Below are 144,179 nucleotides of genomic sequence, written 5' to 3' on the forward strand. Positions count from 1 at the left end.
AATATAATGTGATTGGTATCAATGTGAAGAACTAAATCATCCTGCAGGCAAGGGTAGGTAGGGTAGCATCCATTGTAAAAAACAAACATTATATTGAAAACAAAATTGCAAGGCTCATTAGTATTTCCTGCTGATATACCACTAAGGCTGGAGTCCAGCAGCCCTCTCCTTGTTTACTTTGTCTTAAAAACATTTATCCCAAGGATGCAAATCAAACACCACCGAACATTCAAGTAACTTTCTCATAGTGCTCCAGTATGCCCATGCTCAAGGACAGCTATTCCCTTTCCACCTACTGGCATATCCCCCCCAAGGATTTTTCCCTATAGCAGTAACATCCTGTACCGGTTAGGCATCAGCATCTGCAGTTCCTCATCACTGTAGCTTCAGTAGCAGTGCTTCCCCTCTCAAAAAAAAACCCAAAAAAACCACAACCAAAAAAACCCCAAACCCCACAAAACACAAACAAAAACCCAAAACCCTACAAAAGTACTCTTGATTATTCATCACGCAACTTTTTATAACATCGTATCGCTTTCAGTCTACTCTCTACAAAACCACAATTTCTTCTTAACGCACAATAATATTTATAGCAATTCAGCTCTAACCTTGGTCCCACTCCACTTCTCTTCCAAGAGGCAGCCAACAGAGTCCTGGGACAGAGCTGCCTCCCAGAGGGCCCCAGGCAGATGAGCGCAACGGACCAACGAGATCCTTATGAAGTTCAGGGGAGGCAGATGTAAGGCCCTGCACCTGGGAAGGAAGAGCAAGACAAGACAGGCACCACAGGGCTGGGGAGCAGCTCCACAAAGAAGTCCCTGGGGACTGCCAAGCCTCCCAAACCTCGCGGGCGTACCCAGACAGTGGGGTTTACTGACATTCTTGGGCTTCCCCAGTCATCCCGGCCTCCACACACATCCATCCCTCAGGCTTCAGGGCTCACCAGCCCAGGTTGATGTGTGCACTCCTGCTGCTGCACCAGCCCTTCCTCAGACTGAGGTTCTGCAGCCACCCAAGGCCCAGAGGGTCTAATGGCTGTCCTCCCCACATTACGGATACCCGTGAGCTCCGTAACTGTGCTCAAGACCAAAATCAGATTTCTGAAGGAAACTCGTGCTGGGGAGAGGACCTTCAGAGACCTCTATATTCCTGAAATCAGGATCAGCCTTAACTTCCCCCTTGTTACCTTCGTAAGAATTTACCACAGAATTTTGTAGTACGAGTAAGATTTTCACTAGCCTGGTGCTTTGGATATTCTCATCAAGACCACAACAATGAACCTCTTCATTCAACATCAACATCCAGAGGCATGCAGTTCCCTAAAACTATTTTTATAAAACATAAGGAAATTAGAAGTGTGTTACTTTGAATGGAGCATATTCTCATGTATTTAAGGTATGACAGAACTTGCCTACTAAAGAATAGTTTACACAAAACATATTGAAATCTTGCTTTAAAAACGATGTGACCAATAAAATATGCAACCATGTATTATAAAGAAGGCTTTCGTCACTAGAAAAGGAGATTGTTCACCGAGAGCACACCGGAGGCAAAGAATATGTCAACACATTGATTTAAATTGTGTTCCTTACAATCTCTGCGCCTCTGAAAGATCATTTTGCTTTGTTGCAACACATTCCTAATGATCTTTTATACACTGACACATTAAAAAAATAGAAAAAAATAGGGAGTCTTGAGTTGATTTTAAAATCAAGAGGCTTTTGAAGTCAACGAACACCCCCAGAAAGAGCCAGACCTTTACCTTCGACCTAGCACACAGAATTGCTAAGCAATTTTACTTTCCATCAGTGCTGGCACACTCCAGGCAACAGGCAACAGGCTGGGCGGCAAGACAGCATTACCTAAAGAACCGCTGCTGCCACAGTGCCCTGCACACCCGAGAGGCAGGACTTGGACACAGCACAGCATAACAGCACCCGATTGTTGGGACTTGGTTATACTGAAAACCCTGAAACACATCGCTATCTGAAACTCTCTCCAAAACAATACACTATACATGTGATTGTACAGCTCTCTCTATCATTTATTATTCTTTATAAAACACAAGTTTCCTTCTGAGGCCACCTGCATCCAAATAGGAGTTGAGTTTTCACAAAATCCAAATTGAAATGCAGCAAACACAGTACTCCCAAAGTCAATATTCAGTCACCAGGATGTTTAGCTGTACATGGGGCTGAATGCAATATGAGCTGGGCAAAAGTACACATCTCGCAAGTTTGCAGGAATATCTGTATAGGTCAGAGATCAGTTCAGAACAGGCTTAATGGACTTGAGCATATTTAATAACAGTAATACTGCTTTGACTAAACCAGTCCTTCTGTCTTAGACAGTATTAGAAAGCATTCTGTATTTAAAAGGTGATACTTTTTTAAGATTTGCCTTCACAAGTGTACATTACACTAAAATAAATGTATGCATCTTTGAACTACCTTTCCTCGTTAGCAAGTGCATGCAAGCACTCTTCTCCTTCAGCTTATTCCCAAAAAATTCTTCACAATAGCAACTGAAGTCCCCAACAAGTTATTTTACAGCATCTCGGATATAGAATCCAATCTCAAGGATCGAGTCCAGAAAACAATATTACACTCATTACACTTGTTATTTCTTCCCCCCACAATGGCAATCTCCAGTTTTTCTATACTGAAACATACATAAACCCTAGACCATGTTCCTGTTTGCTCAGTAGGGTACAGTCTCCAGTAGTGGGGAAAATGGAAGCAGCAGCTTGTGATGACAAGTAGATCCAAGCGATCAAATGGATGCCAGCCTCCTTTACACTCAGAATTATTAGCATTCCCTGCAGGGATGGGGTGGCGGGTGGTAGTAGTGGTGGTGGTGTGCAACTTCAGTGAGAAACAAATGTGATTTACAAAATGTGCATTACACAATATTTTGTTTCCTGCAAAAAAAGTAGCCAGCAAGATGTACACAATCCCACAAAAAAACCCTAGTTCTTTCCAATCACTGTCATCATACTTTTCTTCCCTCAGTATTACACTTGACTTCCTTCTCTATGACAATGGGCTGAAAGTTAAAAGTTTGTGATAAAAATCACCAACACATCACAAAAATGATGCTATAGCTACCAGCAGTAAAATTAATGAACCTATTCTTCATTCAGAATATTCTTTCTGGCACAGAGGATACTAAGATTGACTTTGTTTTCCCATGGTGGGTGGAAGGGAGCTTATTTACACAAACCGATATATGTATCATTTGTTATGCAAGAATTTACAGATATTCTCATAAACAACATTACGTTCTTTTTCTGTAAAGCTAAAGCCAAGTATATCATGTAACTGCAAGACAGTTCCTACTAATGAAGAGAAGACTGGAAGATGTCTCCTGGACCGCAAACATAATTTCTATTACAGAAGTCGCATATAACATACTCTCTAGATTTATGAAGGCTCCTGTCCAGAAACGAGTTAGGATTCTTTTCTCCCACTCCTGTCAGGGTATGTACAATAATCACTTTCCTCTTACAAGTAGACTCTGTCTCCCAATTTGTAACCTAAGTAAATCCACTGTCTGCTTATACAGATTTGTCCTCACTGTCTACTGCCCTCTGTCTTCTTTTATTTAACACTGCTGAGTATGGCATGCCTAGACAGGCTTGGTTTTGCTAGGTTAAACAAAATCCAAAAGTTCTGGATCCTAAGAAGGCTTCAGAAGCAGGGGATGGAAAACAGCTTTGACTTTGTCATTTCAACAGTGTACACATTACTGCAAAGTCTTCACCTTTTTTGCTGGAATTAGTATTTCAACCTTTCCTGACAGATTTCTCACATAACACATCTTCAGACCAGTTGCATCTTCCTCAATATCTACAGCCATTACAGCACATACTTTTCCTATGATTTACCAGTGCAACAATGTGACAAGCCACATCTCAGCAAAGTTTCCTTTACTCTTAAGGGAACAATCTTGTGCTCTATAATGTTACGCTTCACCTGGCTCTACTACTATAGCCCTTTTTCTAAACATCAGTGCTCTTTAAAACCAACAGCTGTTCTGGAGACTGACAGCTTTGTGTCAGCAGTAAATGCCCTCTAATCTTTCCCATTTTTGAGCTCAGGTCATCTATAAAGACAGGCGAGACCCAAAATGACTACAATAGTGTGGCAGGACAGATGCCATTTTAGAACTCCCTGGACTTCTTAAGCATCTCTCCATATTAACTTATCTAGATGATCTATCGTATTTGTCAAAAATTAGAGTGAAGTATCAAACATTTCCCAATGCTACCTATTTTTAATTAGTAATCCATTACTGAAGGGTTTTTTTTGGTGGCTCTTCTAAATCCCTAGGGCAAAGTCTATTATCCCAAATGGATTTTTCACAGTAATGCTAAATCGAGCATCCCAAATTTGTTATACACTAATTTAGCTCAATTTGATAAGCCTTCTTTATCAGCAAGCCTCTAAGTGCTTGAACAGGAGAGACATGGTGGTGTTCAACATGAGTTTAACTCTGTAGGTTTCATATTTAAGAAGAATACATGAGCTGGATTTCTCCTGTAAGGGTTATTATTCTCATGCAAGAAAGGAAATCACTAACAGGAGTGAAAGGAACATGACAGCTGATACATACCAAAATGCAAACACACGTACTCTAGAATACCAGGGGCAAAGGGGTATGCAAGCACAAAGCTCAGAAGTGACTCTCACACCTCTAACTTCATTTGTCATCTGGTAGGAGTGGAAGTTGAAAGCAAACACGAAATGTAGGTATTGTTAATGTATTAGTCCCACTATTTACTAAACCTATCTAAAGCAAAGCACATTTTATTTGAAATATTTTCAATCAGAATAAAAATGTTACATAGTTTCCTCCTATACAGTAAAAATAAGCAAGCTGATCGCAGGTTAGACATGACAAGCCAAAAGGCCTCTCCCTGTCTAAACCAAGCATGATTTATCACTGATGATTAAATAAAAATTTATTAGCAACTTACCCACAAAAGGTGGATTCAACAGCATCTAGAGCCCTGATTTCAGCTGCAGCCTTCTGCACCAACTGCTTTCAAAAAAAAAAACCAACAAAAAAACCCACACACCACACCAAAAAACCCCACCAAACTCCCCAAACACTACAACAGTCAAGAGTCATTGCTGTCCAAAGCAACTGCTCTCCCAAATAACATAGTGAGAATGCACAAATTTCCCGAGTCTTTTGCAATCAATAGCTTTAACTTCAAAAGGTTATTACCCTCTACTGGATTTTAAGGCCACCCAGTGTTCCAGAAGGGCATTTTGAATGCAAGGAGGTGCTACCCTTGTGAGCCCCTTCGATGTCCCACTTACTAACACTGCTGCTTCAGAATCAGATCCACATTTTACTATTCCCTTTCTGTGGCAGTTAGTCAAACAAAGAACATAAAGTTAAACCATAAGCTTTCTTCAAATTCTTTCTAAAACTTGCAGTCTAAATCAAATTATGTCAGTCTTTGAAGGGCTTTCAGTCTGTGCTCTGGAAATAGTAGGTGCACAGGACATCATGGAAGTCTTGAGCAAGGGAAGAATCATGCTGCCAGCCACTAGGACCAGACTCCATAAGTAAATCTTTACCCCAGATGCCTCTGAGAGCTCTTTCTTCACAGTGACTGTTCAGGGTTGGTACACAATGCGGCATCTCTTACTGAACAGGGGATTTTGAGAAACTTGTTTTAAATGGACAAAAAAGCACACAGTTCACAGACATCCACAGGCTTTCATGCTGCACCTTCCTCAACCAAGATAAAAACGGGCATTTTGCTCTATATTTTGTTGTAGCTGCTACTTTTCTCCATACCTTCATCTGTGGAATAACAAATTCTTCCATGATGTCACATACGCATCCGAGAAGAGTGAGTATGTAATACATAGCTATGAACTTACTGCTATAGTAAAAGAGCATCATAGTTCATCTGATAGCTATCCTGGATATTTCTATATTGTAGACATTTAAAACAGTCCTATTTATCATCAGTACAAGGACTGTTATGATAAACCACAGCGTTGTGCCAGAGGGTTGTGCAACTTAACTGGTTCCTTTCACTAGTGTTAGAAGTTATGCTCAGTAAAATAAGTTTATTCTACGGTTATTCAGAGACGGTAGGGTGCTGAACTTACAGCCACTCTCCTCTCCAAATACGTATGTACAGAATCATGTATAACAAAGATTGACATTTATTCATAGCACACAAACACAGGAGGTCTTTTTGTTGTTAAGAAGACACTGCTCTATCACTTCCAGAAGTGGTGAGAAAGCAGTTTTTCAAGTCTTTGGATTGCTTTCATTGTCAGGAAGGATACTGAGTCTGAGGCCGGGCGGTTACTCAAAAACAGTGAAGAGCTCAGTGGTGAGCAACTATTAAAGCCCTTGAATCCTGAGGACAGCTGTGTCAGCCAACCTGCAGCCCAGGCTTGTCGGTATTCATTATGCTATTCCCACAGCAGAAAAGAGCTTAAATGCTCATTAAACCTGGAAGTCTTCCAGACATTAAAGCGGTATGCTGACTTGTCTAGCCTTTCAGATATGCCAGCATCATACCACCCTCTGGTTTTTATGATTATGTCACCTCCTACACGGAAAAGCCCCAGATCTAGGCCACTTCTTCAATTTTTTAAAAAAATAAATAACATCTGCTATGCTGTTACTACTTATGGTTAGTCACACACAAGTATATGGGGCATATTATAAGAATTAACCAATCTTTATGATAGCACTGCTTGATCATTTAAACACAGATGTTCTCCAATGGCAGTTCTTCATACTGACTGATCTTATGATACTAGCTCACAATAATTTCCAGCAGCTAAATTGTAAGGGAAGACAGGTAAAATTCATTCAGTACTTTCTCAATATTCCTTAGTCATATAAGCAATTGCTGTTTTACCCTAGCCACCCAGCGCGATAGTAAACAGAAGAAGATTGCAGTCAGATCCTTCAATCTGCTCCTGCTGTGCCACATCAATACACTATGACTTACCCTGAGCAGAGTGCTGAGGCAGGCTCCAGTTCTGACTGCCACTGCTCCCCCTCGGTTTAAAGGTTATTTTTTTCCTGAATGAATCCCTGCACTCCATAAAGAAGAGCAATGTCTTGTATTTCATCTTATTCAGGGCTCATTTTTAGAACAGCACAAAATCCAGCAACTGTAAATTGCCTTCCTATGTTTTATGCTATTTTTTGATAGACATCACTTACAAATGAATAGACAGGCAAACTAAACCAAAAGAGCAGGCATAGGAGAAGGTTTCCTAAATCAGCATTTGGTATGAATTGGAACAACTTACAAAACTTACAGGACTCATAGGAGCAGCTCTCAGCAACTTCGTCTGAGTTATTAGTTTGACAGAGATGGAAGGGTATTCCAAAGCTCAAAATGAAGCTTATATCAAGAAAGGAACACAACAATTGTGGGGGAAATCTCCACAACAAAACACAGACCATGAAATAAAACTAAAATCCTTACCTACACAGGTCCTTCGAATCACAGGCACTACCGTGCCAGCTAAAACAGCCATGAAAACAACCACAAGAAAAAAGAAATGCCTATCCCTGTTTTCCCCTAAGGTAAGCATAAAACTGTGAGGGACTTCCCTTCTTCATTCAACTTAACATAACTCAAAAACAACACATTCCGATACCACACACCATTCTCCTCCCCGCCCCCTTTACGTATTTCAGAAAACATAACCACTTGGTCATCAGCTGAGATAGTTCTTCCTACTGCCACCTCCTTATACTTTGCCATAGCTTCACCTGTTCCCTTTAACCTTCCCTGGAACACCTGATCTGGCCTGAACCTGTCATGTAGATTAACCCTTTCCTTTCCATGGTTTTGATTTGTTTTACACATGATTTTGATTTAACAAAATTATATTATGAGTCTGTAACAAAAAAAAAAAAGGCAGCTATTTGCAAGTGATGGTTCCAAGTTCAGACTGGATAAGGACAACATCCTTATCTTGGGTAAAGATGTTGGACAAAATACAGTATAACCATATAATAAAACACAAGAATAACATTCAGAAGCCTTTGGTTTGTTTCTTTTTTGTTATTGGTTTCATTGCACCCACAATCAACCATGAAATGTAGAAAGCATGCAGGATAACATCAAAAAACTGTATTTTGAAGCCAAGGAATAATGCTGATGTCTGAGCCAAGGTATGTTCTGGCCACATTCTCAGTCTACAGTGCATCTGCCAGGCAGGTGGCTGAGCTAGAAACAGCTTTTTTAAGTCATGTTAAAATATGATACAAAACTGCCACCACCCCCAAATCAAACTTGAACTCACAGCAATACCCATAAGTATGTGCCAACACACATTCAAAGTAATCTTCAAAACTTCTTTTAAAAACAGATGCCTATTTTTAAAACAAAGGTAGTGGATAACACCAGTGTAATTGATTAGCAGCAAAGACAACTAGCTATGGAAAACTAAAGGCTCAGAACTGAAAGATGTAGAGTTGCTAACTAAAACAGATTTCTTCTGTTATAAAACACTGACAACAGTACAATACATTTTACATGGTCTTTAAAGAAGACTCCATACATCTTAGAGGAACCATAATTACAAACAAAATACGAAATTGCAGCGAACAGAACCGATAGGGAAAAGAAATGGAAATAAATTGCTGGTATTTATAGATCACAAACTACAGCAGCTGGTCAGAAGTTTGCCATTGATGTTTGTTATTTTCTTGCTTACATTTTGCCTACTAATTTCTTCACTTTTATATTTCTTCTATAACTGCATAACAAATTTTACTTGTGCTGGTTGTTCTGTTCTTACAAGTGGGATTCATTTGTGTAAACAAACTACAAATTAAACAGACATCATACAATGTCCATTGAAGTGGGTTAACAAAATAAAAGCATGTGCCATTGACCCGTACTGCATGCCTTCACAGAATAGATCCCCCATCGTGGACTGGTAGATAAAGGACACAGAGCTGAGGAGGAGCCAGAGCCACAGGGTTCCATTTCCTTGTGTGAAGCGGAAATGGATCCATTCTCAGTTGCCCTGTGGCATGCTTTAAATCTTCCTGTAAGAACCACAGAGGTACAATACAAACCTGTTTGAAAGTCACCATCATAAAATTTCTGTGAGCCACAGGCACTCAGGAAGTGTATGAATTCTAGCAATGGTGCATCAGGCAACTCTCTTCCTAGATATCTCCCACTCTTCTCTTCAATACTCAGTTTTCTATGTTGTACAGTAGCTTTCACATGTCATTAATCACATTGACAGAAGCATGTTGATGCAGTGCACGAGTTCACCTCCCTATAACCTCTTTTTTACCAGTGACCAGCTGATATACCACTTCTTTAATTTTGTGATGAGCCACGCATTTTTCAGTGTTGTCTTAATTAAGACCACTGTTTACCCTGATATACTTTTAGAGTAAAAAATGAGTCCAGAGTACCACACCTGGGAGTGAATCCCTCTGTAAGCTATGAAATAAACATTGTGCCTTCCTCATGCCCCTGCAGAGAAGGGTGGTGGCCAATTGAGCATTTAGAAATCAAAAGCCGCATCACTGGATATAGTGTGGTGACTGCCCAAGAGTCAGAGCAAAGGCAGAAAAATAGATTCTCAAAGACATGGTTTCTCTTCACACAGCAACAGTTTTGCTAGTGGCAAAATAACTTCCTACCATTATGCCTAGATCATTTTCAGACAACCTCTTATCATTTGAGCAATTAATGCAAAAGGAATAGGCACCTTTTAGGAAGAGAAAAAAGGTAACCAACTCCTATGACATTTTGGGGACTACTCAGAAATAATAGGTCACAGGATGTAGAGACAGTGATGACTTTCAGACAGTAAATGCATTTATTAAAATACAAAGTAAAACCTTTTTGCATCATATAAATGGAGATATCTATCTTGAGGAGTTTAGAAGGGATTTTTGTGTTGACTGCTGCACGCACATCACTGATTCCTCTTTAAAACCAGAGACTGCATCTTCTGCCTACTAAGAAAAATGGTGTTTGGCTACAGAGGCAAATTAAGTGTTTGCACTAGTCTCTAAACGTTAGTAATGTTTCTACTAGGTGCAAAAGGAGAGTGTAATTAAATACAATGTAGAAAACATTATTGTTTTATAAATCAGAAAACATGATTGCTTTCTAAAAAATTCTTCACTGGTGAATAGCAGACATCTGCATAAATACAACAGCGCTCAAGCGAATCAAACTCCTATCCTACTCCTTCCCTAGCAGACTGAATAGTGGAATATTTCTTTTCTCACCTGAAACTTTATTTTTTACAGCTAAACCTTTACTTTAATAGTGCCTGGCATTTTCTGATTCACACAAACCTAAATTTGTGCACTTTCATGGAGGTAACTGGCAGGAAATTACATTTATGCTAATATAAATAATATGAATAATGTGCAGCTTTCATAGCTCCATACTGACGTAGACAGGATGTCGCCCGAGCTCAACCTCGCTTAAAGACCACCTTGTTAAGCAGTGACTCTAGAAACTGCAAATATGGAAGTCATAAAATGTAAGTTGAGCTGCGGGCTGAATCACCAGGGAATCATCGCACCAGTGTTCAGTAGGAACCAAGACACTAACTAAACTGAGCAATACTCACGGCAGATCAATATACCATACCAACCTGCAGATCAAAAACTGTTTTCCCTCCATGTCAGCTGTCAGCTCCTAGTAGAAACTTTTGATCAGAAACAGAAAAAGAAATTACAACTGCTATTAAAGCTGCAAGAGAGAAATCAAAGAGATTTCAATCATAGACTTAGGGCCAGCTGTTCCAACCAGGCTGTATACATGAGCACTGGTGGTTCACAGAAGGAGAGGACATACTTTAAAAAAAAACACAAACTTTTTCAGAAGTCTAGATTGTACAGCTATGTCTACTGCAGACTGCTGAGGAGACTTGGCCCTTCTGCATGGTCTTGTTAACCTCTGAAGCTGAGCTGACTGAAACTAGAGATTACTGCCAGTGGCAGCAAGTAACTAGATGTCCTATGATTCATTTTTCTGATTTGGAGTGCAAACCAGTTTTCAAAACTCACCCTGATGAGGGAATTCAGACACACATACACACACCAACCCTCTGTTTTGGTTTTGGTTTTTTTCCATTCACATATCAATTTCAAAAGATATATCCACCTCAAAGCTTTGTTTTCAGCTATTTTATGCATCCCTGAGTACTGTGCCATTTCACTACGACAAACAATGAGGAATTTGATCCAGGTCAGAAGACTAACTATTTCAAAGAGTATTCTTTAATAACCCTTAGTAAAATTTTAGAAATTATTAAAAAAAATCATTAAAACATTTCCAGCATATATAATTACTTTGTCCTACCTATAAATAAATTTGCTTAGTCTGGCAATACAGAAACATACAGTACCTTAAGAACAGATTTAAAATAGACATATCCAGAGTATTAAACATGTTCAGGTAAAGCTTGCAAAGCATCTGCATTGGCTGAAAGCTCATCACAGCCTTATAACTCAAGTATTTATTCAGTTTGTGAGCCAAGAAGAAACTCTTGCCTTTAACAGCTACCCTGCCCTGTAAAGAGCTGGAATAAAAAGCACAAGCAGATTTGTTGTGGTTGACTTGTATTGCTCTACAAGATTTCAGAGATACACATGCATTTGAATGAACTACTGTGTCATGAAACTTTTCAACTCATTAATCAAATCAGATTCACAGGAATCACTTAATAATTTAAGTTCTTGAAAAAATGTATTTTTTAATTAAAAAAAATGTTTAGAGATGTCACCTGTCAATATGATTCTCCTCAGCAGCATATTTTTTATGTTCTCAGAGCTTTAAGAAATACAGAAAGAATGCAGACAGCATCTTCACAGACCAAACAGAACAACAAAAAAAAAAGACTGTAGATTAATAATCTGCATTCAGACAAGTATTTTTAAACTTTTCAATAAAATAAACAATCTCAAGAATTCTTGTTTGAATGACAACCATTCCTATTTGTTCTCATCTCCCCTACTTTTAGGAAGCTGAGCATCCCTCAGGAGGTTCTGTTCCTTTGGTTTGGGTTTTTTCCCTGGATTTTTTGGTTGTTGTACTTGTTAGTTTCTACACATTCATACATAGTATGTTGCTTCTTAGCACAACAAATTTCTGTTTAGCAAGACAGGGTGTTTGTGAGGGGTAATCTATACTACTGTCTGATACCATCCCAAATGCTGTTTTCAGTCCTCAGAGTGATGTTTACACAGTTACTTTAATCCAACTGTTACCAGTGGAATTCCTTTTTAGCATCGTTCCTTATGTGGCCCTGAAAGCAGTAAAGACTGTAAGGTTGCAAAAGGCAAAAAATATCACCACCAAAAGTAAATTTAAAAATTTAATAAGCCAATGAACACTGATATTAACCAGGAGTTCCAGATTTTTGTCAGGAGCGTGATAATAGAAGAACAGGAAATAATCAATTAGGCTGCAAAAGGCACTCCGATTTTTCTTCTATCAAAAATTGTGTGGGTTTGTGGAGGGAAGTTTGTTTCAGCACTTATTCCCTTTCACAGCTGGTATTTCGTTTCCATGCAGTCTCTTCAGATTGCTTCCCTCAAGGACTCCAGGCATAAGAATATTACAGAGCAACAGAAGTCCATTTCCCAAGAAAAATAATGGGCAGGAAATCTAATATGTCTTTTCATCATAGATTAACTTGTACACCCATATAGTTATCTTTAGTCAATCACTAGGAATCTGTGGCTGCCAGGATAGTTATTTTGGAAAAAACCAAAAACAACAGTATTTGCTAAAAGAAATCCATTCACAATTCTTTAAGAAATCTTTTTAAAGCTCTTCGTTGAACCTACAGTATGTACTACTCCAGCAATGAGTTGTATGTTTGTCATCTCAATCAGATTCATTTACCTACTGTCTCTAGTTTATTTAGGTTTTGTATATGTTGCAGCTCAAGATCAAGAGTCAATATTAAGTAGAGCAAAGGAAAAAACATTCAGGTTTTTGTTAGTTTAGTCCATCACCAGGTATTAAACCTACAATAGCGACCAGAAAAGCCATATATGACAACACTCAGTATGCTTTTCCAGGGAAATTAAGAAACTGAAAGATAGCAAAACCAAACTCATCACACAAGTTTAATCATTGCCTTTGCCTCACCTTGGTGAAATTTCTCTCTCTAAAAATGCAGATAAAGAAAAAAGTAATACTTTCCCCCTTCAAATATTGGTAGTTTCTCAAAAATTGTAACACTGACACAACTTAAGCCACGTGCTTTGTCAAACACGGGTTGTCTAGGCCACACCTAACCCAAAGTCACCCTTACAGCCCCTGGGAACCCTGTTCTCACGTGGTGCCTCTGGCCAGAACCCAGCTCTTAGCTCCTTCTTCTCTAGGGCACACTTCCACATACACAGCTCTAACCGCTAGTTACAACTTGGAGCCTCTTTTCCATTTCTCCACCACCTCAAAAACTACTTAATTGCATACCATAGCCCCTCCTCTGTTCACCTGAGCGCCACAGGTTTATGTTGTTGACTGAAGTCTCACTGATATACCAATTAATAAACAAAAAGACATTAAACTACTCCCTCCTTTAGCCTGGAGGAAAGAGTTCAGACCCAAACCATACCTGTAGTCAGCACAGAAGCAATTCAGCTTTGTGAGTTTAGAAATCAAGATAGTAGGAAGCAGTAAACCGTGAAGGTAAATAATACAGTTAACTTATTTGCACAACTGTTCCAGCACTCTGCCATTTTTTTCCCTTCCTCCTACACATACACAAATTTGAAGGGAACTGAAAACACAATGTATTGCAGACTTTTTTTTCAGAATTGAAATGTGACTGCATATGCAGAACAGGTATCCACACTGGCAAAATATTCAAAGATGGAAGGATCACATTCATCTCTCTCACAGGAACTAAAATATATGATTTATTTAGTTTTATGCAGTGATTTATGTAGTTCAGTCTAAAATATTCATACAAGCTACAGTTAAAAATCTGGAAACATTTACAGAAATATTTCGCTAAGAAATCCAAGTACTGAAACTATGAAGAGAAGAAGAGGGAAGAATCATAAAGTAATATATTGTTTACTAGCTGTTCCATCACATGCATGGCCATCTAACTTGCAATTACAAGGCCGTGACTGTTGTTTGTATCCCTTATTCCCCTCAGTTTTATTAGCTCTCCATTCCTCAGTGTTCCAGTGTTCCTGAAAGCAATACTTGACCACTACAAGGAAGATCTTAATGGTGCTTTTACAGAGCTGGATTTTCGTACAGACTGCTCAGCTAATCCTACCCATCTGCCACTTTCATAATAGCAAGCAGTATAATGGAAATACATATAATCATAAATCCTGCTTCCTGGCAATTCTTTTCAAATACTGATCTCTTTTTAATAATGACTACATGCAATATATGTGCACAAAAGTAAATATAACAGAAAAAATAATTTGTGATCAGATCTTCAAGTAAATATTGATAACATTATATTTGTTTATGAATAAATATTGATAACATTATATTTGTTTATGAAACTTATTTTCTTGCAAGAATATTTTATTTCAAATAAGTACTGAAAATACCATACAACTTTGTACAGCATGGATGAAAATCCCAATAAAAAAGTACCATTGCCATCCAGAGTAGTTGTAATAATTTTCTAGTACATATCTATTGCATACAAAACTATGTGCTCCAGTTTTACTACTTATTTAGGTCAAGAATTTGTATTCTAAGCTGATTATAATATTGCATATGGCACCACTACTAAAATTCCTCATAGTACATACAATGTTTTCTATGGTAAATTACACATATATTTGTTTTACATAGCTGTATGTGACAAAATAGTAGATAGTGCAATAATATCAGGTAATTTTCTTATTTTTAAGAACTTTTGGTTTCATAATCTTCCTGGTCTAGTTTTGCCTGTCAAAAGCTCATCTGGAAAGAAAACAATAATATATGCTCCTCCTTGGTTGTTTTTTCTTCTTGTTTAATGCCAACTTCCTTCCAAGGAGTAAACTTCAAGAGAACAGTGACAACCTATTTTATACCCTATTCCTTATCTGTTGTGTAATTATATTAATATTTCATCCAAATTTGCCTTTTTTGTATAACAAAAGCCTCCTCCCAAAGATACATTACAGTATTTCCACTGTCAGAAATTTAAGACAGATGATATATTCTGTATCCATTTTTTAAAGAAGGAATACCTGATCTCAGCAATTTTTTTTTAACTGGAGGATGTTTCCCTACTATTCAAAAATTCAATTACCCTTCCTTGATATGAAAAAGTCTTTTACATTATTTTATTTTGCAGTTTCAAAATTTCTTCCTGCTGATTTTTGCTTTGCTTGCTTATTTAAGTCTGCCTGCCATCTTTTGATGATGTGTCAGCAGGGGAAACAAACAACAGTCAAGAAGTAAAAAGCAGCTTCAGCTCACACTTTAAATCAAGTTAAGGTGCAGACTACTTCTCCTGCCAAGATTAAATCCTTCTAGAAGCAGATGGAACAAAAGTGACTCGTCCCTCACTTTATGTTCCACATGTAGGTGACTCTAGATCTTCCCCTACCCTCTTCAGCTGATCTGGGAGAAAACAAGTCATAAAGGCAAGACACATTTGCTCCATAGTTTTAGAAAATGTGCCAGCCTGGAACCACGTGAATTAATGTTTGCATCGTTAAACGTATGTATATCCTGTATTTTGGGCTGGCTGGTTCTTGGCACCTACCACTTTTGCTGGTTTGAGCAAGATTTGTCAGCACTTCACATCCACCCCAGCAGCACAACTGCACCACACCTGGCAGATACTCACCACATCTTTAACTGTACATCCTCTGGGAAGCGTGATTTCCAGGACCCACCCTCCCAAGCTCATACTCCTCACAGCCACATGCCTTCATGCTCCAGCATTAATCTGGCTGCCTCCCACCTCTGCCCTACTCTTCAGCAGTTGTGCATGTTTAGTGTTTTGGCATGTGTATGGATTAGCCTGGCATCACTAGAACAGCTAAAACTTCATCACTCCTGCATAGCATCAGCTGCAAAGAGAGGTAAGAAGCAGCTAAACAGAGTTTGTGAGCGAATAGCTGCTGACAGGCAGGCACTGATGCACCCAGCTAGGTTTCATTCATCGTATCCCAAAATAAGATTAAAAATGTGAACTTTCCTATGCATAGATAGGTTCTAGAGGTCATTAATTCAGCCAATATTTATACTTGAATAAAAGATTCCACTCGGAGAACTGAAATACTCATAAGCCACAAATTACTATTATCCTAACATAATATGAAATGACCAGTGTGAACAGTCACTCATTTTTTATATACATGGTTTTCATACTGTCTAAAAATAAGACACTGACTTCATGTTTACAGCAGGCCTATGCATTTCAGCCCCCAAGCAATTCACACTGTTTGCAGTTATATTTAGACCTGCTCTCAAAAACCCAGTGTACTCTTTCTCTCCATCGCCACCTCAGATGTCAAGCTCCCCTATCTCTCCCAGCCAGAGACTCTACTGATAAAAGACCAACTTCCACTGGAGTACAAATCCTTCTCTAGAATTGCCATTTCTGCTGCATACATTTTGTCACAGCACAAGCTGCATTTCTTTCCTGTTTCTCATTTCCCAGACTGGCCTCTTTGTACTCTTAGGTCTCACCTTGCTTGGTAACAAGGACTTAGAAGTACAGGTTAGACAAACTGTGTGCAAGAGTTCAGCTGACCTGTTCTCATCAACAACCTGTTGTTTGGTGACAGCAGTCTCTTCTTCATAAGAAAGTGTTCTACTCTGAAGAAAACCTATAACATTGTCGTGGTTTAACCCCAGCCAACAGCAAACTACCATGCAGCCGCTCCCTCACTCCCCCCACCTCTCCAGTAGGATGGAGAGGAGAACCAGAAAAAAGTAAAACGCATGAGATAAGAACTGTTTAATAATTGAAATAAAGTTAAATATAATAATAGTAGTAGTAGTAGTAATGAAAAAGAAAGAGGGGAATAAAACCCAAGAAAAAACAAGTGATGCACAACACAACTGCTCACCACCCGCTGACTGATGCCCAGCCAGTCCCTGAGCAGGGATCGGCCCTCAGCCAGCTCCCCCCATTTAATACACTGAGCACGACGGTCTGTGGCACAGAACGTGCCTTTGGCTGGTCCGGGTCAGCTGTCCTGGCTCTGCTCCCTCCCGGCCTCTCATGTCCCTCCTCACTGGCAGGGCACGGGAAAGGGAAAAGTCCTCGGTTTAGAGTAAGCCCTGCTCAGCAACATCATCAGTGTGTTATCAACCTTGTTCTTATACTACATCCAAGCACTGCACCAGCTACTAGAAAGCAAATTAACACTATCCTAGCCAAAACCAGGACAGATGCCATTTATTTATATGAATTCCTCTGAGACACATGCTGGTAGAAATATGGAGTTGCACTTTTAAAAACTGAAAAACAGAAAGGGAGGTACTGTCATTCTGTACCTTGCTAAGAGAAAACAACATTTTCACAGATGTTGTGATCCACTAAGGATACATCTCCCTCTACTACTGCTTTGGGTGAGTTTAAAATAAAGTGAACTTCTTCTTTCCAAAGTCAATAGATGACAAATAAGAAATCAATCAAGAAATAAAACCATGTGTGCCACTGTATGTCTGTATCCACTGTTCAGGCCACTATATCTCTGTTACACATTTTTGGCCAATGCTTGCAAAGTATATTCAGAAGCACTAGCAAGATACTAGGAGATAAAAATGGATCATAAGCACCAAAAGGTTTCCAAAGATGTTCTACTACATTTCTAATATGGGGTTTCACCTTCTTTTTGATTACTCCTTGTCTAAAGTCAAATTAACAGAGCAAAATAATGGCATGCATTTAGAGTCAGTGAATATATTCTGAGTTATACTATTAGATGTCACTATCATTTAGAGGAACAGTACAATTTAGGTCTAGGAGGACTTAATAAATAGCTTATGGGTAAGTGCCTTCTAGCTCATCATATATAGAATACTTCCATTTTTCTAATGGTTGTTAAAGATGACAAGTAAAATGACTTTTGGCATTTCACCGAGTTCCCCAGGGAATGTGAGTCAAATTCAAAATACATGCAATAAAAGAATGTTGTATAAATGTGCTACTGACTTTGACAGGTTGAAACAATCTCGGTAGCATAGCAAGGACAGACTGAAACAAAACAGGCCCCATAAAGGTGTCCACAGTGTTTGGGGATTATATTATTCAAGTGGCAGATGATGGAAAATTAAGATACTGCTTCCTTATAGAAAAAAAGTTTCACTAATTTGATTTTGGTCACCATGTCTGCCTCCCCCCAACTCCCGACCCTTGTTTCTAAGCTAATAACAGCTTGTGTAAAAACATTGTAACATGAATTTGTACCTTTACCATCCAAACTGCTAAATGCAGTCCTGGTATGAACTAGCAATCTTCAAAATCGTTCCTGGCCAATACACCGCTCAGACATTAGCACAGGATGGGGACTGTTATGAAATCTGCAGTTTTGCAGCAGTTGGGAGCCTCCTGTTTCAAAGGCTAAGAAAATTCAAAAGTAGAAGCAAAGGCTATTCTACGTCAATTAGTTGGTTTTGGTGCTCAGAAACATGCCTGGGCATGCTTGACTTAGTTGTGTAAGTATACATACATACAGCCTAGACATACAGCTACTGAGAAAACCTTATACTGCAAAGAACAGATCTCTTTAACCATTCATCTACACCAAACAAGAAATCAGTTTGCAATTCCTTATTTCCTCTTTTCCCCATCCCAGAAGCATATAGGGATTGAGAAGACTGTGCTAGGAAGAATTATTTTGTGCCATATGAAGTTATAGCGAGGCAACATGGCCCCAGATGCTCTCTTCAACTATAGGCATGTGATCCAAGAAACTTTTCCACGGACAGATAACCTCATATTACATACACAGTATGTTTCTTTCACACCTTTAATTACCTAGAAGCCTGATTAGCAACTGAATGTATGCCAGAGACCCAGCACTTGGAGGCTATAATAGCCCTGGCCAAATCTTTTCTGGGGCCAGCTCCCACACCACAGGCCCTGGCACCTGCTTCGTCTCAGCCCAGGGGCAGCAGTTCCAGAGGAGAACCAGCCCCCAGCTCCACCACAAAGCACACAGGTCCAGACCCTGACCTGTGGACTGAATTCCCAGCCTGACCTCGGCCCTGCCTCGTCACCCCAAACCCGCCAGGCAGCCTCGACCCTTGCTTGAATTTGTCTGCGGGCCCTGGGTCTGCCCTGTTTGTCTCATTCAGGTGGCAAGGGCCAGGTCCCCGGCTGGCCACACTGTCACGCTCAGCTTCCCACCCCTCAGACAGCAGCCAGCCCCTGCTGCTGCCTGACAGCATGCGTTAGTAACAAATCTTTTTATAAAGAGCAGATTTCACTTTTCTTGCAATATTTCTTTTGAAGTTCTGTGCCACACATAGTAGCCCTATCCACCGCGCAAGGCTGAGGTGGCTACATCAGCCACATCAATCAGCTGAGCTGAAATGAAAATTCTCAGACTAGAAGAATGTTGCTACTGGAGTTCCTAGTAGGTTGGTTTAGGGAACCGTCTTAATTAATATTTCCACTCATGGCCTTGCCTGAAGGAGTATATAGGTACTAAGGAAGTTGGTAGTGGCACAAAGTTGACATACACTGAAATGAAAGCAGTAATATGCTGGGGAAAAATAACAAAGACAGCCTGGAAAACTGAAATACTACAAGCTCAGCGAGATCTAACACTACCAAATGCAAGCATGGGAAGCTAGCAGTAAATAAGCAAGTAAATAAGTAAATAAAAAGAAGCAGAGCACAAATAACATCAGTTGAACGTGACAAGGGAGAGACCCAAGTTCAGTGTCTGGTGACTGCACACCAACGCTGTGAAGTCACTCTGCAGAAGAAAAACGTGAACTGAGGTAGAGCAGATGAAGTATTATCAGGAAGGATGAGAACTAACACAAGTTCTGTCGGGGAAGGAGTTTATGGGGCCTTATCCAATACACTGAGCTCTTCCCATTTCTCCATGCTGAAGAACATAATGGGAGGCAGAAAAGGGACCGGAGGAATGCAAACCCCATTTTATTAAGGGACATTACATTAACTTAGCTTATTAGCCAGTAAAATAATGGCTGAGGCTGAAACACAGGAGGCACATATAAAGACCAGAAAATAAGGAGTTTTTTGAACACAAGTTTGGTCCAACACAGGCTGTGGATAAACAGAAAGGAGGTTTCCAAATAGTAAGTTTCTGGAAACACACTGCATTAGAATCACGGGAGGAAAACCAACCTGTACCAGCAAGACCAAGACCAATTCATGGAAAAGGTCGACAGCTGTGTGTGTAGCTTCTGTTCAAGATGCAAAAAGCAAAGGGATATACCACAGTTAGAACTGTGTAACTTCACAGGGATACACCTGCCCAGGTTAGTGCACTTATCAGCCCCAGTCACACTTCATCGGTCACTAGTAAGAAAGCGCAGGTAATTTTCCCCCTGAACTGAGGGACGCATGCAGGGCAGCCACTGGCACCGTGTGTTGTGTGAACATTCCCACTGCCAGAGGGAAACACAAGCTGGGTCTGCCTTAGCAAGCAAAGCAGTCCAACGGGAGGAGATCTATCAGGCAAAATACTTGGTGCTGGGGATCTGGCATCCACACTGAAAATATCTCAAGAGTTTTCCCCTTTGTGCTAACCACAGTCCAACTCTGTTGTGTCCAGAGTGCATTAGATACATTCCTGGAACACATATTGCGGTTAAGCTTTGTCCAAAATCAGTTCACACTCTGAGACACTTCTCTGCAATGCAAACCAAAGCTCAGTAAGAGGACACAACCAGGAGACTTGCTTCAAAAGTTCATTCTCCATCAAAATTAACACATGAATCTGTTGTCATTACAGCATGCCAGCCTTAAAGCTACACACAGTTTGAGATGGACAAAGCCTCACCTTTCCATAGACCCAGGTACGCTTCCTGAGATTAATCTACAGCAGCGATGATTTCAGCCAGTGCTCCCAACCTTGGTTTTGCCATGATGAAAACATTTGGCTCGTTCCCCCCCACTAATGGCATGAGAGAATTTTCCAGCATAACTGAAAACACAGGTACAACACATCCTCTAACAGCAGGCATTACCGTGTCTTACTTGAGAGGTGGGGTGATAGTCACTTTTCTATCCTGCCCTACACTCATTAAATACAAGCTTAAGAAAGGAAGTTTCAAGGCCACACCAAATTCATTTGTAAGTGTTTACCGGTCTGCAGCGGTTTTTTCCTCCTTTCCTTTAGACCATCAATAAAACATTAGTTGTGAATGGCTGATTTGTTCCAGTTCCAGAAGGTACACTCCAGGCTCACTGCAAGGCTTTTCATTGTGAAAACACTTTTGACATGACATTGCTATGTTACCATCTGCCTGAGTGACAAATCCCAGATAAACAGCTTTATTGGGACACTCTCTGTCCCTTAACACACAATCTATGCTAAACTTCCAGGGGTGGTTTTAAATATCCTAAGACCAAAAACAAACACTGAAACTAGCACTGTATGGAATATCTTGAAAGGTTATACTAGCGGATATATACAGTATGGAAGACCCATACAGAGAAAGGTAAGTGGAAAATAGGTACTATATTTACTATTTATTAAGAATGAGAAAAAAACCAAACAGCCTACAATCCGAGCCGTACTGGGGTTTCATCTCATGATGGATATCATAAGGAGCGGCAAGGAAGAAACAGGAAAGGAAGAAGGGAGTCCTTTGCCTTGGAGATGGGGTTGGAGTCTGAAAGCTTTCTCTGCTTCATAGTATATGCTGAAAGAGCAAAGGTCCTTTACTGCCATCACCTGGAATAGATGAAACCAGGAAAAGAAACTTCCTCTTCAAGCAATACATTCAAAACTCATTATCTGCTGTTATGCAGATACAATGACAACATAGGGTTGGTTCCTCAGGAAAGCAGTCAAAGCAGCAGTGAAAACAGAAAATGGTATCTGTCAAGAGAAACGGATATATCTTCATTCAACCTCTGCACAATGAAACCAAGATCATCTCTGCAAAACACAGATAGCATTCTACATCCCAGCAGGGCCATTAAACGTGCAGTTACCAAGGTGGTAAGGAGAAAAGAAAAAAAAAAAAAAAGAGAGAGGAAAAAAAAAAAAAAAAAAGAGACAAAAGACTCCAGAAGATGTAGGAGAAACTGGAAGAGTCTGAAGAGTAAAGCAGAATAATCAGGTGTATCAGACAGAATGGCAGTGGTGGTCTCAAATCTCCATTTGCTGATTATGGTTAAATTTACCTAAATGTTATCAACTTCCTTTGTCTTCCACGCTGACCTCAAAATAAATGTAGGTGATGTTTGGAGAGAAACAGACACAAAACAATGTTCTAATCTACACATATATATGCAATTTGTCTGCTTTTCAATAGATCCCATATAGAAAAAATACCTTGCAGCTTCACATGACAGTCATTACTACAGCTGAAAGCAACAAAGGAATACGAAAGACACCAGCCATTGAGTGCCCCTCATCCTCCATTGCATAGCCATTCAGAAGTAGACTGGTCTGCTAAATATTGAAGAACTCTTACACTGAGAAACAAGACCTTCCCTACTTAAACAGGCACCTCAACGCATTCTTTGGGTCAAAATTAAAGATTAATCCAGTAGCTTCGAATCACTTCTCAGAAGGTTTAGCATTCACTTTTTTAATTCACTGCAGTGATTTAGCTCTAAAAAACACTCAGATGGTATATGGAGCAGTTCTATGTTGTCTGCCGTTCACATGTATCATTAAGGAGTTTTAAGACTCTCAAAATAACACAGGAAAAAGCGTCCATAATTCTTTGAATGAAGTCTGTGCTGTCAGGGGGGAAAGCCTTCCGGAAGTTTGATGTTCGATCAATTGTCTTTTCTGTTTCAATAAGGTAAAGAAAAGTTTCACAAAAAACGTGATGCTGTACTTCGGAGTCCAAAAGGATGAGATTTCAGAGGTCCTGGAAATTCAGAAGGTAGAAAACTCAAAATATGGTGTGTGTAATACATTTCTCCACTTCCCTAAGTGTGCCTTAACGATCAAGGGGGAACAGATGCACAGTAACTGGCATTTTGATGGTTCTTGAACACCTGGCAAAAGCTCAGCTGCAGCTTCAGTTTGGATAAACAGCAAATAGGCTAACGATCTCTTTTCACCCAAGTCTTGTGGATGCAACACTAGCTAAAAACCTAGGTATAAAATTCCTCAGCTGGTATTCATGGCTCTTTCACACGAGATATCTATTGTTAGTGTTTCATTATGTCCTTTTTCAAATCGAGTCAGAAAGAGAAGTAGAGTGAAAGCAAAAAATGAAAATAACATCAAAATGTGTGCATGCTCAATTCAAGTTTTAATTAAATCCTTGTGTCCATCTTCTGAAAACATGTCTTAGCTGTAACACCTATCTCAGGTCAAGAGTAACAGGCACCACCAACCGAAACCCTAAAGTATTAAATATATTACATGAGAGAAACAAAAATAGGAAGCATAAGAACAGAAAAGCAGCTCCGTGGAGCTGGAGTGCAAAGAGCACATGCTCTACAAGAACAGGCTGGCTTGTGGCGGCACACCTGAAATGGCAGGCTTGTGTGGAGGTATGCTACACTACAGTCTTGCTGCTTGCACTGGGAATATTTTCAAATGCACTGTTGAGCACTTACCTTGACAAAAGCCACTTCACATTGGTTCCCATGGCCAACTATGAAAAACAGGAAAGGAAATTGTCCCAAAAAGAGAACCCTCAGTGAAGAAACATCTCAAAAGTAAACTAAAATGCCAACACTAACTATGTAAACCAGCAAAAACAAAACCATAAGCATAACCACTAATTTGAGTTTTGCATCCATCTCCTTAGCTTAAATAAGTAGCAAAGTGTCTAAGGGAAGGATTTCAGCATCTGCTAAAGACTTTAGAAGCCCATATCTCACTGGAAGTCACAGATTTAAAGGAGATTACTATGCTACTAATATAGTGTTTATTTTGTTCAAGGTCCTGTGGGACCAGCAGGATTAACTTCCAACTCCTGCCTTTGCCACATATACATGCATGCAAAGCATGGAATAATATATGTTGGAAGATACTTTCGGAAATCATCTAGTCCAAGCCCCTGCTCAAAGCAGGGCCACTTCTGAAGTTAGAGCAGGTTGCTCAGGGCCTCATCCAGCCAAGTTTTGGAAAGCTCCAAGGATGAATATTCTGCATGCTCAGCAGCTAACTCGTTTCATCTTTGGCAGGGCATTCAAACAATGACTCCCACCTGTAAACTGCAATAAGGACACAACCTCACTTCGAGCAGTTGTATGGCAATAAATTCAGTGCCTGTGACACCTGCTTACCTTGATTAGGAGATCTACATGCACACATAAGCAATGTCTCTAATTCCCATGCATCTGAACATCTCTCTGCTAATATTTAAGGACTTGGGAACGTAATTTTAAAAGGTTGTGGGCGTCAATTACTTCTGGAAGGCAATTCTGGTTGAAAGATCCATTTTGGAATGCTTTTGAATACTGAAATATTTGAAACCGTAAGAGAAACTGGAATCACCTGTTTTATGAAGGTCTGCAATACATATTTTTTTTTTTTTTACGATGGTAAAATCCTCTTGAGAGGAACTGTCCGCTGCCTTGTTTTCACACAACACTGCAGAACAAACCTTTCCATTTTCCTGCCTTATCCATATTTTAGTTCAGGCCTTTTAGAGCTTATAATAAATGAATTCAGACTTTATAGGTAATTGCTTTTCCCATAGATTGACCCTCCCTCAATTCAGGCACAGCTGCAGAGTGCCAAGCAACAACAACTTCAGCCTACAACATATCCTGAGAAACTTTCTTTGGATTAAGTTAATGGCCCTAAATCATTGCCTCAGGCCATCAACCCTCTCAATCAGTCATTAATCCCCAGAAATTGCCCAGGGCCTCAACCGTTATTGCTTAAACACACTAAATAAGGTTTTGAACAAACAGAGCAAATGAAGGTCAACATCACAAAACAGAATTCAGTGAGAATTAAAGAAAATTCTGAGAAGTATCTAATAGGTCTGGACCAGTTCAAGGGATACAAGGACTTCATCGCAAGGTCCTCTGTGGTTACTGAGGACAAGGCCAGACAGCCAGGGGGTTTACCTCTCACTTCAGTGGGCTTTAGGTCAGAGGCTTAATGCTCTGAACCCTCGCTTCTGGCACGGGGTCAGGTCAAAAAAGGTGCCTGTAATGCCAAAACGCTGAAAATAAAATATAATTGCATGATATTTTTAGTTATCTTGGTGTAGACAATGCATTTCAACTACACTCTGCACAGGACTCTACGATAGTGGAAATATTTCTTTCTAGACTTTCCAAAGAGAAAAAGTGTTTGGGAGCTACCTTTATGATGGATTTTGTTTAACCCCCTCCCTCCCCCCATACACACACAAAGCATACTGCTCTTCCACCTGACAAATTATATGCATGCTTCCTTGTAAAATCTGTTGTTTCCTTTCCTCTGTTCATTCCCTTAGTCCCATTCCATTGTTCATTACTGTTGCTAGTAAGCAGTTATCATCAACTCTCCTAACCGAGAAACAAGAGCTTTACTAGCCCCTTGAAGTTGTTTTTTTTTTCCTTGTGTGGCATAGTCAGATGGCGGTACCTGGCCTGTAGAGGACTTCTGCACAGGAATCCTCCACTTCTACAAACCAAGTTGAAGTTGCACGATTAACACCATTTTCACCCTCAGCTCCTAAGGAATTCATACAAGAGTGTGCACAGCAGCAGCATATGGGCTAACAAGGCTTAATGGACCAGAAACAGCTAAAATACAATGCAAGCATCTAACAATAATAAAGCAAAAACTGCACAACATTAATAAGCCTAAACCAAATAACACTCTTCTACTTGTGGACTTTATTATATACCTATATAGCTCTTACAGACATTAGCAGAGTAGAACTGCAGCAATTCAGAACCTGAAAACATTTATAATAAACTGATACTGTGGAAGTACAAAACACAACATGTAACATTATAGAAAATGTCAAAGTCATGATTTTATAGGCCATTAAGTAACCAGTGAAATGTGCAAGTTAGTTAATGCCAAATAATTAGGTAAGCAGCACTTAATGTGCCTTAAGTTGATCACTTCAGTCCATACAGGGTAACTAACAGGACAGAGGGCTGATTTTCACACACATTCAGCATTTTCCATGTATTTTTGAAATGCTGTACAAATGCTGTACAATAAACCTCCTTCTTGTTTTTGCATGGCCCCTGCTAGAGCTCCTACATGTTACCACAGTACCAACAAATCACTAGATTTGCACAAGTAGATCCACTGGCTACTGCTACAACAAAAGCAAAGATTACGCCAAAAGGTTTGTCATTTTCTCCTAACGAATACATGCTTTTTGTTAGTGATACCTGGCTTTTACAGCTTTCCAGTGCAGTGTAACAGCACAGGAACTGTGTGGGCATTGGTCACACATGATCTATATTGCAAAAAACAGCTCTTGCTACATTTTATGAGCATCACAGACTGTGCCTGCCATGGAACATGACAGATAGGGTGTTTCTATGCTGATTCCCACTTTTGTCTCAGCTAAATAGTGCAGCAAATAGATAAAGACCCTTTTATCCTTAATGGTAAACCCATTCTGCTACTAAAACCCAATATTTTTACATCTGACTTAGATAGTTATATCTCGGGGACATCACATACTCTGTTTAAAATCTATCAGTGTTCTTCCATGACCCACTGGCCAGTTCTTGCATCACTTCTGAGCTTTACCAATTCCCTCCTCGTGCTTCCCAGAGACCCTCAGAACTCCTCCATGCCAGTCTCCCAAAGCTTCCCCTGATCCCCAGCCCCACATCTTTCTCTGACCTCTGCCAGACCCAACTTCACTGAAACCTCCTAATACATCTAAAGAAATATTGCATGTTTCTACAGAGAACTGGATGCACAAACTACTTAAATAACACATATATGGGTTTGTTTTCTTTCAGAAAACCAGCAGAAACAAATATATGGAAAAAATCCATAAAGAATTTGCCAAGATAAAACCTGCTATATTTTTGGCCCACTTTTACACTCTTTTCCAGTCACCTACTATTGGCTGTTCACAGGATCAGGAAACTGTCTTGGATATGCAATTAGTCTGACACACTTTTACAGTCATGGTCAAAACCAAGCAGCTATTTATGAAAATCTTTAAAGCCACTCACCTTTCACAAACATTTTTTTTCCTCTGTTCTTCTTTTGCTTTACATTGTTAGAGTTACTAATCCTGTACATTTGACTTCCAAAGTAGTTGCCATGGAAATTAAGGTGACCTGGCAAACTGTAAACATTATTTCCCTCTAAGAGTGTAGGGAGAGAAACAAGAGGTCTTGTCTGAAAGTGAAACAACCAGTTCTGTCTTGAGCTAGACAGTCACATTTCACTCAGTGGTAGAGTAAGAGTCACAAGCCAGCAGAAACCATCATATCTCTACTGTGGAATTTATCTCAATTTACCTGACTGACTACATTCTCCCTCCCTCCCTCCCTCCCTGAATATTTTATAGTAATCTTAAAATCAGTTTAGAGTTGAATCATTAGTTATTCGAAAACATTCATTTCTGTTTATTTCAAATTTGCTGTGGTAAATAAAAATGGACCTGAATTCACACACCACATGTTCCAAAACTGCAGAGAGAAACAAGGAATTTCAGTATTAGTCAAGTTAGAGGTATGCAAGTGGCAAAACAAATTTTAAATTTTTTTCTAGTTCCAATGCAGACAGTTTCTGGCACAAACCTTTTAAAACAATGTTGCCTTCATTAATGTAGTTGAGCAAAATAGACTGAAGTACTTAGAGCAGTTTTCACTCACTTCTTCCTATGTGGCACCTCCTTCTTCAATGTTTGCATACAGCTGGATTTTATGAAGTTATAACATGGCTACTTTGCTGTCTAGTCTCAATCACAGCACTTAAAATACTAACTTTTTTTTAAAAAAAAAGCTACTCTCCTGCTTCTTCTCTGGAAGTTGCAAGGAGAAAAATGTGCCCTTAACTCATGCTCCCCTTGCCAATGAAAGTCAGGGCCTCTCCACATCACTTCTTCAGAAGTAGGTTCTCTTCTCCGTATTCCTAGTAACAGCAAACAACAAGGACACAGAATAAGTGAAGCAGCACAGCTGATCTGTGCTGGGGATTGACAGTATTTCCATATAGTACTCTGGAAAAATTTGGTGATAAGCAATATTTCAGAGGAACAAGACAAGGAGTAAAAACCCATAAAGGCTTATGTATACATTCAAACTATGATCAGAACTACATGAAGATTTTAAATATTAACATTTTTTAGCAGGAGCCCTGAACACCCAAGAGTGCCCAACACCAAAAAAAGAAGTCTCCAGTCTAAGGTATGGGGCAGATAGTGTGTAATATAAAAATGAGAAATTCATACAAGCTATTTATTTTATCTGTTATTATACATGCATTGCTATATATGTAAACAAAAATGGAAAGAATTCTATGAAATGGAGTACCTAAATTAACCTCTGAAGAAGTGATATGTTCTGTAAGCACTTACTTGAAGCAAAAGGCTTCAACCTTTGTCTTTTGTTTAGGCCCAGGTAAAAAGATTAACTGTTGATTTAGTAAACTTGTGACAGAGGACCTCAGTTCTCTTGGTTATGTTCTCATACAAAACTTTCCACCAGTTTGGAAGCTCCCATTATTTTATGGATCTTCCACTCCACATGCAGAAAATTCCTCAAACTGACAACCTCCAAATTAAAACACAGCAAGGGCAACTACTGTACTTATTTGACCATTGGGATTCATACCTCATTACTCAATATAGTTTTACATGCAGCCTGTGAATAGCTAAAGTATCCCCCTATACACACTTTGTTCTGTATTTATTGACTTCTCTTTCTTCAAACTCCTGATTAGCTAGAGGCATCAGAACATTATGTCACCCCTTCATGACTGCTCAGAAGAAATGCTAATCAGAATTCTACCTACTATATCTATAGCAGCTCCACTTAACATTTTACCTACTTAAGGTTATTTAATATTAGATTCTCAGCTCAAGGGCATCTCATCAAATTTGTAATATATTTCTATCATATAAAAGTTCAGCTTAAACTTTTTACTTGTGATAGAAAACAAAAGCTTTTGGTATTTGCTTCTGTATTTTAAGCTTCAAAACCTGCTAGCTACAGACTCAAAACTGCAGTTATTTTCAGCTTTAATTTTTCTGGTTGGTTGTGTATTTTTTTGTGTGCTTTTTTAAACAAGTATTTAATTGCTGGTAGCCAAGTTTCAAAATGAAGAGGGGTTCATCTCCATTTTTTATAAGTACCATGGCTAAGATTTGAAGGGAATCACTAGAAGTGTAGCAAGTTTGAAAATCAGGGTATCTAATTAGGCATGAAAATGAGATTTGGAACTACATTCCAGGCATTTCAATTCTGAAATCCTGGAAACAAAATTCACTAGTATACCATCAAATTACCTTTGCATCAAGGTTCTGCTGTCATGACAATATAGTTTTTATAAGATTTCCAGAATTATTTGCTTAGGAACCATAAATGAGAACAGTGGAAAAAAGGAGCAAAGTTTTTTAAATTTCCAATTAGATCCATATGTTGAACTGCTCTGACCTTAAAATTTTAGGACATTAAAACCTAGAACTCTGGCTTAGCTTATCAGGCAAGGTTACAAGTAACATATCTCTGTATGGAAAGTGAGCACATATGCAGTGGATCATAGAATCACAGAATTGTTTAGGTTGGAAAAGACCTTTAAGATCATCAAGTCCAAACATTAACCTAGCACTGCCAAGTCCACTGCTAAACCATGTCTAAAGCACCACATCTACACATCTTTTAAACACCTCCAGGGATGGTGACCCAACCACTGCCATGGGCAGCCTGTTCCAATGCTTTACAACTCTTTTGGTAAAGAAATTTTTCCTAATAGCCAATCTAAACCTCCCCTGGAACAACTTGAGGCCATTTCTTCTTGTCCTATTGTTTGTTACTTGGGAGAAGAGACCAACACACACCTGCTTACAACCTCCTTTCAGGTAGTTGTAGAGAGCAATAAGGTCCCCCATGAGACTCCCCCTCTCCAGGCTGAACACCCCAGTTCCCTCAGTCACTCTCGGTAAGTCTTGTTTGCCAGACCCTTTGATGCTGAGTGTATTGCTATTTTTTCATCTATACGCAGTATTTGAAATGCTTTTAAATATAAGACAGTATTTTGGCCCCTTGGATTTTTCTCACCAGCCTAACCAGACAGTGCAGAAGTATAAGACATGTACACATAGCAAAGAGAGAAGGCCAGACAGCACAGTGCATTTGACTCCACTTGTGGGCTGGTTGATGATCTGATTCTGGAACTTTTCCCCAAAAATCTCATGGAAGCTCTATCTTATCTCCAAGGAAAGTATCGTTTGTTCTGCTGGATTTTTCACTTCCTTCCCTTCCAACTATACCTATACAACTAAAGAAATAATAGTTGGAAATACACCAGATTTTGAAAGGAAAAAATAATATTATCTGCCAGAACCCTAAGAGCAATTTTCTTCCTTCCTTTCCCTTCTCTTCTTTTCAGTACTGGAAATTCCAAAAGTTCAGCCTATAGATGTAGCCAAGGACTCAGTCCTGGGAGCTTAATTCAAGCCTTTAGTGTCATTTCCCCTAAAGATAAATAGTAAAACACTTGGTTCAGTTGCCTACACTTTCCTCTTTTCCTATACTAGAAAGAAGTGGGATATTAACAGAATAGTGAAGTACTTTAATCCTCCTTTCCATTAAACAGTGCTCATAATTACATAGCTGTGGGAGGACTGAGACAATACTTGTCACCCATTGTACTTCGTCCTTTAAGGATTCAGCAGCTTCCATTTACCCTTTTTGAATGCACAAGCATTGCCAGAAAAACCCCAATGCACTACTTGCACATTAACTAGCCAAATGTGTGTAATTATCTAATAAAGAGACTGATGGATCATTTTGGATAATTTTCTTCTAAAGCACTGCCCAGATCATCACAAAGTGCAAATGATTATGAAAGCCGTTTAACTTCATTTACAGCATGTATCACTTTAAAAATTTAGGCAGATTTTCACAGCATTATTAACTTAACAGCATTAACAGCAAGTCCAGAACCTGAATTTCTAGCAATCTGCTGAACTGCACTCAATACAGCATGTGTTCTACACAGCTGCATGGCTACACTGGTTTGAAAGATGCTACTCTACAAGTACATGCTATTCAGGTGTTTATTTTTCCAAAAAGTTCTGTTCCAAAGCCAGAAAAGTTGTATCCTTCCTGCAGCTAAACAAATTTAAGCTAATCCACATGCATCAGAACTAGGTTGGCACAAGTTGAAAATAATTCTTTTACCAAAAAAAAAAAAAAAAAAGAAAGAAAACTATAGATGACTATGTTAAATGTTACTTTCCTAACTATTGTACCTGGTAGGATCTAAAAGGAAATTCTTTTACCAGGAAACCTCCATTTAATGAAAAATGTTTAGGTATATTAAAGCATTATACTTTCCTAAGGTCTGACAACATATCAAATTTCCCTGAATTGTAGCACTTTAAGTCTAGTGTTTAAATGATCAAGGTGTCTGTACCTGCATAAATGAGTCTCCTACTGAAGATCAAATCATAATTTCTCCAGGCCTTTTTCCCTCAAACTGTAAGAATTGTTCCATTGTAGAAGCAGCCAAGTTTCAATAAGTAAGTATGAAATTTAGAGAAACATTCACAATTCCCTCAATTATTCTTCTGCTATTCTAAACCCTTCCCAACTGTTTCAAGATGTTTCTAGACAGAATAATTGACAAAAGGACATAATGCTCAGCCATAATATTAATAATCACAAATATGTAGCTTCAATTTCAAAACTATTTCTAAGTCAATTGCTGTGTATTAGGCCCTGTAAGGAGCTCTCATAGTGAGTTGTCAGCAGCACAGACCCTGACACTAGCTACAGCATCAGTAAGATGAGGACAGTCCTTTGTTAAAGAAATTTAATTCACTATGTGCTATGCTCTTTACACACCCCTAAACCAATGCTGGGTTTGCACTGCACTCCTGGGACAATCAGTAGCAGCTGAAAAATTTTGGGATGGTAGGGGAGATTTGCATAAAGGTCACGGTGCAGCAGCTGAGCCATCCTGTGTCAGAAAGCACAAGCTACCAACACTGCTGACTACTAGCAGTCAGTCACTAACCAGCGTGCTGGGGATGGTGGCTGCCCTCAGCTGGAAAAGGCACTGAGCAACTTGCTTTAACTGGAACTGTTCTCATCCTCTTTAAAATAGTTTCAGGGCTTTTAAATCTTTACCCATCATCTGACAGTAAGAAGATCCTGGCTCCAAGTGATCTGCACAAGACACACGGACCATTGCTAGATTTCCAGTAATGGGCATTTGTTACTACAACAGGGTCCTCAGAAAAGACTGCAGTGAAGTAAATTTTATGTGGATGTGAACAACATCTTTCCCCATGTAATTATCTGTGGTAACATATTTGACTTTGTAAGAAGCTTATAGAAGAATAAGTGAGTCAAGTAAAGTGATTATGAAGTTTTACCATTGTAGCTTCAGAGAGTTCTGACAGAAGAAGCTGGTCAACCTGAAAGACGTGTGCTAATTGAGACACAACAGAAGAGAAAATTAAGATTTCACAACATGGGCAGGAACTAACAACTGAACAGTAAACTTCTATTATCCTGTGATTTCCCATTGCCTAATCATTGCTCGGGGGAAAAAATCAAAATCATTTACAGAGCTGGAAAAGAAGTGCATGTTTTCCAGACTGGGCAAGAAATAGGATTCACAAAGACTTTTTTAATCTGCATTTGTGGTGGTTTGACCCTGGCTGAATGCCAGGTACCCACCAAAGCTACCCTGTCACTCCCCTCCTCAACAGACAAGGAAGAGAAAATAAAAGGCTCATGGGTCAAGATAAGGACAGGGAGATCATTCAGCAATTACCGTCATGGGTAAAACAGTCTCAACTTGGGGAAAATTAGTTTTATTTATTACCATTCAAATCAGAAAAACACCTTCCCCCCACCCCTCCCTTCTTCCCAGGCTTAACCTAATTCCCAGTTTCTCTGCCTCCTCCCCCCAAGTAGTGCAGGGGGATGAGGAATGGGGGTCACAGTCAGTTCATCACACATTGTTTCTGCCACTTCCTCCTCACACTCTTCCCTTGCTCCAGTGTGGGGTCCCTCCCACGGGAGACAGTTCTCCATGAATTTCTCCAACATAAGTCTTTCCCACAGGCTGCATTTCGTCACACACTGCTCCAGCCTGGGTCTCCCACGGGGTCACAAGTCCAGTCAGCAAATCTGCTTCCGCGTGGGCTTCCCATGAGGTCACAGCCTCCTTCAGGCATTCACCTGCTTCAGCGTGGGGCCCTCCCTGGGCTGCAGGTGGGATCTGCTCCAGCATTAACCTCCATGGGGTACGGGCACAGCCTGCCTCACCATGGGCTTCCCCTTGGGCCGCAGGCGAATCTCTGCTCCTGCATCTGGAGCACCTCCTCCCCCTGTAGAGAGCTTCCTGGCAAGTTCTGGAGGCCACGATGCATGTGAAGGACCTTGAAGGCTAAAGAAGAAAGAAAGTAAGGTAAGGTTGGCTGAATGCCCAGAAAAAAAACAAAGCGGGATATGAAGCAAGGCTGGAGCAGATGCACGATGCCACATCGCCAGCTGGCTGAGAACATGGAACTCACAGAGATAAGGAAGAGAAAGAGAAAAATGCAAGAAGTTCAGTGTTTGTAGCTTAGTAATTAACCAATTATATGTAGCCAAGAAGCATGTGAACAGTATTGATTAACCAATGGTATTGTAGGAAGTTGTGCATGAACAGCGAATGAGGATATATAAGCGTGGGGTTTAGATTAATAAAAGGTCTTCTGGTCAGATTCAGGAGTCCGTGTCTTCATCTCCTCATCGCCCTCCTTCTTCTCTGACCTTGGTGCCTGCAGGGATGTTATTGTCACATAGTCTCAATCCTCTCTCTCACTGGCGCAGGTTGTTTGGAGTTTTTTTTTTTTCCTTCTCAATGTGCTCTCACAGAGATTTTACCACTGTTGCTGATTAGCTTGGCCTCGGCCAGCAGGTAGTCCATCTTGGAGCTGTCTGGCATTGGCTCTGTTGGACATGGGGGAAGCTTCTGGCATCTTCTCACAGAAGCCACCTCTGTACCCCCCACCCCCCCACCCCCACTACCAAAACCTTGCCATGAAAATCCACTACAGCTTTTCTCTCACCCTGCCAGGTAAAGGGAGTGGAGGTTCAACAGAAAGTGTTTTGGCAACAGAAGCAAGGAAAATGATAGGAATTTCACAGGCAATGTCAGCCTTGGGGTACAACAGTGGAGTTAGGCTGTCATCCTCCTGAAGAGGAACTGATGCAAATAAAGAACAACTAAAAACAAACTAAAGCAAACAAATATCTTTGAAAATATATTCTGAAATGTGATTGTATGTGCTCTCCTTCTATAGCTGTTTCATCACTGAGATGTTTTCCTCCTTACATGAATAGGATAAAATAAGCCCATTCTTCCATGTTTAAACATTGTCTAATAATATAATTTACTCTCAGCATTCTGATTAATAGACTATACGCTACTTCTCAAACAGCATTAGACATACTGGATTGTGGTTGGAGTATCCCACATCTAGACTAGACTGAGGGCATACGAGACTGTGCTATAACCCTTCCCCTGCAATCCTTGCTGTCAGCTCCCTACCACCTCTCAACCTGGTGGTTAGCTGTCTAAAAAACTCAAGGCCCACCTCTGACAAAACACAGCTTCATCACCTTGACTCAGACTGCTTTACACTTCTGAGCTGTATGTATACAATCGTAGAATCTTAGAATCATGGAGGTTGGAAAAGACTTTTGAGATCATAGAGTCCAACTGTTAGCCCAGCACTGCCAATTCCACCGCTAAACCATGTCCCTAAGCACCACATGTACATGTTTTTTAAACACCTCCAGGGATGGTGACTCAACCGCTTCCCTGGGAACTTCCTGTTCCAATGCTTGACTACCCTTTCAGTGAAGAAATTCTTCCTAATATCCAATCTAAACCTCCCCTGGCACAACTTGAAGACATTTCTTCTTGTCCTGTCGCTTCTTACTTGGGAGACCAACCCCCACGTGCCTACAACCCCCTCTCAGGCAGCTGTAGGAGCAATAAGCCCCCCCGAGCCTCATCCTCTCCAGGCTGAACACCCCGGTTCCCTCAGCCGCCCCTGACAAGACTTGTGCTCCAGACCCCCCACCAGCCTCGCTGCCCGTCCCTGGACACGCTCCAGCACCTCCCTGTCCCTCTTGCAGCGAGGGGCCCAAACCTGAACTCGGTACCTGAGGTGCGGCCTCACCAGTGCCGAGCGCAGGGGGACGGTCACTGCCCTTGCCTCGCTGGCCACACCGTTTCAGACACCAGCCAGGACGCTGCCGGCCTTCCTGGCCACCTGGGCACCCTGCTGGCTCCTGCCCAGCCGGCTGCCAGCCAGCACCCCCAGGCCCTTTCCCCCCAGGCCCTGCCCAGCCGCTCTCCCCCAGCCTGTAGCGCTGCGGGGGGTTGCTGTGACCCAAGGGCAGGGCCCGGCACTGAGCCTGGTGGAACCTCCTACAGTGGCCTCGGCCCATCGGTGCAGCCTGCCCAGACCCTCTGCAGAGCCTCCTGCCCTCAGGCCGACCAACACTCCCGCCCAGCTGGGGGCCATCTGCATCTCTACCTCCTCTCTGTAGCTTTTCTTAAAAGGAAACAGAAGTGACTCTCTGCTGAGTAGTTTACAAATGTGCTGAGAAGAAATACCTACTCAGTAGCCAGAATCAAGAGAACAGATAGTAGTCAGAAAAAATCAGCAGAAGAGTCAGCTATTTTTAAATCTTAGAAGGAAGTTAATTCATTCTCTATGACAGGATCCTCTATTTCAGCAAATCTGATTTTCAATCAGCAGCTTGTTTCATGGAATTTCTAACATCTTCAGCTATTTTTGCTTATTACACGCATCAGGAGGAGTCATAAGGAGCCATGGTATGTAATACAAACCTTAGGAACATCAAATCCATTATGCTGGTAGGTAAAGACCAACTGTAAATCATTAAGATCAACATAATTTTTCTCATTATTTACATGGGATTATTAATGTTTAAGATGTCCTGAAATCCCTTTTTGTCAGAATCAACAATTTACAGGACCCACCAGGCACTATCTAAAATATTCAGAAATACCACTACATAAAATGATGACTGAAGTTCTGATTCAGCAAGACAAAAAATAATGCATTTTTTGCAATGTGCTGCCCTACATCTACCATGTAGATCTTTTTCAGTTACCATGTAAGTACAAAGCGAATTTTAATTGCCCACACCATATTTTCTGCTCAGTGTCTTCTTCCCAAATGACTTTCAAAGACATATTACCTTTTCTGCTACGTTTCTATCACCATCATAGAATTATAGAATTGTTCGGGTTGGAAAAGACCTTTGAGATCATCAAGTCTAACCGTTAACCCAGCACTGCCAAGTCCACCACTAAACCATGTCCCTAAGCACACATCTACATGTCTTTTACCCAGTGAAGAGTACACCCATCCCCGATGTGACAGCCAGTTTCTCCAGGAGAATGTTGTGGGAAACTGTCAAAGGATTTACTAAAGTCTAGGTAGACAACATTCACAGCCATTCCTTCATCCCCTAAGCAGGTCACCTTGTCACAGAAGGAGATCAGGTTAGTCAAGCACGACCTGACTTCCATAAACACATGCTGGCTGGGCTAATCACCTGGTTATCCTGTACGTGCTGCATGATGGCACTCTGGATGATCTGCTCCATGACCTTCCTCAGCACCAAGGTCAGGCTGACAGGTCTGTAGTTTCCCAGATTCTCCTTCCTGCCCTTCTTGTAGATGGGTGTCACATTTGCTAACTTCCAATCAACCGGGACATCCCCAGTTAGCCAGGACTGCTGATAAATGATGAAGAGTGGCTTGATGAGCACTTCTGCCAGTTCCTGCAGTACTCTTTGGTGGATCCCATCCAGCCCCATAGACCTGTGTGTGCCTAAGTGGTGTAGCAGGTCAGTGACCATTTCCCCTTGGATTATGGGGGCTTCATTCTGCTCCCTGTCCCTGTCTTCCAGCTCAGGGGGCTGGGTACCCAGAAAACAACTGGTCTTGCTGTTAAAGACTGAGGCAAAGAGGGCATCAAGTTCCTCAATCTTCTCCTCATCCTTTGTCACTGTTTCCCCCCACATCCAATAAAGGATGGAGATTCTCCTTAGCCCTCATTATTTTGCTAATGTATTTATAGAAATATTTTGTATTAACTTTTAGGGCAGTAAACAGATTAAGTTCTAGTTGGGCTTTGAACCTTCCAAGTTTCTCCCTGCATAACCTCACAACATCCTTGTAGTTCTCCTGAGTTGCCTGCCCCTTCTTTCAAAGGTCATAAACTCTTGTTTTTCCTGAGTTCCAGCCAAAACTCTCTGTTCAGCCACGTCACTCTTCTTCCCCACTGGCTCATCTTTCGGCACACGGGGACAGCCTGCTCCTGTGCCTGTAAGATTTCCTTTTTGAAGTATGTCCAACCTTCCTGGACTCCTTTGCCCTTCAGGCAGCCCAAGAGACTCTGTCAACCATCTTCCTAAACAAACCAAAGTCTGCCCTCCAGAAGTCTAAGACAGCAGTCCTGCTGACCCCCTCTCTTTACTTTTCCAAGAATCAAAAACTATCATCGCATGATCACTGTGCCCAAGATGGCCTCCCAACTATCACATCACTCACAAGTCCTCTGTGTTCACAAACAACAGGTCCAGTGAGGTGCCTTCCCTATCTGTCTCACTCACCAGCTGTGTCAGGAAGCTATCTTCCATGCACTCCAGGATCCTCCTAGATTGTTTCCACTGCTATACTATTTCCAGCAAACATCTGGTAAGTTGAAATCCCCCATGAGAACAAGGGCTAGTGATTGTGAGACTTATCCCAGATTTTTACAGAATATTTCATCTGCCTTTTCATCCCAGTTGAGTGGTCTATAACAGACTTCCACCATAACATCTCCCTTGTTGGCCTTCTCCCTGATCCTTACACATAAACACTCAACCCTATCATCACCATCATCAGGATCCAGACAATCAAAACAGTCCCTACCATACAGAGCTACCTCACCACCTCTAATTCCTTGTATATCCCTTCTGAAGATTTTATAGTCATCCATCGCAGCACTCCAGTTGTGCAAGCCATCCCACTGTGTTTCCCATGATGGCAACTATGTCATAGTTTTCCCATTGTGCAATGGCTTCCAGCTCCTCCTGTTTGTTGCCCATGCTGCGTGCATTGCTGTAGATGCATTTCAGTTGGGCTACTGATCCTGCCGCATTTTTGAGGACAGAAGCCCTAATTGTTACATGATCATTCTCAAGCACTTCCATGGTTTCTAACACATCAATTACCATTGCATCTCTGCTGCCACATGGATCTCCATCCCATACCTCTGCTGAGATGGCAGACCAAAGGACCTCACTGGCACACCACCCCTCAAATACTGGTGTGCTGTCCCCAGGCTGATCTCTAGTGAGCCTGCTCTTATCCTTTTCCCTTTTCAAGTCTAGTTTAAAGCTCCTTCAATGAGCTGTCTAACTCCTGTGCAAAGATCCTTTTTCTTCTTTGAGACAGGTGAATGCTGCCTGTTGCCAGCAGGCCTGGTGTCGTGTAAACCGACTCATGATCAAAAAAACCAAAATTTAACAGGTGACACCAATCTCAGAGTCAGGTATTGATCTACTGGCTCTTTCTGTTTCTTCCCTCATCTTTTCCTGCAACTGGCAATATAGAGGAGAACACTACTTGTGCTTCTGATAGCTTAACTAGTTGTCCCAAGGCCCTGAAGTTTCTCTTGACTGCCCTTGAACTTCCTGTTGCAATTTCATCACTGTCTACCTGAAAAATCAATAATGGATAATCATGTGAGAGCTATACCAGGGTAGGAAGCCTTCTCTTTAGATCTTTAACTCAGGCCCCAGGGAGGCAGCAGGCTTCCCTAAGAGGTGGGTCTGGTCTACATATTGGGCCTTCCATTCCCTTCAGAAGGGAGTCTCCTGTGACAATGACCCATCTATCTATTTTTACAGAAGCAGGTTTGACACAGGGCATAGGCTGACTTAGCCTCAGTAACACCTCCAAGCTAGATGAACCATTGTCCTCTTTATTGTCTGGTTCCACTTGCAGCACTTCACGCCTGTTATGCATGGGCACATGGGAAGGTGGCTAAGGCAGACACCTCAGTATCAATGTTACTTATTAAAAGCTCTCACATAGCTCAAAAATTTCATTCTTAGCCCTCATATGTTAGAGGAACAGCCAAAAACCAAGATGAGTATTAGCTTGGTTTTGTTTTTTAAAATCTAACTATACTTATACTAGCTGAATATTTCTGAATGCTTCTGCTTTTTCTTGGTAGTACTGCAGCAGATTCATTCAGCTGGTAACACTCCTGTGTCCACACTTTTCACTATCACCTCCAACCTTAGCCACTGGCACAACAGTGCAAATGCTCACAGTCTTCTCATAACTTTTCATCATCAACCAGAATAACTAATCCTACTGTATGGTGAAAAGCAGGAGTATTCTTGTAGGATATGAAGACACCTCTTTGTGTCCTGTCTGGCTTTTGTGCTTTGCCAAGGGAAGTTAATGTGTGACTCTTACACATGTTAGGGCCAGAGAAACATGGAACATCTGTAATCAAAGTTTTGGGTAGTTGAGGTTCAAAAATAAACAGCTATGATGAGTGTAAACACAAGGCTGTATTCAAACTATAGCCTTTTCTGTGAAATCATCAGTCAGTTAGTCAGTGACGAGGAAAATGTCAGAGCACAGATATTGAATCACAAACATAAAGTATTCAAGGAGAATGGCTGCAATGTTTACATGAGTCATCTGTACAACATTTTGAAGCAGTGTGCAACAGGAAAGAGAAAAATGCAGAACAGAGAAAGATTCTTGATGACAGGTTTTGCAGAACTTGGACTGAATGCTACTGAAGTTACTGATGGGAACATTAATTAGAGATATTGCACATCAACAAAAGACAAAGACAGTGTTACTGGGTAGGCCTCTTATTGACAGATAAACAGAAGGATTTGTGTATTAAAAATAAAACCACCTTAAAAGACAGTAAGTGTAAAGGGATAACTATAAAATATTGATTAAATAGATCTGACAAATGGGTTTCCCAGCACCATGCAGTAATGGCTCCTCTCTGTGGAGAGATGTTTATTTGACTACCTAAATACTGCAGGAACATATAAGCCATTTTGGTAAATTTAATGAGCTTGGAAAGAATAAGAAAGTGTAATCCAAGTTGCTCAAGTTTCTACATGATGAAAAGTCTGTACAGCTGTATACATCCTTAGGCTTAAAAATAAGATTCTACATAAATAGGACAATGAAAATTTGTTTGGATGTACATAAATTCTGTAGACCAGAGGCTTCATTGCCTTCGAATGTACATCAAAAATAATAATGGTATTTCAAGATGGAGATCAGACCGATCATAGAGGTTTCATTTGCCTTTCAACAATAAAAGAAACAGGACTCTATCTTCCTTGCCATAGAGATACTGGAAACTGAGCTCACACTGTTTATTTTCAGCCTGATGTAGTCTTTCCTGCCTCCTGCTTTGTAAATCATTTCTACTTATGGGATAATATTTTGCATACAAGATAAAGTCATATGTGCATATCAGTTTTTACTTAATGCTTTTCATGAACAGCCTCTAAGTAACTCTATAAAAGGTATTATACCCACTTACAGAGGGAAGACGGAGGCACACAGGTAAGTTAACTTTCCCATGGGGCCTCAGCCCACTGATTCTATATCTAAGAACACAAACCAGACATCCCAAAGTTCACTTTGGGGGTTTATCAACTCTTTGTCACAACACTGAAAATTATGACCAAAATATAGAAATCATGAGCTCAAATTATCACAGAAAAGAGCCATGTTCCCAACACTGGAGAGGGGTTTAATATTATTTTTACTTTTTATGGACAACTTTGGAAAGTTAGGCTTATGTTATTGGCTATGTCTCTAAGCTTTCCTCCATCAGCATAGTAGACACAAATAATATTATTTTTTCAGATGAAAGTGCATATGCTAGTGCCAACCTTACTTTAGTTACCAGGACAACAAGCACACACACATGCACAAAATGCATAAGCCAGATAAAATCAACTCCTTTTATGCATGAGTTGTGACTATCAGCATTGGCAAAGATTCTAAAAAACAGATGACTGGTGCTAGGCTATTAAAGAGGCAGCATTAATTTTACTTTTTCTTCTGCTGCACACACTACATTTCACTTAAGTCCTTTTGACTTCACTCCCAAGCAGAAAATTGTTCTACCTTAAGTATGGAAGTTATTATCATTCCTTCCTTCAGATTCAGGCATCCAAATAAATGAAATTTCAACAGTGCTTAGCATCAAGCAGCTTTTAGGCTCCAAGGCTAGTGGGACCACTCAGGATTAAAGGTGGTAACAGTCTGGAATAATGTAGGCAAAATATCACGTAATTTTTATGTGAAGCAATTTGACAGTGAAGCAATGATATTGAGCCTTACACTGTACCTAATCAAGACTAAGTTATAGCATCATAGCAAACCTTTATTAAACTCATCTTTGGAAAACAATCCTCACAGAAGTTGACTCACTCTATCAGTAACACTTTAGTCACAGCAGTTGCAGCTCTGCTGTAAACAACTTGCTAATTGTATTTCTGTCTTTATGGTGGAAGATGTGCTAATGGATTTGAGCATGTCATTATAACAGAAAAGTTCCTCACAAGAAACAAAAGCTCACAAATAAGTTAGGGTCTCCAGATACATTGTAGTTGCCCCACATACACACCCACAGCCACTCTGCTCCCTTCTGAGATCTTGCATGGGAAATGAGGAGCATCCATTTTCAGTACAAACATGCAGTAGTGAAATGTTCCATCCTCTGCAAGACCAAGTGCTTGCATAATAAAAACAGTGCTGTAATTTGACAGCTTAGCCCACCAAAAATCATACATTCATTATGTTTTCTACAAGCGTCTGTGTAAATCAGTGGTCTATAACCACTGATTCATTGTATATGCTGGGTTGGGTATAACTTAAAACACATGACAAGACTTACAATGTTTAAACCAGGCATCAAATGTATAAAGTTACAGCTACATCTTCCAAGCATAGCTGGGACTAAAAAATTGCCTAAATTCACAATATTTCATATTTTATTTATATACATTTCATTTTAAAAGTAATGTGCTGTCTATGGGAGCATAGTGAGCATTTCATTGTATAAATAAAGCAATCCTTAAATATTCTTCATAAAATGTATCAAATCTTTGAAGTGCTTGCAGTAAATTCTGTATGTATAAACTTACCTGATTTATTTTGAAACTGGTATCAGATAAGTTACATGTCTATATGATTTATCTACCATGAAACTAATAAAGCTAGTAATAAGATACTGTGTTAATCAGAATTGAGAGTTCATCCTCATATAGCTCTGTTTCCAGAGAACCATATTAAACTGGAACACCATTGTACCAAGAATGTTATGAAACATTGTTGCCATCTATACAAACGAGTAGTGAAGAAATTTGGTGACTGTTTCCCTTTCATTTTGCAATAATATTTCTGTCAGCAGCTTTAGGAACCTTACCACTCGGATAATTATGTGCTTCACAGCACCTTCCTTTTATTTTTTCCTTTCTGTGGATATTTTCTCAAAGAAACACCTTTTTCCTCTGCCATGGCTCTACCAAAAGTGGATTTTGTTGAAATTAATAAAATAAGGCTTTTTTTAACACTATGCAAAACATCCAGGAAGAATGTTGTAACTAGTATTCAGAACAAATCTGCTTAAGTGTAAGAAAACCATTTCTAGGAAGACTCATTTCCACAACCTCACCATGTAACTTCCTGAATATATCATAGATCCACTATATGCTGTAAGTTTACATTTGTTTCAGGTATAAATTAATTCTCCCCATAAAACATATTAATTCTTCTGCCCAACCACCCTTTGAACAACCTAACATTCATTTTAAAAAGTCAAAATAAAGAAACAGTTCATAGAGTGCTGGACTACAGTCAGTTTTTTCTAGGTCAGCAGAAATCTGTCTTAGTTGATACAGATATTTCCTTCCTGTGGAAGCTTAGTTTTTTCTTATAAATGCTAATTACTTGAGCCTTCAGAGCTACCAAAGAGAAATTACTAGAGGGAAACTGCAGAGAGGAACTCCTAGGGCCAAGTTAAAAGAAAGCATTTTCTTACAGTCTAAGGGTGAAAGAAGCACATGTGGTGCCCCTTTTTGTATACGGACCCTTGTAAGGGCTTCTTAGGCCTGAAAGTACGGCTCTGTTTATTAAACTTCTCTTTAAATTCCTGTGCAAGTTCTTTCATCTGCTTTTTCACAATATAGTTCATTTCCATTTCCATGGCAATCATATTTTTGAGAACTTAACATGTATTCTGCTGTTTAAATTAGTATACATGAAGTGTAATTCAGAGCAATGCCACCATAGGACTTAAGTTTAGACATGCACACCTACTCAAACAGACAGTAAACAATCATTTGAACCATGGCTAGACAAGAAAAAACTATGAAAGCTGGGCACATGACACAACAGACTGTGGCACAGAGATCCCCAGTGTAGCACATGCCCGAAGTGGATATGTATAGCCACACATCCAAAAAGCAGTACAGAGCTGCTGGCACTGTGCTCAGCCGGAGTTAATAAGCCCTCCCACTCAGAGGCAAATCAAAGCTAGTGTAGTTTACACCAGCTAGATTATGTGGTATTTATGCCTGATCAGTAGTCTCACTCCCCTGACACAGACTTAATGGGACATACTTCAGTTAAGCCATCACTGTAGATTATTTTCACAAGGCCAGCATTTCTGAGTCTTCCTGTAAATGGGAATCTGCACTAAGCATAGGAGAGCAATTTTACTAAAAGGTTTGGAAGCCCTGACACGTGCTACCAGCTCTGCTACTGGCTTCCTAGGTGACATGACATAAATCGCTTAATCGCTATTTCCTTCATTTGGAAAATAAGAAAATAATATTAGTTTTCTGGGGGCAGCATACAATAAATTGAACTGTGAAACATATCCATTGAGTATAAGGTGTTACGGACATGAACAGTTAGTAGATACTTCTCTGAAGCAAGATATTGACAGGAAAAGGGAATTATGAAATTAATCACACGGGTTTTATTCAAGCAAATGATCCTTTAAGCTTCATATTCAACAGAGCCTGAAGCTGATAAAAACTTCCCCAAATTTCAGGGTAATTTACTAAGCAATGGTAAAATATGCAGAATACAGTTCAGCATGAGATACAACCTGTAAATAACTATGGTTATGAAACGACCTTGCCTTTGATTTGCTCATTTGAATGTCAATCCTTTTCACTCATTAATATTTTGTTCAGTTTTACTGTAATCTTCTGAAACACAATAGTTGAGAGATAAACAAGGGAAACAGTATTTGATATAAACTGTCACGTGCAAAAAAAAGTAAACTTCAAAATAAAGGAATAATAAATTAGACAAAGCAGAGCGGTTTTATTGTATATTCATCCTTTGAGGCAATATAAGTGCTATGCATTTGTTTGACAAATATGTATTGTATTTAAAGTCATAAAAACAATTACAATGACATTTCCCTCCATCAGTATTGCACAGCTTACCATGCCATCCATGACTAAACATTTTAAACTAATTTCTGCAAACAAAACATCTTCTGTGATCAAGGACAAAAATCAGTTCTGTTCATAAATGAAATCATTCTTAATATCAATTGCCAGTTGCCATGGTAATAACTGAGACTCAAGAAATAGGTATTTTGCTTGCTTGGTGTAGACAATCTGCTTCCCAGAAAGGCACACACAAAGTTAAAAGTCTGTAGGAAGACAATACGAAGGTCAGATGGTATTACTGTATTATTATGATATTACAGTATACTCATCCTACTGGCATTTCCACATTGCCATTAAAGTTAAATGCTAACACCATTCATTACGCTTGGCTGCCTCCTTTCCCTTTTTTTTACGAAAATAATTGGGAAGTTGTATTACAGTGAAAAACTCCTTCTATGGTAGTTAGAGAAAAATATTTTGAAAGAATGTGATTTTCCTTGCAGTATTAGGTTAGCCATTGTCATTGTTAATTTTTTTATTGCATTCATTCCAATTTTATATTTAAATTGTGAAACTAAAAAATGCATCCATGGTGATTCAAATACAATCATTCAAAAGTGTCAGAAGTTCTGCTGAAAAACTTTTATACAGCTTTAATAGTGTTTTTTTTAGTGAAAGGTTTTTCTTGGCTGGAAATGTACAGTTATTTCTCATTTAGCTACCAAGCTTTGGGAATGTAAATGCTGAGTCCTTCATTAACACAGGTGTTAAAAATATCACATGCGTACAGATGTTTGCTTTAATATTTTCTCAAGGTTCAGGAAAACAGTTATAGGAATTTTAGAAACACATGTAAACTTGTCAGCAGGTGTAAGGACCAAAGAGTGAGAAATCTTCCTTAAAATTATTTCACATCAATTGCTTGCATACCTGAATACAAACTTGTAGAAACAGTTTTTACACCCTTAAAACACACAAATTACCCACAAACACTAGCAGTGTACCATCAAACAAGAATAAATTTGTAGGACAACACAGCATGAAATCAGGAAAACATATCTAAGCAATTCATCTCAATAATATATAAACATGATATAATCCTCCATGGCAAGAAGCCAAGACTTGTTGAGAAGAGCATGCCTCAAGCAGTTCCTCAGACCAAGCGATCAGAACCCTAGGAAACCAGGGGCACATATCTGCCATAGTTGTAAACATAACCTAAACAGGTTAAACATGAAAGAGCTATAAAAAAAGCTGTAAATGAATGCAATTACAGAGTCAGAAAGAGTCTACAGTGCAACATAAAAATCACAAAAGAAATTTCTACATCCTTACCATTAAAACCAAAATCTCTATCCAGAAAACAGTCCAAAATCACAAATACAGTGAAAACTGTATATATTCATGTTCACCCTCCCTTGCCTAACAGTAGATTAACTGAAGCTTGCACGTTTGAGAGGAGTAGACAGAAAGAAGACATTGGAGCGCTTGAATGTGGGCTTTTTGGGGGAGGCAGTACAACTAGAGGGGGACATCATTCACCAGAACTGCAACCTACGGCACATAGACTGCCAGAACCTGCCAATCCTTTCATCACACTCAAAAAGTCTTTAACTGCTTCTCCTAGAAACAAATTATTTTGTGTGTGTGTGAAATTTCTTTACATTATTCTTTATCTTAAATCAGAGATCTGTGCCTTTGATACACTGAAAGATTGCTCTTTACCAGACAAACCATGCTTGTCCCAAGAGAAGTCACTTAGGTCCTCTCTGGATTTACAGGTCATAAAAATCTGGGGTCTCTTTTCAACTCCTTAACCTTCCTTCAGCTCCTTTCCCTTCCCAGCCTCACATGGCTTGCCCTGTAATACCACACAAGACCTTTGTTGACGAAAATGTCTGTTAAAAATAAAAAAAAAACAATGAACTTTCCAAAGTCCAACTTGTGAATTACTCAATAAACTTCAGATCCCAAATCTACAAAAAGGCTTAGCTACCTGGTTATCACTTTAAGTAGCTAAGTTTGTGTGACACTGACATCTCAGATATTCATGGCTCTGCTTAGCTCCCAGATAGAGGCAAACATCCTTGCCACCCCCCAGCTTCAAAATGGAACAAAAATTGAGCATGTTTTGCTCCTTCAGCCCTTATGTCTAGTTTAAATGGGTAACCACCCAGTATGGATCGTCAGGGGACCAGGATGACAAGGGGTGCTAGACAGCACATCTGCCCCAGAAAATAAATACTGCCTAATAAGCTGCTTGGGCAACCCCTAAATCCTTCCAAATAAATCTTCCCTGTAGCACATCATCTGAGATTCAAAGAAGAGCTGAACATGCCTGTTGGCCTCATCTTTGCATTGTCACAGCAGGGTGGGAAGAAGGAAAAGGGAAGAGGAAAGAGAGAAGATCCACTGGCACCTCTACTTTTAGCAGCTCCCTCTGGGGCACCAAAACATTGAATGGTGGCTGCAATGGGGTTGGCTCTACCCCCGGTCCGGGACACTTGCAGCCCACCTCACAGCTTGTGGTGGCATGAAATCATGTCACAAATTGTGCACTGTGGGGCTTTATGGTTTGTATTGTGGAAAAAGAATAATTTTTTGTGGGAAACAGTAAGAACTTCAAGAAATTAAAGAAAGGTGTTCTGCATCTCCTCTAGCTTTAATGCACCTCCGATAGTGGTGAAGATGGTAATTGGAGGATTAGAGCGTTGTCACAAATGGGTCAGCATCTCGTTTTGGGTAGCCAGTATGCACACATTTTAACAAATACCTATTAGCTGTTGCCCAAGTAGAACCCTGGGCAACTACTACATCACTGCAAAGATTATACTACTTAGGAGTACTTTATAGCATAAGACTCTGAACTAGAGCAATTCCAGAAAGGCAAAAGCATCAGTGCAAGCCTAGCATAATTCCTTGGTATCCACATCAGTGATGCTCAGGACTGAGAAGCGCTCTGTAGGCCAAAGACTTTTTTCACTTTCTTTTACTGGTGAACAACCAGAGACCACAATTCTAAGCTATACTGACACAATGGTGAAAACGGAATTTTACACTTACTAAGTAATAATGCTTCTGCTGTTTCTAGAAAGCTACGTCCACTACACCTCTCATTACCCACTGCCTCATTCAAACCCTATTCTCTTCTTTAAAAGCCTCCATCACTTCATGTGGTCGGCTTTCTGTCACTAACTGTACCCCAAATGGCAGCTGGTGGTTAACTTTCCAAGGCACAGATTACTAGCCACACAGTTCTCACAGTATTTGGTACTGCCTCCTGCATATACCTATCATGCTCAGAGCTTTTCTCATAAAGAGGGCAGAACTTGGCCCTGGAAACCCTAAGGGGAATTGGCAGGTAGATAAGTGCCCATATTTCTTTTGTAATATAGACTTGGGAGTTATGAAAGTTAAACTTGACTCATAGATCCTACATTGATTCATTGTGTTACGGTAATTACCACCAAATACTTCATTTAATCATAGTAAGTAAGATTCTATGCATGACTGCAAGCTTCTACAGTGACTATAATTCCTATTGCTACATTTTTCAAACCTCCAGAACTGTTACTATTACATTAGAGCTAGAGATTACCTCTCCACCACTTCTTGACCTCTGTTGTGTGCTCACACATTTTCTACTGTGGTAAGAGCAAGCAACTCCACCAGCTCTGGTTATACTCAAAATTTCTTTCTACCACATAAACTGCATGCTCAGCAGCACTGAATAAAAAGTCCCATGCTTTTAACATATTACTGCTTGCCACTGCACTAATATTGGACAAAAACAGCAGCACAAACGTTTTTGTCAGTGTCGACATTTAGATTATCTGAAGAGACTCCAGAGCAAAACCTGAAGCTTATTATATCAATAATGTGAATTTTGTTTTTAATTTATATGTAATTGATATGCTAATTTTCAGGGAAAACAAATAGAATAATTTCACATTAAATCATCTTCTCACTTGAATTAAACCATTCTTTTTCAGAAGTATATGGATCTCTAATTAGAAATTAATTATGTTTCATTATTTTTACTCAAGGTTTCCATTAGAACAACATGGAAATGATCAGTCGCAATGCCTCAGCCTAAGCACATCAATGAGCAGGACAGGGGAAGTTTGAGGAAGAACCTTTAGCACAGATGAGAATTTCCATTCTCTGGGAGGACCTGAAGAAGAGGAACCAACCCCTTCTTGCTCCTACAGAAAAGAATTAAGTCTCTCCAAAAAGGAAGAACAGGTAGCAAAGTAAGTGAAGAGAGAATTAAGAAGGAACAGAAACAGAAAACTTTAGCAAGAAAAAGAGGAAGGAAAGCAACCAGGTGCCCAGAACAGTAATAAAAATCTCACCCTATAACTGGGTGAGAATTGCAAAGACTAAATAGAGAAAGAAACAGAAGAAAAGCCTTTAATCGGTCCAGTCCACTGTGATCAGGAGGACCAATTATTTCTTTTAACTTCCCCTTGCAACAGCTTTTATTTTCTTGAACTGTTAAGGTGTCTTTCATTTTTCTTTAGTCTAAACAAACCAAGTGTTTCCTGTCTTTCTATATAAGTAACTATTTCTGCTCTCTTCTGCAGTGTGTCAAAATAGTACATTTTTTAAAAAAATATGAGATTGCCAAAATCACTTGCAACACAACTTCTTTGTTTTTCCTTCAAAAGACAGGATAAGCTCCTCCCCTAGAAATGATTCACACTTCTGACCTACTGAGTCTTGAAGAAAATGTAAAGGTGAGATTAGTTTCAACGTGTTCACTCCAGTATGCAAACACTCGATTTGTTTTGCTGAGCATTACAAGGGCAAATATATTTTGCATTTCCTTGTTGTAAGCCCTGCCTCTTGCCTTGGAGGGGAGATGGCAGGAAAGGACAGCCAAAGGACATTCACAGGGAGAAGGAGGTTGAAACCTCCTCTTCTGTTGAACAATTTCTCTCCCATTTTCTCTAGACTGTCACAGCTTTTCTCAGAAAGATTCATTAAAACGAGAATCTAGTTCAGTAATCAGTTAAGTGCTTTCCTCACATTATATGCCAGGTATTAGTATTTCATAGAAGAACAACGTTTGTCTCCTTATTTAAACCCTATGGTTCCTGACTGCTGAAGGTTTTGACGCAAGCAGACTAAAACCTTATTGTAATCCTGTAAATTTAATCCATTTTGTGTTGTACTGAATATTAACTGTATTACATTTTAATTACAGCAAGGAAATGCATGCAAAATTAAAGTCTGAAAAAAGAGGCTTAAAATACTCTCATATTCTTATCACTGCTTTAAAATATGTATTGTCAGGAGACTGGATCCTACTTTAGATACCACCTTCTGCACCTTGCATGTGCCATCTTCCAACCAGCCAGACCAGATTCTTTACAGATCATTTTGCTTAGCTGTACAGTGGGGCTATATTACACAGCAAGCCTCAAAGAGCATTTGAGACACAAATTAAAGTGCCTTGTACAATTACAATAAAGAAAAACATTGACCACAGCGCTAAAGAAAAAAGAGAAAGCAAAGACACACCACTATGAAGCCCGTGTTTCACATGTATATGCTTCTCTGTGAAACTCTTCCAACTATTTCTAATGCAACACATGTAGCCCTTACGCATAACACAGACTGACATGGAAAAGCTTGTACTCAAATCAATACTGCTGAGTTCAATCAAGCCCAGAGATAGTTTTTAATGATTAGAAGAGTGGCTAAGATTTTAAGGCTACAAAATACAGTACTTTTTTTTATTCTTTCCAAAGTCATCTTAAATTGTAAGAAAAAAAATCCAGCTTTTAATAAGTCCTACAAAGCATGTGATGGGTACATTAAGAAAACCAAGAACATTTGAAGTAATTTAATTCAGGTTTTGAATTACAATTCCTGTCCAACTATTGCAGAAAAATTACCTCTCTATACTGGTACCCAATCAGGATAATGGTAGCCTATGCCTTCCATCCAAGTTGTACTAGAGGATATACAGACTGATTCTGCACCTCTTTTTTTTTTTTTTTTTTTTTTTTTTTTTGAGAAAACTTTGTTTTTTCTCAATGTTTTCTCACAATAATAGTTATAATTAACAGAAAAAATACATCATACTAGCTACAAATACGTGGTTTTGTTGTCAGTTGGACAGTTCAGATTCTGTATAAGTCTTTGAACAGAGCAATGTTGCAGTATTTTTTTATCAGCTTTTTGCAGGATTTTGCAAATTGTAACTTGCATGAAAAGATCCTCATCTACATAGTTCCACAGAGGCCCGAAGAGCTGCCCTCATTATTACTCCAAGTAACATGTAAGGGCTAAACAGTATCATCCTATGCATGCCAGGTACAAATAGCTATTAGAAAAAGTGAGCAATTTCAGCACAAGGGAAAAAGGAACTAGATCAGACTCAATCTGAAAGGTAAATCATTAACGCAAGCACTTTCTGTAGGTGGGCATTTCATTCTGTGACTAGCTGAATTCTGATTCTTAAAATCAACAAAGCAGAACAGGGTGTTGTGCTAATAGCTGTTTACTTATGTTATAATCATACTTATTCATATATGATTAATGACTAAGTATACAGTGAATCTATAAAACCCAAGGTCATACAGTACCAAGCAGTGCTCCTGGCTTGTTGTTACCTTGGAGCCTAATGTAGTTCGTATCAGTTTGCTTGGATGATTTCTCTCAATTCTCCAAAACAGAATAAGAGTTAACTATAACAATTTAGTTTACTGAACTGCTAGTTTTATTCTAGGAAAGCTACTATTTTCATCTGAACAAGACTTGAAGATTTGTATCAAAATGTATTGTGGAGATTATGTGAGTATAATGATCCGTTCTCTGAAATCTTTCAAAACTTTTCCTTGCTTAAGTTGTCATCACACATGTTGGGACCCATTTCCCTCCACTGATAGGTATTAATCTCAGGTGAAGTTAATTTACTTGTGATTTGGGTCTAATTCTAGGATTACTTACAGTATATATGAAGTGTCTGAAATGGAGATTAAAATATAAAGAATTATCAGTTCCTGTGTCATAATTTTAGACCTTCCAGGATTAAATAATTTGTCTTTCATCTCTTTTTGAGACTCTGCTTGTGGGTTTTCTATCCTTGCGCTTAGCTGTTACACAAGACTCAAAATTGCATACTATCACCTAACTGTATTAAAAATAAAAATGTCAGTTGCTCAGAAGATACCAATTCATAGCACAATTTTGGTGGGTTTATTTTTTCACAAGACAGTCTGTAACTGTATAAAGTAACTGAACAGCTTTATCATTTATAAACATTTCTTTTTGTTCACAATGTGAAAAAAATTCTAAAGCAAAGAAATACTACCTCTACAAGGGCCATAACAGAGGAAAAGCTATCAATTATTGTTCCCCATCAATAAATTGTAGCAATATATTAAATGGTTTCATTACCACTCTTTAAGAAAATAAAAGTTCATACTGCAATTTTACATCTCCATTCTGAAAGCTACTATAGTAATTATTTCATGATAGCAAAATATGAAATTGCTTCCTGCATCTGGCATACTGATAATTATGTTCACTAAGGACTTCCTTTTAGCTCTTATTAATAGGAATAATGATTCATTCCTCTCAAATGCTTTTTGCATGTGCATTCCCAATAAATTTACAGATCAATATAGAATTTTCTAAAGGATTAATATTTTTTCCCTTATTTTATTTGAGAGTATAATTGCACAAATTATTCAAATCTCATCAGCAAAGTATTTTTTCCTATAAAATTATATTGCATATATTTGTTTTTCTAAAGTAGTAAGTATTGAATAAGTTTTACTAATTCTGCAATTTGGGGTCTTGCATTCTTTACTAGACCAGTTAAGAACTGGAAAGGGATTTTTTTCTTTGTTTCTTATTTTCTCTTTTAATTTACTATGTTATTAATCTATTCCTGGTAATTAAAGAAAGACAGGAAGAACAGATCCATTTCAGTTGGACAATTCAGGAGGTTCAGTTTCTTTTCTTCTACTGATTTATTGAGATCAATTGTATTTAAATAATTGACACTGCATCTGCGTATAGTATGTTGACTGGTATTAACAGTAGTACATTACAAAATAACTTACAGAAGAAATTATTTTGCTTTTAAGTCATTAAAATTGGTGATTGTGATATTCACAATAATATTGCAATAGTTTGATAGTATTATCAAAATATATAATAGATCACACTTTAATTCTTAACTGTGGGAGATCTTTACACCAGCTATTTTAGGCTTAATTTAATGTAATCATTCTGCATTAGTCAGCCTTCATGACTGCTTCAGCAGAGAGGGAAGTTAAGTTCCTAATTTTGATCCTCTGAATTGTGCCAAAACACTCCAAAACAAATGGTGTGATTACCATCTCTGTATTCCCCCTGTTTCTGAACATATAAAGACACACCGATAAGCTTTTTTTTTTTTTTTTTTTTTTTTTTTTTGTAATCCCAGAAGTAAGGAAGCAGAGAAGGAACTTTAGACAATGGGGTGCATATCAGTCTCAGGAAAGACATCAAAAACTGATTAGAGGCTTTCTCTCAAAAGTATTGTGATGGATTCTCAGGCTGGGTAATATTTTTTTTCTTTATTCTCATTTCCTTGCCTTGTGGGATAGGAAGGGAGAGAAATTAATGTTTTGTATGAACTAGTTTGCTGGATCTTTTTGTACCAGTGGAGTAGACTTCCCTGCTGAGGCATCCAGACAGAATGGGGACATGTAGTGCGGAGCCCATGCAGACATTCTCCCCTGGATGTCTGCTGGTTCCTCAAGATAAAGTCAGTCATGGAGCAGCAGCAGCTTTCTCAGATGAGACTCAGCAACAAAACCACAGAAAAATCACTGTCTAGCAAATCACAAGCAAAAAAGCAGGGTTTACACAGAACTGAGTGGTAAGGCTGTCACATTAATTTGTCTACTCTTCTTAAATGCAACCTTAGATTGAGAACAAGTCTTAAAAGTACACTTTATAGACTTCAAGATATTTTTCAAGGAATCCCAAAACATTAATAAACCATTAATTCAGAACAAAAGCAACATGAAAAAAGAATTGGAAGTATTACTTTAAAAATTTACCTGGCTCTTTTAAGATTATTTCCCTTATATTTTATGTTACCCATATCAGTAATTACATATGCTATATATGAACAACTGAATAGGACAGAGTCCCCCAAGATCAAGAATAAGATGTACAAAAAGTTAACAGCATCAGTTCTGACAGATTCAGCAATGCAGGGCGACAACATTATTAGAGATAACAGAGAGAAAACAGTTCCCCATAGTACCACAGAGGTAAAACTACCAGAAATTAGATAAAATTACATCTGTGGCCTCTCTAAAATACACATATAGTGAAAGATGGGAGACTTTGGAGAAAGAATTTTCTATGTTTAAAAGTACCCCTTCCATTACTGTATCATATATTATTCAAATGAACTGTAACACATACAACAAACTCATTATATCAAAATACTCATGAAATTTTTATTTAATAAAGCTGCACACAAAGTATGCCTTTGCAAAAGTATAGCTAGCTCACAGCATGTAGTTACCTAATAAAGCAAGGATTTTATTTTAGTAGGTATTCCCTACAGGAAACATTTAGACTAAGGAGTCTGACTTTGACTGTTTGTTATCAGCAGAATGACTTATTGAACAAATATTATTAGAAGGTTGTTCATACTTTAGATTGCTTTTTCCATCACAAGGCTGAATTGTCTGAACTTTACACATCACAATTTGATAAAAGCAGCTTCAGCTTTTGCTGATACTTTTGTTGAACTACTTATAGCTTTGGTCAGGAAAAGCTGTAACCCTCACTCTCACACAGAAGGAAGGTAAAGTGCAAGCATCATTTTTCAGATTTATTACAAATGTTACAGTCCCTTTCCAATCTCTTTTGTTGTTTTGTTTCATTCCACTAGCACCACACAAACCTGTTCTGTCTGCACAGCTGTTCTGAAATCAGATTCTTTCAAAAAAAGTTAAATGCACATGTGCAAACACACAGAGATATGTATAAAGTGCCCACCTGAACCACCTCTGTGGAAACAGGTATGTTTTTTTGTAGATGAGGGTATCTTGATGTCAGAAAGATTAAATTCTATTACTTCTGAATCACAGTTTTGTTTTGCTTGTGTGGGTGGGTTGGAGAGCATTGCATTTAGAGAAATGATATTCCATGAACATATCCCTAACTCTTCCTCTGACACCACCAAGACAACCACAACTCACCTTTCACCACTGTGGATTTAGCTTTGCCATGAAGTTTAATTTCTGCTCACAGCAAAGCAACATACATCCATTTCAAGTGTGAAACTCAGGATCACAAAGTTGATGTGAGCATGAATTGTAGTCTTTTTCTTCTCCCCACCATGTCTCACCATCTTCCTAACTTTAGCAGGTTTGTATTTCAGCACCTATGTCAATTAGTTATTTTGTACTCCAGTGAACCTCTGAATCACTTTTATTTAAAGAAGGCAGACACTGAGCATACTTGGTTTTAGTCTGGAGAGAGACCACTGCCTTGAATTTTAGTATTAAGTATGCAGTAACTGGTAACAGATAAATAATTAGAATAGGACTTTCCTACAGAGGGAAACTCAGATATATTAAATCCAGAGTCAGAGAAAGCAGTAAGGGCCTGATCTGCCTTCCTTTCAGACAATGGAAATAGTCCCTGCCTCTAATATAAGCTGGTGTAGGTCTTAAAAGAAGTTAATGATTAAGGACATAAAGGAGATTTGGGTATTTTAGTAGATTTTCCTCTTATAAAAAGTTTCACTGATAAAACCAATATCCAAAAACCAAACTGACCAAAAAAGTTTAACTTTAAATCCTGCTTTCTACAAATCAAAGAAATTTATTCAGTCTAGATGGAAGGCTGGAATTTAATTTTTAACATTATAAATTATAACCCAGGAATGCTAAAATACAATTAAACAATAACAACTTTAATTATCAAACTTTCTTAAAAAAAATTTCTTAAGGAAGAGAAAGATGATGTCAGTGCAATCCTAGCCTCCCTACTCCACCTCACCAAGCCACTGTTCTGATCCTATCCTGAATTCTTTTGTCTTTATTCTATAGCAGTCTAGGATTCAAGGTGTGCAACATGCTCTGCACTGATTTTTGTCACAGTTTACTACTGCTCATTGGGCACATCAGTAATTTCTTTTAACGTTGTTTCTATCTAGGGTGGCTTCTGATAAAAGCATAAATTGGGGTCATGTGTGTCCCCCCTTTTTTTAAGATGATCATCACAGTAATTCTTTATGCTGTGTCGTGTAGCAGTTGCCACCTCATGTTTTCTATTTTGCAGAGGAAGCTGTAGTGATTCTACAGGGTTTTATTCACTTTGATTTATGATGTGTTCTCTGGTCCTGTAGAATATTTTCAACTAATCTTCAGAAGGACTTATTGTAATGTGATTGCTACCTCAAAGCTGTTGGAATCTGATGATGGTACCAGTGCTGTGGCCTTCCTAATAATTCATCCTGATTGGTGGGGAGCTGTTGCTTGAATTACTCAGAACCCTATTAGGCATTTCATTCACTGGAGGGTGTTTAAAGCTTTATTTCCTCTCTATGTAGGTAGCTTTTTTTCTTTCAAATAAATTTCACTTGATGTTCAGGATATTCTGGTGGATTTTTGGGAGAATTAAACATACTTTTAAAAATAAACATTAAGTACGCAAAATCTCAACACAGGAATGACTTTGCATCCCTGTAGTGACTATCTTATGGCATGTGGAAGAAAAAATCACAAGATAGTACTATTAATTTCTTATGCTCTTCAGAGCTTAGGGGAGAAAAAGATGTTGCATAAGCAAAGCAGAAATGGCCATAGACTCAAAACTGGCCATCCTGATGTAAGTGTCCAACACACTCTCACCAGGTTCTTCTAGATATTCCACCCATAGAGGTTGTAATGTATAATATAAAATTTACTTATTTGAAAATAAGTGATTTTACACAGGATTTTCAATCTAGCATAGTAGTACAAAATGTACTGAAAATACAACACAAATGTAATACTGATGAGATCCCCATTACTGGTCTCTGTGATATGTCCATTGTTACAATGCTGGGTATTCCCAGCCACCTGGAAGGAACACATGGGTTGGAGCCAGCTCAAGCCCATTGCTCTCTTTGCTTGTTTTACTTTGCTAGTTGTTTAGTATTTATACTCTGTGTTGTGCTGAGACACATTCACTCTCCTCACGCTCGTCTGGCTAACTTAGGGAGACATTCTCACTGTTTTAAATGAATTCAGGTATAAACACCATCAGTTCATCCACTCAACTCCTGATAGCTGTTTATCTAAAACAAAGGCCGCTCTTGGTCCCCTTCATGTTGAGAAAAAATCAGCTTTCCTCACAACAGCTGTGGTCAGTCAAATCCTGCATTATTCCCCAAGCTTCATCGGCACACTGCCCTTGCCCAGCTCCTCTGAGCCTTCTTCCGTTATAGGGGTTTATTGGTCAGTCACAGCTGACTTCAGTGGAAATGAAGTGAAATAGCAGTACATGTAACTACACTCTGGTGTTCAATCAACTCTAAAAATGCCCTACTTCAAAACAGGGCAGTAGAAATTCTCTAACCAAAGATAATGGAAAGGAACAACCTATTCCCATGTAGTTGCCTGCTCCCTGATCAAAATTCAATCTGTTGTAATTTCATTCAGTTACCAAATGCCTCTATTGCTCTGCTTCCTCAGTTTGTGTAGTGATGAACACTGCTGGTAAGCATGCATTTTATAGGCACATTTAGGCATGTAAACCCTGTATAGTTTTTTTTGGGGGGAAACGTGATTTTGCACTATGTGCCACAGGTTCTGGAAGTAGAGCCCCAGCTTTCCCAAGGTGTATGTTTTTTTTTTTAATGTACTTCTTCATGTTCTTGAGGAATGTCAAACAAAAGAGTGTTATAACCACCAACGCTTCTAAAACATGACAAGATTGTAACAAATCTTTGCAAAAAAAATGCCTGCCATGACCTCCAGGTTTATCTCTCAGTACAGGAGATTGTTGTAAGCATTCAGTCTTGCTCAGCAACTTAAAAGTACACCATCTCTTTCTTGCTTTCACTCTCATAAAAATACACCAAAAGGCATTAGACCAGTCACTTGCTCAGAAAAGCAACCTCCTGGATTTCTGCATTGCTTTTGAAGCAAGTTTATTCCTTCTCTGTAGCATCTTGTCACTACACGACAGTAGTGCCATCTTCCATCATGGCACTACAGCGCTGTGCTCTGTGACAGGTGTATGGATTGTCCTCACAGGATTTACTTCAGAGAGGCACAGACAGCACTGCAGTGTCCAAGAATCAGTCCACGTCTCCACTGAACTGTCTAATAACAAATTTCCTTGGTTTTGTCTTCCACAGTACATAACCCACAGCACTCTCAAACTATTTCATACTGGACAGAAAAAAAAAAAAAAAAAAAAAGCTACAACAGAGGAAACAGTAGGTTGTGGTTGTGTAATCACACTGAATTCAGATACCGAAGTTCAGCTCTAAAGGTTTGGCCCAGACCTGCTTGTGCTCATATTTCAAAAATTCAATGAAACAGGTGGAGTAAGTTTAGTAAGTAATAAACTCCTGAAAATTTTGATATTAACTGCATGAAGTGAATCAGGAATGCTTCTGCAGGCTTGTCAAAGACTGAAATGATGAAAGTGGTTACGGGATAAAACTGACATAGATTGTGATGGGATAAATCTTCCTAAAGGTTAGACTGTGTAAACACCACAAAGTAGCGAAGTACTTTCTTCAAGGTACACAATATTGCACCAATAACTCTGTGAGCTATGCCAGCAGTAAGATATTATTAATTATGTAGAAATTCCTTCTGAGGATCATGATAGCATGAACACTGTAAATCCTAGATCTCAGTTCAGAAAACTGTTATATATTGGCAGAATGCTGAATTTGCCAAGAAACGATTCTGAAAATCCAAATACAAGGTACACTGAAAATCCCCATCAAAAATAATGCTCTTGGACAAAAACTTTCTGTGGGATTGAAGACAAAGCCAAGTACAATGCATACACTGTAAGAAAGTTTTAATTACATTTTGATTTGTTTAAAAACAAACAAAAGGATGAGAGTTCTTTCCCACAAAGGACTTGTATTAAAAAAAAAAAAAGTAGTATTTTACTGTATCTTCTAAAAGTTTCTTCCTGAACTTTCATATTTAATTTCATTCTACTTAAAAGCATTGTTGTTTTTAATCAGAACCTGGCTAGGAGGTAAGTGTTTACCAGATCAGGTTTAATCTACTGATGGTGAGCCTTGAACAATGAGCTGCTCTTTGTAAAAGAAGTGTTCAGCAACTCTGCTGAACCAAGGGAGAATTGAGCACATTCAAAAATCCATTATTTTGCCTGAAGGATACATTACGAGGGCTGTGTTGATTATTATTTTTTTTCACTTTACAAGTCTGCAAATCTGTAGATGCAAAAATATGGGTTTTCTATGATCAATCCCTCCATCATATTTTTGCAAATACGCATTCAGTATGTCCTTTTTTTGCTTTGACTGTTTCATGAATAAAGATACATATCCAGAAATTATCAGTGTTTTTCTCCATTCTGACTGAGAAGTGATATCTACTTCAAAACCCACTTTTACTCATTTTTCATTCCAAGGACTATGCAGGAATCCACCCATAAAGCATTCACTAAGTTAGTCACTTATTTCTGGTTTCAGTGCAAGTACCATAAATGCTGAAAAGATCAGTGACTTAGTGGTTCATTTTCTGACATCACAAACCTGAATGTGTGAACCAAGATATTTTGAGATAACTAGTCTTTACAGGAATTGAACCTGTTTAAAGCTGATGCAGAGATGAAAAGCCAGCACTGGTATTTTAAATTGGATTTGAATAAATGCACACAGGTCCTACATTTTCTCTCCTTCCCACCACCCCTCTTCTGACCAGTAAGGATTGTGAGCCTGTGAACACAAAATTCAGAGAGCACTTAAACTGAATGCCAGATATGCTTATGTCTACCTTTGGTTTAAAGTGCAGGCTCGAAGTCTTTGAATCTCATTACCTGCATTCATCCATCCTACTGTTCTTTATCATTACACCCATCAAAATGTTCACAGTTTTGGCAACCCTAACATAATATTTGATGATGTGTTGGTTTTGGATTTGTTTTGGTTTTCCTCTCAAGCTTTTTTATGTCTCAGCCATTTTGGGAAGCATGTATTACAGCCAGAAATCTAAATTTAGTTTTTTCCTCTCATAGCATATATCAAAATGTATTTTTGATTCTGCACTCTAACAGTGTCTTCTAGCATTTCTTTTCATAGTGATTTTGTTTATTAGTAAGTTTTGGGGTGGTTTATCCAGCTGACCAGCCACAGAGCTCAAGCATTTCTGCCTCCTGAAGAGAATGGTGATTGAACTAACATCAAGGTCAGCATTATTTGACAAGTTAGCAAGGGGGACAGGGGGTTGGTGGAATGGAGCCTCATGTACCATCTGACCGAAGACACTCGAACTCCGCATTACTGCAAATGGCACATGCCTAGGAAACCTGGCAACATTTGAAGAAGTAAGAATACTGACAGTAACTAGGATGTCATGAGGATGTAAACTCCCAATTTCTGAAGCTAATATCTGCAAAGCCCTCCCCTAAAGATACCTTAAGAGATGAGTGAGGCCCAGGGTACACAGACAATTCCCACACTGACAAAGGAAGATGGAATGGAGCATATATTTAAGGATGAGTCAGCAATTCATTTTAGCTGCAACATCAACCTTCAAAAACTGGCATTGGTTTTGTTGTCTTCTCTATGTCCAGTATTTATGTCCATATGTCCAAAAGATTTTTTCTCATTATTTTCCTGATTGTTTATTATTTTCCTGATTGTTTAAATGGGTAAAAGAGCATTTTGAATTTTAAATTCAGTTGTAAAAGTAGGACCTTTATTTATTTATTTAAATTTAATTATGAACAAACAGCAGAAGGGTATTTGTCTGCTGGTACTTTCTTTTTTGTGTAAAGCCATGGTGCCCTGTTAGTACTTTTTAAACTCCTTTACAAATCTTACATTTCTGACCATATATTCTTTTCCTCACTGAGCCACTGACAATTTGTTGCACCTACCTTTTCTTGGGGGGGTCTAAAGTAATGATCGAACATATCAAGAAATGGCACCTTTCTTCTCATCTAAATATCCACTTGCTTTTTAATTCCTTTGCTAAAAAACTGCAAGCCAAGGAAGCATGATTAGCAGCCATACACAAAATCTGTATGTGTATGTCATTATTACTGAAGGCACAATATATGAAAGGCTTTCCAGTGTATATAAAGTGAGCAAACAAACAAACAAACAAATTAGTGTAGTCAGTGTAACTGCTGATTCTAGGAGGTACTCATAAAAATACCATGTGTATTTATAAAATATATCCCATTTTTCTTTGAAACATAAATTTCAAGTTAACAGTGTCATTTTAATCAGATATATTGACTGAGACCAGGAATCATCATAAAAGATTACCTTTACACTTGGTAGATCCAGAAAGGCAGGGAGAATCCTCAGAGGGACTAAAGAAGTTAACCAGGGGACAGAGTTATGTAGCTTTCAGCCTCAGTTATTTTCTTCTGTATACATATGGGTCCATGATTCTGTTAAAATGAGTACATCCGTTCTGCCTATTATTCTTAATAATTTCTTTAAAAGCATAAGAAAAAATACATGAAATAAAGTGCCACTGAGAATGAACTGAAAGTAATTTAATCAGTTACAAAGTAAATAGAAAAATCTTGTTGCCTTCTACGTGGCATAACAGAAAGCTATCTCACATTTAACAGTAACAATTCTTTAAAAACTCACTATGTTTGTAAGCAACCTATGTGTATCATTCATGTTCTCACTAGTCCTTTCAAATTAGAAATACCATGAGAAATAGATATTGAAGACTGTCAGGGATATCATGGATTACCTTTGAAAGATAATATTTTCAGGAAAAGGTTGGCAAAGAGATACGTTCAAAATGTGGTTACATTTTAATGCAAAAAATATTAACTAGTATTAGATTTTTTTTTCAGGCCTAACTCATGCTAGGGGCAACTTCCTCAAATATGATGTTTCTTTTTTTAGGGCTTACTGCAAGTTCAAGTTCTGTTTCCTAAATTAAAAGCTTTGCAACCTGTTCCCCATGAAGCAAAGACAACTTAATGTTATGATCATTGGTTTTCAACAGAATTATATGTGCGGTGTTAGAGATATTACATACCTCAGTAATTAAAGGCTGCTTTCTCCTTTAGCAGACACAAGGAACAATTTTTCCCGCTCCAAATTTCAACCCTATTATGGATGCCCAGTTGCTAGGAGGAGCCCTACAGGGAATTAGTGAGTATCTCGACTGATTCTAACACACATTTTTATTTATTTTTTTCTCCAGGAATCTCTCATAAAATAACCGGCACTAAGCAAATTAAAAACTCATAAAATAAAGAATGTCACCATGTATCTGTTGAGTCTTCAAGGTATCACACTAAAACACATTAGTGATGTGCAAATAAATCATATATTTGCATTTACAGGAACTAAGAAGTGATTAAGATTAAACTAAAATCTATACCAACACTTACAGTAATGAGTGCTTTCCTTGAGAAAATAAGAAAAAGAAAACAGAATTCTGTTATGTCACTACAGTGAAGGCCAACAAAGGAAAGGTTTTTAATTGTAATTTCAACAATTCACTATTACCAGGGACTGTTAAATCTTTTAATCAGTCATCAAGAAATAAAAATAAATGGAGTATAAATTAATGATCTTTCACTCATAAGCAATTTTTTGGTTTAGTCTATGTAAAAAAAAATTTTTTGTGCACCAAAGCATTTTCCTTTATTCAGACTTCTGTGTTTTCCTGTTGAACACATTGGTATTGCTGAGGGTCAGAATATTGATTGTTTTTTTTTTTTACTATGAGAAACATTTTTTCTCACATTAAAATTGTTTTCTGTATCAGAATTTTTATACCCCTTGGGCTTTTCACAAGGCTGTACAGCACTAAATTTTGCATTGTTTTCAGTTCTTTTAATGGAAATGTGAGGACATAGACATAATGTCAAATGAATCAAAATAAGAATTATTGATTAAGGGGAATCTGAGGTATCTTTTTGATCATTGGCTACAGATGAAAAGTTTTGAACATTTTACTAAACTTCCAGTGCTTTTAATGCAACGTTGCTAACGTGACAATGCAGAGATGATTCTCTTAATTTAACAGTGTATATATAAGCACATTAACCTTACTTTTAATTTACCTATCAAAGTACATGGAACAAAATTCAGATTTCAAGGACAATTGGCAAAATAGAAAGTTCAGCTTCAGAGGAGTTCAAGTCTCTATAGCCTTTACAGGCACTGACACTCTGACCATAAATCTTGCATTTATCCCTGCGAGAAGGTTCAGTCACGTACGTTGTCCCACTGACACCAGTGATATTACACAAATTAATAAAGTTATTCAGGTTTTAAAATATTTCCTGAATCCTTCCTACATAAGCTGTACATATTCCTAGTGATAATTATTTTCTGAAAAGTAAAAAGAAATCCTTATGCACAGTTTCAGAAATATTTCCATGCTGTGAGTTTGATGGAAATTAATCTTACTGATGCTGAATCAGTAATATACTGATGTTAAATAAAGTGTCTTGCTAAAAAACTGGTGTATTTGTGGGTAGATGATCCAAAAGAAAGAGAACTAAACCTGGTATATAATAAGCAAATACAGACTTCCTCTGTCAACTTAGGAAAAAAAGTATTCAATTTCCAATTATATTTGTGCCAAAATGGAACCAATCAGTTATTGATTATACAATAAAATCTGCCTAACAAAGCTGTAATAGGTACAGAATGTGTATCTGTAACACATATATATATATATATAAGTCTATATAACAAAGACTGGTAGAAATTTGACTACCCTACCCCATTCAGATGCTAGCTGATACCCATGCTTTCCAGCCTAACTTATCTCTGCTGCAAGTGTGATAAAGTCAATTGATTTACACTCAGAGATACATTTATGCTGGAATGTCATTAAAATGCTCAGCCATCTGAAATTACCAAAAACCAACTTATGGAATGGAAAAAAATATTTTAAATGACAAAATAATTTTCACAATATATTTGTCATTATCTTTTTCATAAGCAGTAAATACTGACTCATTCTAGAAGTTTAGCAGTATGCTCTAGTCATTAAGCAAAAGATCATAGACAACCTTCAACAAAATGCCCTTGGAAATTGGTTAAAATATAATTTTTAAAACTTTGTAACTTATTTTATATAGTTCCTCTGAAAACATATATCTTTCAGTTTTTCAACAAATAGTCTGACTATAATTTGTCATCCCCATAAGAGAGATCCCTAGCCCTGAAATAACAATTTAATCAATATCAACAGGGCACAGAAGTATGACTTCCCAGGCTCGGGTATGAATTCTGCTAGTGTGCCTAGTTCTGAATAGATGAAAGTCTCTATCTGTTGTATTGATGCTTTCAAATCCATTGAGCTTGAGAGCATGGTGATGTATCTGATAACAACAGACTACTTCATTTTTTGCTGGTATTACACCAGCAAGCAAAAGGTACATAAGCATGGTAAATACAACTGATGTTGGTAAATACCAGTGGAATATTAATCTGTTGATGTATTTTTTCAAGAAATCAGGTTAATGTTCTGTTCATGGTAATGAAAAAGGCATGAACAATCACAAATGTAAGCAAATGTCAACACTTTGTTGATTTAGAGTCTCTGCCGCGTTTCCTTTACAGGTTGTGAAAAAGATGTGTTGATTGACATCCTAACGCAGCGTTGCAATTCACAGCGGCTTATGATTGCTGAAGCATACAGAGACATGTATGGCAGGGTACGACTGAGCTGTTTTATACTTTCATTTCTTCTGTCTCTCTTGTCTCCAGTGTGGTTGGTCAGCAGTCACTGGAACCAAAAGCCTGGCAGGCAGCTGGCTGTCACCAACAGATTGGCACACAATTTTGCTCATTTAACTATTAATGCTTCTGATGGTTTCAAATTGTTTTTATATAGCAGTAGAAGCATGTCTGCCACACACAAAGTTTAAAAAAAAGGAACATGGAAAGTTTCTTCTTCTGTAGCTCATCCTCCTCTCTATTGACCAAACCAGAATTTCTGGACAGACTTATTTCTTCTCCTGTGCGCTTTTGCAGGTTTCTGCATTCTTTTCTCAAGTTTTTAGAATACTTAATAAAACAGTATCGTATTTGGGTTGAAACACAAAAGAAAACCACCATACTAATAATTACAGGTAGTTGTATCTTACACACTGATTAATGTTCTTATCTCAAGCAGTGACATTCTCAGGTCTCATACCATATAACCCCATCCATACATTAAGCACAATACTCATCTGAGCTGCTTAATGCTAAACTTAGGAATCTTTGAAATGTGTTTCAAAAATCTGAAGATGTAAAAAGCTAGCTTTTTTTTTTCAAATACATTTTATCCCTGTTTACTGTACATAACAAGCTGGTTTTCATTATACAAATTCTTAAACATACAGAGATAAGACATCCTCATTCTGTTTCCAGATCTACTATTGCTAACCAAATGACTTTGCGGAAGTTGCAATGCCTGCACTTTCCTCAGTTACCCCAGCTATATAAGGATGAAAATAATAGCAACACCTTTTGTAAAATCCCTGTGAAATCTAGTGACAAAAAATGCTGTATGAAACTAGATACTATTGGAAAGCTAAAGAAAAATGCTGTGATTAAACTGATCAGACATGCCCTTTCCATAATAGAAGACAGCCAAACATTTTAAAGAAAATCCACTTTTCTTCTTTTCCTAAAAAAACTAAAGGCTCACTGGGAAGTGCTGTGAAGGTCAGTGTATGCCTGCCATTAACCTGATTAGCATGAATGAGAGTGAGTTTGCAGAAATCCTACCACACAGCCATCAGACTTAAGAGTTGAACTACAAATAGTTCATTCAAAAACTACACCTTAACTGCTGATGGCATAGTCTGTTACACCACCAGTCTCTTAAGCAGTAGAACAGTGTATTTTCTTCTTTGGGTGGCCAAGCAGTTTTCCAGTGACAGCCTTTGTGTCACCTGTATACCAAAATACCTCACACCCATTGACCCCTAAATATGTTGAAACAATGCCTTATTCTCCTAGAACTGGGGGGAAAAGAAGAGCTGAATTTAATCAGTGTAGCGGGTTGATTTTGTGCTGTTACTCAATAGGAGATCACTGGTTTATCACAGGAGATAACTGGGCTGTTATAAAAAATCAAACACACGATATTTGTGTTATTTTAGATGCAGCCTTGAATGCATGAATATGTTTTAAATAGACGATAAAAGAACAACAACTGAATCACGGTATCCTTACCTTCCAAAGACCGTGACAATGACTGCAATCAGTGGTTCTGAATGATTAGAAGTGTTTTTCTATGGTGAAGTATTTACCAGGTTACCATTACCATTACACGTGCAAACCACACAAGTTCAGGGCTTATCCATGGAACGTTCCTCACTGCATTTTACTTTTACTCATAGAAAACTAAAGCATGTCAAGCTACCCAAATATGCCGGTGATAGTAAAGCACTCACACCCAGTCTTTTCAAGTCTTCACTTATCTCCTTAACCACTGGACAGTTCTCCTTCTCTATTCTGTCTATAGCAGCTTGATGGTTTTTTTCACTTTTTCTCTGGGGTATTTCAACTGGACCTATCATTTTAACAAGGAAAAACTTTTTAAAGCTGCATATTATTTTTTATCTTTAATTTCTGCCATCTGATATATGAGGATGACCTAGAGATAACACTAATGATACCTCAGTAAGAATTACCAGATGTCCTTCAGGACTGGAGTTAGGATTTCCCATATTTAGTATTCATAGAGAACAACTATCAACTTGCTCACCACTGATCTATCTGGATTTTCTTTTCAAATCCAGAATAAAAATATAAACCATTAAATAAATCCCTATGAAAACATACCACCATTAAATGTATAACTGTCAGCCATATCCATTCAAACTGAATGTGCCACAGACCTAGAGATCTAGAAGAAATTAAAAAAGCCAAAGAAAACTTCAGATGTCATTTTTAAGAATTTCAGTCTCTAAAACTATGAATAATAGAAGTGAAAGGCCAGCAAACTATTTTCATATTCCAGCAATGGACTACAGAGAATTCTGAAACTCATGGAACATCTTGCATATACACCCAGAATTTTAATTTAAAGTAATCCATTAAGCACTAGGTATACTTCATAGCACAAGATACATCACAATACTCCTAACAGCTTTCAAAAAAAACCCCACCTAGTTCTACCTTTTGCCATGTGGAAACGAGGGTCAGTATGAACTAGCTCTACTCTAGCTCGGAAATGAAACAGAAATGCCAGGTTTTTTTGTCTCACCTGTGACAGCAGAGATACTGAAATGGCTCATCTGGTTAGTGCTCCATGCAGTTTATTTGATTAATGCCTCAAGAGTTTGTTATCTTGGGCAGGAACTGCCCAACAGGATGGGATGCACCTCGCCCTGAATTGCTGCAGTTTACACTTCAGAAGATACTTTAGCACACATCAGTGATAACATTTCACTGGCTGTAATCTGCTTTAATGGTTATACTGCACTGGGCAAATGCACCATTTGGCAGTCTCATCTTAGTCCCAGTGGTAAACTCTGCAGGACAAAGAAGGCAGACACCTAGGCAATAACAAATTTAACTTTCTCAATTTAATCTATGGTAAACCTCTCAGCCCAGTCCTCCATTCTCTTAATTTTAATTGTCTGCTCAATATGATAGCTGCTATGCCCATTCATTTGGCAAATGTAAAGCGTGACACATTAGAAATATATAAATATATAAAAAAGGAAAATAAAACCATGAACTGGCTGCATGATTCAGACATACAGAGAAGCTTTAAGATCCCTTCTTAACAATTAGCCTTCAAGGATTTTTCATAGCAGAGAAAATTAGGAAATGTTAATAATGACCATTTAGAGTTGTCTTTTCTTATTTTTTCAACATTTCCCTTAGCTCTGATTGCAAGAGCAATCTTTAATGAGTATCCACTTCTATTATTAATCCATTTTCCTACAGGCATGTTGTCAGAAGTGAAATGTCTTAATGAATTAATTTCTATTTCATGTGTGATTTAGTGGTTGTCAAATGCATCTAATGTGCATTTACTGATGACTGCGTATGTTTCTTCATCATAAATTTAATTTTTAGTGTTTATAAGTCCTTCATTACTACTCCAGCTACTAATTTAATTGCATTCAGACATGCATCAAACCAAAGTACAGGCCTGAAAAAGATGCAGCTCTGAAAACATAATAGTTTTTAACACAGGAACCGTTTCCGATACTCCTTTAAAGTCAGACTTAGGTCAGAACACATCTGACAGCTGCCTAGTGCTGTACACAAAACAAACAAAAAATGAGTGTGCAAGTATCCTCTTAATCACAAACAGCAACAGTATAACTAACAAGCTTTCGGCATTTGCAGTGTTTTGAAGGATACTACCAGGAAAAGGGATAGTGGGGACCAAACTCTCATCCATTTCTCAGCTACCTTGGCAAGCAAGTATTAAGACATACGCAGGTGGGGAAGGGGTTCCTTTTTATCAATCCAGCATCTGTCAAAAGTAGTGAATTCAGTTTGAAGGTAATATATACATAAACTGAAGCACATAACCTTCCAGTAATACAAAGCTGATATTTTTGTGCACTAGAGACAATATGGAGGATTTTTTAAATTATTCACGTAGTAACACTGAAAAAAGCACAAGAAATCTCCTGTGTTCTATGGGTGCTTAGCTCCCACAGATTCACACAGAAAATATGACAAGAGAAGCTGCAGGTGCTCTGCTTTGGTATTCCGGTTTCCAAGCCTGTAAGTAGTAGTTGCACTTAAACCCCTGAATTTTCTTCTGTATTCTAACAACCCAAAAATCAACAATCTTATGTGGTCCACTGGCTTGTGTGTCTATTGTCATCTCACTCATACTATTAGAAGAAGCAGGTAATATTTAAATGAATATTTGTCTTAATTTTAGCCAGAATTCAACTTTGACGGTTCAGCTTTATTCCTTTTCAGAGAAAACCACTGATACTTTTTTTCAAGCTGTTTTAATAAAGCATGACCATTGAAATAATCCTGTCTATGCGTTTTTCTTTTCAAGGATCTTATAACAGACCTAAAAGAGAATCTCTCTCATCACTTCAAAGAAGTCATGGTCGGCTTGATGTATCCACCTGCCTCCTATGATGCCCATGAGCTCTGGCATGCCTTGAAGGTACTTGTCAAATTCAGAATTTCTTAGAATCACTAATTACAGTACTGAACATATGTTAAAATAATTAAATAATTTTTTTTACATTTAAATGTTTGATAAACTGCTGGAAGTTAGTACACTAGAATAGTATACTACGTAGTATTACACTAGGTCATCAGAAATACATTGCTATATGAAATGTATTCATTGGTAGGCTAAAACCAGTGTAAATAACATCCTTGTCATGTAACAAATACAACCCATGGTAAGCTTGGTAAATGAAGGAATATTTATACAGAGAAATGTAAGGCCCTGATCCTGCAGGCATTTATGTATGTTATGAACAAAATTCATTAGAACAACAGTGCCATGCACTAAGTCTCCTGTACTCAAAAGACCAATACTTCTTTAGCAGAACATGTCTTTACATAAATACTTACAAATTACTCTCTGATCACTCCACTCAAATTGAGATGATTGCACATTTTGAAGAAAATATTTCCTTTTCTTCCCAGGATCTGAGCCTGTGCTCCTTAAAAAACTTAAGTTTTGAAACAAGAATATTTTTTCAAAGATCATGTGATTAAATGGTGAAATTCATTCCTGCAGGGCACTGTGCTGGCCAAAAGCATAAACTAGTTCATAAAGGTCTTAAATACTTAGCAAACAGGTCTCCTGATGGCTATTGAAAATAATAATCCTTGGCAAATTCCTTCTCAGGAATTCCATTCTTGGAAGATGGGAAGGCATATCACAGCTCAACACTGTTTTCCTTTTCTTTCCACAAATATTTGCTACTGGCCACTGTCACAAATAAGACACAGTTTATATGATTCTGAGTGAAGTGATCTACCTTATATATTTTGAGAATCCCCTCAAAAACAAAAAAATAACAATTCACTGGTTTTCCTTGTCCTTCAGATACTTTAACCAACGCACTTTTTAGAGCAATTTTACAGTTGGCATTAAAAGGATTGTGAAATATCATTGGTATCACTGGAAGCCTGAATTTTATTAAAATTATTTACAAGATTGCCAAAGTTATATTTTTTTCTAAACATGGCTTAAACTTTCTTATAGTAGTCTATCCTGATCTGGATTCATATGGCCAAAGTAAATAACAGGCCATATGTGTCTCCAGTCTCAGGCTTGACGTCATGTTCTCCCATTATCGCAGATGCAGAATACTCACCACCACTATACATGTGCATATCAAAAGCAGCAAATACAGCATATCTTATGTCATTCAAGTTTATAAAAATAATTCAAGTCCTGTGGCAAAATACGGTGATTTGCAGCACTGCGTGCATGGCCTTCCCTTGATGCGCGTTCTTCCCTTGATGCATGATGCTGTGATATGCTAGATATCACAGACCATAACATTCCTAAATAGATTTTTTTTTAAAATGAAATGACAAAAGCACAACATAACAGCTGTGGCTCATATCTACTTCAGATTGCCTGAACACTTGCTAGGGATGTATGCTTAATCTTTGCATCTGATTTCTTGCAGCAAATCCTAAATCTTTACTAAAGCTGTACAATTCTTCCCATTATGTTTCTGTCAACACTAATCTTACTTCATTCCTCACTTGTTAATGTACATGCTGAAATTCAGACTAAGTAAGAACATATTTAAAATACAGGGTTCTACTATCAATTTAAAGTCATTTCTACTTAAACAGGTAGACTATGCAAAAGTACACTCTGCATTGCTCCAGCAAACCTCTGTTCTTTTGTTACTTTTGATAAGCACAGCACTGCTTTCTTGTAAAAGGTGTGGTTTCTACCAACAACATATTTTCATATTTATTTCTTTCTACACAGGGAGTAGACACAGAAGAAAAATGTCTAATTGACATATTAGCCTCACGATCAAATATGGAGATCTTCCAGATGAAAGAAGCCTACTTAATGCGTAATGTTTTTTACAAGTACACAGTAGCAGCTGCATACATGAAGGAACTGAACTACAAAACTGACTTCTCAATACTAACTGGTTCCCTTTCCCCTCCTCTCCCATACTATATACAAAAGGTTGAAGCAAAATGTTTAATATGTCATAGTATTTTTGAGATGTATTGCTGGCTATGACATTTGAAATACATGGAAGCCATACCTAGGGATTTTCAGAAACTTTTGCACACTTTGTTCAGAAAAATGCATAAGCTGTTTCCTTTCAAAAAAGCGCTTACTCTGGGTGGACACTCCGCTCATTTGCCTTGATGGGATATTTCCAAGTCTCCACCATCACACCGCAGCAGTAGTGCTGGGGGTGCGTCCATGGGTGTGTGGACAGGCAAGGCGGGGCAGAGGCTGAAGCCCCTGGCCAGGCAGAGCACCTCAGCAGGGCCCAGACAGACTGCCAGCCCTATGGCCAGGTCTGTGTAGCATCTGCTTGGATTATTGTGGAATAATCACCATAGAAAATGGACAAGTATTTGAACCCTTTTTATTGATCCTTTGTTTGCCAATTTTCATTTGTACTATTCAAAGCATGTTCTTTTGTGATTTAGATCATACGTTTTTTGTTTAATCTAGAATATAATAATGACCTTCAACAAGATATCGATGCTGAGACTTCAGGTCACTTCAGAGATACGCTCATGAACCTTGCTCAGGTACTATAAAAACTAGCATGGCTTAAGTTCCTAGAAAAATCATAATAATTTTTGATACTATATGAGAAGTCTTAAATTTTAAGGTGACTGTGGTTAAACCTCATTTAATAAGGCTACACTTTTGAACACAATACAGGGGAAAGCAGAAAAGAAGAGAATTTGAATTGCTTCATCTAGTCTTTGACTTTGGCTTTCAGATGAAAGCAAAGGTCAACAACCTATTTTATTAAGTCCCTGGATACTCAGCTGCTGACCCTCTGCTCAATCTGTCTCATCTCAAAAGGAGCCTACTTACATGTAAAAATTAGTATTTAATTTTTAAAGCTGTTTTCTCCATTTTTGGAATACACAGTTCATAATCCAGTCTAGGCATTATGTAAAAATGGAGATATATCCACACTTGACTATGAAAGAAAGTTATTGAATAGTTCTTTGGTTTAAACATTATGTTCTTTGTGCTTAAATCACAGTGCATTTGCATGCAGACAAACAAATTGTCACAATCACATGCCAACTTTTGCAGTTTTACCAATTTGTTTCATGCAACAAAGTTGGTCATCCTCGTCAGATCATGAGTTGTTATTTTCATTGTAGTGACCGTGCTCATTATCTTAAAAATCTTTTGTAAACCAGAGTAACAAACAATGGCAACAGAACTGCCAGGAGATAACAGCATACGTAAGGTACACAAGAAATATTTTTTTGTAATGTTGGATTTTTTTTCCCCTAATAATGAAAATTCTTCCTTGCTTAAAAATGAAGAGCTACAGATAAGTAGCTTCGTTTCTCATCTTTGTTTAACTGCTGGGACGGATTTTACTTGTCAAAAGAACAATTCGAAATAAATTATCTGAGACTACATTATTAGTCCTTATTTTCTTAAACCACAGATACTACTAAAAAGGCCTGAAACCAGCAACTTCTTAGCTAACAGGATCTAACCGCTATTTTTCTGAAGAGTTGCAGGAACTTCCAACTTTACTCAGTTATACTGTATACTTCTGAAGAGTGTTAGCTGAATCATCCATTTTTTATATGATTTTATATTAAAACTCTGTGATATTTCATTAAAATATATCCTTTCTAGTTCTAGTACCATGCAATTTACAGATTATTCTATAGCAACATTTCCAATGCATCCTTTAATGCTTTTTTCAGACATCTTTTGTTTTGATTTCTATTAAATCTTGGGATGGATGACACACACACCTAACTACAGATAGAAGTAAATGTGTATCACATATGGAAAGCAAACTATTCAGTTGCTATAGTGTGGTGTTTACAGTTTTCATGTCCACACTGAGGCAGATTAGAAGTTACAGGTTAAAGTCCTTCCTAAATAAATTAACAGAGTTACAAATGCAGGCTAAGTAATATTCTAGTATAAGACAAACAGATGTTTATTCTAATTCTCTCTTTTTTGAGGGTATTAATTGAAATATGATCATTTTCTACAATTTAAAAAAATAATTATACATACTGCGGGATTATCCAGCAAAACTATGCCAAGAGTAGTTGCTATTAAATGTAACTGGGGAAACTCATTTTATTGTTCACTTGTCTGTCTTTTTTCCCTGTTTTTTCTCATGTATGTAACTTTATGCAGTCATTCTGGCATAACTCCCTTCAAGTAATTTATCTTGTTACTAAGAATTCCACTGTGTGAAATTCTTGCCATTTAATTAAAATAAAAATTAACATTTTTAACAGGAAAGAGCTACAAATCAGTCATTCTAGAAGTTGACAGCCAATACATAATTTTAATCCTCCTTTTCACATATAGGGTAAAATGACCATAAATTTTAAACTAAATTGCTTTAAACATATATCATTAAGGCAGTGATTACATGCAGCTTGAGACTGTTAAGAGTTCTACAACCAAGGCTGATTTGTATCCTTACAAGATGATAATGGTTAAAAAAAAGCAATTCTAAAAGTTATGTGCCCTTCTCTTTCTCTAACAACTATATAATACAGATCATAACATGTTTACTAAAAGCATATTAGCTTGATTCATGTAACCAAAATCTATTAAATATATGGGAGAATTAGAAATATTCTTCTGTGGTTTATGTATCCAAGTTGTCAAACACTTTCCTAGTCTTGGATCTTAATTTTAGACAATGATTATGAGCAAGCAAAATCTCCATTGTTTGATGTGCTTGCTCCTACAGTTTGTGCCGGGAGAAAAAAAATGAGAAAACATTCTTCTGGTAATATGCATACTGATAAGAAACAACCAGTGAATGGCAAATGTTACTCTTATCCTTCATTTTCCCTTCATACTTATGTATTATAGTAAGCAATAGTGGTAGGATGGTGATGGTAAGGTAAGAGCTTATTTTAAATGGGACTAAAAATGGGATATGTTTATCCACTTCACATTTTTTTTCCTCTCACATGACCATTTGTCATTGCAGAGTTCCTTGTCTTAGAGGAAATGAAGACATAAGGTTACAGCTTGAAGATATTTCCTACAGTTGCAAATTCAACCACTGCATACACGGATCAAATCTAAAAGTCCATATATGTTATCTCAAGAAATGAAACATAGCTTCATATAGAGACAATGTTATATTCCTGCAGTCTTTTAGAATATGTATCTTTTTTGTTCCCCCAGGGAACAAGGATGGAAGGATATGCAGATCCTTCTACAGCTGCTCAGGATGCAATGGTAAATACAGTCAGATGTGAGCTTCTCAAACATTAAAAAAAAAAAAAAAAAAAAAAAAAAAGAACAAATACAAATGTTGAAAATTGATTTAGGACTTATTTTAAATCTTTTGCTTTTTTTTTCCCCTTTTTCTGGTATATTAGATTCTATGGGAAGCATGTCAGCAGAAAACAGGCGAACACAAAAACATGCTGCAAATGATTCTCTGCAACAAGAGTTACCAGCAGTTGTGGATGGGTGGGTAATCCAGCACTTCAGCTGTTTGAACACAGAGTGGAAAGGAAAAATCTGACTTGCTAATAAAGCCATGGTTTACATACAAAGAAGCTTGGTGTGCAGCAGGGTATTAGCCTGAAACCTAAGTGTGAACTGTAAGAGCTCTCAGACTCCCGCTGACATTAATGGGATTTTGGAAGTAATGCAAAACTGAACTTTGCCTGATGACTACAGACAGCTGTAGGTAGCACAGACAGACATCAGGATCCCCTAATAACAGACTAGAATGCATGACCAAAGAAAGGCACAGGCTATGGCTGCACTGCGTTTATACACAATACAACAGGATGAGGCAGATTTTCCTTAACTATTTTCTTCATTTTTCCTAACTCTTTGCTATGAGTGGAAACATGGGAGAGGCAGTGTATTTTCAACAGATGTTTGTATGTGAAAACACATTGCTGTGTTGAAACATTTCCCCAGAAGTTTCAAAGTTTTTGATGGGAGCACTTCAAAGGTCCACATCGGCTCTCTCATAATGAACACACACACAGAAACATAATAGGACATTTTTATGTAAAATAAATAATCAGACATAATTACAGATTGCAAGAAATTTATGTGAGATCATCCAGATCTTCTACTGTAGAAAAGAAACCTGTCATAAGTTTGAGATGTCTTCTGCTCTGCAGTGGAAAAACAGTCCATTTGGTGGCAAGTTTATCACTGTGCAGCCAGCCGTATTTCTTACGTCAACTTCTAATAATAGCCTAGAACTACTTTGCTGTCATGGATCAACAAATTAGTTCTTTTATCATGACTTCTGTAAGGCTGATGATAATAGTATTAACATAATGTAACATACCTGCTTATGCTCTATGCTCTTTCTGTAACAGAGATTTGAGGGTTCTGCCTGTAATGCCTCTGTATGTTGCGTAGTAAGCAGTGAGTTGGAAATTTTCCTCCTTCCCTGAAGAAGTAAGCATGCCCTCCATATTTGTGTGTAAGTCTGGATACCTGCATTATCCAGAGAGTGTCCATGTCTGGACAGCGACATGTTACACATGTCAAGCCATGGCTTCTTGTCACAGTCTGTGAATCTCTGGACAGTTTTAGCTATCTGAGCAAGGAAGTTGTCTTAATGACATGACATTCTTACAAGTTTCATAAACAGAGGTTGCTAGATAGAGAACTTACTAAAGCTTCCAGTGAACCAAAAGCTTTGGCATGCATTCATTTTATACTGTATACTGGAGAACCCAGAGAGAGGAATGTCCTGGAAGCCAGGTTTCAGGCTACTCATTTAGATTGCCTTACATGGGGGATAAAAACATAATGAAACACTGAGAATAAATACGGAAAAAAATAAACTCAATAGTTACAGTACTGAGGGGAAGCAGGAAAAAAATGCAAGTTGATCATTATTAATGAATGAGAATAAAGCAAGATTTCTTTTTTCCCGAAGTTTTCCAGGAGTTCCAAAATATCTCTGGGCAAGACATAGTAGATGCCATTAATGAATGTTATGATGGATACTTTCAAGAATTACTAGTTGCAATAGGTATGTAAAAATATTATTTTATACTAGCAGTAATCACTTAATAAATATCTAGCATGGTATCTCTCATGCATCACAAATATTATTTTTCTGATATTTTTATCCATTTTACTGCCCTATATTGCATAATTAAATTTTCAGAGATAATTAGAAAATAATATTTAAAGTATTTTTCCATAGTGTGTAAATCTACAAATGTTTATATGCAGCACTAGATTCTAACTGAGCAGAACTAGTATCTGTTCTTCATTTCGTAACAAATTTTGTGTGATCAGTGATAACTGCATTACCAACTGAATCTACACATATTAAATAATTGGCAAAGTTTTCAGGACTTCAGTGGTATATAAAAAAGTTCCAGGCTTTATGTGCCTTTGTTTTCTATTCATAGAATAAGGATAATAATGTATCTACACAGATGTCATGTGAGTGCATTCACTGATATTTAATAAGTCCTTTGATGCAACAGCAATGAGTCCCCACCCAAAATAAGTACCAGACTTTAAATCATAAATATAGATAAGTTTGTGAAAACCAGTGACCTAATTTTAAGTTCGGTCACGGACAGCACTACCCTACCTGGCTTTATATTTCAACGAGCTCAAAGCCAATAGACATTACTATATAATAATCTGTTAACTTGTTGCAACCCTTTTCTCCTAGTTCTCTGTGTTCGTGACAAGCCTTCCTACTTCGCTTACAGGCTTTATAATGCAATTCACGTAAGTAGTCTTTCTTCTTCACATATCATAAAAAGTAGCTTCCCTATTTTTTTGTTTGCTTCATTATAGTTAAACAGGTACATACAAATCAGTCCATTCAATCTTTAAGGTATGATTGCATGTTTTAAAACTGTTGGTATCTACATAAATTTCAAAGCAGTAGTGCCTAAGCAACAGTTAGGATCTAACTGTAACCATAAAAGGTTAAATATTTCTATTCCTTACAAAAACAAAAGAAAACCAAAAACACCATCTGGTAACTGTTCATTGTATTGAAAAACTTTCTTTTCTATGGCTTGTATCTCCCCCTGCTGTGCAGAACTGAAAGTGCACTTTTATTACTATGCATTTTTTGTCTCTAAACATTTAATAAGTATTGCTAGAAATTAAATCATAGATCAAGGCTGCATTAAAAAAATGGTCATATTTTCTTGTGGGGCTCAGTGTGTGTCTGTGTGTCTGTATGTGTCTGTGTAGGTTCTTTTATCTTTGTGTGTAAGTGCTACCATACTAATACCAATGAGTGACCAAGAAGCAATTTAGGTAAATGCAAAGACACCTTTACAAATTCTTCCTACTAGATGTCACTGAAGACATTTTCTTTTGTGTTTCATTCATTAGTGAAAATAGTAAGGCATTATGTTATATAAAAAATAGCATCTAATCTTTTAAGTATAACCTTCAGAAGATGGTCACAAAAGCCAGTCATGGGTAAAATGTGAAGTATCATCTTAGAGCAGGAATGGCAAACATAGGATTTAAGCCAGAACCATTGTTCAAAACTTCATCAATGCTTCAACAGGCCCCAGTATCCTCTTCCAGATGCTGTCACTACTGCTGTCCCCTGTTTCAGCTATACCAGCAATAATGGCAGCAAAGATCCAAGGAAAATCCCAGGGGCTCAGAGGAAGAGGCAGCATTTTGTCTGAGTGGTCAAAAGAGGATTCTGGCACATGACATGAAAAAGGTTTGCCAAAAGTACCAGAAAACACCAGCTATCAGGAAAAGCGATGCTTCTCAAAGGTTCTATATCAAGTCTGCTTTTCAAGTTAAAACCTCATTTTTAGTTTTGACAAATATCACATCAATACTTTTCATCTATATTATATTCAGGTGATTGTATTTGATGCAGTTTTTAATAATTAAGAATAAACATTTGCATTTTCTTTTAATTAACATTTTACTCTGTTTTCTCAAAGTGTTTTAATGAACACAGATAATTCTCAAAACAAATGCAATAATTTAAAACAGTGTCTCTTTTTGCAGACAAGTTATGTCCAGATTATACCAAAACCTTTTTATACTCTATATTAAAGCCCACCCAGGATTCTAATGCCTGAAATTATAGTCCATAATGGGTTTTAAGAAAGATTTTAATCTGGCCATAAAACGTATAAAATTATCTATATGCAGCTTTTTAACGTATTGGTTTTTGGAGAATAAAATTTGAATATCAATGGCTAGTCGATAAAATTATGATTTAGCTTGAAACTCTAAATTGGTCATCAGTTGTCCCAACCCTAAATCTGTTTTGATTACTTTTATTGCCACTAGATGTCCCCATTCTCCACACAATTACAATACGAAAAATTCTTTAGAAGCAAAATAAAACATAGCTGGATACAAGCTACGTAAATTCTAAATCAATGGCTTAAAATCTCACTGCATTAACATTTGGCAGCAGTTGTTGTGAAATAATTATTGGCTTCAGTATAGTTGGAATGGACTCCACAACAACCATCACAACAGCTACCTACAAACTCAATAGCTAGTATTCCTAACAAAAGATCAAGTGTTTTCTTTTTAAAAGTTTCAGTGCATGGTTAAAACACTGTTATGTGGGGAATCTCTGTTATTCAGTAACATGAATTCTCTTATTTGAGCATGTGAAAATTCTGTAGAAGAAAACCTTTGAATGCTTAGGCTCCCTTAGAATTGAGGATATCTTTGCTAATTAGGCTACCTATGCCTAATTAATTGGCTTAACTATTAAACATTAATATGAGCATATACAGATAGGCGAACATATATTGTTCAACAGTCAAGTTTCCTCTCATCTTCTGTTCTTTTTAGGACTTTGGGTTTCACAATAAAACAATTATAAGGATTCTCATTGCCAGGAGTGAGATCGACTTGTTAAATATACGACAGCGATACAAAGAGAGATACGGGAAATCACTCTTTCATGACATTAAGGTAAGTTTGTACACACTTTTGCATATATTCAGCTGTGACACCACACAGACTGTGCCAAGCCCTACCAGAAAAATACAGAGGGTTAATCTCCATTCAATCATTTGGTTAAAAAAAAAAAAAAAAAAAAAAGGCAACATATAAAACCAATAGCATATCTTTTCAATGCCTCAGGCTGACTTCAGCAAGTGCTCAGTGAATTCTCACCTCCCATTGTATGTGATTTTGTCCCCCCCAACAGCAAGAGGAGGATATAAACAGGGCAGGACAGTGTATGAAATAGATTGCAAGGATAGTTTCTACACTGATACCATCGTCTTTCACACTGTCCTGCATGGGTAGGCTGATACCACTTTGGTGCAAAACTGAGATAAAAATCTGGTTTTACCCTTGCGCTTTGGTAGTAGCATCAACCTACAGAAAAACTATTCCTCTTGTAGTCTTGCTCCATAACTTAAAACAAAACTCTGACACTTTATCTTTTTTATGTTGCTATAATTCAACTGTAAGATGTACAATAACTGTAGAGAAATTGCTTAGGATTTTTTTGTATTGAACTTGAGAAGTATTAAACAGGTTTGATCCCAGCTTTCAAATGTAGTTTGTTTCTAGGTGCCCAAGCAACTGAAGCCCAAGGTATGAGAAATGAAAAAAAACTTGACCTAGAATCCTTACGAAAACACTGTAATATTTTATAAAACCTTACAACATTAGTCTAGTCCTTGCCACACACCTTGCAAAAGAAGAGAAATTAAGAAAATGTACAGTCACAGAAATACTGATTATTTTTTTCTTGCAGCATTTTGCTTCAGGCCATTATGAGAGTGCTTTACTTGCTATCTGTGCTGGTGATGCTGAAGATTATTAAGGAAGAAGAAGATGAACTCTGAAGGGTGTATGAATCCATTTTAAATAGAAAGTGAAGCTATATACCATAGATTAACTGTACAATATCCCTACTTCACATAAAAGAACAGAAAAATCAGTGCTATACGTTTGTTAGTATTAAAACTTTCTTGAGACAGGAAAAAATGTTGGCAGGAACATGGTTTTATCCTTAGTTCTAATTAATATTTCTGTTTCTATGATTAATACAAATTAATGAAGCAAGTAGTAAAATAATTCCATGTAAGCATATGTTTATCATTTAATCTCTCAGCGTCCCAAACATTAGACAATAGGCTATGGAAGAATCTATTCACTTCCACAAGAGAGAGAAAAAACGTTTTGCTTTATGTATTTTATAAGCATGATTCCTTCAAGTAATTTTTTCTCTTCCTTCCCACATTTTATGCTCTTGAACATTATTGGTTTAGTTACTATCAGCTTAAGCATCTGCCCAAATCTGTTATCAGTCACTCACCTGCCCAGTGCTTTTGTATTCTCTTTCAATTAGCTCACCTACTTAAAGGCAATTAATTCCCTCTTTCCATTTGAAGCAAAATAAAAAATGAGAATCAAGAAAAAAACATTATTCATTTAATGCCACACACCGGAAACCCCTGGAAGATGAAAAATTAGGTAGCTTTGAGCAGAGAAGTTCCAGAGGTTTAGACTCTGAAATTCCATTTGTGCCTCTCATTTTAATCATTATGTTGACCTTCAGAGCACTGAGGTATTTCCAGAATGGCCCAGATGATATAATTCAGGAGTTGACTAGTAGTACGTAACACTGTACCTCCAAATGAGGCTGAAGGATGCAGAACTTCTCAGAATACCAGCAAATGCAGTCTGACAACATCTGGTGACAACTTATACGGCAACAAAAGGCTGCAGGCACCAGCTGCAAGTCCTCATCCCACAAGAAAATGTGATGCTGCTTTTAAGCATCTCAAATCTATTCAGTGCAGCCTATCCATGAGGCTTGTGAGCCTATGTATTTGTACTTTCTGTCATGCTCTTTATGTGAACAGGCGTAAGTAAGGTGAAATGTGGTAATATGCACTAAAATAACTGCCTCTGGTTTTTCTCCTGCAGCTACAAGGTTTCCAACTTGACACAGACAACTTGACACTAAACTTTTAAGTAGGTGCTTTCTGCAAGTATAGCTCAGTATGACTGAATAAAGCACTACTGTAAAAACATTGAAGTAACATGATCGCTTTTATGCTGTTTGCACCTGACCCCTCAGTCTGTGAAAATAACCTTATTTTCAGTGTATCTTGCTTTTTTGGCACATGCTGACTTTATGTTACAACTCTTTCAATTTACAATAAACCTAAAATTGCAGTTGAGTCCCTCTTAGGCTTGACAAATTTCAAAATATTTCAAATGGATAATTTAATTATTAAGCTACAACTTTGGAAGGAATGCTCTAGGTGGAAAAATAAACTAAAATGAGGATGAGTGTTCCTATTTGTCAGCGTTAACAAAATCCTAAACTTAAGTTACATAACGATATAGAGGTCGCTACTAACTGCTGTACCTCTACACTCGCTTTTACTCCATACTCGCACACAGGCATAAGGACAGCGCTCTCAACCGCGACCGCTCTGTTCGCAGAACAACGTCCCGCGGCCCCCCCACAACACGCTCAGCGGGAATCCCGCGCAGACCCCGCCACAAAATGGCGCCTCCGGCGCTAGGGCCCGGCAGGGGCCGCGGCCGCTCACCCGCCGGGCAGGGGGCGGCTCCCAGCATCCTCCGCTCCGCCCCACGCGGCCGGCGCAGCGCTGCGGGGCCACCGGTCAGACTGGGGCAGCTCCGCGCCCCACCCCCATGGCGCCGTCTCCCGCCCCCCGCCTGCTCTGACTGGGAAGAGGCGGTGTCAATCCCGCGGCTTCCCCAATCGCCAACGCGTCCCTCCTCGCCCCTCCCTCCGCTGCCGGCTTCCACTTCCTGGGAAGTTGGCGGTTGGCAGCAGCCGTTGGAGTTCGGCGGTCGCGGGGTATTCGGCCCTCTCGCCGTGGCCCGCAGCCCCTCGGCAGCAGGGCTCGCTGCCGCCGAGCTGGAGGCAGCGGGGCAGCAGGAGGAGCCGGAGGCGCCCAGCCGGGCCGCCACCGAGCCGGACCCGGGGCAGCGGGAGGAGCCGGGGACGCCCAGCCGGGCCGCCGGCGAGCCGGGACCGGGGCAGCGGGAGCGGCGGCCTCGGCCGTTCGCCTACTTGTCGCAGATGGAGGCCAGCCTGACGTGCGCCGTGTGCTTGTCCCTCTTCGAGGAGCCGGTGACGCTTCCCCAGTGCTCGCACAACTTCTGCCGGGACTGCGTGCTGGAGTGCTTGGCCTCGGCCGAGGCCGCCCGCCTGCAGCAGCAGCAGCGGGGCCAAAGCCAGGCCCGCCTCTCCCGGGGGGGCCCGGGGCCGGGCGGCGGCGGGGCCGGCGCCCGGGTGTCCTGCCCTCTGTGCAGGAAGCTGTGCCCGCTACCCCGGGGCGGCGCCGCCGCGCTGCCCGTCAACACTACCCTGGCGGAGGTGGTCAAGCTCTACCGCTCTGGCACGGCCGGGGCCGCCAAGGGAGGGGAGGCAGAGCAGGGCCAGGGGCCCGGCCTGCTCTCTCCGTTGGCGCTCGGAGGAACTTGCCAGAAACATCCAAGCCGGCTGGTGCAGCTCTACTGCCGGATGTGCCGCCAGGCGGGGTGTGGGCAGTGTGTCTCTGAGGAGCACCGAGGCATCTTCCACTCCGTCAACCTCATAGACACGGTCTACCAGGAAGAAAAAGTAAGCGCGCGCGTCCCCTCCGCGTAGGGTCCGGCTCGGAGGCCGGGCTGTCCCACCGGGCCGTCCCACGGGCCATCCCACCGGGCCCGCGTTGCTCTTACTCAGAACCGCAGGGAAAAGCCCTCTGTGGTGGGCTGCAGTCTTTGCTGAAAAAAACATACTGCTGCTGAGAGTTTATTCCATGCCTGGATCCATTTTTTCCAAGTTCAGGAAAATGCTAGTCCTATTAACAAAAATGAGAAGAAAAAAAGAAAAAAAAAAAAACCAAACCAGCCCATCCACAGATAGGTTGTTTATAGACCCTCTGAACTGTCTTAGGTAACTTGGGTCATAGATAATGACATATTTAGAAATAGATGGATTAGGTAAGTAATTTAATAAATGTAAAACCCAAATACATTCTGGCTTGCATGAGGAAAGCAACTGCCTGGCCTAATGGTTGTTGGCTGATTGCAGTGGTAGCTGTGATTTTTGCTAAAATACTAATTACCACTAGCTTTTCATCTCCTGTGCAAATTGTGTTCAGGGTGGTATGTCATACCTGTATGTCATACGTACACATTCAGTGCAGTAATTGAAACAACTGTGGGGCAGCAATGAAGAGCATAGGTATAAAAATGTAAGTGCAGCACTGACTTCCTTAAGCCAAAAGTTGTTTTTGCACTGACTTCCCTTCTGCCTTTCCCATCACCAGTTGTGTGCCACTTGGGGAAACCAGGGGGAAAGTCTTTACACTAGACCTTGTAGGTAAAACTTAGTGATAATGTAATGAGGTAAAGAAGGAAAAAGCTTTGATAATCTTAGTTTAAAACCAAACAGAAATAACTCTGTTGCAGACAAGTTTTCTATTTTATCAGTGTGAGGTGAAAAAAAAAAATTAGTATTACACAGTTGCTTGTCAAATTGGAACAGCAGAATTAAAACATAAGTTGTGATAGAGATGTGTGTGTGAGGGGAGGGGTGAGGTTAAAAAAAAACGGCTGAGGGAAACAATGTTTTAACTATAAAGTAATCCTGTAGCCATGCTAGCAATATGTATTGTAGGTGAGCCTAGAAACATTACTTTGAGAGAACTAGCAGAAGGAAGTTTGTCTACTGATCCAGGAGAGCCTTAAATATTAAAGTGATGTTTTGAGTCAAAACCCTTGTTTAATACATTGTACAGAACATCTCATGATTTGATTCTTGATAACAACTGACATTTATGGAGTGAATAAAGTCGTAATAATATGTTTCAATTGTCTTGCAGTTAACCTTCTTCAGCAGTCTGAAAAAAATGAGAATAATAAATGAGAAGCTGATGAATGAAATCTCAAGTCAACCAAATGATACAAATGTGAGTTACAGATGCTGGATATTATTAATATATATACACACACGTGTGTGTGTGTGTCTTTGTTTCTGTTATCATGATAGGTTAATCACAACATGAAGCATACTTGTGCTTCTTGTGGCATGGACGTGTTCTGAGTTTAAAGGAAGTGACCCCATGTAGACACTGCTACTGCATTTTCATCTGGTTTTATGTTCTTGTATTTCTAGATGGTGCAGAACAACGATGCAGAAATAATTGCACTGGAATTTGGAGAAGTTTTCAAGACTCTGGAATTGAAGAAATGGCAATTGCTAGAAGAAGTTGAAAATCAAAGAATTAAAAAAGAGAAAGAATTTCAGATTTGGAAGAAAATGAAGGAAACTCACAAGAAGACCATTGAGAATTTTTTGAAGGATTGTGAAAAGCTTGTCCATGAGTGTGATCCTCAGCGCTTCCTGGAGGTAATGGCCTTTTTGGTATTATTTGATCCCAGTTGTATAACAAACTTCAAATAGAGCCTGCTATACAGTAGATCAGGATTATGACTGAATCAGGAAAAACGAATTCAATTAATGAAAAAAGCAGACTAAAATTGTTGATCACTTTGTGCTTTTTTAAGTTTTTCATTTTAGAAAGGTTTGAAAAGCTTTCTTTGCAGCTTATGAGTGTTTTTGAATGAATTTAGTAGACTCTTTCTTCACTGAATACTAATGACATTCATATTAGACTGTGTAGCTGTTGCTGTAAAACTTGCTATATCATGCTACCAGCTGTGAAAGTAAGCTGCCTTGGTGCTAGTTAGTGAGTTATTTACTAGTACTGCTTTCAAAATTCTCATGTTTATTTGCTTTTTCATGTTTATTTTCAAATGCTTTCTGTATGAAGCATTTCTATTGCATTCTTAAACTTGTAAGATGTTAAAAATGCTTTCTCTGGAAAGACTGGAGCCAGAACTGGTAACTTTTCTGTGCTGCACAGTGGAGTACTGTGTTGGGATACCAGAGCTAAGGTGATTATACTGATACTAAAATCTGCTGTAAACTTTCCACTGAGGTGTGCAATGGAGATAAGTCAGCCTATTCCAAGCTAACTTAGGTACTTCTGACATACACTGTACTATGTAGTGTGTGTGCTTATGTATACAAGACCCTGAAAGTCTTCCTCATAGTGTTTAAGGGAACTGCAGAGAAAAATGGTGTTTCTGATTTAGAGATAAATGCTAAAGGAACCCAAGATACAAGCTTAATCTTCACTGTCACCAAAGCTAGTGTAGACCTTTTAATCTTATGTCAAACACTGTGGCTACAGTTGTATAGAATTTAGGCAGATGGTAGATACGGGGCAAAGTACTTAACTAACTGCTGAATTTTGTGTTTTCTTCAACTTCAAGGCTTATGTTTTCCTAAGAAACAGCAGCATGCTGCTGTTTTTTGTAATGGGTCTTTTCGCTGCCTTCATATAAATGAGAAGCTAAGAAAGGACTTAGTTTGAGTAAGTTTCTGGCAACAACTAGATAAAGAAAATTTCAATTTTACACAAAGTTAAAGTGACTCCCACTTTTGGAAGAAATATTCTGAATCCAGTGATTAGTATGCTTTGAACTTAACACCTTCCCACCTGCCCACTGTAACAGTACACAACTCATTTCAGTGAGGTGGGCTTTTGTTACTGTTTTAAGATGCAGTATAGTGAGATCACTAGATTTTTATAGGGAAGCAGTTAGTCTATAATCCAGTCAGTTTTTTACTTTTCCTTGCCCATGCTTTGCAGTGTACTTCATACTGCTATTACCTGGCTGCTTTAAAAATAAAAGGCAGCCTTTTTAAATCTTAGTGTAACAGCATCTTGAGAGCAGTAGCAGAGGCTTCCCTCACCAAGAAATAGAAAATAGTCTTTCGTTTGAATGTTTACAAATAACTGAACATCTGAAATGGATTAGATAACCATATGGGTCATGAACTATTATTTGAATGTCTTCAATTGGCTCTGAAGAGGGTCTTTAACACAAAGTATTATAATATAAATCATTGCTGCAGACATACTTTTTTTTTTACATTTGGATGCTTTTTTCTTTTTTTCAATGTTAACAGGTTTATTTCCTATAGTTACGTGAAATGAAGTTTTGTTCAGTCTGAAGTATTTTGATAAAGCAATTATCTCCTCCTTTTGAGAGTTGGAGGAAAACTCATTCATATCTTACAAATTCTTGTTTTATTTATAGGTGGCCTGTGGCTTGAACACAAGGTATATATATATATTTTTTTATGCTTTGTTAGTTCTCTAGTGTAATTTTAAGATTAAAAGCTAAGAAAATGGTTACTTTAGATATGGTCAGACACAGCAACCTAACATGAAATAGTATTTAGTAATTAAGACATTATAATGCTTTCAGATTTTTGGATGCTCCATATTCAAAATTTTAGGTAATGTGTCCAGAATTTTAGTGATGTACTGTCTGAGATTAGAGATAATAACTTTTGAATTGGCCCCCTGACAAAAACTGAATATATGAATTCACTAATACATGGTGACTGGATATTTTTAGATGTCTTATTTAAACTTGGGAACCTGGAAGCATGCCTAGAGCATTTACAGAAATCTTGAAGTCTAAAGGCATGTATGGAGATTCTGCAGTGTCTTCATTTTTGTGTTTGCAGTGCACATATCCTGTATATTTCTTTCTAATGATTCTTAATTACATTTCTTATCACTTTTCAAGCAGTGTTTAAGAAAGAATTTTGGAAATTAAGTTCTTTAAAATATGTTGTGGTTCAGACTGACATCAGCAATGCCCTCTGAAGAAAAAGTGTAATTTAGATTCAGGTACAGTACACCAGGAAGGGGGGCTGTGTGTAATGTTTTTTGCTGAACTGCAGACACTACTTCTTGCAGTTTTCATTGCGTATGAAACCTATTTCAAATGAATTGTCAAGTAGTTTTAAGAACAAAAATTAGAAAACTTCACATGTTATTACTTTTTTGGATTTCTTCTCAGTCTTAGTGATTTCTTTTTAAAGTATTTTTTCTGTATTAGGCCAGTGAAATTTAGTTGTTGGCATGTAAGCCTTAAGAAAAGTTTGTTTGCATTATTTTTTTATTTCCTTTTCCAGAATGAAAACTCAGCTTGACCTGATGAATATAGCATCCAGCTATGAAAAACCACCAGAGTATACTCAAAAGAAGATGGATATCAAAGCTGTGGTTAATGAAATCTTGGCTTTGAAGTTGATGCCTGTTAATGTAGACATTGTTAAAGGTAAGGAAGAAGGACTTAATATAGGACAAGATTCAGGAAATCAGTAGGAACCTGTAACCTGGGGAACTAATTGCTAATAAACAATCTGTATGGTAAAAACATGCAAGTGTTCAGAAAGCATCTGAGAAAATGTATGAATGGTAAATTCATCAAGGGCTTTTAAATGCATTTTATAACTATACTTTCTGCAGAAAGTCCTTAGGCTGTATTTTCGGAACCTGGGGGAAGTATCATTATAATCTTCCTACACAACAAGTACCACCACTGTTGGAAGTGTGTCACTGAACTAGATGGGCACTTCTTGTCACCATGCTAAATGTTAACTAAGCTCTGATTAAATGCTTCTACCTCATAGGAGAAAACGTTGGTCTTTGTATCCAGGCAGGCATCTCCAGGCGTTTTGAAAACTTCTTATATGGGCCTCTTGCTTTATATTACAGAAGTTTCAGCAAGTACTAAGGCCACTTAAGGCAATATAATTTTGTTCTTAATTGGAATCTATGTTTAGATGCATAGGAACCTTTCGGTATTTTTTCCATAAGTAATATGCTCACCATCAGTATTCTTGTGCTCCTTTCTAATAGATCTACCTTCTGGAGGAAATGAGAACTCAACAAAAAATACTCTGTTTAAAAGTAATGTACAGCAATGGCAGGACCAGAGGAACACACCCAACGCATTTCTTGTAAGTTACTGACTATGGAGCTACAATACTGTACTATTTTGTTTATTTTGTAATATCGAAATGAAATGTAATGTCTGCTGTAAAACATTTTTCAGCCTGTAGCAGGACAGGAGGAAGCACTAGCAGACGGTAGCAGAATCTGTACTCATGTAATGTCAATGTCAGAAATGCCAGCATTTCAAAACATGAGTCATGAGGTATGATTGAACATCTATTGTAAGTATGGCTAAGTTACTGTTTGTTATGACACAACTTTCTAAATAAGCTTTTGTAATAATTTTCAGTTTTCTTGGTAGAAAGTTACTCTTTCAATTCTAGAATATAAATCTGACTAGGTTATTAAAGCTGTCAGAATTTTACTCATCTTTTTTATTATTAGTATTATTTTTCTTCAGAAAGCTGGAACTTAATCTTACTACTGACATTAAATACTTATTTCTAAGTTTAGTGTGGCTTTTGGAGTTAGATCTGTAGCTTTCTAATCCAAATAAGCTTCTCTGTTGCCTATTTGAAGAGAAAGTAATCTGCCTGTGCTCTGTTTTCTGAAGATAATAGAATTCACTCTTCTGAGACTACCTAAATTCCTGATAATTTGACGTGAAACTGAATCCAGTCTCTTTTGCTTCATTTCCAATGATCTAATTATACAACTAGATTTTTTTTTCACTTACTAGCGGTTCCATGTGGGTGGCTGAGTGAGTATTGTTCTGTACGGAATTATTTTAGTTACAGTTAGTGAAACATGGCTGGCAGTGAATCAAATAATGTATGTTCTGAGAATACCAATGGCAGATGATTAAATTAAAAAGTTGCTTAGGACCTTTAAATATAGAATTAATTGTTCTTTTGCTATATTATTTTGAAGAACATCTGTTTTCTATTCCCATTGAGAACAGTTTATATAGTTATTTAGTAAAAAAAACCCTAAATTGGTTTCAGATAGTTATTTTTCGTGACAATTTGAGAATTTGTCACTTAATGTCTAAGCTAGTATTTTTAGCCATTTCTGGTTTTGGCAGTGTGTTTAAATTCAGTTTTCTGTAGCCTCCTATTTCAAAACCTACTTCGTTGTCAGTGTTCCCTGTGTATCTTGGTTGATTGTTTTTACAGAACTTTTTTCCATAATGACTTGTGTTCTGTTGCCTTCTAGCACCAATGGAAAAATCCATTATAAACGCTATACAATACATGAAAAGTTTTGTTCAATCTTAGGATTGTATGTGAATTTTATAACCACTGAATCCACACATGCCATTTTACTGAACGGGATTCTTTGCTGTAATTGTAGGAGTTGCGTTACAAATACTATATGGAACGTCAGAAGCTCACCAATGAGTTGAAGACACAAACTTTACCTGCAAATAAAGCCTCAGCAGTTACAAATTTATACTTTCCAAAGGACAGGTCCTCAGGAACTCCTTCTGTACCTTCACCAATCAAAGCAAGTAACACGGATAAAGTAAAAATGGGAACCCTGCAAAGAGCAGAAGGCTTTGAGAGAAGCTTTTCTGAAACCAGTAATCACAGCATCCCATGCACAAATATGAACTTTTCTGAAACAAATGGTGACCTAAAATCATTTCATGAGAGAAGCTCAAAGGAAGTAACCACTCCAGCCTTATCAGAAAACTCTAAAGACTTAGCAGTTAAAGAAAAATTGCCAATGCAGACATCGGCAGTTGTTTCCAATGAAATGGACACAAATTCTAGCAATTCATCTGGCTTGAAACCAGCAGAATCGGTAGCTGTAACTGTTTCAAATTCAGAATTTCTAGATGTTTCTGCAGAGAGACTTTCTGCTTCAGCATTTGCTTTCAGTGCACGTAACAGCTTATTACCCAGACTTACTAAAGATGCAGGTACATTTTCCGTTAAAAAGAAAGACAGGAAATCTGTTTTCCCTCAGTTTTATCTAGGTAAATGTGATCATGTGGATAAAACTGATAACCAGGATGAAAGCAAATTTAGAAAACATGGTCCTGTAACCAAAATCACAGTTTCAGATGTGTCAACCAGTCCTAATATTGATGCAGCAGAAAGTGAAAAGCCAGATTTTTCATTTCCCCTTAGCAATTCAGAAAGAGATTGTTTTGCAGGATCAGGAGTCAGCAATTCCTTTAAGGCTTTACCATTATCCTCATTTTTTAGCCAATCTGAGAAGCCATCTGACAAAAATACATCCTCTCACATGAAAGCAAAAACACTTGCTGCAAAAGAAACTGCAGAATGTGGTACACAGACACTGTGTTTCTCATGGAAACAAAAAGCTAATGCCTCAGAATCCATCACATCTGTGGCTTGCAGTACTTCAGAAACCACCACAGCAGCTGCGGTGAATGATGTCTCAGAGTCCCCCCTTCTCCCCAGTAACTGTGTATTTTCCTTCAAAAATAACTGTTTTCCGTTGCCTTCACAAGTATTTTCATTTGGAAGTATTGTCAGAAATACTTCTGATTCGCTGACTTCCTCAGTGGTTTTGTCTGGAAATGGTACTGAAAAAATGGAAAAAGAGACAATGAAATCTCCTGACAAAACACCTGTAAATCTAGGGAAGCCTGTATCTTCAGAGTGTGCACAGCCTGCTTCTAGCCCAAAATGTGAAGTTTTTGGTCTTCCTATGAACTCATCTAAGAAAACTAAGAGTACAGAAATGCTTGCTGATAGTAATTCTTGTAGTCAGCCTTTATGTTCAGTTGTCCTTCCTGTTCAAAACAAGGATGAATCATCTGCTCAACTACTTATTACAGCAACAAAACAAGAAACAAAAGTAAAAGATGAAGAAAGTAAAACTGTTGCTGAAAACAGCTGTTCCTCTTCTAGGAAGGAAGATGAACCCGAGTCTGTACAGTTCCCAAATGCAGCTTGGTCTGTTCCCAGTGCATGCAACGATCCATCTTTAGGAGGTTCTGTGCTTACAGTAAATGAGGCAGGAGGAATGCCAAGTGACAGTGATTCTGATACTGAAGAGCTAAGTCAAACATCTGGCTCTACAGATACCAGCAGTGCATCAGAATATTTTTCTGTTGCCGAAGACAAGATATCTACTCGAAGAAAATCAGAGACATGAAGAGGGAGTGAAAAGGAAGATAACCATACTTAATTAAGCTGGAATTAAATAACTGCTACTTAGCACATTAAAAACTGGGGATACCTGTGATTTTACAGCTGTTGTTCCTCCTGATTCTTGCCGATTCAGGTATCTCTGTGTTAGAAACAAGGCTGCGTATCAGCAAGTACAGTATACTAAAGTGATTTTTATAGTATGAATCCAAACTGAAGAAACAACCAAAAATGTCGTGTTTTGTTAAAGACACAAGTATGACCACATATGCTGTATCTTTAAGAATGCAAACCTCCCGAAAAGTGCCACTGGGGCACGTGTGGGTGGTGGGGAACCGCGGTGTCAGTCTTTCAGTACAGCAGCACTTGCACTAGGGTTAAATGAGTAAGAGTACAGACAACAGCATTCACCTTAGAGGCAGGGAGCAGGGAGAGCCATGAAAATAAAGGATGTTGAAGGGCATTACTGAAGACTGTTTTGTGGATCTCCCTTTGGATATCTTCTTTTTCTAGGATGTATTTAATGTATATTGGAAGTGCAGCTTCTAGTATAATTTTGATAATCTGGTTTATGCTTTTGAAATTGAAACACCGTATCAGTGTTCTTGTTATATGTTACAGAAGAGTGTCAGCTATGTTTCTGAAATGCTTTTATGAAAGGTAACAGTCACAACTAATTTTCCTTTTGGCATCAGTTTGGGAATCGGTGGACAGATACTAACTTGGGGGTTTGATGAAAGCATTAGGAGAATATGGCTTTAAAATTCAAAGATCTCCTTTTTTGTGTAACAACAGGAAAAAAGGAAAATGGCATTTCGAAGTGTTAATGATCCAGAACTCATGGAATTTTCAGTCTGTGAAATATGACACAAAGGATAAAAGTACTACATATTCTAATTTATTAACCATTTTTTTGCATCCAAGAGATAATTTGCTTTAGCTGTTAGATTATGCAGATAGTAGTACCATTTCAGATTAAAGCTCCATTTCATTTAGCATTCACTCTCCAGCAAGAGCTGGTGCCAGATTTTAAATAAAATCATCCTGCATTAGGTGGATATGTCAACTGGCAAGTATTAGATCAGAATGCAGAATGTTTAATATCTCTTCAGAATTCACTGGCTACTAGAAGTTATCTTAAAAAAAAAAACCACAAAACCAAAACCCAACAACTCCAAATTATCTTTGCAATTTCATAACAGAAATATTACTTAAATTTAAATCCCTGCAAGACTTGCCAATATATTTACTGTGACAGAATACTTAGAAATACCATTCTTGGTTTAGGAAACGTTGACCTAATTTTCAATTTGACTTGTGTTAAACTCTTGGCCTCAGTTTTTCTGTGGCAGTGCATTCTTCTCTTAAATATGCTGAAAAATAGTTCTAGAATTTACAAAATTTACTGATCTTCCCTTTGTGTCTGCATTACAGTATGGAAGGTGGTGAAAATTCTCTTCATTGTTACTTTTATAGTTATTTACGTTCATATCTTTACGTCTTACTGTATTTCATTTTTCTCCTAAGAATTGTTCTGCTTTTATCTCTAGACATTCTTGTCATGTTCTGCATCTGTAGGAGAGAAGTTTTAAAAAGGTATTAATTTAAATTACTGGAAGATAAAACGCTGAGTGTGATAACAGCAAGTGCGTCATGGATGGAGGCTGATCGCACTATAATGAAAACGAGAGAAACGGAACAATTTTAGAGAGACAGATAAGGCACCTATAAAACTTCCTGCCAGAAGGTTGTAGAAAACATTTGTGTTTTGTGACCAAAAAAAAATAACCTAATGAGTTAGGGTTATTCAGAAGCCCTGTTGAGTTTCTTAAAATTGCTTATTTTCAACATATCTTCTGTTCATTTCTATTAATGTGTTTCATGAGAGTTTGATAAAATTAAAATTTAAAGCATATACCTCATCTTTTAGTGAAAAGACCATTAGAGAATAAAGCAAATAGACTATGATAAACTGTTTTTGAAAGCAGATATTGTTGGTGTGTTGATTCAATACAGTCCTAGGACTGCTTCTCAAGCATGCTCAGTTCTTGTCCAAGTGCCTTATAGCTCAACATTAAGGTTTTACAGGGGAGATAAATGGTAAGCAGGATGTTTTATTTACAATAGGTCACAGTAAAATTACAGTCCATCCAGATACTAAATCAGTAGTTACTGGTTTTCTGATATTTTCACAAGTTGATTCCTTGGTCATTCTGACTCAATCATTTGGTCATCCTTCACCATTGACTCTACCAAAAGCCATTACAGGAGTGAGGTGCTTTTTTCATTATTATGTTATTAGAAGTGAAATGTTGACTGCTGTTACTAATGCTTTAAGAGACAGTGCAGTCTTCAATATATAAAATTAGTACCCTGTGATAGACCTAAAAAGTTTGTTTTTCACTCAGAATTTCATCCCCTACTGGTCAAATAACAGAACACAATAGGACCAATTTCTGACTTTATTCCTTGGTCAATTAATTGTGTCTTACCTAAAAAGACTACTCCATTTATTCAGGAAATATGAACATAGAAAGATCTAAATAAGGTCATTTCTACCCTAGTTGAGGAACAGTTGTGCAGGATTTATCTACATATGGCATGACTCACCAGACAGTAAAAAATAATTTGAGTAAATTTTATTTTCCAAGCAGAGTTAAAACAATCCTTTCTACTACTGTGTTCCATTGCTGTCATCAATTTGTTTCATACCTTAAAAAACTGGAAGGAAAAAAGTTTTAAATAAGTTGATGGTAGGTCAGCAGCACTACCTGACTGCACAGAGGTTTGCCAGTACCTCCTAGCAACATTTTGCATGTGGTTTAATGCTGCATAAAAGAGATTTCAAGCCAAAGGCTGACTTTGAACACCAGAGCTAATTCCAGGAAATAGGATTCTGAATTGTCCTTAATGCATGTTTTACTATCGATAGAGAAGAGAATAACTTACATCATTATCTTAGTCATCTTTGTGGCAATGAGGGCTGTTGTCAAAGCCCAGATTTCCTGGATTAGCTAAAATGTTAGTATGTATATATTTTTACAGACTACAAGTAGACTAAAATGTACTGTTATCCAGAAGAATTTTCAGGAATAGTTTGAAAATATTGTTGTAAACCTTGCTTTGCCCAGCAAGAAAACAAGAAAATAGTTAAGAAACTTATTTTACTAAGCTCAGTAATTTGTATTGCAAGGGACTTTTTGACAAGTATGTTAGAGGTGTCCTGGATCTTCCTGACTCTTAAGAATACAAGAGGAGAAAAATGAAGCAATTCTACATGTGGTTGGAACACTTCAATCAAACTTGATTGTACTGATATAAAACCCTCTTTATATTTGAAATTTTGTAGACTAAAACTGCAGACTGATTTCAAAGGTTTTATAATGCTTCATGAAGGTACTACTTTTAACTTAATAAGAGCCTTGGAAAATAATTAGAACAATTTATTTGATTGTAACTGCTGAACATCCTTTACAAATGGGCTGAGAGGCTAATCTCGCCAACTGTTAGAACTGTGACATTTGTTCAGTATATTTCGAGAGCTATTTTAACATATATATTGCTGCCTGGAAAAAAAGAATGTGCAATTGAAAGACGTGCAGTTACCTATTTTTTTTAATTTTTTAGAAACAATTATTTAATTGATATTGCAGCTGTTAAAATGTCAATGTGTAAAGGTTCATTTTCTAAAGTAAACTTTGTATTACTGATATTGGATATTGCTAAAGCTTTATTATGAAACATATTTGATAACTTGGACCTTATCACTTCCTAGCTTAAGAGACATCTGATCTGAGTGGCAAGAGCCTTATGTGTGGCTGGTTGGTTTTTTCCCCTTTTTTCTTCAGGTAACAACTCAGTTTCTCTTTATAGATTTGGCCCAGTTGTTGAAATGCCAGTAGGATATTATCACTTGGATCATCACACAGTTTACTCAGTGATGTTTTGTTTTGTTTAGCATACTAAATAAATTAGTATATTAACTAATTCAGTATCAGTTTCTTTCAGAGGTGATCAGTAATATTGTTAACAACAAACAGAATAGTTTTCATCCACCCCTGCAGTCTCAAAGATTTCCTTTTCTAAAGTAGTATATTTGGGCCTGTTAGAACACAGCTGCTCATCACTTAGCTTTTCACAGTTCTTTTTAGCATGCAGAGTTCAGCTGATACGATGATTTGAACAGCAGGTACCTCTAAGAGACGGCTAAAGCCACAGGCAGACATAGCTAAAGCAGATTTATCTTGCTGCATGTTTCAAAGGATATCTTTTCAGCCATGTAAAGTTCTGTTTACTAAAGGGGAAGTGGCATATTGTGCCAACTAGCCCTCACATCAAGCAGAGAAATTTAACCATGGAACTAGAGATCAGTATCTGAAAGGAAGAGTAGACAGTTCCAAATCTTACGGCACAATACATAATAAAACAAGCTCAATATAGATCTTTTACACACTATTCAGTGCTTAAGAAAACACTGTTGATACTCAGCTACAGATCCAGTTACAGTAGAATCATTACAGTCTATAAAGTTACCTGGCCAGATAGAGAGCATGACAAATTCTCAAATCTAAGAAGTCTTGGATATCTGGTCAGCTTCTGTAGATGTGGTTTCTCCAAGAGATCTTGATATTTTTCAAGAAAGATATGAACTCTCCTCATAACTTGAACAGCTTTGCTTAATTCTTTAGATTTGTTACCATTTAAAAAAAAAAAAAAGAAAAAGTCTCCCCATTGGGAGGCTTCTGATATTAGGTATTTTTAAAACAGACCAATGACTTCTATGACAATTTAAAATTAATTTTATTTAAAGACAACTAGATGAAGACAACCCACATTCCCGTGACCTCTACAAGGACTGCCACTGAAGACCAAGCACCCCAATAATTCTATCTGCTTCTGCATGCTCGGTTATAAAAGGAAGTCATACTTCTGACATCTACACAATAACTGATCTCCCCCATTTCACCTTCCCAACCAACATATTTGTTACTCAGTCTTATTAGCAACATATTTCACTCCAATGTTTACAACTCTCCTCAACAAATTTAGAGCACTATGTGTTTGGACTTTCCTGACAGAAGGTATGGACTGAACAAGTCAGTTCTGGTGAAACAAGGTCACTAACCATTGTAGCACAGATTTCTGTGCAAATTGTCATCATTCAGACCATGAGCTAACCACCTCAGGAAATTAAATGATCCACTGCAATATAGATACATTTTAGTGTCATGATACATAACAAAGGTATATACAATAAAATTATGTATGTAACGTTTACAAAGCACAACAAGAAAACAGCTACAATCTGATTTCATTGGCTAATTTACAGCTGACTCAAAGGATCTCGAAATTGCAAAAGGGGAACCGAGCCTGTTAATACTTAAAAACAGCTTTCATGCTCTTGAAACAGGCCTGTATTTACATGTCTTTATTCCAGCTGAGACTTTCGAAAGTCACTCATTCTCTTGGTTAAAGGGAGTGGAAGCTGAATACTGAACATGAATTTAGCTATCATATCTTGCATTCTGCAGTGTTCATTCCGCACTTCTGAACAGGCACACAGTACTGTCATTTCTATGCTGAACTTCACAGATTTACTTTTGAGGGTCTTAAGAAACTTTTCCAATTTATTTATTTCAACACTTAGATTTGCTTTGATTTCTTTTCAGTTGGTATACACAAGGCTTTCCATTGCTCCTGTTATTTCTTTTCTTCTTTAGTTTTCAGTTGCCTGGTGTTTTCCTTTGCAATTGTTTCCGCTTTACTTTTCTATCCAATAAAATGAAGATATTTACAACTAAAGATCATTATTTGCAGGCATCACTTAAAAAAACCCTAATCCATAAACTCAATCACAGCAGGTTAATTATAGTTCTAATTAATCTATGTGATGCATTGTGTTTTGGGAATTGTTTAAAATAATACTTAATTTTGAAGAAGATATAACTTCTGAATCCCTATATATTTCGCACAAAAGAGCCTCCCTAAGCTTTGTTTTAAGTCAGTATGAAGCTTCACGAGTAGTACAAAGAAGCACAAATTGGAAAAATAAAATAGCAGATGCTTGACAGTTACATTTCGAGTTTTTATTTTATACATGGGTAATAGTAATTCTGATCATATTGAGATGCTTTTCATTAAGTTAAATAAAACGCAAAGTTCAACCTTACTTGAAGTTAACAGAGTTACTTTATGTACAGACTTTTACAGGTAATTCAGCAGGCCATAATCTGCAACCCATGGTGATGGCTATTATTACATATTACTCAAATTACTATTGCTCATTATTGTTCATGAGTATGCAAGTACATGATACATACCCTGTGATGTTTGACAGTGTTCACATAGTTATGATTAACTGCAATACGTACAGGGTCTTTCACAGATGTTTCCAAATAGTGCAGGGAAATAAATAATTGAATAATGTTTTTTCCAGTATTTTTCAATAGTTTCTTAAATTAAATTCATGAACTCCAGTTTCCTTCACTCCACATTATAATACTGGCTGTGAGCCAAAACCTATCAGCCTTTACATATTATTATTGCTTTTTTATTTACTTGTGCCTGTTGAAATATTACCACTCATCAGCATTCCTAACTAGGAATAAAAAAACAACTTTTTCCAATTAGTTAATTAAATTTGAAGAAAAAAGGCAATTTAAATTTCTTCAACTGAGAACTACTGGTTCATTCAGAACATTAAAACTTCAGCTGCAGGACCCATTCATAGAGTAGTAATCCTTTCCTGGGTAGTGGAAAAAATAACTTGGAATATACTCACATGCTTTTTTTGTGCATTTTTGGCCACAGCATTAGCATTCACTGAGACATCCTCTTGATATACAATAATTTTTGAAGTGCCATCTTCCAAAGTCCTTCCATATAAATGTCAAAAATTCTGTAACTTCTGTATTTATCTTCATTCCTTTGGATCTTAAGATTTTGCTGCAAACAAATTTAATTTATTTAAAAAATACTCTAATAGAATGCTAGTCCAATCTATTTCCAAGAAAAGATACCTGGGTAACGGATTACAAATTCCTCATTGACCTAAAGGCCAAAATCACGTTTTGAAAGAGGCTGGCTACTAAGACTCACTGACATCCAACAGTACTTGGAACTATCTGAGAGCTAGGCAATAGAGTCAAATTCAAACTACTTCAGGCACACATTAAAAACACTGGAAAACTTAACAAGCCGGATATCTGGAAAGAAATTATAACTGTTTGAGAAAAATGCCTAGGCTTCTCACACAGTCCATGAAAATAGGAAGGTGTCTTCTGAAGGCAATTCAGATGATCAGAAAGAGACCTCTTCCCCATGAAAACAAGAGTCTTTCATCAGAACATAAATAAATAAAGCTGCTGGAAGAACACTTAATGCTAGTCAATGGAAGATGCTGAAATGAGTATATGGATACTTCCACACTCAAGCCTAGGTATTTCTCTCTGCCCTGAAATCAAAACGATGAGCCAGTTTCTGATTGTGAAGACCTGTCTCAGAAGATCTTTCTGTTATTCACAAAGACTGAGATGACACATGCCAGAATTCAGAGTATTCATGCAAAACATGGGAGAGAGAGGGCCCTCTCTTCAGCTGGAGTGGACATAAGTCTTCAAATCCAGCATTATGGAAAGTGCTCTAGCTATTATTCTGCAGGTTATGTTCTCCAGACTTCCCACTGCAATCACAGTACACAGAAGAATGCAAAAAATCATCTAGTCAGAAAGATGTGCAGATACACCCCTGTTTTCATAGGTCAAGTGGTGCAAATACCCACTTAGGAAACAATATTTCTAAGTCACTTGCATAAAAACCATAAGCAACACTGGAATATGAACAGTAATCCATTGCTTCTCAACTCCTAGTAGGTTTTTCATAGTTTAATTCATTGTATGATGTAATAGTTGATGGGAACATCTCGGAAAGTTTTGTGTACTTGCTAGTACATACAGTATTGTATACTTCATTTAATGTAAATATGTAAATCTACGATCAAAGCTAAATCCATAGTTTGTCTTCTTCAGTAGCTCAAACTGGAAAAAACCTTAAAGGAATCTATAATGCATAACATCAATAATTATAATACAAACAACTTTTGTTTATTTCTATGCTGGTTTTAGTGTGACAGAGTTATATTTTTTCATAGTAGCTAGTATGGAGCTGTGTTTTGGATTTGTGATGAGAAGACTGTTGGTAGCACAGGGATGTTTTTGTTACCGCTGAGCAGCGCTTAAATAGAACCAAACTTTTTCTGCCTCACACCCGCTCCCACCAGCAAGCAGGCTGGCGGGGGGTGGGGCACAAGGAGCTGGGAGGGGACAGAGCCAGGACAGCTGGTCCCAGCTGACACAAGGGATATTCCAGATCATATGGCATCATGCTCAGCAATAAAAGCTGGGAAAAGACGGAGGAAGGGGGGGATGTTTGGAGTGATGGTGTTTGGCTTCCAAAGTAACCACTGCACATGACAGAGACCTGCTTTCCTGGAGATGTCTGAACACCTGCCTGCCGATGGGAAATGGTGAATGGATTCCTCGCTTTACTTTGTTTGCATGTGCATCTTTTGCTTTACCTATTAAACTGTCTTTATTCCAACGCATGAGTTTTCTCACTTCCATCCTTCTGATTCTCCCCTATCCCACCAGGGTTGGGGGGAGTGAGCAAGTGCCTGTGTGATGCTTACATGCCAGCTAGGGTTAAACCACAACAAATTCTTTTACTTCTTACTTTAATTTTGTTCTCAAAAGACAACATTGGCTACATGTGCACTGTGCAAACTGAGAAGATTCTGCACATGTATGGATGTACTTAGTAAGCATTATCCAAACCATATATTTAAAAATTAAACTGCACGCATATGTGCAGTTTGCTTACATAAATCTGTGATGCATTTTGCAAGCAAAAGGGAATGTATCATGAACATGTGACAAGTGCTCATTCTGTTACACCGATCAGACCTATTTAAGATAATACACAATGCATACACATAATGCACAGGCACACCAGTTTGATTTAGCTATTGCAGTAGCTCTAGTTTGGCAAGTATTTATACAGCTGCAAGTATTTTCTGAAATGAGAAGTCCTTCTCCAAAACCACAATAACCTTTACAATACTGTTTTAGCCAGCACAGACAGATGGACTTTGTGTTTGGTCAGCACTGCACCATGCTCACTCATAGTCCTCAGTCAAAGGTCTGCCAGAATACCAGTGATGAAGCTCATCAAATTCCTTGTATTTAATAAGTGACGTAACTGCAGGATCATTGCTGAAGTATACAAACATTAAACAGAGCAAAAAGTAAGTGTTTTCTGACGCCTCTAATGAAACATTTTAAAAACCTGAGTATTTATCAAAACACAATTTTACTGTGGCAGAAAAACATGGGGCTTAATTCTACACCAAATATAGTCTGTCAAGATAGCATCGTTCTTTCAGAAAGAATTGCAAATAAAGTAAAACCCCATTTTTTCACTTATTTTCATACACATTAATCATAGAATGCAATGTAACGACATAACACACACTGGCTAAAAAAATACTCATTGCGCAGCGCAGAACCCACTTCCACAAGTAGCAGAGGAAATGTAAAGCATAATTTTTTTTTCAGTATTATTAAATGTTTTTCTTTTCCTGAAATCAATCTAAGCTTTGCGATTTAGAATAAGGTTTTCAAATACAATCTGTACATTTAGAAAAAACAGTTCCAGAATGTAAAGTAAGAATCAAAGACTATAATATAAACAAATAGCAGTATGAGGAAATATAGTCATCCTTATCCATTCTTGTTCTGAACTTTCCGTTAACATTTACACCAGTACATGTAAATTTGAAATTTTACCCAGTTACAGCAAAAGCACTTCTACATTTTTACAAATTGAACACAATATGGATGTAAAGTGCAAAGGTAGAAAATAAGCCCATATGATGTTATTTCATTAGAATAAAACTCATATATGTACCTTTCTAGAACAGGGAGGTCTTTCAAAATATCTCCAGCATAATCTTCAACAAGACCAGATTTCACCAAGATTAGTCCAATGTTGGAAATTTTTTCTTTATACCTTTACAGTGTAAAAAATATTGTTTAATTAAGAATAGATAGAGATATATAATTGCACATCATACTTCACTATTTCCCCTTTTCTTGTTTCTTCTCAAGCATGGGAAGAAGAATGAAGCAGACGTCATTATTGCTTCCAAGTGGATATTCTCATAACCCATTTTAGACACCTATGCTAACTTTTTGAATTCTACAACCCCTCTCATCTCACAGGCATCCACTTCCCTGAACTAATTCCATAAAGACTACAGTCTCCTATATATGCACTTTCAACTGCATTCACATTAGATGACTAGAGATGACAGTCAACATTGTGCATCCTTTCCACATTTGAAGTCTAGTCACAATTTCAGTCTTCAAGGTGTCCAAAGAAGATACAGAAATAGGCAACACAAATGCTGTGACAGAAGATGCCATTAATATCCTACAGATAACAAAGAAAATATCTTTTTTTGCCCACTAGAGCCCACTTGACTTCTTTGAAATCAGCTGAACACCCACAGATTCAAGTATAATTATATTCCAGCCTTTACTGAATTTCTTACTATCTCTTCTAAAAATTCATATCTTTATTTGATAGGTTTAAAACAAACATTTGAAGGCTGCAACAAAACTGGTTCTCAAGAAATGTCAGATACCAGGCAAAAATCTCTATCTATTCCTTTCAGATATTCAGAACAAGTCTTATAAGTGAGGGAAGAAAACAGTCTCTGAGCCAACTACTCACTTCCCCAATTACGGGCTACTAAATAAGATGATGATGTAATTTAAGACACTTAAGGGCAAGACGCATTTCTATGGCTTTCAAGGATCTCAATGTGAGCTACAGGGTGGCTGGACTCTACTATTAGAGCAACAATTCTGTATTTCACTTAATTTGCTGCCCCCATGCCTAATACCTGAGAGAGTCTTCCTGCAGCGTAATCATTAATTATGAGTAATTATTATGCTTTTAAATATTATTCATATTACACTAATCTTAATTTTTTTTTTTTACAATATTGTCATGGTTTAACCCTGTCCAGCAACCAAGCACCACGCAGCCGCTTGCTGACTCCCCCTCACCCAGAGGGATGGGAAGGAGGATCAGAATGTAAAACTCAAGTGTTGAGATAAGAACAATGTAATAGGTAAAGCAAAAGCCGTGCAGGCAAGCAAAGCAAAGCAGGGAATTCATTCCCCACTTCCCATGGGCAGGCAGATGTTCGGCCATCCCCAGGAAAGCCGGGCTCCATCACGCGTAACGGTTACTCAGGAAGACAGTCGCCGTAACGCCAAATGTCTCCCCCTTCCTCCTCCTTCCCCCAGTTTATATACTCAGCATGACGTCCCATGGTATGGAATACCTCTTTGGCTAGCTTGGGTCACCTGTCCCTGCTGCGTCCCCTCCCGGTGTCCTGTGCACCCCCAGCCCTCTGGCTGGCAGGGCCCAAGGAACTGAAAAGTCCTTGATTTAGTATAAACATCACCCAGCAACAACTAAAACCATCAGTGTGGTTATCAGCATTGTTCTCACATCACAGCCAAAATGCAGCACTTTACTAACTACTTACTAAGAAGAAAATTAACTGTATCCCAGCTGAAACCAGGACAAATACACACAACAGATTTGTGCTAGCCATCATGAAACTAGACCTAATTACTACTGAAGTCAATAACAGTACTTGTGCTGTCTACAGTGGAGCCAGATTTTCACCCATAAGGGCTGGTCAGACTTACTTCAGCATCAGCTGCAAGTTTTGCCAATAGGATGAAAGGAAGGAGGAGAGAATCCATGAAGCATAGATTAGATATGTGATCAGGATAAAATCTGATCACTACTCCTAGAACTTTTAGCGAGAGTAATGAAGATCATGCTTCTAACTCTCTAATTTGTGCATTTGTCAGTACCTCTAAAGATCATCTGTTCCTGTTCAAGAAATAGTTGTGAGGTCTTTTGTATTGGGAAATCATCTCCATAACTGTATTTCACAGTTAATTTTGTTACAGTTTCCCATAAACATTGGTATTCATTCTCCATTTCTTTCCCTAATTCCTTTTTGAACTCTAATCCTGCACAGAGAAGAAAGAAGGAAAGAATGGGACAGGGGGGATGGGGATAGGGAAAGCACCTTAAAACTAAGTTTCCTCAAATAGAAGCTACCTATTTGCCTATGCAGCATCAGGCACAAAGACTTCAGTCTTGTCCAAGGTATTTCATCATTAGAACAAAATGTTGTACATTCACAGTTTTTAATAGTCCAGGGTACAAATAACTAAATGTACTATGACGTATTTTGGAAAAAAAACCCACCAGATTTAGACTGTCTGTGAAAGCCTGTAAGCTCCACAGCTAAAGAAAAGTTTCTCTCACCTTTGCCTCCTGCACAGTAGGATCTTGAAACTGATAATTTTTTTATTAGTGCCCAATAATAGGTAGCATTATAAAAATACATGTGTCATATTCCTATTTTGTATTTCCTTTAAAAAATTCCTCTACATTTTCTTTACTGAGGTAAATACAGGACGTCTTGTGACTAGATTTATAAACAAAGTGTTCTGGTTTACCATCAGACAGACTTATGGCAGAGGATTTCACATAAACAGAATTACACTGAAAGAACATTTGCTACAAACCTTTTTCCACACTTCCTTGCTCTGTCAGCTTTTGTGATGTTTTTGTGAATCTTAACACATCTGACAGTGTTCTTAAAGCTTCAGCTCCCAAATTGATGTACTTAAAAGACAATATATGATTTTGTCTGAATCAGCCTCATCTGAAATTAAATATATTATACAATGTCAGAGTGACAGTAGGGATAGAATCTTGTTTCCATCCTGACTGTGTTGCACTAAGACAAAATGAAGTGGATAGAAAACTGGCTAAAAACCAGACAGTTGAGAATACCCAAAAACAGTGACCCAGAGCTCTTGCTACCTATGTTTTATCAGTCTTCCTTTGCCTAAGTACAGGTGGCGCATCAAAGATATAACATGGTAAAGTATTTGTGAAAGACTTTCATGTGTGATTTTCTAACTTCGCTATAGAAAAAAAATCCCTATTATTCCATAAAATTATCCATTATTATATGGGTAATTAGAAAATTGTGCTCATTTCTGCTTGCACATGCAGTTTCATTCTCATTTTGCAGCTTAATAAAGTTAGAAATGTAAGGAAGTAAACTGTTCAACAAAGATAAATGCCTGCAGCATATTTGACCTCATAGTAACGTGCAAGATTTATGAGCAGTGAATCATCATTTAGGTCAGGCAGATAAGTTAAATCCAATTTCCAATCATTTGTATCACTTAGCTGTGTCAGAAAAAAATGTGGACACAACTGTTGCTGTTAAAATAAAGCAAACAATTTTTATGGAGCACCTTTTCATGTGGAGGGATCAAATCATCTCCAAAGCAAGGTTAACTATCACAGACTATTGACATGGAAAACAACACACTGTTACTTGACTTCTATGAGATCAGAAACTATCAGGAAAACGTCACTGTAATAACCAACTTTAAACAATAAAAAGGCTTGCCATCAAACTTCCCATACTGGATGAGACCAAAAGGTCCATCTAGCCCCATACCCTAACACTAGTGCTGGCTAACTGGAGATGTCTAAGAAGTCAATACAGAGAGATTGCCCCAAACGCTCTCCTAGACCCACTGATTTGTGGCTCACAAGATTCCTGAACCAACTAAAGTTTGTTTCCAGCAGGTACACTACATTCTTTGACCTCATCAGATAACTAAAGTAACATATAAAGGGAAATGAAAACTGAAATGACAACTGCACCTGATGACAGGGGAAGTAAGACAGTACCACATTTACCATTTTTATTAATGGTAAAACTTGCTTAGTCCAGCAGGATTTCATGATCCTAATCTGAGCTCTCTGCAAAAGAGGCATATGAAGAAGAAAAGTCACCGCAAGACAGCATTCTACAGAGGCCAGTTGCTTCTTCTGGAGACACAGGTTTACTTCTTCCCTGTTGACAGATGACAGATAAAATGTTGAGCATGTCCTTCAATAAAATAATTGCATTCACCTCTACTTGATTCAGTGATTTGCACTTTAAGGCAGCTCATAGTTTTGATCTATTTAAACAATTTATGCTTTACAATTAATTGTGGATACACTTACTTCAAAATGAACATTCTTGTAGCGCTGGCAGATACACTCAGTTACAATGTAAATGAAAAAAAAATATCTCTTTTCCAAAAAGAACATGGCTATGAAAATCAAGACAAAACTCAAAACCAATTGTCAGTGTGTCTGCCCAGAAATGTCATTATTTTAAGAGGAAAAATTAGTATCTAGATATAGGCCTATGCTCTTTTCCCAACTGCACAGCAAAAAGATCATACAGAAATCCTGCTGTGCTAACCAGTAGTCCACTGGTTATGTGTCTCATAAAACATTACTGATATATTGTGTCTATGTTAACTTGATGCAAATATAAGGCTTGTGTTATGGTCACAAGAATGATGTCACAACTGCACCTAGAAAGAAACCTTTTTTCTGAAACATCTTGCTAACCTGAGGAAAAGTTTACTCTTCTGTAAAAGCTAGCATGCCGCTGAACATTAGGAAAAGAAAAAAAAATGAGTGCAACTACCTTCCAAGGTTAAACTTCCTATGGATGTAATAATTACTTCTAAGGTAAAACTTTCCATAGGAATAGCCACTGCAGCAGGGGGCACAATGCGACCCACAGAGAGACCATGCTCCTTTGGAAAAGCTGTGGCCACAGTAATTACCTGAACCAGACCACATACAGAGTGTAGTCACAATGGAAGCAGCTGGGCCTCTCTTCAGCTTGGAATCTATGGTAGGCATCTCTCCTGTTAGCAAAATGTTTATCATCACTGTGCCGAAAAGATACTAAAAAAATTCCTACTCTTGCTGATTGCTTTACCCTTGCTGCCACAGAAGTATTTGCATTCTTCAGCATGTTGCTGTATATTTTTAAGTCAGAACGGCACAAGCAAGAACACAGGCTACAAGCCTAATTGTCAGATCCTTCAGGCCACAGTTGTTTCAACAGCCGGACAGTCTGGTGAACCTGTAGCGATAACATGAATAGCACAAACGACTGCTATAATGAAAAATACAAAAAAAGGACAAGTCTTATCCTTTACAGAATTTCCTCAAAGACAGGAAAAAAAGGATAAGAAAACTACGGAAGGAAAAGCGGGCACAATCATCAGTAAAAATAGCTCTTTTTTGTCCGGTCCGTGATGGCACCAACAGACCTGACTGTCCCTGCCCAACCCCTGAGGCCTCCTCCCACCGGCCCGGGCCCCGTTTCAGCCCCTCAGGGCCATCAGTCCCTGCCCAGTAGTGCTGCAGCAGTGCCAGCCTCCAGCTCCCCCCAGCCCAGCAGGCTGACAACCTGGTCTGGCCTCAGCCTCTTCCCAAGGAGATGCCCGATGCCTGAGGCTGCAGCAGCTCCCCAGCTGCCCTGCTCTTGACTGGGGCAGTGGGACAGGCCCTGGCTACCAGGCCCTGCCCTGCCACTCCGTGGGAGCTCCCACGGCCCCAGCCATGCTCCCAAGGCAGCAGCCACCGACCCTCACTGCACCCTGATGTTTTTTGGCTCCTGGGGTACCCAGTTACTGAACTTGTCTCAGGAAAGATAATCATAATAAAACAAACTATTGGCATAGCTAGGCTTTAAAACACTTTCTGGGTAACACCATTTTTTTCTGGACTGAAAAATAAACAGCTCGCTGAACGAGTATCATTCCCACTGAAGTCCAAGGAAGCTTTGCTGTTATTCTCCGCAGGAGCAGAAGTAGAGTCACAACTCTACTAATTAAGCAGACTTAATGCTCAGGAAAACGGCAGGGGTATATTAGGCACTGAAGCGGATTATGATACTCTAAAAATACCAGTTCCTTAAAGTTAAAATATTGTAAAACCACTGTTTTAATTATACAAGCACAGACTTTGCAACTTGTATTTAAGCTCTTAAAATAATTTTCCCAGATTTTAAATACTTTAGTTAGCAGATGCAACAGCAATATTTAGATTTGGAGATGTCTGTGCAGACGAGGCTGCTGCTGGCAGCAGCACCAACTCTCACCCGCTGCTGCTGGAGGTACCTCCCACACCCTACCCTCAGGAGCCAGCTGCTGCCACCGGGGTGAGCCACCAGCCACAGTGCACCCTGAGGGTAGAAGGTGAAGCCCCCCCAGGTGGGTAACATACCTGAAAGAATTAAAAATAGCATGTACATAACATTACTGCAAGAGAGGTTGGGGACAAAGGACAGAAAAAAATTGCTTACTAATAGATTTTAAAATAAATGTTTTTGTTAATTAAATCAGCTAAACATTAAATGCATAAATTAAATCAATAGGAAACCATCTTTCTTGGATCTAAGGTTAGTTCTAAACAGTTTGCAATCCATTCAGTTATTGAGTGTATTAGCAATTGTCTCCTTTACAACTCTAGATACTTTTGTAGCACCTGAGGCTTATGTGACTTGTATGGCACCTGTTGCCCCTGTCTGCTTATGCAGGAAGTGTTACCTGTCCCATCAGAAATACCCCACAGGAGACAATTGCTAAATATATTTTGAGAGCCTTCTTGCCTGAGCTTCCAGCTATACACAGCAAGTGGGCTATCAACAGCTATCATGACAATAACAACTACATGACTCACCCATGCAATGTCTATGGCACAAAAAAATACATTAACAGCAAGAGGAATCCAATCACAATACCTTCCTTCAACAGACCAAAAAAGACTTCTTCACCCCTTCCTATTTCAGAAAACCATGATAGTTGATAAATTTTGTATTAACTAGTCTCAGGTCAGACTTAAAACAAATCCTTTGCACTGAAGATCGCAAGTATAAACAGGCAGCACCTCAGAAGTCTTTAATACATCCTAGGAACTGAGAGCACTCTGGACCTCTTTAAGGATCCATGAAAGTGCAGGACATGATGTTTTATCCAGGACAGACCAAGGAGTCCAAAGAACTTTTGCAAGTCCAGATAAATACTAGAATAGTAACTGTTCTCTGCTTTCGTGTTTGTCTATTACACACTACACTGTCTATTACATTTTACAATACTAATGCGTATTATGAGAACATCCATATTCCAAGGGTAAGAACATGTTTCTTTTCTTCAAGGCAGTCAAAAATGTCTGATACACATCACCTTAGATCCACACCTGGGAAGACTCAACTTTCCTTTCTGCTTGGGATCAAAAGCCTCTGGTATACAGGCCCCATTTGTTATCTGATGCAATGAGCAGCCTTCCATGAACAAAACCTGTGTAAACTTCTGTCTTACACATTAAATTGTCTGCCTTTAATTAACACTAATCTCTTTAGCATGTCAGCTCTGGAATGCAGAGGAGACACTTCACTGTCAATGTGAATGACACTATGGCTAATCCTTTTCCATCTCAAGCAGGGAAAGGAATCAGAATCCAGAGATGCAGATGGTCATGGATGAGAACTGACATGCAAAACCACAGAAGGTATATATGAAAAGGAGAACTGTTTAAAATGCTGTAAAAGCAGTAGCCTTAAAATACGTGAGGAAACATGCTCAAAAAAAAAAAAGCATGACAGAGAATTTGAAGAATAATAAATAGCAGTAATTAAAATTGTAGATCAGTTCCTAAAACACGCAGACAATCCCTACACTTTGGGCAGACTTTCTATTCTATTAGGAACCTTCCTTCAAGTGGCTGGAGGAAGTATGAAATTCTAAGTATGCCTTAGGTCTCCTGGTTTTCCACAAACCTAGGTGACAAGCACATAGTTTCTTTCTCTAAGGGGTACTACACTCTGATGTCTATTTAGTTCAAAGAAAATCTTTGTTACCATTTATTACATTTCTTTCCATTAACCCCACTGTACCTACTGAGCTCTTGATAGGGATGGCCAAACGTGTAGCCTCAATTTCTTCAGAAATTCAAGATGTTTTCTTATTTCTTAAGTAACCACATACACGGTTATTGATAGAATCATTTAACCATAACACATCAATTAATTACACAAGATCCAAAAGGTAAGACACTGTAATAAAAGCCACAGACATGAACATAAGCTAGTAACAGCGCTTCACCAGGGCTTTGGGAATCATGTTCACCCTGGAGAAGTCTGAAATCCTTGTCTTCAGTTTGTGACACCTGTTGTGTCACTTCTTCAGTGGTCAAGATACTGTAACTGTAATCTGGGTCTTCGGCTTCTTCTTCTCGATATTCCTCTTCTTCAAGCACCCGCACAACAGCTGCTTCTGCTTTGTCACTGGTCTCATCCTCCTCATCACTCTCACGTGTACTGCCTCTCTGTTTATCTTCCTTTGTGGGAATGAAGCCTATTTTCTCACTATCACTACACTCTCACTACCCTTATCATTGCTAGCATTCTCATTTGCATCATTATGAACAAATTTTTTTTTAAATTATCTTCTGCAGAATCCATTGTGGATCTTGATTCTGGCGTCGAAAAAAGAAAACTCTAAGTAATCAAGAGAGAATTTTCAGGAAACGTGGTATGCTCTGAGGCTTCATCCATTAAATTATCTACTTCATAATCACACTGGAATAAAACTTTAAGTAAAATCAGAAAGCATTTTGTGAACATCCCTGTGAGACATATTTTCATTCTAAAATTAACAAATACTTTCATGAACTATAAGGAAAGCATCAGATTTTGTCTTAAAGTTTACTGAAAAGGAGCATTACATATCTGTTTTGCACTTTGCATGAAGGGACTTTTAGGGGGGTTAGTCATAATTTGCTATATTAGCTAGGTCTACATGGCATGCTCCAAGGAACAATCCATGTTTCCTTGTTCAGCTGACTTGTACCCGTACCATTCATGCTAGTCCAGTCACAAGTAGGCATGCCACAACATCTTCACTGTATGATGGGGGTAATCATGGTTTGGTATCAATCCCACTTTATAATTCAGTTTTAGTTTTCTTCCTTTTTTTTTCAAGGACTGAATTCTCAAATCTTGAGTGAGCATATAACTGTAATGGTTAGGGTAGCTCCCCACTTTATGAGGTCACAATGTTCAGTTTCCTTTGAGCTAAAGAACAAGCAGCTTGGGATAATCCTGTACAGTCCCTACCACAACAGCTCGTTTCTTCTGAACTTCAGTTTCCTCTAGTAAGCCTCATTCAGGTAACTGCCTCATGCAGCACTTACTGTTGCTGTATTTGACATTGAAATATTCATATGTTTTAGATATGGCTATCCTTAATTTTTCCTGAGATGATAAAAAGACTATTCAATCTTTAGATGTCACTTTTAGTCTTACAACCTTTCCTATAACCTTTCTTAAAAAAATGACAAAAGAAAATAAAGTGGAACCTCCATTTTTCAGATTTCAAACTCAAAATTAAGCTGCAATTTTCTTTTTTATTTTTGCCTTGTGTTAACCTTTTAGCAACTGCAGAAAACCCCCACATTATTATCTACTTGTAAAATACTGTGCACAGTGTGCTATATTACAGTTGTGTGTCTAATGTAACTTTACTGTTGAACTTTTCATACCTACTTTCACAAAATGTAAGCTATTTATATACATACAGCTACATAGTCACCTTTTGTGTACCTGCATACATACTTTTTGTCAAAGCAGCAATAAACCTGAGACTTTTCTCTATTTTCTTATCTAAATTGGAAAAGCTGTATCAAAGGCTTGAGAACACCATTCTGGGATGAATCATGTATTTCTGCATGCTGAAATTGTCAATTACCTAGAAAACAGTCACTACTATCTCAAAAATCTCCTAAGCAACCCTGACTTTACGTATCTGAAAATGTAAACTGAGCTATTCTCAGAGGAAGCAAAACTGTAACTGTATATACTCATGTATGGGCTGCTATATTTCCTTTCAACAAAAAAAAGGCTTAAATACTTTGCTACAACAGTGGTTTTCCGCAATGCACACACAACATCTGAGGTGCCTGGGGCTACAGTGTGGGCAGAGGCAACCAGGTGGCTTTGACACCCTGCCAGCACCCCCGTTGCCCCTCCACACTGGAAGGTGCTCCCTGGCTGCCTGCAAAGCCCCAGATGTTCCCCTGCCAGCTGTCCAGCCACCTCATCCAGCCCCAGACCAACTGCAACCCTAACGCAAACACCAACCCCAGCTCCAGCATCATGCCTAAACACAACCACAGCCTGCCAAGAATCAATCCCAACGTACCAACGTACTCTAAAGGTAACCCTAACCACAAAAAAAGTCCTGGCCTGGCTAGTACCTGCTGCTGCCCTCCTGGCTGCCCACTCCCGCTGCTCCCACCCGCCCTGCTGTCTTGCCATCCCCCGCCCCGCCACCCCCCGGTTCCCACTCCCACCGCGACCACAAAACTGAGGTTTTGTTGCTGAGGTTCCAGAAGACCTGTGACCCTGAATAGGGCCCTGCAAAGCATCACCAGTATTTCCTTGCTGCCATTAAACCATACTTTTCAGTCACGCCAGCTTCAGCTGGTGGTCCAAGAGCCATTAAGCCTGCACTGCTTAAGAATATTATTAAAGAAGGTTGCATACACAGTAAAGAAAATACTAAATCCTATTTCTATCCCCTTATTCACCATGATATTCTTCCACCAGCCAGCTTGCTTCAAGTAGTAAACACCATATAAAAATAAACTAAGAGACACACTATACAACTTCGTAGCACAACTTTTACTGGACACATACCATTTCGTAATAGCAAAGCCTCGATTCGCAAGGGAACCTGGCTACCCAAGTACTGTTGAAACTTTCAGGAAACCAGAGTTTACGTATCGGATTGTCTTGGCGAGAAATGAAAAGCACTGCTCCTCTTTAGATCAGATACTTGTGCAGGATACAGCACAGAAAACTGCTGGGTTTACATATGTAAGTAGACTCTCCGTTGATCCAGATAAATATTTGACAGCCTCCCTGGTGAACAGCTGACACATAACACGTGTCACATAAGCAGATCAGAGGACTTTTCCACATCCTGCATTTCCTTTGAGACCTGTACAAAGATTCCAGAAACTCAGGAGAAAAGTATCTTTTACAGTACAGTAACATGCCTACAGTGCTCCAGCTTTGTTTAGCTAGCCAAGGTAAGCCCCTCCTCCTTCCTCTCAGCACAATTCCTTCTTCTTTGGTAGGTAACAATCTGGGAAATAACTGGAACTCTTTATTTCCTTTCCTCAAATTAAATGGGAGATGATCCAATGCTTCAACAGATTTTTAATATAACTTTTAATTAGGTCCTGAAGACAGACCTTTAGATTCAATTCTCCATCCCTTTGGATAATGCATCTTGGTTTGGAAAAGTGTATTTTAGGTCTGCTATTCATCTGACTAAAAGGTAGGTTGGACACTTTACTTTCCTGAGGAAGCTGGTGCCACCTCCATGAAAACATATTTAAGAAAGAGCTAAAACACCACTCAGGCAGAGGAGTGAGGAGGGGGGAAAAGAAGGAGGGGGGGGAAAGCGGGGTGGGGTGGGTGGGGTGCAGAGGAGTGAGAACCACTAGTGCAAGCACCAAGACGAGGTCCCCTCATGGAGGACCCACCCTATGCTGGAGGAGGTGGAGATGCTCTGAAAGAAGCACAGACTGTGGAAAACCTACACTGGATCAGGTTTATCCTGAAGGACTGCAGCCCATGGAATGGATTCACGCTGGAGAAATGGTCAAGTGACAAGAAAAACTGTTATGTCCTGACTAAGTCCTGCAACTCGCATCCCTCCTGTACCACTCAGGGGATAGGAGTCAAGAATGGAGTGAAGTTGACCTGAGAAAGGGGAGGGTGGGGGGAAGGCACTGTTTAAAATTTTATTTTTTGTTTCTCATTAACAAAATCTATTTTAATAGGCAATAAATTAAATTACTTTTCCCCAAGTCGAGTCTGGTTTGCCTGTGATGGTATCTGGTAAGCCATCTCCATGTCTTTGTGTTGACCCACAAACTTTTCCATCCTATTTTCTCTCCCCTCCTTTTGAGGCAGAGGAGTGAGAGAAGAGCTGGGTGAGAATCTGGTAGTCAGCCAAGGTAAACCAGCCACGCACTTTTAGATCTCTCTACATAATGCATGAGGCAAAGAAGGAAGGGGTACAGAGAGATGCTTGAGATCAAGCATGAACCAGAGTGCCTAAAAGCATTGAGCAGTTGGCAGTAACCATCCAGTATAGAAAAACACCTGCAGAAATTTTAACTTGAGATATCCTACAAATGGGGAAATTCAAATTGTAACTGATGAGCAACGGCAACTAGAGATCAAGGAATGACCTGGTCCTGGCAGTGGAAAAGTTTAACTGCAGAACCAGGTTAAAAAACAGAAACAGAATAGAAATGGAACGCCAGAGGTGGAATGACTCTATATAAAGGTGAACAAATTCCCTAACTGATAAAATAAGAAATGCTACAGTGTTGATTTGTAATGATATGACTGGTGCTGGCACAAGTGTGTATAAGGAATCAGCTCATGCCACATCTTTGCAGACTCCCTGTAGAACTGCTTATGGCAGTTGTGCTCTGCCCAATGGATTGTCCATTAAATCACTTCATACTTAAGCACAAATGCATATTTAATGCACCTCAAGGGGTACAAGAAAAATTCCCCAACACTTACTTGAAGCTATCAGGAGCACCTATCTTAAGCTAAGCTAAGCAACTCTCCTTTAAAATAAATGCATAAATTCAAATTTTGCAGAAGTTATGTCTCAACTGGTTTTGGAATCTAGCCCTAAATCCAATACGGATGGTGAATAGACAGACTAGTGCATGTCTGAATGGGGGATTTTTTTTACCCAAAGATTAAACTAAATATATGAACATTTACACTTCTTTCATTAACCTTACTGTACCAACACAAAGTACAGAAAGTAGTGGTAGGAAATCTGGTAATGCTTTGATTACTTTTCAAACAGTAGTAAGTGTAAAGGCTATGCCATAAGGAACCCTCTGCTTGTCTATAACTTGCACAACATTTCTCAGAGACAACTTCAAGAAACATTGCAAAATGAAAGCAGAATATGAAATGTGCACATGCTTTTACGTAGAAGAAAATTTCTTTGCTTAGTGTTAAGGCAAGAGTTACAATGAACAAGCTAAAGTTTTAAATTAAGAACTACTCAGAGTTACTTAAGCATTTTAATTAGTATTTTTACTGTGCATTTTCTCATTGAACTTTCTAAATGGTGAAACTCAGGTCATGCTTATCTTTCACTTCCAAAAACTAATCATCATATCCAATATCCAATATTTCAGGTCCATTTCTTAAGATTAACTAATTTTCATACATTTCTATTCAGTTTATAGGAACAAGGAATGAGTCTCTCTCAGACTTCAGAGATCTGCATCTGCTTATAATGATTTACCCATTCACGTGAGATTCCTGAAGTAGGTTTGCAGCCCAGTCGGCACAGACAAATTACTCTGCTTTCTAGCACAATGATAAGCAAGGCACTAGATTAGGATCCCAACAGTGGTTTTGCTCTGGAGGAGGAAGATACCACAGTGGTTTGTGAGGGAAAACAAGCATGGGAAAACAAAGAGATAAGGAGGCAAAAGGCTGACTGCATGTAAAGAGGTTGATGAGCACAATGCTTATCTAGCCATGCACCTGCACCTAATCAGCACAGGCTGTCCTGTCTGCTCCATTTCTAACCACCTTCCTGGATGAGAGACTACCTTTCTATGTGCATGTGTGTGTATGGAGGTCTGAAAATTGTTTCCATATGCATGTGTCTGTCTGTGCAGAAGGCAGCTGGGGAGAGCCAGGATCCATGGCCAGCCATTGGGTGCTCCAAGTGCACAAGCCCAACTACTGGTGGAATTCTATATGTATACTTTTCCTACTAAAGGGCCTGATCAGCCAGTGAGCGCTCAGTGTTTCTCTGAGTCTGTTGATCTGTATGGCCAGCTGTGTTTATATGTATGCATTGTATGTGTGTTTGTGTGAATACCTGATGGGGACACCTGTTCAGCCCCATCACTGGTTAGACCTGAGAACATGGAACTACAGTAGCCTCACAGCTTTGGGGTTACTAGATTCGGCAGCTCTTCGCAGAGGTAAGTCTCGAGTCCGAAAACTGCCCTTCTAGGCAGGTTTGGTTTGTTGGGGGGTGGGGTGTGTGTTCTAGTTTTAAAAGGCAGAAATTTAGTTATATTTGTCTACCAGGATTTAATCCCACACATGAAATCCTGCCATCCTGTATTTTAGTAAATAATATGATTTCTTTCACGGTGTAATCTGCTGTATTGATAAGGATATCTGTTGAAAAATCATTTCCAAACTCATAATTATCTTGTTTAAATTATCCTTTTCAAATTTACTAGTTTGTTTTTAAATCCAGTAAGCATTATATGCATACCTGATAACTTCGATGGTAAGTAAAAAAAAATATATCAGATTATAAACTCTTCTATGCTGTAGACTCAAAGAAGAGAAAAAAGCTCATTTCAAACTTTAAAAAGAATTGAACAGAAGGCATACGTACAGTTTGTTACTTGAGTTCATACAGAAAGAAGATCTGATCCATTAATATAAGTGAAAATACTTCAAATTGCTTTCCTAGCCTAGAAAAATTCTCTAGGATTACTAGCATGCTAAAAGTCAACATCAGGAAAGCTAAATGTTAAAGCAAAATGATTCCTCCAGCAGCTGTAGTGAAGACTCCTCTGTACTTCAGGGTCACAAACCTGTTCAATTCTCTAAAGCAGGTTTTATATAAGTGTAATTTCTCCAGCTTCTTGGACTAAATCCAAGGACATTAGGGAAAAATTCACACTACTGCAACTACATGTTATACGAAGAGTAGTAAGATTCACTCCACTTTACAGAAGAACTCAAAAGTTTACAGAAATTCTTATGAGTGACAGAAAACCATATCAATACATATCAAAAATCTATAGCCTTTATGTTCAATAGCCCAAATATTTTCCTAGAAAAGAAAGTCTGATGTATATAGTATCAATTTAATGGCATGAAATAAAATTTTCCAGCTATAAAATCTGTTGTTCATTACCAAATTGCATGTGGCTGTAAAAGGAGAGACAAAGAATTTGATATTAAATAAACATTTTTTGTAAAATAAGACTGCCTTGCTCATATGGCTGTTTTGAAATTAGATGCCCTATGTGTTTATCAAGCACATTAATATCCTCAAATCTATAGAATTTAATGTGCAGGTTTTGAAATATATCTATCCTGGATACAAAATGTGTCCTTATATGCCTTTTAATACTTACAGCATTGACATTTTCTGCATGAGCTTGTAATTGCTACATAAACAATCACCATCATTTCCAGACAAGCAAACAAAAGGTGAAATAGCTGTTCTTCCATTATTGCAACCCATTAAGTAAGATGCTAGTTCTGAGTCAGTGCATTCGTTATCTGAGAAGTCTAAACAGAAATGACATTAAATGTTAAGTGTAGCCATACTTACAGATGCTATTCTTCTCCAACCCATACAAAAAGCTTGTTCATACTACTGTTAGTTAAGCACTACCTCTAAAAATTTGAAATTACAGAGAAACACCTACAATCGTGAAGACTTGCTTTTTATTTAAAAAAGTTCAGCCATGTTCTTCAGCAAATTTTTTAATGATTGAATTTCTTTACACCCTGGTAAATCTTTCCACTTTGTATGTACAGAGACTCTGTTCTCATCCACTTGTAATTTTGGCTAAAATTAATATGACCTGAGATTTCACAAGCATGCTCTTTGCCTCAGGACAAATAGGTGTTTCTTTTAGCAATTACTGAGAATAATTTTAGGGGAAAACAGGACTATTTTTAGCTAGTATTATTTCTCTGTTTCTTTAGAAATCTCTGTTTTGAAAGGCTGTACCCACAACAGTTATGAACATTTCCTTAACTATTATATCAGTCTTTACAGCATGAAAGCATATTAACTTTGTTCATATATACTAGTTCACATTATACACTGCAGTGTAATGAGGTAATGGAATTTTACTGGAGGCTTTGGTATTGTTCATGTTTAGTAAAACAAATTAAAGGACACCACCTCACCACAAGCACCAGGACAGCCCAGCTCTGGAAATAAGGACTTTGTTTTTTAAAGCTGTTCATGAAGGATAGAAGTTATCCCTGGACACCCAAAACACTACTAGCATCCTATGCCCTTCAATACATCTTTAAAGCCCTCCCAGCATCCAGTTTCACAGGTAAGTCCTACAGCAAGACTGAATCCAGGGACACGTGGATCAATGGACAAGCAGCAAGAATCCTGATGGATTACAATGCAGCAGAAATACAGTTTTTGTTAAGTTCTTTGTAAAGTTCTACTAGGATTAGTAGCTGATAGCGCATGTGTTAAATTAGTGATTAGTTAAATTTTATTGTACCCAAATACTTGAAGGGTATAAGAGCCCTGTGTAAAACCATATCCAGTATGCCCCAGTTTGGCTGGACACCTCGTGCATGAGTAAATATTCACCCTTGTAATTCTGTACTTTGCTTCCTACCCTCTTTCTGTGGCCAACATAGGCCAGCTGTAAAATTTATGTAACACAATATATAGGGAAGAAAAAGTTAAGTTGGTTTTGGTGTTAGATTGTAGAAGAATGAAGCTGGGTTAATTAGCATTGATAACATACAGCTGTGGTTGGCTTCAGGGGTGGCGGGTTGGTTGATTTAGACAAGGTGCAGCTGTGGCTGGTTAAGTTAAGTGGTTGAGAGACAATGAAGAGAGAGCAGCCAAGGAAGATGCAAGAGGAGGGAGAACATATGCCTGAGATGAGGAGAAGATAGTGGAGGGACTAGCATGAAGAGTGTGCTGGTATGAGATGTTAAAAGACCTTGTTGCAGCTTGATAGTTTGGAGAGTGCTGTGACATTAGATGTGCATTTTAGGTCACAATGAAAGTTCACCAAGATCTAGGCTAAATTTTACCTATAAGTAAAATACAATTATACCAATTCAGTACAGATTATTTGTAACAGTTACTGAATTTTCTGATTACTCCTACATTACATATGCATTAAGTGCACAGACTAACCACACTGAATGTGCCTTACTCTTTCTTTCAATCTCATGATTATCACAGGAAAACTGTCAAAGGAATGCAAACACAGGAACGGCAGCAAAATGCTTATTGGTGTGGTGGGTGTGGGATGTAATAGGCAAACAGGTTTTCATTAGAGAAAGAACAATCATGGTAAAACAATGGGGGCACTGCAAGCCTGATACTATGTGAGATTATGTTTTCCCATACACCAACATACAGATGGTCCTCCCAATTTTCCTGCAATCCATACCACAGTTTGTTGAAGTAATACTGTATGTCTGCTTATAAAGCTAGAGTATTTACCAGCCAACTTCTAGAAGGGGCAGTCTGTATTCTTGTTTCATATCAGCCACTCTAGAATCAATCAATAGGAGCTAGCCAAAGTTCTCCTCTGTTTTGCTGTTTGTAGGCGTTTAACGTAGCAGCAAAATCTCCTGGAAAATTGTTATTACCGAAAGAAAAACACAGTTTACATTTATGTTTCTGAGCAGCTAGAAGAAAACATGAAATGTTATAATCACACTGTAATTTAATTTCATTACAACACAGCCACAACAATCAATCAGCACAAGAGGAGGAGCAGGGCAACTCACAGCTGGTGGCGAAGCTGGCAGAGTGGCACAGGCTGGGCAGTGTGGAGGCAGGCGAGCAGAGCAAGGTGGCAGCAGCAAAGGATCCCGCCAGTAGCCCAGTCATCATCAGGCAAAGCAGTAAACCAAAACTAACCCAGGAGCCCCACACAGTAACTCAGGAACAGGGCTAAGTCAAGCCAACTGCAATCAGACAGAGCTTAAATGGAGCTCCACAGTTGGGGGTGCATGGGGGAAGGCTCCAGGAGTGGCTAGCCAGGGCAGTTAATGCCAGTTACACTGAGGTACCTAACAGCACCCAAGCTTAGGCTGAATTACTTCTCAAGCAAGTTCCAATATCTATGTATTAACTTCCAAGTTCCAAGAATGGAAGCTGACATAAAGCTGACCCATGTACTTTGGATTTTGCAGACAATTTATCTTTTATTTTGTACTGTTTCAAGAACTTACACTTGAAGATAGGATTTGGTAGCTTCCTAAGCTTGCAATTCTAGCAAGAAAGTATTTTAGAAAAATGTACACCTTCTATGCTGTGTGTTTCTTATTAATCACATAGGAAAGACCTTACTGTTTGTTTCAGAAAGTTATCATATGCTTAATGAAAACAATGTTAGAACAGGATACCTTGGACTACTGTCCCTTTATCACTGGTGACCAAGTGCTGGGAGCTATCTTGTACTTCAGAGGTTGTGTTCAAGAAAGCAGAATGCAACACAGTGGATAGGTTCCTAATATTACTTTCCTGTGTACAAAACTGTTATCTTTCCAGATAAATATTTTTAAAAGGAAAAATCTCTTAGTACATCAGAAAAATTCTAAGTTGTGGTCCATATTTTGTGAAAGTTTGGCAAGGGCTTCCAGCTGTTGTGGAAATACTTAACTCTTTCAGAGAGGTAACATGCTTGCAAAGGACTCAGATACCTTCAAGTGATCATCAACTTACATGATTTACATCCGAGAATAAATTCTGAGTCAACAGTTATGAATACAGTTGCTGTCACACTGACAATCTTGGTATAATATAAAGCCAGATATTTCTTGTCAGATTTTCAACTATCATGTAGTCCACTTCCGTTTGCTTTCCTTTACTATAATTTTTAACACACTGTTACAACACAATGGTGGTATTACGATGGTGGTGTTAGAACCTACTGTCTAGCTGATAATGTGGAATTCCTGACCTGCAAAGGAAACACAACATTAAACTTAAGCTTATTTGATAAAGATGTCAAATAAAGCGCATGAGTGGGGCAGGGAGGGAAAGAAAGTGTTAATTAGTAAATATTTAATCTCTATTCACCATTCAGCATTTTTGATGCAAGAGAAGTACATGGGAAGTGAAGTAACTCGAAAATTTGGGGCCTGAACAGCACAACTCCATTATTTGCTTACAACAGGTAGTACAGACAATTACAGATAGTGCATCTCTGAACTTGACAGTTCCTGATTTTGCAATGTAAGTGTCTTTATCTGAGGTTTCGCTGCCAATATTGTTGTTGCTTTATTATTTTGAGAAAAACCAGTATCAACTATGCAGCAGCAAATATATATAGGAAAAATAGAAAAATTGTAAAAATTAATTATTTTATAGACATAACCTGTGGATAATCCAGACTGTCAAATTCTCAAATCCAGAATATGTAAGGCATTTGGAAATTTTCTTATAATTTGTTGTCTGCAGTAAACAGTACAGAATGAATCCTTCTCATTGTTTCAACAGCTATTCTTAGATCTTTCACACTTCTTCCTCGGGGCTGGGGGGGGAGGGGGGGGAGAACGTAAAAAAAAAGCCAGTTGTAATGATTGTCATATTCAATACTTTTGGTTTTAAGAATCTTTCCCCTAATGGAAGAAACTTTCAAAAATCAGGAACCAGTGATTCTCACAGAAGTCCCAGCATGTAAAGAAATTAACATATGCAACAGATGCACTTGGAAATGAAAATGCATGCATATTCTGTCTGCAAATGTGCAGCCTGCATTTCCCCCCGGTTTCCCCTATCATTCCAGTTCTATAAACCTCAGAGGCACCTGCTGATCTGGGTTAAAGTTACTGATGTCAGCCCCTCCCCCCCAACTCTTAACACCACTCCATTGCTAGGTGTTACTCTCCCAGTTATTCCACATTAACTGATTATCCGTAGGTCATCTAGATTTGAAACAAAACAAAAAGCTGCATTAACAAGCAAGTATCTACAAGAATGGAAATTATTAGCCCGAAAAGGGTCAAGCCAAAGCTTTTTATACTTTCCTTTCATTCCCATAGATCCTATCAGTGGGCTTATCAAAATGGCTTAAACTGACCATCATCAACAGTCCCAAACTGAATAGGTTGTGGGCCACCGCAAAATAGCAATGCATCACCTGATGCAGTACTAGGGCCCTTGGCTGACACTGGAGGGAGAGTATAAGGCAGAAAGAAGGCCATTACACCCAGTGAGTGCATACCTCACTCATGGACATTTTTACACTTTGTTGTTCATCATGTGGAGAATATATGCTAATCATCACTGCTATGAATTTAGTGGAAGCAGAAATTAACCAAGATATGTAAGCTTGACATAATAAGAACACCCTCAAAAAGCACTAGAAGGGTCTACTGTGTGCCTTAGCATGTTTAAAGCATTCCTTCCTCTTCTGTTACTCAGCTGACCCAACATAATCTGCAATACATGTATTGTAAAAACCTATTTCTTACAAAACTCAGATGTAATGCTTAGGAAACTCCTCAAATACAGAATACGCCTCTTCCACAAACTAACTTCCTAGAAGTGAACTGAGCTGCAAACAAAACTCTGCTGTTAGTATGAAAACACTTTGCCATTACAATAGGCAGATTTTATTAGGCTGTTCTCCAGTCTTCATACAGTTAATTCTTGCCATCCCCTCCAAAAAAAACACAAAAATACGTACACTTTTTGAAAGCCCACATTAATTCCCTTTATATAGGGATTGTTCTTTCTGCAGTTGAAAACAGACATTGAAACCAGACATTTCTGCAGTACATTTCACAGAATTATTTTGACAAGTTTCCATGAAATCTTTTAACTTATTTATTCCAGACCTAAAATTGTGCTAAATTTGGTTGTCAATACAATTTCCATCGTTTCCACTTGCCCACCCCCCCACCCCACCCCCCATCTTCACTGTTCATCCTTTTCTGGTTTCCTTCAATGATTTTTTTCTGCTTTTGAATTTTACTGATAAATCAAATTGCTTACAAAGTATTTGTGAAATTTTAGTCAACAAATGCTAAATGTCTTCCATAAATTCTGTGTTCACTGCTTGATAAATCTGATTTACATTTTGCATTTTCTCTCATAAAAACCAAAATCTTAGTCAATGCATATAACACCAGTGGTAATCCAGTGGTAATGAAACATACTTACATACAGTGAAGAAAATATGTCCAAGCACAAAGCGATATTAAGGCTTTGAGAACTCTTTAATCTTTGTTCTGAGTAAGGACATATACATACTTTATCATACATACAAGTTGGTTAATAAACAAACACACAAAACCGCAGTGATATCCAGCTGACTACCACACACATTCAGACTAAATGAAATGTTTTTTAATATTGTATTTTTGAAACAAATTTATTTATTTTCACTCTGTATCAGCTACTAGCCAAAATTATAATATTTAGAATAAACAACCTTTGTAAAAGAATAATATTCACCACTCATTTTCTAAGTAAACTAATAGTAATGATGTAAACTAATAATAATAATGATACCTAGAACATTGTTTCCTTTATATGCCTTTGCTATTCCTCTGCCCTGTCCCATTTTCTGTGTATGAACCAAGAAACAAACTAATTGTTGTACACACCTAAGCAGTGTGACTGACCCTGCTTTTAAAGAAAAGATGTGAGGGCTGCAAGTTCAATAAGGGACCAGTACTAATTCTTTATTATCACTGTGCACCACTAAACAAATGGCAGATTGAAGAGATTTATCCTGGGGTCTTGTTAACATTTTGAACTGTATTTTTGAGGAAATGCCTGTCTGAATGTATTAAGTAACAATCACTCAGATGCCAGTGTTGATGCAACATACAAGAATAACATTAAAGCTGCAAAGTCAAACATTCAGAAATCAGGTAATGACAAAATGAAGTCTGCCTTCAGATAGAAAATGAAATCACATTGGAACTTAGGACAGGAAGGGATAAACTAGGTTCATTTCCTTCTGTCTTGTTCTCTCACAAGTACTATGTCTTGTAAACCATATGCAGCATCTGTGAAAGCTTAGTAGTGAAGCAACGGCCTGTACAAATGTGCAGTCTGCTTTCAAAGCTCTTAGTTACATTTAGGAACTTGTGCAAGGACCGAAGTCCTTGTACATGAAAAGCATTAGTTCCCACTTGACTTAAAACTGACCAAAAATTAAGGTATTTGGTTAAAACCAACATTTTCCAAGTTACAAACTGTTACCTATTCACATAGAATGCTGGTAAAGTATCAGAACAACTATGTCTTACTCTAATAATAGGGAAATATTCTGTAACAAACTTATTTTTTTTTAATTAAAGTACCTTTCTCAAACCATATGAAAGTTTGATAATAACAGAAAAGAATTAGCTTCTTACCTTGATTTCTGAACTTTTTTTTGTTAAACTCATCGACTGTCAATATCTACTCTATTTCCTCTCTCCAAGAAAATGTATTTGAAAATTCTCTGCAGCCTTGATCCTCAAAAGATAATAATTTTTATTCACAGCTTTTAGATTATATTTTAGATTATATTTATCTTTTTAGATTATATTTAGCTGTGAGATTATAATTTCTATTTTGAAAACAAACTGCAAATGTCCTGATTGTCACCTTTCAGTTTATATATGCTTACTAGACAGAGGTGTTCTATTTCCATATACTACATCTTCTGGCTATCTAAAAAAAAACAAACAAAAACCAACAAAAACTTTTATAGGCTTTATTAAAAAACTGTATAAACTAAGTCAACGGAACTTTGAAATATGATTTATCTCTAAAACTAAATGATTCATTTATAATGGAATAATACATGTCAGTAGGATGTAAGCTCTTTAAACATAAAACATGTATTTGTAAATCAGAAGTACACAGAACACTTCATCATGGAAGAAAAAAAACATGGGTTTAGTTGTAAGCCATTAAAAATGTGCTATGGTAGAACACACCACTCCCAACTTGTAAACACAGGTGGTTGCAGTCTGACTTCTTTGTTTCACATCAGGAAGATGTGAGAAGAAGACAGAAAGGAAAAATTCCATTATATTTTTACATGACACAGCCTATCATCAAAAAAAGTAAGTTACTGTTACTTGTCCATATGATATTTGGTATGTCTGGAGTATTTCTGCCACCACCTTTTTCAGCACCTGTTTGTTGGCCAATCATAAAAAAGCAAAAGGCCTGAAGTCTCTACAACTCCATGGAAACTCTTTCCAAAAATACCCCCAAGCTCAGTGCCTCCCTGATAGAAGCTAGTGACTGACAAATCTCTCAGCAGTTCATTCTAAATAGCCAGCTGTGTTTAAACGTTTGTTTTTTTTTTTCAGTTTAGTCCTACTGAAGTTAACAGCGGAAGTAATCAGCTGTTCAACACTCCTCCTTCAGCATTCATTCCTCTTTCCAGAAGTATGGATGTCACATTCTTGTACATTTGTCTTTGTTTAGTACTATGACTTCTGGCAGCAACACACAGCTGTCTACCCTTATCTTGCACCAGACGTGTTTTTAGGTGGCAGGTTGAGCCTTCCTACAGACTGCAGGAATACATTGGGCACAATCAAAGGACAATTTGCGATAGCTGTTAAAAAGGTAATGTAAAGCTGTATTAAGATAAAAGGAATAAGAGAAGTAAATATTTATTTTCCTAGAGATTAGCATTTCACAGTTTGTGTTGAAAGAGGCACATTCCTTTTTCAAAGTTAATCCCCTTGTAAAGAAAGAGGCTTTAATCTGGTATTGAACTTCAGCACTGTCTGTGCTTGCTCAGACCAAACACCTTTCACATGCTAGGAAGGAATCCAAGTACATGACTAGCTGTCAATATAAACATGTAAAATATGCACTATAGGCTTGCAGCTAAAATTAATCTAATGAAGATCATTTTCCTTATGAAGAGGAAAGTCTAACAGCTGCATTGACAAAGGCTCCGTACATATAGCATAAAAAGATGCCATGTGATGCATGTGAAGCATTTTTCTCACTGCCCAGCCATGAGAGTATTATGATACGCATAACTGCAAATGGTTTTTATTTTAAAAAAACCCACACAACAGATATGTTTCATATATTTTTTTCACAACGGTATGCAGGTAACAGCTATTGTGAGTGGGACTGAAGCACATACTTAACCAGGAGTTCCGTACTATGCAGGACACAGAAAGACAGATAACTTTTCAGATATGGTACAGAGAGTTGTAAAAAGTGTAATTTACAAAATAAAAGAAATAATAAACCCACATGAATATGACTAACATTTACAGAACACAGGACAAAATTAACGTAGAGAAAAGTAACAGTTGAAGCAGTTAAATGAAACTAGACAAAATTGCAGCTAAGGTCTTGAATGTGGACTCCTGAAAAGAAAACTCTTAAGAACCCGACTAGTGTTACTTCTGCTTTGCACAGTTGGGACACTTAAATTAATTACCTAACGCTTACAGTTTGCTTTCCTTTTTTCAAACAGTATATGAGGTACCAGCCTGTTTAAGTTAGAATATTACTTTAGTGACACAGATTTTCCACTAGAGTGTTCTAGTTGTAATTTATTTCACTCCTTTCCTTAGAAAATTATATAGGGCTACACTGAGCTGGTACATCAAAAACAGTGCTTAGATTTCTTAGCATACAATTTAGAATTTTTACATGCTGGACAATCCAATCTCAATTATATTACCATGTGTTACACTACCAAATTTTATCCCTGCTTTCTCTACCCTTGTGAGATTGCATCAGTCCTCTCTTCTGTAACTTTCACTCCTTTCCCATGTTTCTTAATTCAACATGAAATGGATTTGGTTTTTGTGCTTTAACATCAGCTGTATAATAGGCTTGCTTAAATTCCTAAACATTTCTAAACGCTAAAACACGGAACGGCCTTTCTGCTTAAAACCACAGACGACTGTCAATTCCAGTTTGTTGACACCTCATTCCTTGTCCTTTAGTACTTTTACATAGCAAGTCTTAATGGAATCAGGCAGTGAAAAGGCTTTCTCTAGGCCTTCTGCACAGATGTGAGCCCAGCCTATATACATTTCTAAGGACTTTTATTATCAGTACCTGATTTACAGGAGGAATTTCAATGAAATATGGGCCTAACGCTGGCCCCTAGCCTAAAAGTTTGATGGCTTAAAAAATAATGAAAAAAGACAAATATGTCCTGTGGGCCCCTGCCACATCACGACACCCTCCCGGCCACCGCAGCCAGGCAGGGTGGCATTGTCTAAAGGCGGCTCCCCACAGGGCCTTCCCCATCACCCAGAGGGGCTGCCAGGCTTCCCGCCACACCTGAGGCACATGCTGTCACCGGGCCTGCCCGCCCCAGTGCCCGCCCCAGTGCCCGCCCCAGTGCCCGCCTGCTTCCCACGTTTCTCCTTCAGCGTCCGCTCTCTACTCGCCTTTCTCCGTCGGCGGCTCTCGTTGGGCCACTGAGCACGTACACGGACCTGTGAGTGGAAGGGCCTATAAAGGCAAAAGGCAGGCTCAGAAACGAGTGTGTAACCGTTTCGTGAACCTAGAGGGCGTCTGATGAACGCCTGGGCCTGGCAAAAAGCACACTCTGGTGGCTGGATGGTTGACAGCACCGCCCAGCCCAAGCGACTGCCCAGTCTCAGGTAACTCGGGCAGGGACATCTTTACCACAGGCACAGGGTTTATTGGCCTTGCTCGATGTTTCTTTGCCTTCGTGCTAAATCCTGTGAGGTCACGGTGTGCTTCACAACCACAGATGCAGAAGTGTATTAATCATAGTGCACAGGGGTACAAATTACTAACAAAATTCATTTGAGATTTCAAGGGGTGTTGAAGACACCATTAAGTGGGAATTTGTCCATAAGTTCAGTTTTCACCTGTCTGGCTCATAATAGATTTTAAAATGTGGCGGTGTTCTAACAGTCTTGAGGTAAGGGAAGCTGAATTACCTGTTTCTGAGGTCTGAGGTAGGTTGCCTCAGCAAGATCTTAGATACCATAGATCTTGGGCTGAGAAGCCTTCACCTGTTCCCCAGTTTAAGAAACAATATTAGCTCTTTATGAGTTGCTTGTTAGCCTTCCTTGTCATTTCATGGTTTCTTTTCCTACTCTGAGCTGTGGTAATTCTGAAAAGTTGTGATATTTTTAAGTTTATTGAACTATTCTTTAATAGTTCACTTGTAGCCCCTCAGTCACTTTGTTAATGAAGAATTCTGTTGTGACTTATTATTACTGTTCTTTTAACAGTTTAATTTTGACAAATGTATTTCTTCTAGACTGAGTATCGTTACCACTGCTAGAAAAACTGAAGGTGTAAGAGCTTTTCTGTTGCACTTTTACAGTTTCCTCCTAGGCAAATCCTCAGATAAACTCTTCCAGAAACTTGGAAAAATGATGTTTGAGTACCATTGACACCGCTTGACTATTTCACTGTTTGACACTTTCATATATATACAACAGGTAGGTACTTGCAATGCACTCTATAAAAAACAGTTTAGCCCTAGCTATGTAACATTTATTTACAAATAAATTTACAAGCTAAATTAAATTTGTTTGAATACTAAGGGAAAACAAAAAAACCCCAAAGCTATGTATGACATCAAACTACAGCAAGGCAGTGGCCCAGGGTGTTTAAGCATAGCGACCAGATTTTTTTTTAAAAAAAAAAACCAAACACTTTTGGAGGCAGAAAAAAATTTCTGTTAGTGACTCAAAATAACTAGAGGATTCTGTGGCAACTAGTAAAATGGGTTATCTGTTTCTGCTGCTTAAAGTAGAAGCAACTCTTAAAGATTGTTATTTGAAGTTTACAGAGTGGTGTTTGACTCAGAGGTTGCCTATCCACTTGTATTTTATCTTGTTGCTATTAGGGTATGATAGAAAATAACAGGAACCATAACAGGTTTTCTGCTTTCTCAGGTAACTACAGAAATTACTAGGGTAAAGAGCCATGCTTGTTGCTATATATTGGTTTTAGCCCAATTAACAGTGCAGATCCTCTGCACCATATAACATCTTCATCAGGTGGAATGGAAAGTTTGTACAACCAGAATAGCTTTACAGTTTGTGACATGAGGTTTTGCATGACTCAGGCTGACTAGTATTAGAAAATATTATTTATTAAGGTTTCAGGAGATGAGTGTAGCTAGTGCAAAGTATTATCTCCCCATGGAGTTCTGTTCATCACTTTAATTTGCCGTAATACTGCAATAGGTATGGAGTGAACATATCAGGCATAATATCCTTTATGTTGTTTGTGTGCTATTATTATTTTTTATTTTTTACATGTAAATGCTAAATAATTACATTATTGCATATTATTGCACATGTTTACCTTTCAAAATGTGTAATTATTCCAAGGTTTTAGTCCCTCTGGTATTTGCTTATAGCGATTTACTACTGTCTACCACCTTTGTAAAGGAGCATACACATCAATTTTGCAATAAAAATTGAAGGTCTCCATCAAAATTTAAGTAGATTTCCAAAAGATTTAGCACAGGATATAAGCATTCCCTAAATCTCCATAGAATGATATAGGGAAAGTTTGTTCATGCCTTAATACAGATGTATAAAACCTTGCCCTAATAATTTTTCAAGTTATGGTGAGTATTTTGTTAACACTTGAAGCCACTAGGAAGAAATTGCACACATATATTTCGCTTTCTGGGCAAGTGTTTCTATCATGCTGTACAAAAAGTAATAGGCATACCTGATTTACACAAATCACCAGTGCAACTGTATTCACTAAAGCTCAGTTTCTTTTAAAACAATTTCTGCAGGTGTCTCCAGGCAGATATAATTTCTTCCCAGAAGTGACAATTTAAACATACATATTCCAAGAACCAGGATTTCATCCACCCCCCTCTCTCTAGAAAATGCTGTAGATAGACCAAGGCAGTTTGTTGCAGTTTATATGCAGGCTATTTTTGGCTCCCATTCCAAGGTGGCTTACTCATGCATTTAGTGGAGAGGCTGGGTGGCCTGACACAGGGTCTGGATTCCACTCTGTTGGGTGAGTGCTTAAAAATCAGGCATACGGTGGTTAACTTTTAGATGACCAGCTCCTTTTTTGTGTGTACAGTTTTTAGCCTGGAATTTTTAGAATGATGATTCTGTTCTTATTTGACAAACTGACATTACTGTAAAATGACCTGAAATACAATCCTTTTTATTAATTTCATTACAACATGGTAATGATCCCAGTCATAAAAGTGGGGAGTTTATACATTTTGAAGTATTCCTAATGCAACAGTGAGTCTGATTAGGGGACAGTAATTGCCTGTGTGAAGATGCAAAGAAAGATACTATATTAACCACTGAAATACAATGTGTGATACTAACACAAAAAGATGGTCCGGGACCTATAGAGTACTATGAGTCTCTTGTGTACTTCTGTTACAACAGTGGGTCCACTGCACTTCCACTGTTGCCAAGGAATAAATTTTAGTAAAAAACACAAGGCAATAGTATCTAGAAGACCTTAACCTAAGAACAAGTGCCAGGCCACAAAATAAATTCGAATCAGAGAACAGATATAATGGATGCTGGCAGAAGGGATGGAGGAGAAACATTCGTTTGGAGCTACAATTACTCCTATCTATGCAAGAATTTGACTCCCAATAGGTTGCAATCTGGCAGAAACAATCCTACCCACATACTGCTTTTATGTCTGAAAATTATGTGACAAACTCTGTACATTAACCAGCAGTCTTCATGTTTACTTCTGATCATTGAGTATCAAGGGAAATGATGTGCCTGAGAAGGCGGAAGTATGCTTTTGGAGAAAAAAATTTTTCTTCCCTGAGACACAACTCTCACAGGAGTTCTTAATGAGGTGACAGTACTTCCTTAGCAAAGACAGTAAGGGAGAGGTGGCTGTGTTACTCATTACACTCTACAAAGCTATAGAAACCAGAAGTGCATTTTGATTGTTTCAGTGTTAATATGTCTCAGAGTTGTGGGGTCTTTTTAAAGCATACATGTTTTCCAGGGATTTTGTATGTCATTTCTGAGGGAGATACTTCTCTGCTGATAGGATTACTTCATTTGAGATGTGAAAATTTAGTAGGTAGGTTTATTTATACAGTATGGTATATGGTTACAGATTAATAATTACCTATTATAACAAAAAGATGTACCATTTCTGCTGATAACTCTAAAAATGTTAAGGGTCTTTTCCAACTTAAATAAGTCTATAATTCTATGTTTTTTTCTTTTACTGGAAGATTTCAAGGTACACAAGGAACCTATTAATCGTAAACTATTTTTAGTAGAAAAAGCCAATTATTTTATTTATTGTCATAGAAATAGTTGTTTGTTTAAAAAAATCTAAGACAAAATGTTGTAGAAAGAAAATATTTTTAAACATTAACTTTCACACTGTTTCTTCTATGTCCTGTGGAAGTAGGCCCTTTAACAGTGAGCAAAAATAACATCCTGAAATTCCAGAATCCTATTTTAAAACAGGCTAAAATACTGTGTTATATACAATAAAAATTGCTCATTTAAATGATTAAGGTCTCTGAATTTCTGCATAGTAACTGCGCAGAACTTTGTGCCACTTCCAGGCCTAACGTTGCTTCTATGCTTCTACTGGAATTCCAGATAGCAGCAGTCTGCTGAAACATGAGTTCAGTTACCAAATATAGATGAGTGGGGTAAGAATTACACAGTCACAGAGGACAGATGTAACACATAGGCCACAGTCTTCTTGATGCTTACTGAGGACCAAGCAATCTTTAATGAATAGCTGGAGCAACTTTAAGCCTACTTAGATAAAGAAGACAAAATACAACTTTACCCGCAACTAATTATATTTGAGACTCTGCATATTGGCCTGTTCATTGTAAGGTCTGCTTTATATTTTCTGTTAAATTTAATTATTGTACTTTGGGGAGTAATTTTGCAGGATGTCAAAATTCAGAGGAAGAATAGCTGTCTTTTTAAAAAAAAAATCTTAGTAGATACATTTCTTCCTTCATATTATTCCTTTGAACAGATTGACTTATTTTTGTAAGTAATAATTTTTCATTGTACAGGTTTTGCAAATTCAGGATGCTTATCCTTTTCTTTAAATGAGTCCTTTGATTTTCTGTGGTTTTCCATATTTCATTATTTACCTCTTGAAAACCGTAATGTGATTAATTATTTAAATATTTTCTGATATTATTGTAATCCAGTTCATTTTGAATTTACTATTTACCATATTATTCCTTAGAGCATCTAAGTGTGATTTTCTGAATAAATATTTAAACAGCATGATATTAAAATGTGTATTTACTTGTGAGTAATTTTTAAATATATAACAAGTAGGACCCCATAAATAGTTTATATGTAATAATGCTGGAAGTATAGCTAGACACTGATCTGGATGCAACATTGTATTTTATGTTTGTGTCTTTAAATGATATAGTATAAAGCTTTACAGGTTACCTAATGAATAATGGTGATGAAACTGTTATAAATACATTGTTGTCTAACTTGGAGAAGCTATAAATAACATTTGAAATTTCTAATTATGATCTTATATGCTGCTTGGTAGCATTAGCGATACTTCACCTCCAGTTCTCTGTGGTTACAAGTTGCTGTAAAAGAAAAATGGTTTTCTGTATTACAGTGTGGCTGAAAAAAAAAAAGTCTTCATACTGGAAGCTTCCATTCAGTTGTCTAAAGCTAGACATATAAATCCATTTTTAGGCATCAGACCTTTTGCACCGAGAAGGCTTATCAGCATTAGAGATTGTCAATAAACAGCATATGTTTAAATTCATCAGCTTTACATACCCAGCTACAGATTGATTTACCTAAATTTAGACACTGGTCTTTGAAAATCATGACATAAGTAACCATTATATTTTTCTAATAATAAAACTGAGTATTAGGAGGAACTTTGCTATTTCATAATACATTAATTTTAATAATTGTGTCAAGTGGCTAGCAATAGGTAAAATTGTCCTCCAACCCATAACCCACTGAAACATCAGGGCAGCTTGGTGTTGGAAGTCAGAGAAGTTTATCTGAGTGTGTAATGTACCACTCTGAAATGGGAACAAGCTAGGAATCAGTATGAATCAGATTTGAATAAAGATGTAATTTGAAGCACAGATATTTTACAAGTTATCTAAATAGTAAACTAGCATCTTTGTTCATTTGAATACAAAGTTTTAAAAAATAACTAAGATTAAGGAGATGATAGAAACTCTCCAGGTTTAACCCTTGATTCCCTGGCATTCCTCCAGTTTATGCCTTAACAGCTGAGCCTCTAGACCAACTGTTTGCCTGGCTTCTCAGATTCATTCTTTAAAGCTGCTATGTGGTAGCCAGTTATACTGTATATACTTTTTTAGATTTTGTTGACAAGAGATTGGCATGGTTGCTAAATTTGTTGCCCTGTAAACTGAGGAAATAAAAGGAAAGATGTAATACCAGCAAAGAATAAGCCTATCACTGTATTCTAGAAAAACATATCAAATCCTAAAATACTTTGTTTTCCCTATACTTCTCTTTTATGTGTTGAGTTGTAATCTGTTGGCAAGACACACAGGCACATGAAGAGATGCATATGCCAGGCCAAGAATTCCAATAATCTATCAGTCGGTTAATGACTACATGCCGGGTAAGCCCTGGTGAAGTGACTGAAGGTAATGGGAGCTTGCACAAGCTGATGTAAAATACATCCAAGCGTGTCTCATGACTGTCAAGCCCCCTATCTATCAGTGGAGAAATACTTTCAATCATTTAGAGAAAATGAAAGTATTTTTTTTAATCTCATGCAAAATTAATCTCATAGCAATTGTCATAAGAAGGAGAAAATTTTCAAAGGTAATTAAAAACACTGATATTCAACTTAATTAAATGCTTTGCAGAAGCAGCAATTACTTTTAAGATCAGATCACCCACGATCTAGTCACCAGCAGGACAAATAAATTTCAATAAGGAGAGTTTCAGGCAGATACTGCCCTTGAGAAAAGAATGGTTTCCCTGATAGCTTGTTTCTTACTGACTTTACAGCACCAGAGAATGCTCATACTCATTCTAAAATCATGTGAGAAAACTTGGAGGTGTGTAGATGCTTCCGTACTTTGTGAAACTGGTGCAGAATATACATTATACACATATGTCATGCAGGATGATATATAGGTTGTGAAATCTATTTCTTTAGTATTTTACTTCCAAAGTAGTGGTAGTTTGATATTCCATTTATCAGTGCTGAGGAAAGTGCTACTAAATTGTTTTGAAAGGTAACAAGTTAAAAACATTAACATAAGAAGTAAAATGAAATTAAACACATTATCAACATTAAACAGAAAGGATAACTTGGAATTTCTAATGAAAAAGACCTTGTGTAGGTTCTTAGAATGGTTTCAACTAGAACACTTTTCCTCTTGGAATTTGATGGCTTAGTTTCTGGGAAAGAGAAAAGTAAATATATTCCCCAAATCATCATAAGCCAAGAACCAGAAAAAATGAAGTGAAATAGCATTGATGTGAAATGACAAATCAGGCATGAAGTAACAAATCACTCAGACTGGTCCAGTGGAATCGAGCTTGTGCTAGGCAATGTACAAAGGATGTCTTTCTAGTTCTGAAGGAAGACACATGAGAGAAAAGACTCCCTAAATGCTTTCATTTCCACCTAGACAATTTGCAGCCCTGTCCCATTCTAACAGAAACCAAGGTTTATGATATTTCTGCTCTTTTCCCAGTTTTGTGTCTACCTGGGAACCTGGATAAAACAGGCGGGGTTTTTATTAAGAAGTTTTTTCATTAAGGAATGGTATTTGTGTTTTCCAGGATGCAAGACAGAAGCTGTGGCCAGGCATTGCCTCTTTCTTTAATGCTGAAGGAGGCTTACCGTGCAGAGAGAGGCACCAATAAGGGATACTCTGAAAATATGCCAGAAGCTTCCTCCTACCATGCCTTTTTCTGTGATTCGCTGTCAGACATACAGAATGGGGAATTTTCAAATGAACTTTCTGCCTTCCTTACCCAGGAGGAGATATGTAAGAGCCTTGACATAGCTCGGGAAGCCATTGCCAATTCCATGAAGGAGGATCAGAATACAGCACCAGATTTTACTCATTATTTCAACACTTCTCATTCTAGCACTTCAGAAAATCCTTCTTTCAGGGATACTAAACTGCACGAGCAAGATGCTTTACAGAGGCCTCAAGCAAGCAGTCTGACTTCATCTGCTGCAAGTCACATTCTCCCAAGGAATCATAAAGAGCAATCCACCACACCTCAAACAGCAGGTAGTTTTGTCACAGTTTCCAGGAGGCAAGCAAGCACCTCACCTTTGCTAACCACTAGTCCCAGCTTCATTAGAAGCCTGAAACATTTGGAGAAGGAAGCTCCGTGTCCGCCTAAGACAAGCCCAAAGTCCAAGTCAGCATCCCAGGGAGAAGTTCCTTTCAGGAACAATCTGTGTGACAAAACTGCCACATTCACAGAGGAATTGTCATCTATATTTAGACAGGCAGCAAAGACAAGAGGCCGAAGTCCTGATGGGGACTCTTCTTCTCCTGACAGTGGATACTTGTCTCCCAAAAAGCAACAACCAGCTCTAAGTGCCTTGGTGCACCAGGACAAGCATCAGCAAGACACTGAGCCTGAGGCAAAATCACCTGGAGTTCATCTGAATGGAGAGCAGATTTCTGAAAGGGAGAGCATCAATCAGAATGAAATGGACCTTCACCACCCCTTAATCAACATGGAAGAGAATCAGTTTTCACCACCTCAATTCACTCAGAAGCTCCGGAGCCAAGAAGTTGCTGAAGGAAACAGAGTGTTGCTGGAGTGCAGAGTTGCTGGCAACCCAGTCCCTGATGTCAGGTAAGTGCATGCCTTTTAACTAAGTCACCAGATATCACCATCTTCTGATTGTGCAAGATGCCTAAGGACAGGTATCACAGTGGACCTGCTTAGAGGTAGTCACATAAGAACAGTAGATCATGCAGTGTTGGTAAGCACATGGGATAACCAGTTCTGACCTCTTTAGTTCTCTAGAGTGTTTAATTGTTTTCTGCTTGGGAAATGAAGTTCTACTGGATTCAAGAGCCACATGGCAAAATTAGAAACAGAATTGGCTCTAACAACATTCTGTGTGACTTACCTCATTAATCTAGGCTAGAGAATTAACAGTTTGCCCCTGAAGAGCATATATCAGCAGTTGATACAGTTTTTACTGTCACTTAATTAAAATTTCTTCAAGTCCACTGCCAATGGGATTTGGGGTCTATACTATAAGAAAACCTAAAGTTTTCTATATCTGGCCACATACTTTCTTGTGTAAAACATTTCCAGAACACATTGATGGTCCCCTTTTCAAAACTTCTTTTGATAGTTTATAGTAAAATTTATGTGTGTTTGCTTTTGTTCAATGACAAAACATAAAATTACTGCTGTATAAGTTTGGTTTAGGTGTTTTGTTTTATTTTTATTATGAATAACTCATGTGTTCCACTCTCTTCCTTTCCTTCTAATGCTAATAGAAATTCAGGTCAACTAGCACTGTACAGACAGTGTTTGTCACTTCACAGGTCTGAGACTTAATGCTAATATGATTGCTTATCACACACAGAGATAGATTATACCTCTAGTTTATTTTATATAGCTCCTCACAACCTATTTTGGTTTAAAGTCAACTGAGCATATTTGATATTCTCAAAGGAAAATTTTGTCCAGGAAGTCCTGTTTGGACACAATAGAATTTTAGTTCCCCATTTAGAACTTCCTGCAAGGTTCTTTAGTTAGTTCTGAAGACAACATAATTATTTTAAAGTTCTCAACATTTCCTTAAAGAAATGTAGCAATCACTTTCCTGTATCACTTGTTGTGCTTTAAATTTCTTCATAGCTTTTGCTGTGAAGTCAACAAGATTAAAAAGCTACAGCTTTGCAAAGTGGTATTATGGCTGTATGTGCTTATATATGCTTTCATTCCAAAGTTACTTTGTAGAAAGTATCTCCACAGAGTCTTGTTTGTGACTGTTGAAGACAACAGCATTGCCTTTATCCACTGTATTCAGTGAAAATGTATCCCAAACAAGCGGAATATTGAGACACTGGAATTTTTACAGCGTTGAAAGATCATTTATAGAGACATCAAGTGTGTTCAGTTATTTTTGTATACAAAGTGGAAAAACGTGTACCTCAACACGTGGAGTACATTGGTAATGCACTCAAGCTTAGATTGACTTACAAACTGAAGCCAACTGATCTTCTAAGCCAAGACAAGCTGTAGATCTAAGTATGCTAAACAAAGGACTTGCATCATGAGCCTTGCAGCAGGTCAGGAAGCTTACTCCAAAACTGTAATTTTAATGCCCATCAAAAAATATGATATCCATGCCATGTCATTAATAGTTGTTGTATTTTATTTTTTTTAATATCTGCTGGGGAAAAGAGTAAGAATCACAGTTATGGGTACAAAAGACTGCCAGTTGTTCATTCTCCTTCAGACTTCCATGAAGCAGGAAAGGGGAATTGTAGAAGTTGCACAATTAAGAGAGCCAGGGAATCCTCCTTCTTTTATTTCTTCTCTTAGATACTTCCTTCCCCATTATTAAGATATTGCAGCCTGCCAATGACACTGATGTGGACACTAGGGCAACACAAGCTGTTAATTTCTAGTAATTTTTTTGATGTTGTCATTGCTGGGTTAGATAATATAACACCTAATGTACTCTTACTGATACTTTTGAGTTGTAAAATGGAGTAGTAGCAACAGACAGAGGGCCCACCCTTAAGGAAAAAAAATACTGTTGATTAGTACTGAAGACCTTTTAACCTAATTTTACCCATCTGTAGGTTGACCTGACCTCACCAAGTCACCCTAGACTACTTCTGCAGCCACTAGAGAAATGCACATCTTCCAAATGTCACTTACCTGTATGGTACATTGACAAGAACTTAAAGCAAATTCCTCAGACTAAACTCCACGTTACTAGTTTGTTATAATAGGTGAGGTGAATTCTACCCATTCCCCCCTCTCTATGCCAGAGAGAAAGAGTTGCTCTACCCACTTGTATACACAGGTAATGAAACTAGAACAAAACCCTAAACTGTCTCTTACAGGTGAGAATTCACCATGATACTTATTGCTTCAAAGGAACTCAGTTTTCTAGTATTTAAATTTTGAAAACATCCATGCTTCCATAACTTGAACAGCAAACTCCCTTACAAAGTTTCTTGCTAAGAAAGCAAGAGACACAAAGGTGTGGGTTTTTATTGGGTACTACTTATCAAGTCATTAATAGGACTATTCAGGTATTGAGAGTCATTCTGTAGACAGTACTGTTTTACTAGAATGAAACGCTGTTTCTGTTGGCTTGGATGTTTTTACCACCATCAGTCTATTATGGTTTAACATATCTCAGTCCTACTGAGTTACAACATGTATTTTGAAGGGTGAAAATGATCTTAGGATAGGCATGGAGGATCTTTAAAAATAGAATTACTAAATATTCACTACATAGATCCTAGGGTCAACAGGCATGTACTTTCATAACACCACAAAAAGCCCCCACTGGTACCATCAGACTCACATACTCTCTATTTCCTGCCATTGGTACAAGTACAGTTCTGTTCAGAACTGATTAGAAGTTGTTGATTTCTTCTAAGAAATACAGCATAGACAGTTTAGGTGAGTTTGACAGCAGCAATGAGGTTGCAGGGGTTTAACAGCAAAGATGCACTGTTGTAGTACTTCAGTTTCTTGTTGCTCTTATTTTATCTGGCAGAACATCAGTCTCTGTTTCAGTGCTACGACTCTAGAACTGTATGTAAACATCAACTAAACTAGGAGGTTGTGTACAAGCTATGGAACTTTTTTTGCTTAGGTCTTTTACATCATTGTTGTATTCATTTCAGGGCATGAAAATATCAAGAAGTTTTCAAGAAATCTAGAAAAAAGTTGTGTTCTTTAAATTTTTATGTAAACCATTTTTTTAATCTTAACTCTTGCAGAATCATTAAATGAGAAGGCAAATCTTAATCACTGACCAGAATGAGTCATGAGAAACACTGATGACATGAGTGGATGATTTTAAAATCAAGTATACTTTTAAGTAATCTCATCAGTATCAATTAATTTGTAACTTTTGCTTTATTTCCCTTTCTGAAACCTGTAATTGTCCAATGATAATAGGATGCAGATAGAACCATTGCCAAATTACACCAAGTATGCTTCATGCCACCCTCTCAGTCTCCTGAAAAGCTCCCTGACACAGTTTAATACATTTTTAATACAATTCCACCCTCAAATTGGTTTTATTTGATAATATTATTAATTCTCCATCTGGCAACAGCACACAATTTTGTGAATATAGTTAAAGAAGACATATTAGTTACTAACAAAAAATCAGTTTTCAAAAGTTCCTACTAAAAATACATTTCCCCTTTAGTCTCCATTTCGTTATGGATCTTCAAAAATACGGTAGCTGTACCTCAAAAGCTAGTCGTTTCGGACGTCAATTCTGCAACGTGATCTTTATGTAATGACGCTGACTTGGCTGAAGGGGTCACTCGCACACAGCGCGGGCAGGGCTCTCGCAGGCTGGATTTCTTCTTGGGGCCGAGCAGCACCAAGGGGGAAGTATAGAGCCATTTAGCTATTGAGCTCTGCTGCGGAGCCCGTGAAACAAAATTCAGTGGTTGGGAGGCTGGGCTAGCCGTGTAAGGGCCCGGCAAATACTTGCAGGCTGTTTGGGTGAAAACTCTGAAGTCCTTTCTCTAAATCTTGGGGAAAGGAGGGAGTTCTTTAGAGGATAAGAAAGTGTACAGAAAAATTTGTAGTGGATTCCAGACTATAGCATTACTAGTAACTTCTAAGCAGTTACATATCACCTATGCACATCCCTTCCACTCTTTCTGGAGCTGAAAGGAAATTTTATGGTATATCCTGTATATCCTTTATATCCAGTAAATGGCTAATATGCTGCAGTAGAAAACAACAGCCTATTTAAAATTACTGACGCGCTGCAGTTCAAGTGAAGAACACTTCCTGTTTGTGGCACTTTCAGGGACATCTCTGTAAATCTGAGTTTTATATGGTGAAAAAGTAGAGAAAGCAAAGCAGTAGTGATACAATACTGGTTGACCATTTCTTATATTTTGGTAATAAAAATAATCTAGTTTTCTAAAGCAGTGTACTTAGACAACTGTTTCATGAAACTGAATAATTGATTGTTAATATGTTTGAAAAAAATCTGTGGGGCACAATCATATGAATTGGAAAGATTTAAGTATCTACTGTTTCCCAAAGAAACAGGCCAGAGGAAAAAAGGTGTAAAAGATATTAAATGTTTTGAAAACCACTGAATAGGTAGAAGATAGAAATAGATATTGTTATTGCCAACAGAAGGGCTATAGAACAAGCTGAACAGTTACCTGGTCTGTGAGGCATGAGAGTGAGTCACTTAGCACATGCAAAACTTGCTGAATATGAGTTGCAGATAGGGACATGAGCCAGAATTGCCACAGTCTGCACATTTGCATACAGCAATAAGATCTGCATAAACCAGGCTTCATTGTTCTGATTTTCTCCAGAAAAGCCAGTTTCAATAACATAGCCACTGCAAATATTTTTGGAACTGTGTGGTAAGTGTGATAAAAGTAGAAAGCAATTGGGACTTTCATTTTTTGCCTCAGCTAGGAAGAAAATAACCAGAAGCCATAGTTCCTAAAGTCATGATGAAATAACAATAACTTAATGGTGACTAGAAAAACATTGACTAAATTGTTATTTTCCCTTGTACCCAAGAAGTTGTCCAGCCTAGTAAAGAGCATAGCCGATATTTAGGCAGCATCAAGCACTGGCAGCTATGAGTTCACTGAAGTGACCTACAGCAGAGCAAAAGGCCTTCAAAAGAAGCTACTTAGGTATGTTCTGACCTTTTAGTGTGTTATTGTTTTTCTATGCATCATGTTTGATTCTAGATCCCAATAATATTTATAACTGCCTTTCTTCCCTTTTCATAGCTTTTTTGGAGCTAAACTATCCAAAATCCTCAACCTATCCAGAGTTAAGCTAGCATTCTGCCTTAAGCTGCTACCCTTCTTACAAGACTAAGGATAACAAGGTTCAAGAATCTTATAATAAGCAAGAAACCATCAAATGTAGTGTAAGGACAAGGTGTATATTTGAAGGTTATGTGACTAAGAAGGCCTCTTAAAATTTAAGTTCCTTGGATGTTCATAGCTGTATCATATAGAAAGTAAAACCAGTAAGTATTATGGTTTGAGTGACAAAATTTGACCAAATTAGCTTTGTTCTACAAGAGGAAAGTAAGTAATCTTTATAGAACTTGTAACTAGAGTCTTATGGTTGAATCTCAAAAGAAAACATTCAGTTAAATTTCAAGAACCACTACATTTCCTCAAAATTCAATGCCTAACTTACTAGTTCTACTAGCAGAAAAAAAGATACCTAACAACAAAGATTTTGTCACTAGTCAGAACAATTATAACATTGCTGAACAACCCAGATTCCAACCTAAGACCTAGCAAACTACTGGGTAATTGTAATTTGAGATGTTTTAGGATATTTGCCTTCTAAAGAAGGTCTAAAGCATATAAAATAGAAGTTGAATCAGAAATTTTCTGTATTACTTTCAAAACCATTTCATCAATCAGTAGCTCTCCTTCAAAGTGCGTCAGCAGTGCAGTACTTAAAATACCCAAGTCAGCAATGAGCTAGCTAAAGCAAATCCCTGCTGGGAGTGACTTAGAGCTCTTCAGCATTTGCCTCACTACCTGAATATTTAATTACTTCTGAGGTCTGCCCTGAGCTTTAAGCTATGATTAAAGTATTTGCAGATATTCACCCAGATTCTCTATTCACCCAGATTCTGTAGCACAACAGGTATTGAAATGTTTTGTGCAAAGTATAGTAAGTATATTCTTTTCATTCTTCAACAGCAGTAACCAAAACCAAAACAACAACAACAACAAAAAAATTAAAAATGGCTTTCCACATACTACATGGCAAGAACAGGGCTTCTTTGCTTTAAGGAACCTATTTGTTCTCATGAGAACCTTTTTCTTCTCATAAATGTTGTTTATCTAAATTCCATTATAACACGTACCCAAAATTAACACCTAGAAACATTATTTGCATGTAATCCAGAACTGTTCTTAGAAAATATAGAAATAAATACAAAGTACAATTTATAATAAAGCCCATACTACCTAGATTTCTACAATTTCACAAAACTTACCCAGTTTTATAGCCTTTAAAATCTTTGAAGTCTAAAAGCATGCATTAAACTGTGTTTCTACCATAGTCTTCCTGTCAGGCAGAGCTGCAAAGAACATTGGGTGTCATATTAAGTAATGCTTAACACAAATCTACACAGCTGGGTGGAAATCCAGGTGCACAGGACAACAGTGACTGAACTACCTAGACAGCAGTTCATAGATTTTTAAGTCTTGGAAATGTAAAGGTTGTCACAGATGTAGTTTCTGCTTCCTTACTAGGCTTGATTTCAGTAGGAAAACTGTGGTTTAGATGTAGCATTTAGTTCTTTTCTTAAGGTCTCTCATTGTGTAAATTTTATAGTTGTAATGAAACACCAGTGTTATCTTCGGTAGGAGATACAGGTGTTCTACTAGGGCTGTAACAGCAGGACTTTAATACTACTTATTTTTTATTAGGTATGAGTACCTATTTGCACGCACATTAATGGAACAGATTTCACAATCCTAGGTATCCTTAGTTAAAAAAAAATCCATTTCTTGGATTGTTATTCACTTTTTTGTGTAAGCTCTATAATAGTCATCTTCAGAACTGTTACTTTTCCATTTGTAAAATCTTAACTATTCAGGTTAGAGTTTAGGACCAGGCGGTTCAGGTCCTGCTTTCCAAATGTTCTCATAAGGTTAAATACATACTTATCTTATTCAAGGTGGAAACTTTAGTGAAGCTATTTTGTGATGAACTTGTTTAAAGTACTTGTTAATTCTATTCTTATTTGCTAGCCCAACACTGAGGAAGTGCCCAAGAACTAAACTTGCTTCTGAAAAATTAGATGTGTCTTAAAAACTGATTTTGCTACACTATAAGCATTATGGTAGCTACAGTGATTGCAGAAATACTTTATAGAAGATTAAAATAATTAATATGTGCTCTGTGTGGCAGGAGAGGGCTCTTGTGACTTGAAAATCATTAACAGCCACATCTATTATTCCTAAAGTGTGACAAGAAATAGTGGTTCTTTTTTATTACACAACCTTTTGCAAACAAGAAGTGTCTCCACAATATTTTGTATTTGTACTTGTTAAAAATGGAAGATTTTTGTACCTAAGGACTTCCTTGGGTCAAAAAAGGTACCTTTGCAGATCTGGATGCTTTTCTCTTTATGGAGCACTGAAGATCATCTCGAAGTATAACCATCAGTATTATTGCTGAGTGTTAATAGAAAAACGTTTTTAGCCATTTTAATCTGGTAGTACATTAATTTCAGAAATCTCTTCAGCAGAAATGTGTTGTTATTTAGTATTTTATTTGCATTCAAATTAAGATACTATATCTATAGATATGAAAATCCTATGTCAACATCCTCAATATTTTTGTCACAAGAATATTTTTTCTTACTCCTTCTTATAGCAATAATCTGTACTTTTACTTTTTTTCTTCATTTAGAAGTCAAAATTACAGCTATTTGCAGTCTTGACAATAACAAGTCAATAAAAAAAAAAGTCAATAACAATATTCTTTTAGCCCTTCTTCCCTTCTCATTTATTTCCTTTTATTCTCTTGGTTTATTTGACCATGCTATGACATTCTTATGTCTTTTGTTTGTTTGCTTTCACTAATTTGAGATAAGGCCTGTCCATCTGCAGGTATCCCTGGAGTTCCAGTTTCCTTTGGAGCAGATCTGGAATGTAATGTTTAAAGTCACATCAGTGACTTATGAAACTGCTTCTTCATTCTGTTTGTCTTAGAGCAGTGCTCTGGACTAGTGGGCTTTATTGGGGAAGCAAGGGTTTATACCCTAGCACAAATTGTTAAGCTGTTGCAGTGGCTGCCTGTAGTAATTTGTGCCCTGCACGTTTTAGGTACATAATGGTGCATCTTTCAAGTATTTTCTCTGCCATTATGCATCCATTTGTGGCAATGAATGTCCACACTATCAGGATTTTCTGCATCTGGGGGGAAAACATACAGTGGTGTTAAGACCTATTCAGGTCATGTACCCATCTGCTTTAAAGAAACAGTGTGACATATACATATCTAAGATAATGCTAGTAGTGCACCAGTTTTCTTAATTTGTAAATAATATTCCTTCTACCTAAGAACCACAAGGGTGTTGGAAAGAGGATTCTTTATTATTTGTCATAACACTACATAAGAACAGCATTTAGGAGACTATTGTATTATATGGTAACCAAGTGTTCTATCTGGATGGAGGTCTTTTGTCTTACTGTATTGTCTAAAATTATAGAGTACAGTATATAAAATGGGTATCTGGAGAGCCAGGCTCTTTCCTAGGTGAATTGATCTTTACAAAGTCCAGATTGTAATAACAGGATAATTTATGAAAGTCTTGTAAAATAAACAAATTGCTAGAGAGCTTAGGCTGAGAAATCTATTGATCTTACAAAATGAATATTCAAAGATCTAAAATCAAGAATGTGTGGGTGTGGTTGGGGGAGGGGACAGGACATGGACTGTATACTTGTTTACTTGATTGTTTTTTGCAAAAGCCCCAAGGAGGTTCTATAGATCCTGGACACTGGGGTTACTCTCACATTTCATTTATTTCTTGTCTCTGTAGAGTAGTTATGACTACATGATGTATGCATTTCCTCATCTTTGTCATACAGGGTCTGTGCATCACCAGACTCTCTTTTTCTTCAGAGCTGTAAGTTTAGTATTTTTCATGAATGCTGAAATGTCTTCTGTGGTTTTTCTTTTAGAAAATTACATACTTTATTTTTGGTTTTCCATCATGAAAATAGGAAGAATAAAGCCTTTTAGGTGCACGAAGATGGGTTGTAAGAGGCAGTTTGAAAAACAATGGGTTAGTTGTTGAAACTAGGATTGTTTGTTCACATTGTAATTAGGAAGAGAATTCCAGTTCAGTTACTTTATTTTTCTCTGTCTGTGAATGCCAGTGTCTCTGTCTTGGTGTATTTCTGATGACATTACTGAAAGTTTAAAAGCATCTCAGTTCACTTATTTATTCTTTTGTTCTGCTTTGTCTGCCTCTCAGTAATGGAATGCAAATCTAAAGTTCCTTGCTAATGTTCCATAAATAAATAATATACTAACTAGTATTTATAAAAAGACCCAGAGATTAGATGAAAATGTTACCAAAGTACATTTTAAACTGA

The 144,179-nt window shown here is 38.0% G+C and overlaps 4 protein-coding genes across 5 annotated transcripts in view; 3 read left to right on the forward strand and 1 right to left on the reverse strand.

Annotated features, from left to right (window-relative positions):
- Positions 1-53,944: 53,944 nt before the first annotated feature.
- ANXA10 (annexin A10) lies at positions 53,945-79,975 on the forward strand (the record flags this gene model as incomplete). The annotated part of the gene is made up of 12 exons (XM_080375112.1): positions 53,945-54,049; positions 62,046-62,127; positions 64,561-64,655; positions 68,975-69,088; positions 70,895-70,985; positions 71,609-71,688; positions 74,309-74,362; positions 74,506-74,599; positions 76,044-76,139; positions 76,800-76,858; positions 78,932-79,054; positions 79,851-79,975. The coding sequence occupies 12 exons, from the start codon at positions 53,945-53,947 to the stop codon at positions 79,917-79,919; spliced, it is 1,062 nt and encodes a 353-aa protein (XP_080231238.1). The 3' UTR covers positions 79,920-79,975.
- A 1,509-nt stretch (positions 79,976-81,484) lies between these two features.
- Positions 81,485-92,565, forward strand: LOC308069501 (uncharacterized protein). Its single transcript, XM_080401871.1, has 8 exons — positions 81,485-82,706; positions 83,956-84,042; positions 84,249-84,482; positions 86,243-86,265; positions 87,132-87,277; positions 87,862-87,962; positions 88,058-88,159; positions 89,251-92,565. Exons 1-8 carry the CDS (start codon positions 81,618-81,620, stop codon positions 91,027-91,029), a joined length of 3,561 nt encoding a protein of 1,186 aa, XP_080257997.1. The 5' UTR covers positions 81,485-81,617; the 3' UTR covers positions 91,030-92,565.
- A 2,066-nt stretch (positions 92,566-94,631) lies between these two features.
- Positions 94,632-109,919, reverse strand: DDX60 (DExD/H-box helicase 60; the record flags this gene model as incomplete). Its single annotated transcript, XM_080376379.1, is given in 18 exon segments — positions 94,632-95,704; positions 96,516-96,689; positions 96,692-96,722; positions 96,726-96,791; positions 97,804-97,897; positions 100,199-100,291; positions 100,986-101,088; positions 102,977-103,138; positions 104,270-104,411; positions 104,901-105,006; positions 105,008-105,057; positions 105,970-106,044; positions 106,047-106,082; positions 106,084-106,134; positions 109,083-109,438; positions 109,441-109,480; positions 109,483-109,532; positions 109,907-109,919. Coding segments are annotated over 18 exon segments (1,803 nt in total). The 3' UTR covers positions 94,632-95,543.
- Positions 109,920-126,234: 16,315 nt separating this feature from the next.
- The window catches only part of LOC308069899 (palladin-like), a 24,501-nt gene continuing 6,556 nt past the window's right edge, over positions 126,235-144,179 (forward strand). The window contains exons 1-2 of one of the 2 annotated variants that reach the window (XM_080403045.1): positions 126,235-130,692; positions 133,636-144,179. The exon at positions 133,636-144,179 is cut by the window's right edge and continues 6,556 nt beyond it. In XM_080403045.1, coding sequence (XP_080259171.1) covers positions 133,637-134,680 — 1,044 coding nt within the window. In that variant the 5' untranslated portion in view covers positions 126,235-130,692; position 133,636 and the 3' untranslated portion in view covers positions 134,681-144,179. The remainder of the gene's footprint in view (positions 130,693-133,635) is intronic. The other variant, XM_080403046.1, reaches the window with a different exon arrangement.

The sequence above is a fragment of the Falco punctatus genome (assembly GCF_963210335.1).
Source record: "Falco punctatus genome assembly, chromosome: 1".
NCBI lineage: Eukaryota > Metazoa > Chordata > Aves > Falconiformes > Falconidae > Falco > Falco punctatus.

Coding starts and splice junctions, on each gene's coding strand:
- LOC308069501 (XM_080401871.1), top strand. CDS start 81,618: ATGGCGCCTCCGGCGCTAGGGCCCGGCAGGGGCCGCGGCCGCTCACCC. Junction 84,483..86,242: donor ATCCTCAGCGCTTCCTGGAG/GTAATGGCCTTT, acceptor TTTTATTTATAG/GTGGCCTGTGGCTTGAACAC. Junction 87,963..88,057: donor ACACACCCAACGCATTTCTT/GTAAGTTACTGA, acceptor AACATTTTTCAG/CCTGTAGCAGGACAGGAGGA.